General features: G+C 38.5%; 4 protein-coding genes across 7 annotated transcripts in view; 2 read left to right on the plus strand and 2 right to left on the minus strand.

The window, feature by feature from the left end:
• Window positions 1-63,138: 63,138 nt before the first annotated feature.
• SBSPON (somatomedin B and thrombospondin type 1 domain containing) lies at window positions 63,139-72,657 on the plus strand. Of its 2 annotated transcripts, XM_056485449.1 has the most exons (6): window positions 63,258-63,305; window positions 63,356-63,743; window positions 69,811-70,005; window positions 70,566-70,656; window positions 71,454-71,630; window positions 72,289-72,657. In XM_056485449.1, the coding sequence occupies exons 2-6, from the start codon at window positions 63,527-63,529 to the stop codon at window positions 72,404-72,406; spliced, it is 798 nt and encodes a 265-aa protein (XP_056341424.1). In that variant the 5' UTR covers window positions 63,258-63,305; window positions 63,356-63,526; the 3' UTR covers window positions 72,407-72,657. The 2 variants fall into 2 exon arrangements, with proteins under 2 accessions (XP_056341423.1, XP_056341424.1); XM_056485448.1 differs by having other exon boundaries at window positions 63,139-63,743.
• Window positions 72,658-72,894: 237 nt separating this feature from the next.
• TERF1 (telomeric repeat binding factor 1) lies at window positions 72,895-90,504 on the minus strand. Its single transcript, XM_056485447.1, has 10 exons — window positions 90,283-90,504; window positions 88,386-88,481; window positions 86,160-86,290; window positions 84,971-85,057; window positions 83,549-83,698; window positions 81,387-81,493; window positions 80,165-80,218; window positions 80,036-80,079; window positions 78,983-79,047; window positions 72,895-74,687 (listed from the first exon to the last, which is right to left on the minus strand). The coding sequence occupies exons 1-10, from the start codon at window positions 90,485-90,487 to the stop codon at window positions 74,529-74,531; spliced, it is 1,098 nt and encodes a 365-aa protein (XP_056341422.1). The 5' UTR covers window positions 90,488-90,504; the 3' UTR covers window positions 72,895-74,528.
• Window positions 90,505-96,125: 5,621 nt separating this feature from the next.
• LOC130249572 (ATPase family AAA domain-containing protein 2-like) lies at window positions 96,126-117,676 on the plus strand. 3 transcript variants are annotated; one of them, XM_056484470.1, is made up of 22 exons: window positions 96,126-96,234; window positions 98,194-98,242; window positions 99,091-99,169; window positions 100,127-100,222; window positions 101,174-101,267; window positions 101,454-101,569; window positions 102,807-102,981; window positions 103,608-103,696; window positions 104,041-104,200; window positions 104,913-105,003; window positions 105,098-105,412; window positions 106,048-106,153; window positions 106,614-106,797; window positions 108,199-108,384; window positions 109,564-109,699; window positions 109,855-110,051; window positions 111,246-111,405; window positions 111,805-111,927; window positions 112,627-112,917; window positions 113,625-113,755; window positions 115,787-115,915; window positions 117,345-117,676. In XM_056484470.1, exons 1-22 carry the CDS (start codon window positions 96,139-96,141, stop codon window positions 117,381-117,383), a joined length of 3,042 nt encoding a protein of 1,013 aa, XP_056340445.1. In that variant the 5' UTR covers window positions 96,126-96,138; the 3' UTR covers window positions 117,384-117,676. The 3 variants fall into 3 exon arrangements, with proteins under 3 accessions (XP_056340445.1, XP_056340446.1, XP_056340447.1); XM_056484471.1 differs by having other exon boundaries at window positions 96,141-96,160; XM_056484472.1 differs by having other exon boundaries at window positions 96,147-96,160; window positions 106,617-106,797; window positions 117,345-117,528.
• Window positions 117,677-126,417: 8,741 nt separating this feature from the next.
• KCNB2 (potassium voltage-gated channel subfamily B member 2) overlaps window positions 126,418-144,179 on the minus strand; it is a 183,652-nt gene continuing 165,890 nt past the window's right edge. The window contains exon 3 of the mRNA XM_056483767.1: window positions 126,418-136,699. Coding sequence (XP_056339742.1) covers window positions 134,537-136,699 — 2,163 coding nt within the window. The 3' untranslated portion in view covers window positions 126,418-134,536. The remainder of the gene's footprint in view (window positions 136,700-144,179) is intronic.

The raw sequence follows: 144,179 nt of genomic DNA on the forward strand, positions 1-144,179 counted from the left end.
CTGCACCAACGAGTGATGGGTTTTGCATGTTGAAGGGGAGATGTTCCCAGGAAAAGTCTGTTGACCTTGATATCCCTGTTTATTTGCTTCAGTTGGTAGTTTGTCCACTACTTCCCTACAGCATTTTCACTTATTTTCCTCTGACTCACACACGTGTTCTAGTATCTTAACGGACAAGCATTTTGTGGTCATAATGAAGCCATACAAATGGATCACAGACATTGTGTGATAGGTATAGAGCATAAAATATTAGCTTATTAAATTAATCAGTTCTATAGGAGGTTACTTGTCTGATAAGAGTGCCCTATAGGTCCCAGATTTTGTTTAAAGGAGTACATGGACTAAAACATTAGTGAGGAGAAAGTTAATTCAGTTTTCATGGCAACTCATTTTTGTTGCTTGCCTCTGAAAGCCTCTTTCAGGTAACAGCTGCAAAGTGTTAATACATAGTGTGGAAACAATACTAAAGTGTAGCTGTGTTTGAGACAGTAATTTGGTGTAATTGGTCATTTTTATAGGATAGCTTTCAGGATTTTTGGTGTTGCTTTTCAGGCATGTCCCATACTGGGTGTTTACAGAAAACTCACAATCTGTCAGAAGGTCAGAATTTGCACTAGAAATGTGGCACACTCTACGTACTCAATGCATGCATTTTGGAGCATTTATGAGGCAATGTAAGTTAAAAATGTAGCAGACAAAGAATCACTAAACAAAAAATAATTCAGGTCCTTTGTCAACATTCTATGATGAAGTTCAGGTTCTTGGAAACATGTTACTCATTCACTGCCCAAAACTGCCAGCTGCTGACACGTTCTGAAATAAAAGTTCTGTGAACTCCTCTCCCCTTTCAGAATGACCAACATCTTCCTGTTAGTTCTTCAGAACTGAAGCCAGAAGCTTTACCTAATAGCTATTGGAGAAGCAACAGGAGACTGAAATGCTAACAACTCACAAATTTTTCAGGCATGCTAAGGTTTATACACTTTGCAGTTAATTGATATGCCTTTCTTTGCTGGTATCCAGCTCATACAGCCTGTTTCACTATCACCAAGTGTAAAGTCATACATCTGGAAATGGAATGGGAGCCCATCCCAAGGATCAGCGTTTCGAGAGAAAGTTGGAGGCATGATGGATAGTCAGCTGAACAAAAGCCCCCACTTGGCCAAATGCAATTCTTGGATGCATTAAAAAGGGAATATCAAATGGTATGGGGGAGGCAATACTACTTTTGTTCCAGTAGTGCTGACACTAGTGCCAAATGCAGTATCCAGTTCTTGTGCCAAAAATCAAGCACATGCCTTGTAATACTCGCAGACCTTACTTTAAAGGCAGACATGGTTACAAAATGAGTATCTACCTATAATTGCCTCCATGAAGAAAAGTAGTTTGATAATAGAGAATTCTTTGATCTAACAAAGCTATAATAGGATGAAATGTCTTGAAATTGAATCCAGATAAATGTTGGGCTTTAAGCAAACAGTTTTAATGGAACATAATTAGACACTGGAACACTTAACCAGCAGTGTGCCAGATTCTTTGTTAGTGGTCATTTCTAAATAGAAGCCTTGGGTTTTTTTTTCTTTGAAGCATATGCTGTATTTCTGAGAGATTTGTTGAAGGCAGTCCTGGTGCCTCTCTTGCTCAGCAGAAGTCACTAAATGCAGGGCCTTCAGATTCTTGAGGGATACAATTTAGAGCTTGTTCTAAGGTGTCTGTCTACCCAGAGTGACATTCAGAATGGTGATGGTGTTATGTGCTTCACAAGGGAGCTTGGGCTACAAAGCACAAAAGCACAAAGGGGTGCACAAAGGGGTAAATCACCCAAACCTCAGCATAAGCAGGGCTCAGGAGAGAGATGGTAGGACTTCATATACCTTTATGGGCCTTGCTGCTTCTGTCTGTTTGGAACCCAGATCTGGCAGCTCTCTCTTAACAGGGACCCACGTGCTGTTTCAAGAATTGAATAATGCTTACAGTCCATACTGAGTCCCCAACAAGCAGAATGGTGCTCCTGCCCCATCCAACAGGTTTGTTTACACTTAGGCAATGGGTTTGTTCAAACCATTCCTCCCATGTCCCATTCCCCAGAAGATGTCCTTGCCACAGAACTGAAGGTGAGAAAATCTCAGCATGTTGCTCCTTATTGAAGCTGCACCAAAATTCTAAGGCAGGCAGAAGATCAAAAACTTTTAGTTTAGATTAGGAAACTGCAGAGCAGACTGGTAGGATTCTGAAAACAGTCAAGTTCAGAATGGAACAAAATCTTAATCTCCCAAATCCCAGGCAAAATATTCTGCTTTACCATTTTCATCAGGTCTAAGATGTAGTGAGAATTTCTTTCTCTCTCTGGATCTTTTGCCTGATTGTGTCCAGTCTCTTCTGTAATGTTCCCATTCTTGGCATAGTTGATTTTTTCCAAAAGCACTTGTGCAACAGCAGACTTTTCCAGGCATTTTAGATCCCCAAAACATGCAAATTTAGATGTAAACTTTTACATGTTGCACTTTTTCATGAGTGAAAAGCCTGGAAAAGTATTGAGCTCAATTGCTAAGGACTAGGATGTTCAGAAGCAATTTTCTGCATGTAGTTTTTTAGTCTGTCTGTAGATGATCACACCAGCCATTTCTAGCCTAATTGGTGAAAGCTAAGTACTTGTGTTCTTGACCATCTTGCAAATAAGAGCAAATTTTTGAAGTCCCTAGCTGTAAGCAATATTCCCTGATATATTTTTCTAAAGATAAAAAATTTGCTTTTGCCTGTTTTTCAGCAGTCTGAATACTGCTAAGGATTTCTTAATAAAAAATATAAATTGCAGTAAATATCTTTCATGACAAAAAAGATAGGTACTTGGAGGAAAACAATGAAAAATAAGGGCATGTGCAATCCCAGGGCCATGGGGTGCATTTGGGAGAAAGTCACATGCAAAGTTAAGTCTATGGCAGAGGAGGAAAAGGGAGCAGAGGGAGGTGTAAGCAGCAGTGTAACTCCTCACTTGCTTAGCACTGTTTGGGCAGTCCAGAGGGGCTGTAAATCCAGTTTAACTAGCCAGCATGCCACATGCTTTACATGCTTCCCATCCTGAGTTGCTCTGGCAGTGGGAGGGTGTTGTACAACTTAACCAGCCCTTGGCGTCTGCCTGGAGTGTTGGATGTCTCCTGGTGAGTGTGTGCTGCCCAGGCCCTGCAGCTCTGTCATGGAGTGCTATCCGTGGCACATTTCCACTCTTGTTGCACTTTGTTAGGAGCTGTGCAAGGATTACCTCACTGACATGTCTGATAGCAGCTGTTATCCACAATATTATGCTCTTTATTGCACTGTAAAATCCAATTGAAGATTTCTAGTCCTGATCACTCCAAATATCTCATGAATAGAATAACACAGAAGTACCTCATAATTTCAGCACAATGCATGTTTAATTTTTTGATGCTAATACTGTATTTCATATGCCATTATAACAAGATCTCCAAGATAAAACCAAATAAAATACAGTGAGCCAAGACAAGTAGGAAAATGGGATTCAAGGAAGGCTCTAGGCATACACGTACCTAGAGATAAAACAGATAGACTTTCTTTAAGCTTCTTTTGCTAGCTATTATTTAACAACTGAACTGCAAGAGAACACGTTTAACTAGTAATACAGACCTTTTTTTTTTTTGTGTCAATCCTAATTTTAAGTATTTTTTTTAAACCTGTAGTGCTTTTGTAAAATTTTGGTATTCCCTCCTACTTCTGAAATACAGTAGGTGAGGCTTTTCCTTATACAAAATCTCCTAATATACACATACATGCATGTTTTGTGGGAGAAGCCATCAGAACTAAAAGTGAATAATCACAGAATCATATAACCATAGAATAGTATCCTGAGTTGCAAGGGACTCCCAGGGACCACTGAGTCCAACTCCTGGACCATCCCCCAGAATATCCATGTACTTGAGAGCATTGCCCAAATGCTTCTTCAACTCTGTCAGGCTTGGTGCTGTGACCACTTCCCTGGGGAGCCTGTTCCAGCCCAAACATCCTCTGGGTGAAGAATCTTCTTCTAACATCCAACCTAAATCTCTCCTGACACAACTTTAGGCCATTCCCTTGGGTCTTGTCCCTGTTCACCACACAGAAGAGATCAGTGCCTGCCCCTCCTCTTGCCCTCATGAGGGAGTCATAGGCTGCAATGAGGTTGTCTGTGTATATTCAATAATTTTCTGTGACTGAGATGGGTTCAAATTCACATGTATAATGCTGCAGCAAAAATTACCCACACTTCTGACAAATTGAGTTTTTCTGAGTAATGGCTATGCTTTCTTTTGAAGTCAGCATTACATATGGTTTGAATTATCCTACTGGCTTGGGTATCTTTTGGTCTATAGACATCTATCATGGATGTTAAATAAATTTAGACTTGATCTAAATACAGAGATTCCTTGGTCTGCCAAAATGTACTTTATCTGGACAGGCACAGTAAGAGAATTGTAGGAGACAATTTTGGTTGTTGTAGTCCTGCAGGAGTGAGCTTGTAAGAATGCTTTAAATACCAGTTTGGGTACCTATCTGTGAAGGGAACTGTGTGCACAGCCAGGTCTGAGGAGTGAGAGTTGGTCTGGACCAGCAGAGGGGAAATATTCCTGGACTACTCCCTCTTAACTCTGCTTTTTTTCATTTGTTCAAATGAACAAGACCCTCTTTTGACCATTGCTCACTACTTGATTATTTTAACTTAAATTGGCTTGATTTCTTAGAGGTTTTACCCCTGTGTTTTTTGAAAAGCTATGAAATAACGTTTTAATTTCTATCCCTTCCCTTAACATGTTGTTTTAAACCAAGCTCATTGATTCTTCTACTATATAAATCATACAGATTAACAATGTATTGTGTTAGAGTAAGAAGCAAAGACCTGAGATAAATTTGCAGAGTTTTTGCTCTGGATGCTGTACTAGAACCTTTTGGAAGACTGTTGTACTGAAATATCTGCAAACTAAAATAAGCAGAACTTGTAAATTAAGTGATAACACATAGATGTAATCTTTAAAATAGAACCTTAGTGAATCATGTTACATTAAAAACATTGATATGCAGTTAGATTTAAATCCACTTTTTGCTAAAGGCCTTCATTACTACTGGTTTTGTTCACTCCCTTGTCACTTTCTTTTTGCTTTCACAAAGCATGCATGATTGAGCAAAAAGGCTATTTCTGCCTCAGTTATACTTCTCAGATTTGGATTCTTGTATTTAGTTTCTTCTCATGTTTTCAATATGAGTCTTCATGAACCAAAATTTTGCAATGGGAATGAACTTCTCCTAACTTTTGCTGAGAAGCTGAACTTTTGAAGTGAATACCTTTTTTTCAATAGTAAGCTGTTACTTCTGAAATAAACCAAATAAATACATTCAGTTTTTCTGCCTATTTTTATGTGATAGATATATAGTATAGATAAAGGTGAGTAGGTAACCGTTGTCCTGCATGGGAAGTAGACAGAAATTTGTAGGCAAATCCACATATCTCTGAAGAAAAGCAGGTCATTTCTCTGTCTGGGAGTTAGGATGATGAAATTCTCCCTCCATAGATTGTTTTTCCCAAGGACTCCTGTTACTTGGCCATCTGCAATGTCTTCTCCTGAAGGGCTGAACTTAAACCTGTGTATTTGTAGTACAGAAGTGCTCTGAGTTGCTTGTGGGTCTCTAGGACCTTCAGGACCCTGTGGAGATGCCAAAGTTGGTGGTGACAGCTCTATCAGACACAAAGGCTCCTGCAGTAACATGCTGTGGAAATGTTCCTCCTGGTAACACCCTTGTACAAAGTTACACATAGCTGAGGGCTATTGCTCTAGTGTGTTGAAACTATTTTGTTTTAAGCAATTGTGCTTAAACTGAGATCCAACAATACTACTATTTGTTACATGAAATTTCATTAGTGTTGCATCCAGAGCAGGCCTCAGCTGGGAAGAGAAAATAGCCCCCAGTCCAAAAGCTGCCATTATCCATCTGGAGCCTCCACAAGTGAAGCACAGATCCTGTAATCAATTTATGTTTTGGATACTGATTAATATGAAGTATCAGAGCACATGTCAAGCTACAACCTCTGACAAAGATTTGGTCACTTTCTGAAAGTTCACTTAGAAGAAAGAAGGCCCTTTTGTGGGTCTGCATTCTAGGAATGACTGGGAAAGGCAGGGCACGTGCTTTAGAGGAAGGCAATAACCTAAGCATTAAACAATAGTTACAGGTACTCAACACCATGTGCCTTTTGGTCACTTGCACAAAGCCTGCAGGGACATGGCAGGTGACTGTATCACAGTCAGTTTGTGAATGAATCTCTAGATGGAGCCAGAACAGATCTCATGCCTGAGTGTTGCAGACAGATTATTTTTTCTACTGAAGGCTTACAGCCATGAGAAAAAATTCAATTCCATACCAAATCTTTGTATCCACCTGTAAAATACTGATTCCTTACTGATTTTTTTTAGGGCTTAAAACCTAAAAAATTGTAGTGTCAGTAGTCTAAAAAATTGCATATCAGGACATTTTGCTACATATTAATGGCTAATGTAATATCAGAATCCCTTATCTCATGCTCAATCTTCACCTTTTTTACACATATAAAATCAGTAGGAAAATCTTACAATGTGTCCTGTAATATTTGCCTGCACATTAACAATTTTCTGAATTGTCAGCATTGATAAGCTCTAGTCACATATATTCCCTTTTGGTGCTCTGTTTATGGTGTGACATCTGTTTTACCTGTCATTTACTGGCCCACTCTTTCAGAAAAGCATTTACCAGCTTTGTTATATGTGCAGACTTCAGAATTTCAGCACTGTTCTTGTCTGTGGTATCTATTGATAGGTTAGCACAGAACAATGCTTAAAACCATCTTTTCCTTAAGAAAAAAAATTGCAGACTGCAAATATAACATTGAGGGAAAATAACCCTGAGCAGTTTTGTATCTTATTCTTGATTATTTTCATAATGTAGACCATATAATCGTAAAGTTGTGTTTCCTTTCATTTTTCCCTCATACAACTTCATAAAAATGTGTGACTTCGCAGGCTCACAGTGATAACTGATGCATGTGGAAGGGTGGGGAAGCACCCATGTAAAAACTGACCAAATTAAACCAGCCTGGTTGGTCCTTTTTGGCACAGAGCCTCCTCTATCTGCTGTCTCACTGGAGCTAAAGGTGGCTGAACCATATGACATTGTGAGTTTGTGCCACACTGGGTTAAGCCTAAGAGAAAACTACACCTCTCAAATATGCAGTTTTTGCACTGCCTGTGAAAAACTGCTTACAGTGCATGGTCTCAGGTTCATGAGATAATTGCATCCTCACAATTGCTTTCTTCCTTGGCAAAAAGATAAGATCCCAGCAGTTACTGTCAGCAGTTACCTGCTCACAGGTGCTGCAGAATCCCCAGTGAAGCAAGCGAGAGCCATGAGCTTTGCCTTGAGTGGAATCCATCTTGCACTAATTCTTGAAAGAATCAAGTAAGTAATCTTAGTTGTTAAAAGTCCCACACCACATCGTTTTATTTCTGACTTCATTGCACAAGATAACTCCTCTTTTCAGAGAATATTACTTGCTGAGTGATCCAGAAACTTTTTGCCCCTAATAGTGGGGGATCTTTGCTCATATCATGGGACTGACTAGTAGAACTGCAAGCATGAACTGCATTGTGAAGGTAATAAACCCACAGTCTGTCACTGTGATTTATTCCTATCATAGTGACCTGCAAAGTGAGAATGAGGTAGATCTGGCTAATGTATGCAGAGAGTGGCACTGCCATTATCTGCTGTTGAATATGGATAACTGTACTAGGTAACATGGCAACTCTATTTCTACCATGGCATCTCTGTGATCCCTGTCAAAGCACTAAGAGCCAGATAAACATTCACAGGGAAATGTCAAAGAGTAGAACTTTAATCTCAGAGGAACAATGAAATGTGATTTTTGTGAACAGAAGTGTTCTCTGTAGTGACAAGGAGCTAACTTTAAAGTAAATGAGAACTTGGATAACTAATAGAGATGAATAATGAAAAAAATAGTTTGGAAGGAAGCTCTTCAAATCCATCATCTGCTTAAAGTACAGTAACTTCAAAGTTAGGTCAAGCTGTTCAGAGCACTGAGTTTTGAAATTCTCTTGGGATGAAAATGATACAGCCTTTCTACTTGACACCCAAATATTCTCATGTAAATAATTTTCCCTCTTGCAATATGGCAGTTACCTCTTGTTCCTTTGCTGTGCTGTGATGATGGACTCTGTGTCCATTCTTGAAGCTCTTTTTAAGTACTTTGAGATTGCAATTAGAGCTCCCTCTTTCTTCCCCTTTAGTGTTTTCCAGGAGCTAAACAGACCTGATTCCTCAGTCTCCTGTAATATATGCCCATGGCATGGGGGCTGGAGCTAGATGATCTTTAAGGTTCCTTCCAGTGCAAACCATTCTGTGATTCTATGATTCTATTATTCTATGTTTCTATGATTCTATGATTGATTCTATGATTCCATCCTACTATGTTCCATATTCCTGGATTACCTTAGTACCCCTCTAGATTTCCTTTTGCCCTGGCATATCTACTGGAAGGTCCAAAACTGAGCCCAGTACTGCAGATGTAGCTTCATCAGTGCTAGGTAAAGAGAAATAATCTGTTTCTTCAGCCTACTTGCCATGCTCTGGCTAACACTGGTCAGTGTGCAGTCAGCCTTCACCATTGCAGGAGAACATGTCCTCTAGGAATCTCATCTTTTTTACTAGATGAACAACATCCATGGCCTTTCCCTTGCCCCCTAAGTGGGTCATCTGGTCATAGCAGGAGGTCCAGCAGGATCTGCCTTTCATAAACAGATCCCATTCAGCCCCATAGACCTGTCTGTGTCTAAGTGATATGAGAGAGCAGAGCAGGCTGCTGACCATTTTCCCTTGGATGATGGAGGCATCTTTCTGCTCCTCTTTCCTTGTCTTCCAGCTCAGAAGGAACAACTGGTCCTGTTATTCCTCCATCCACAATCTGGGATTTTGTCTCTCTTTACAAAGGTCCTATCTTCTGTTTATCCTCTCTGATGCTGCTGTATGCTCAGCTCCTCTGTTGTTCCTAGTTGCTCACCTTGTGACTTCCAGCAGCTGACAACTTGGAACGTGTGAAGCACACGACTGCAGAAGTCACCTCACACCCATAGCTCAATTGCCTCCTGTTGGAATTGTGTTGGTCTTTATAACGTGACTACATGCCCTGGTTTGCCATTGTGTGTCAAAGGGACCTTAGAATTCTGTTCTGTGGCTTTCCTGCTCCTTTTCCCCATGTCTGCTCTTCTCAGCCCTCTAAGATGTTGGAGCTCTTGTCTCTAGAGTTTGTGGAGGCAATGAACTTTTGCTTTCAGAATTCCTGTGTTTTACTGCTGGTATCTAAAGACAGTGTGTAAGAGACAGGGATTCTGGAAGAGAAAAATGCCTCTGTTCATACTATCATGAAGAATTGAATTCCACAACATTTAATGGTTGCAAATGTGTGTTTCCTAATTTTCTCTGTACCTGCCTGGACATCTCAGGCTATTACTTGCAAAAGCCTTGAGAACTCAAAGTGAGAGTAATGGGATCTGCATTTTTGCATATTAAGGACTACTCATTGCAAGTGCCTTGAGCAAACCAGATCCAGCATGCCTCAGATTAGGCAACCAAAATCAGCAGGTATTTTGAAATGTACCCTTTGTGTGGAACAGCCCCTCTTTTACAACAACGGTGAAATAGTTCACTTTGTGGAACACATGCATGCACTGTAGTGAGAAAAACTCCTAAGAGAATTCATAGCTGTGTCTTCAAGACAATATGTATTAAATCATTTGGAGGGCCACACACTGAGCATCAAAGGGGAAACAGTACTGGATTATTGTTCATTAAGTGAGCATCGTTCATCTGATGCACCAAAGGAAGCAGGAGTGCTGCTGAATAAAAAGCCTGTGGCTACACAATGGCACTACAGCTTATTCTAAGGGTCAGTGAAGGAAGAACACCACTTCCATGATACAAATTCTAGTATTAGTACATTATGGACAGTTTATTCTAGACATAGGCTTCCCACCACAGTTATCATAGGAAAGACTTTGCCTTTTTTGCTGAATGCAGACCAACCCCAGGATGTTTTATACCACTTCCTCAACAGACAGCACAACAGCACTCTGCACTGCTGCTTTTAGGAGTCACACCACTAATTATTTAACAGCCTTCCCTGCCCACCACCATTTACCCACTCATTTTTCCATCCCTCATGCATTAATGACCTTAATTGATCTCAGGAAGATGATGACAGTGACAAGAACATAACTACTGAAAAGAAGCCAGTAAGATCATCAGGCTTGTCAGCTGGAGGAGATACTGACTTTCTGAGGGCTAGAATTTGTGACATTGTGTCTGTCAAACTCGGTTACTTTTGTGAGGCTGAAAGCGTAAACTAATATTTTCTGCTTTGCTGCCTATTTCTGAGTGGTTACATTTTCATCATAGTCATCACCTTTTTCTAACTTGAGTGAATTTGAATTATCTCCCCAGGATGAAAGATGGAAAAAGGAGGGAATGGTGACAGCAAGCTGTGACATATCCACTGAAATGTCTTGGCTGCCAGCATCTCCTCCAGTGGATGATCCTGCTTCTGAGCCTTCACCTTCCACACCATACACACTGTCCTTGTGTGTTTGAATTGTACTTTTGTCACTGCATGCATTTTCATTCTGTTACCTTCATTCTTACTGTGAAACCTGCTTTACTCTCTGCTGACTTGCTAAGAGCAATGATCCATTGAAGTCAGCCTTTTGTACCAGGAGGAAGCAGAATAAACTATATTGGGGATAGAAACCCAGTTAAAGATTGTGTGTTTTTATTTCATGGATTTATAACAGACTCAGGACAGGAACTGAGTGAATTTACATGCTCATGTCAGGTATCCAGCTATTATAAAAGATTAATGAATCCAGGTTTCCTTTAGCAGTCAAAATCATGGTGCTGGTTCTCTGTCATATGGGATAAAAGATTCACATAAATTTACATATCTCTTTCCAAAATAGAGGAACACTTTATTTTGGGACACACACGTACAAGTAGGAGAAGGCACTTCCCATCATCTTCATACCACATGTTCCTGGAGAACTCAATATTTGTAATAATTTTTCTACTCCTATCCATGTTTACACAAGGGAAACATAATTAGAGGTTAGGATAAAAAAGGCTGTAAGAAAGCAAAACAATCCAGCAAAGAATTAGCAATTCTGCTGTATTTCTTGTTCCAGGAAACAAATAACTATTCTTCAGTGATGTTGCACCACAGGAAGGGTGCAAGAGCAACAACACAGATCTTGGGCTGATGTCATTGTTTTCCATGACAATAGATTCTTGAGGTAGTCTCTTTAGCAGTCAGGTCTTATTGCAAGATCTCATCTATTACTGGTGAGAAAGAAAAGAGAACACCCACAGACACTCTCTTCTGGGAAGTGGGCAAAATGATGGTCTGGTTTTCTTCCAACAAATAAACTAACAGCAGCTAGATTTCAGTCTGCTGTAGAGATTTCTCACAGGCAGATTCTCCCTCAGTGGAATCAGGTTAACTCTTTCTGCTTGTTCAGTGTTTTCTTTTTAAAACTGCATCACTTTACACAGAAAATGTTTGGTATTTACAAAATCCTTCCTAAAATGGCAAATATTCTATTTTTGTACTGAGACATGCAATGGCCTCTTATTATCTAGAATAATAAGGATTCCATCATTCAAATTATGAAGAGAAAAATTTGAAAATGTAGTGTCTCAGAGAAAGGTTATGGAAAGCAAGATGTGTGCCTCAGAGTAACTCATATGGAGGTGGCTTAAGCTGAGCTGAGTTTTTGGTGTTAGCTCTGGCTTAATATTGCTGCTTTGGAGGTAAGTCTTGCAGAGAAGTCCTTGTAGCTCTTCTGCATGCTGCCTAGTACTCAAGGCAATATTTATTAGTTCATGGAGAATCCCAGGCTGGGACATTCACACAATGGAGGTCATGAATAAATAAGCCTTCTGGGAATCTAAACACCAAGGGACATGAGCACAGAGGTCTCTTGCAGAATGACTCTCATCTGAATATCCAGCAGGGCTGATGCCAAGGCTGATCTGTTAGAGCTCCATGCAACCAAACTGGACTCATGCAGAACCTTTCTGTGCTGACAAAGCCATCCTCTGCAGTGCCCTTCCCTGGCTGAGAATGGAACCAGCTCACAGAACAGCCAGCCTAAAGCTGTAACCACAACAGTGCTGAAATCCAGACAACTGTGTTAGCTCATGTGAGGGCTCCACCAGAAAGCACAGCCAGAAAAAAGCTGGCTCTGTGACACCAGCTCTGCACCTGGGACTTGCTTAAAATCTGTACCACAAATTCACTTGATTACCAAAGGCTGAGTTCAGTGATGAGGATTGCATATTTTTATGATGAGTTGTGAAATATTATTCATGTTTCACTGAAGTTCATCTGCCTGAAAGTTGCAAAACCAAAATAACTCTCCAGGAGAGACCAGGAAGAGTCACCTGCAGAAGCAAGAGACCAGCAAGAGTTATCTGCAGAAGCAAGACACAGAGAAGACAGCTGCATACAGATGTGGCAAGAAAGATTGTCTATTATGTCAAGTCACTTCTGAATTACCTTTGAGTGGTGTCTGGGCTGTAGATTAGGTATAGCATAGACAAGTGTCAGATTGGTTGAAACTACCAGGATTTATGAACTGCAGATGGGACTGTACTGGCATGGTTGCACTGCTGCTAGGGCAAATGGAAACCAGGTTAATCCCTGGAGCTCCAGAGATTCACAAAAATGCCCTGCTATTGCCCCATACTGTTCTTTGCAAGCAGCTGCTTTTAGAAAGAGCTTATAAACACAGGCTTTACCCAGCTATTCTATATGAACAACACATATCAATAGAAGGGGAGTATACAGAGGAAAGGCAACAGTATAACAAGGTAGAGGCATTTTACTTAATTTTTTTTTAAAGGTGGCAAATAAGAGCCTGGGAAAGAAGCCTAACCTGTTTTAAGGGTTTTTACCTATAGGATTCAAAAATATTTCAAGTAGTGTTCCATTCAAATGGAAGGTGAATAGTTCTTAAAAAGAAAAGGTTAAAATTAAAACCTTTTTCCAATGAAATAATTTTAATTTGAAAGAAACCTGCAGAGCTCTAATCTTTAACAGAATATCTCTGTCAGGGATGCAAAAGCTGATGTCCTTCTCCACTGTCACAAAGACCAAACCAAAGCAGTTCAGATGGTTTGCCATGAGATCATCATCTAAATGCACTTTCCCTAAATCTCCTCCATCTTGAGTATCCCCTCCCTCCTATTTTAAACTTGGGACTGAAATTTTTGGTTTCTTTTTTTTTTCTGCCTTTCCTTCTTTCACACATGCTTTTCTCTCTTTAGTGACATAATTCACAAGCCTTAAACAGAGCTTTGAAGAACAATGTATTGGTGTCTTTCTAAAGCACTTTCACTGTTTTAGTCATCCAACTAAACCTAAATGCTGTTGCCAGTTATTTATTTGTGAATAACTCAAACCAGAATGATTCAGCTCACACAGCTGGCACAGATTCAGGAAAACCAATAGGCTGAACTTGATCAGATTTTTATCAGTTAAAATGTATTGAGCTTTTTAAACATAAAAAAATATTGCCTAATAAAGGTCAATGCAAAAGCCCATGTAATGACAAGGAAAAGTTATTTTTGGATATTAATGTATTGTCTATCAATTCTTTGTTTTCCTTGTTTAGCAAAAACCAGAAGAGGCATGCCATAGCACTTATGCATGAAACTAGAGCTAGTGCTCTTTGAACAAAAGAATCAGCATGAGAGCTCTGAGCAAGTTCTAAAACTAAAATCATTAAAAATATTGTTGGGATCTTAAATATTTATTTTAAGGCTGAATCTAATTCTAGCCTTTGGAGACACAAGACTGTTTACCAAATAAGGCATCTGATTGCTTAGTTTCTTTGAGTTAAACCATTTATTTCAATATTATTTAATGGTAATGCAATCAACCAAAACTTGACATATTTGGAACCAGCTGTTCTGAATTAGAGTCCACAATTTTCCAGATTCCAGCAAGAAAGTTAAGGACAAAATTATGTTGTTTTGTTGGTTTTTTCCCCCTGTATTGTCTATTATGATTAAAGAATAGCAACTATGTAAGTTAAAAAGCCACCAGATTTTAATAATGCCAAACCACTCAATTGGAAGCATTAAAAATACCATTTTATGAATCAAATTTGATCTATCAGTTGAAACCAAACTCTCCAAAAACTCATCCAAATAATTATGGAATAGATCTTTATAAGAATGAAATAAGTTGGTTCTGCTGAAATGACCAAGAAAAAGATCTAGGTTTTAGACCTTGGTAAAGGATTTGGATCTTTCAGCTATGGGACCAAGGAAAAGCTTTCCACCCTATCTTAGCTAACATGCTAAAGAGGTAAGTATTTTCCTGGGTATTCAGGGTTTTAAAAATAGTTTAGGGATAATTATGCAATAGTGCTCAGATATTTGTATCTTAGAAATTCTAGGAAGAATTCCTAGAAAAAAGTCCTTTGTCATAGGGAACAGAGAGCCCAGTGCAGGGCAGAATGTTAAGTGCAACCAGCTGCAATCCCTGGTTCAGGGAGCTCTGCCACAGGCTCAGATCTGCTGGACTGATACTTCAAACAAAGTGAAGACAGGGGTAGAGAAAAGAGTCCAGGGGGCTGAAGGAGTGCAGGAGAGGGGCAGCACTGGCATCCTGGCTGGTTGCTGCAGTTCAGATAAGCCTTAGGCACACAGGATCAGGAGCAGCATCAAGGATAAATGATTTCTGCACTCTGTTTGATAAAGATGGTCATGTCAAATGGAAAGTTTTCAGGAAGGAAAATGTCCTCAGGATCCCTAAGATGACCTGACCATAGTTCAGATTTCTTAGGGGACTCCAGGATGCTGCAGTTGACCAGCAGATAAGGGGGAGTATGGCTAGATAAATACCTGAAATTTGGGAAAGCCAGAGAAAAATTATAAATAATTCAGTTCTACCTCTCTGAATGAAGTATTTGAGAAGGAACATACTTTTATTGCAGGCCATACATTCAAATATTTGTTACATATTCAAGAGTTTTTTGAACCTGTGGAGGTTCACCCTGCAAAGTTATACATCCAATTCCCCCCCTCAAAAAAAAAACATTAATGGAAAACACTAAACAAAATATATTTGACTAGGACTGGAACTAATGCAGCTATCTCCATTTCAGTTGGTGATTTGGATTTTAGCTGTCAGAGAGAATTAGTTAAATTCATTTCAAACCAAGAAGAATATGTCTTGCAGTTTTAAGCAGCAGTTTTGAGCTCCAGTTTAGGAACCCTATCCAAGTACTTGGATCCAGATAGACATCTTATTCAACTAAAATTGTTGGTTGAAGCTAACAAAACAAGCTAACAAAATTTTGGTAAGGCCTCTAAAAACAGAGTCTTGACCAGATAAACTGTCTCAAAACTAGTGGTTTTCTCATTTTGTCTTAACTAAACAGAAAAATTAGGTTTTTAAGAAATACTCTAGGAAAACAGAGTAGAGTTCATTAAGCATACAACATATTTGCAGGATATCAAAACTGAAATGTCATTAAAAATTGTAGCAATCTAGTCAAGTAAAAAAAAAATCTTGTCAAAGACTGATACAAGTAATCTTCAACGTTAGAGAATGACCATATCCACCTGGAAGATTCACCCTCTTTGAAACAGAGCCAGATGAAAGTACATGAAAACCTTGAGATACATGAGGCAGTTGACAAAATATTAAAACAATACAATACAGGTTTTTCAAATTATAAAATCCAGGCCTGGTTAGCCAGTCAATTCCCTTTATTGGCAAAATGTCCTAAGGGCAGTTTTGAAAATCATCCATAAGTATTCCATTTAGCTACAGTCCAAGAGGAAAGAAAAATACATAAAAAGGAAAAAAATATACCCCACCAAAACCCCACAGCTTTAACATCTTTGTCATGAGGATATACTCTCAGGGAAGGACAGAAAGTTTATAGCCTGATACCTGAACACACTTCTTTGCAATAATGAGAGACAAAGAACAGATTGTATGGATATTTATATAACAGTTGGCAAGGTATCACAGCATAATCTACATATGATCAGCTTAACTTACATGGTTTTACCTGTTTCATTCATTTCCATGAACCATAGATACCCTAGATAGACCTGAAATGGAATAAATGTACTTTCTGACTTAGAACAGCTAATTAAAAAGCAAAATGTAACTTCTGTGCTGGACAAGACCTAATGATTTAGTTATCACAATTTCTTCTTTTGGTATTTGTTGACATCTAGTATTTCAGAGGGAAGCAAAAATTTATCTCCCTAACAATAAATTATCTAACTATAGGTCTTTTTAGCCTGAACATTATCTTATCACTTTAAAAATTCAACCTGTGCCTAAATTTGGGCTGTCCTTCAGATCTCCATTCCACAATTTGGCATTTAATTTTGTACTACTGTGTTAAAAATAATCTAGGTATTTTGTGGACTGATTCCTTCTTCTAACTTTTCACTGTGGTAATATTTACATGTATGAAGATTGGACTAATTTACAATTTTTTTTCATATTCTCAATGTATCACACCTATGTTGCTTCCTGGGTTTTTTAATAATTGTTTTATTTCTTCAGAAATATGATCACATTTATAATCCATTCAATAAAAATGCTTAGCAAGCTTATTGTCCTCTGATTGTTATATAAACTTGTCTGAATTTAAAAAATGTAGAGCACCTGCAGCTCCTACAGACTTCTTCAGAAATCAGAAGAAAGTTTCATTTTTTTTCCCTCCAAAGACTGATACCCACTGAGTGAAACTTGTCATATTTGTTTCCCAACACCTTGGCACAACATGTTAAAGGAGATACTATCATTATCTTCCCAAACCAGCTAAATTTAGGGTGAAATCTTTGACAGTTCTTAAAAGATCTGAATGGATTTCAAGACAACTATCACATTTTTTCAAGTTTCAGAGTTGGTTTGCAAATTGTGACATTTTTCTGTAAATCCTTCAGTCTCCTACAAATCGAAAGAGATGAAGAAGTCACTAAAGTGAATATTTCTTACAAAGTTTTCAGATTAAAGATGCCAATTTCTTGGCAATAGAAGAGTTGGTTGGCATTAGTGTGCTCTGCTTAAGGACTAATTTAGTTTCTGAGCAGTTATCCACAGATAGGGAGATTTAACAATGGTTCTCACTCTTTGCTGTTCTACCCATCTGATCTCTCTGAAATGCCACCCTGAACCACAAACAGCTACAATCCAAAGGGTGTATCAATGGAGAAGTATATATCAAATCTGAACTCAGTTTCTCCAGATTTTCAGAGCAATTGGTGCTACACAAGATTAAGAAAATTCACAAGAGGATTTTTCTGCTTGTTTTGTTTAAAATTGTCTGAACATTTGCATCTCTCACTTTGGAGAACTGGACTGCTGCCCTTAGAGTAGATTTGAACAAAACACTGAGAACAGAGGGAAGAGGGGGAGTGGGGACAGAGCATGCCAGAAAGTATGAAGAAAGAAATTATTATCAATGATTAGAAATGAGATGCCACTCAAAAACTACACACCAGAAATTGTATTTGTTCAAAGAGGTTGTTGAGCCATCCAAAGACCTGGAAGCAAATCAGGAAATACCAGATTTCTGTCTGTGCACAATGTCAAGGATCACTTCAGCAGGTTTCACTGAAGAATTTAGAAGAGCATTTGACACTCAAATAACTTTTAGGCAATTTGTGGATTTTAAAGAGGACTAGGATATGTTTCATGCCAGCATGCTGCCCTGGCACTCTTCCCTCTCATCAAGTAGGAACTTCATGTCAAAAATATTGTATAGTTACTTTGTAGAAAAGTAGGCATCTAGTTAGGATCAATTGTTAATATTCAGGATAAGAATATTCACAAAAACTAGATGTAGCCACAGAATGTTGCTTGCTGTAATTGAAGAAATGACAGACACATTTTCACAATTTTATTTTAAGTTCCACAGACAATTCAAGAGAGAAAATTCTTGTTACTCCTTAATTCAATTATCTTTTTGTGAATATTCCTTTTTTTTTCCATGATGATTGAAGTTTTTACTTCTCATTTGAGATTGTAAGAATTCTTCCAGTATGGCTGCAAGGTTTTTATATTGCATTTTGCAACCAGCTGTGATCTGTAAATCTATTAGGAAGAGTGTCAAATGCCTATTGTTCGGTCCTGGAACAGCACAATTCTTACATTTTTTCTTTGTTTCCATTTTCAGTAATACTGTCATCTCCAGAGAAAACTTCATAAATACAATCTGTCCTATACAAATAAATTATGTTGAGTTGTGCTTGTTTCCCCAGATATCTTGGGTGTAAAAGGAGAAAACGAAATAAACCTACCTAGCAATTCTTCTCAGCACAGTCTTAAAATACTCGAGGCAGAGACCATCTGCACACAGCCATAAATAGATGGAAGGAACACACTTCACTGGGAGCATTCTCTACCATCTATGCCATCAGTGTGTTTGTTAGCCAGAGCTGGGGCAGAGAAGCTCAAAGCTCCGAGTTTGCTGCAGAATCAGTCGCTGGAGTTTTTAGTGGGAGAAACGGTGCCACCCAGTGGAAGTCTGAAATTATGGAACAAAACTGAGGGGGAAAAAGATTTCATTGGTATTTCAAATTAAGAAATGAAATGAATAAATGTATATAGCTAAGCGATTTGCCATCAAAAAATAGCAAAGTTATATGAGGGAACTACTGTGATACTTCCAACTGACTTAATCAACACTGGACAAAAAAAAAAAAAAAAAAAAAAAAAAGGTAATTAGGACTTTCTAAAAAAATCTGACCAGACCTTTGATTTCAGTTCTGTCTGCCATAAGCAGACCTGTTGGAATATGGAAGCTGGAACTCATCTCCATTACCCTGGAGTTTCTCTTCCAAGGAAAATAAAGCCCTGTGAGAGGAGAGAGACAGATGACTGAGCAAGCCTGCTCATTGCACAACACAGAATGAACATGTTTAGAGCAAGTCTAGACACAGAGAGACACATCCAGGGCAGAAATACCCAATATTTGCTAAAAAGAATAGTCTATACAAGTAAAAATATTGATATAATGTTATAAAATAGAATATATTTTACATAACTATAATTATTGATGTAAAGTCACACAACACGCATAAATATAAAATTCCATAATTATGGATTGCCAAATTATGGTATTTATGAATTGCTTACATTTGTAGGGTTTTAAGGAAAAGTTATTGAGTACCATACTGCACAGGAAGGTAATTTTTGGATTTCAATGGTCAGAAACTCTTAGTTTCCAGAATAATATTCTGAACAATTTTATTCTTTCCTGCCACTTTGCCCACAAGTCTCTCTTCTTTTTCTGATGTAATTTTTTTGTTTCTTTCCTCATACATATTTTTACATCCTAACAAAGCTATTTCAGAAAGTCTTTAAGTGAAGCTTCATTTAAAGGACCTGTGTAATGGTAGTTAAGGGAAAGCCCCAAACCACAAACTACTTATTACATCATAGGTAATCAAGTACTTTGCAAAGTAGTTATTTCTCATTAGTATGATCTGGGACTTTCTTTTGTTCCTTTAGTGGATGATTAATCTAGTACTGAAGTTTGGTCTTATGGTTTCAAATTAAGCCTTAATATTGGAAAATAATACAATCTGTCAGTAAAGCTGACAGATTGAAAGAGCCTACCAAACATGATCTTAACAGAGTAACTACCTAGAACCTTGAGGTAAAGACAGAGGACAAACAAATGCTTTGAAAAAGTATGAAAATGTAATTAAAATATTTTCTACAGACAAAATAAAATAAAATAAAATTAACTTTGAAGCTTCGTGTTTTATTTTGCCCTGTCTCAATTGCTTTGTAGGCACTTATGATCACTTTGAGAAAGTCTACTTTGCCAAAGCACTTAAAAAACCTGCCAACAGTACCCATTCTATTTGGAGATATTTTTGTTTCATTAATGAGTCACTGTATTGGGTCTGGCTGAGATGTTGTTAACTTGCTCCATAGAAGCTGTCATAATGCTGGGCTAGTATTGGTAGCTGGAAAGATGTTAATAATAAATTCCTATTTACATATTTGAGTCTTCTCCATATTAAATTGCATTTGAAGTGAATTACACAGTATCAACTCTCTAATATGTGCATAAAAATGTGTATGTTCATAGTATAGTGAAAATATCCCTTAAATAAATACTTTATTATAACCAGGGAAATTATTAGGAAAAAAAGGATGAAAGGGTGTAAAAGATCATATCACAAATGATGGTCATTGCAATTATTACAGAATTCTGTTTTAAAGAGAATTAAAATAAGAAAGACTACTGAAAACATTGAAAACATAAACACTATATATACCTTTCTTATCAAGTTTGTAGCAGGGCTCTTCTGTAAGCAAATGCAATCTAGAAATTGTGTGGATTTATTTTTCTTGCACCTATAGTTGCATTAAAATAAAAAGTCCTGAAATGAATAACATCATACTATGTAATAGCATCATACTTAAACATAAAATAGAAGAAAAGTTGTCTGCCCCTTTGGGTGTAGCTACACACAACATGGCAAAATAAGGAGTTCCTGTTTTCCTTCCTGTCTGGTGAAGGGATTTCACTCCTGTACTCCTGCCTCCCAGGTATGGGCTGAATTTCTAAGGTAATCTTAAGTGTGGTGCCAAATAAATTATCATTGTTTAAGAAACTTCCCCAGATTTTTTGGACATGCCATAAATGTATATCCATGCCATAAGGGATAAATAGTTTCTTCAATTTTCTCAGCTGCAATAAGCTTAACTTTATTTTTCTGGCAGAGTTTGTAGGAGATGAAGGATTTTGCATGGTGGTCAGTATGGCTCCTTGCCTATATAAAGTTACAACCAATTTCCTAGTCAAATTCCAGGGTGGGAAATTACTACAGTAAACTGCAGTGATTTCTGTATTGCTAAACAGCATGTTAAATCCAAGCCAAAGATGACAGGATTTTCTATGGTATGTTTTGTATTATCAAAGAATGCACCACCATGGCAATAACAAAAACTATTTTTGTAGGAACTCATTTTTCCTCACAGCTATTCTATTGTATTTTATACAGATTGTTTTCTCACCTTACCCTTTCCAAATTCTCCAATGCTCAGGATGTAAATATGCAGCACAGCAAAAGAGAGATGGACTGGCATTCCTCTGGCCTCAGTGATCCTCTCTAGAGAAATAAACACAAGCTGTTTGTTATTTCTCTCTGAAAGTCCTTACTTTCCTGAAGTAGCCTAATAGCTAATATTCCCTTCATATATAATAAACCTTTATTCTCCCATAAATATTTCAAATTAGACACCTTTGGTTTTCCATCTTCCCTTCCACCATGCCTCCAGTCCTCCTAATGCCCAGCTTCAAGGATTCTTTCACCCCCACCTGCAGTTCTATCACAACCCTGCTCCCCCACAGAGAAGAATCTCTCTGAAAAAGTGGTATGAGAGGACCAGGTTTTTGTTCTGACTGCTATTGTGAAGAAAACATGTGGGCATTCTCTTTTTCACCATTATTCCCTTTCTAGCAAACCAGAATGGATGACTTGCATGGGCACACACTTGTCACAAGTTATTACGAAGAGCAGCTTTGAAGTGTAAACTGTTGTATTGTTCCAGAGGGTGGAAACAGAGACACTGAAGTCAATATTAGATTACCTAAAGCAAGCATGTAAAAAGAAGAGGTTCTATGAAGACCATAAGGAAGCCTAACATTTGCCCCAGACCTGAAAGTCACACAGGGGAAGGAATGTACAAAGGGATGGAAATCCAGTGTGTCCTGTTTCAAAGGAAAGGGTAACAGTGAACTCAGCCTTGAAAGAAAGCTAATGAATAGACAACTGAGCAGTTGTTTGCCTGTAGGTTGTCTACACCCTGAACACTCCTGGTAAAAGGAGTACAAAGGGTGAGCAGGGCTGAGCTCAACTATTTGGATTTTGTTGGGTAAATATTTTAAGCACAATGTGGCTTCTTGTTATTGTGAGCACGTCAAGGAAGGAGCTGAATCTCTTTGGACAGTGAATGATAGAAATGATGGCACTGGAGAAGCAATTTCACTGCTGTTTGGAACACATGGGGTCACATGAATGTATCTGACCTGGTTTTAGAAAGCAAAGAATATTTCTGCCAAGTGGCAGAAAGGACAGCAAATTAAAACTGAAACTCTCTCTTTATAGCAGGAATGAATATACTGTATGCCAAGCTGGAAATGGTTGCAGAGCACCAAATATTTTTTCATCTGAAATACAAGAGAAGGGATGGGTTGACAGCTCTGAAGCCTCTGTGCAAAATTTGGTGTTGCAACACTTTCTTCATTCTGCCTCATGTGAAAAGCTGAAGTATATTCTGCTTAAATTGAGTATTAACAGACATACAGAATTAACATACAGAATATTAGAATCTAATCATAACTAAGATATTTGATATGATAAAGAGTTTAACCAATTAATTTCTATTAAACTCTTATTATAAATTTAAAATCAGGGGGAGATTTTTTTGAGAAAGAAACATTCATGTAGTGGGATGGCAATGTTAATATAGTGATGTGAAAACTTTAAAAACAACAGGCAATGCAAGAGGTATTAGTAGTCTAAAATAACAGTCCTCTAAGTTAATTTGCTGAAGTTCAGAAATATCCTGGGACTACTGTGCCTTCTGCCATTAATTTCATGCCCTGCACACTGTCCCTCTGACCAGAGTTGCTGTGATCACTTCCCACCTTAATTTCATAAAAAAAATTTACAAAGTTAATACAAAGTGGTAGGTTTCTGCTAAACTGACTTGTTTCTGTCCCTCAGACAGTGATCAGGGAGTGTTCAAATAAGCAGTTGGGTGGCAGAATGTGGCAACCTTCAGCAGAGGAGGCAGTGACACTGCAATTCAAGGTGGGTAATTAGCCAGCCCACACAGACCCTGATTACTTTCTAAGGAGAAATTACTTAATGTGGAGAAATGGAGTCAGAAAAACACAGCACTTGGATCCCATCACCAAGTTCTCCAGTGGAGGCACAGAATTATGCAATACAAGAAGTTGGAAGGGATCCAAAACATGAATTGAGTGCAAATCCCTGCTCCTCAGGGAACTAACAAAAATTAAACCATACCACAAAAAGCCTTGATCAGATGGTCCTTGTAATTAACAGGTTTTTTGCTCCTGAGATGCCCAAGATGCAAATTATCTTTTTCAAATATGATATTCAGAAAAAATAATGTAGATGTGCATAACTACTTAAATTTATTGGCTTTTTTTTTTTTTTTTTCAAAAAAACCCCATATAATATTTCCCCTTTGTGCAGACATATTGGGCTAGGGCTTCTCAAAATCCAGTCTTTCTCAGATTACTTTTAAGTGTGTTGAGGTTTTTTTTTTTGTCAAACCGATGTATATCAGTAAATCTAAAGGGAGGGAAAAAGTGAGAAGTATGTGAAGAATCAATTGTTCTTCCTCAAATTCACACCCAGAAAATCTTTGTTTACTTGCTTCCTATTCTCTAGAAATTAAGTGGATATGCATATCTGCTCCAAAGATGATATGTGATAGTGCCAATAAATGCAGCAGACAGACAGAAACTATTTCACAACATGCCTTGGGAAGCATGTCAGCCCCTAACAGGAACCCAAATAGGTTCTTTCAGCTTCCCATGTTTGTTTACTTTGCTTGCCATCCAGTCAGTATTTTTTCTTAATGTCTAATGTCATAAATTTTTTCAGTAGTCAGATGATTTGTGGATCACAGTTGCACAAGGCTGACATTGATGGGTGATATGATTTTAAATTTTTAAACATAGAAATTGATTTATGTGTATTGACTGCTGAAGCAAAGAAGAGGTATTTGACATATTTAAAATGAAAATAGAATTGAGCCTGTCAGTAAAGTTTTCCTTCTACAGCTGAAACTTTTCTGTTTACCTCCCTGGATAAGTCATTTATGTGCTACAAATTCACAAACGAAGCATGACTGAGTATATAATTGCCATGAATACACCATGGGTATGAATGACCTGCATTGATTCAGAACCCCACAATCCCTCCCATGAAAACTTTCTGTAATGATGAAGTGGTCTCTCCTGTTGGTACAGATTATCATTAAAAGCACTCAAGAAAAAATTCAGAACTGATGCAATAATCCAGAATAAAATGTGAGTTTGCAAAGAATTTAGCAAGGTTTTAGCAAGGTACATTAAAAACCTGTCAAAACTAGTTTAAATAATATAAAAACCCCCAATTTTTCTTAAAAGGGAAAGGAAAAAATTCTTCTTACACTCCACACATCCTGAAATCTTCTGGGTATCAGTTGTGTTTCTTCATGAGTCAGAACTTGTCTGAGGCTGACTGGGCTTTATACTGTTTTTACTATAAAGACAACATACTGTTCCAGCAAGAATATAAGATTCTTAAAGACAGGATTACTCAAGTTAGATATTGGGGAAAGAATAGACCAGTACAGAAAATGGTGATTTAGCAGCCATTAAGGTGATTTTACATCACCCTCAGACATTAAACAAATAGTTAGAACACTGGCAGGTTAATGGAAAATTGTTTAAGTTAATAAAAAGAAAAGCTATTAAAAAACTCATAATGTCAAGAAATTCTTAAAGCTCTTAGTGATGGGAAACAGAATCATCTGGTGGAATGCAAACAAATGTTTCTGTCAGCTATAAAGAGATCTGGTCTCCATTACCAAGGCTGTCATGACATCTTGTATTTGTGATGTGGACTCTTGAAGCAGTCAGGTATCTTTGTCAACATGTGCCTGCTTGACCTGCAGGTGCCACCTGGATCAGCTCTATCCCTCTGCAGGTCCATGCTGCTTTTGTTAGAAAGGAGTCTTGCATTTTTAATCATGCTGCCTGTTACAGAAACTTGCATCTTGCCCACGTGCACAGTAACACTGAACCCTTGCAGCCAGATGAGTCAGAATAATTAGGGCTGGATGCTCTCTTGTTACACATTTCAAGTTTGTCTGCACTAATTACAGCACCCAAAGCAAAGGCAAGCAGTGAAGAGTGCAGATTTTTGAGGTATACCAAAATCAATGAGAGTTCTCAATTCTTTTGATGAGATGTGTGTTTCATCACATTCTTTGCAAAGTTCTGTCATTATTTTCTTGAGGCTTAGTAACTTTACAGGGGAGACAAGAAGTGGTGACAGCAACATGGGCAGTGCCTTCCTCAAGGCTTTGATATGAATTGTACTCTTGATGCCTTGGGTTTTAGCTTTTATAACTTTCAGACTCTCTGCTGCTTGGTGTGTAACTCTGAAACTTCATACTGGGTGTTAGTAAATTCTCTTCACATGGTGGTTAGACAAAACAATCCCTTCCCAGCTAGAGAATCAAGGACAACTGGTACCCAAAAAGCACAAACAACAGCAAAGGGAAAGGGGCAAGCCAGGGGGTTGAGACTTCATAGCCTGGGGCTGTGGTTGGATAATTAACCCCAACATATAGATGAACCAAAACTTATAAAAGTCTAAAACTTGTGACTGGGATGCATCTTGGATTTGACTTGAGTGTAGCCCTGGGCAGGCTCTTGCACTGCCCAAGGTGTTTCCTTTCAGTAAATACCTATCTTATTCCTTTTGCTCTGTCTAATCTCTGTTCCAGGTCAGCCTTTCCAGGCATCATTCTCCACTTGTCTAGTTTTGGAAAATGTCTCATAAGAACAAATATTATTTGTGATTTACTCTAGTGTGTGAGAATGTCACTGAAAATGGGTAACTACATACATGGTATATGTGCAGAGAACAAAGATTCTGCCTCTTACCAATTCAATTCTATAACTGTATTTAAAAGGAAGAGGAAAAGAAAGAGAAAAAGAAAAAAACAAACCCTCAATATTGCTATGTTTTAAATCCTCCATCCCTGTGTGCACTCAAACCTGCAGGGCTGCAGAGGGCCAGACCCACACAAGTAGAAGCTACAAGAGAAGATGCTCTCTGGCTTCTTAAAAATCCACTTATTTTTTATATCTTTCAGAAGGAAACTAAGCATCCTGGGTGCTAATTTGTTTTGTATATGATTCTGAGATGTGATATAAAGACAAAATTTAGGAAATTACCTTTAAATATAGGAAGAAAGCATTATCCTTAATAATATTTCATACAATTTAAATGTTAGTTAGCTTTTAAAGTGAGCTCATCAGCTGTGCTCAGTCAGCAGTTTTAGGGTTCATTTTCCTGAAAATCCTGCTTCCTGTGAAGACATACTGATTTCTTTCCCAAATGTCTGTGTTCCCAGCTGCAGAGATGATATCCTGGCCTTTGTTGTGCAGTGTGCTCCATGCCCCTGCCAAGCCTCACAGCCCTGTAATGGGCTGGATTTCCTGTCACTCTTTCTTTGCCCTCTCATTACAGTGTTCAGGGCCAGTGAGATGCTGCCAGGCAGCTCTAGGACCTCTCACATGAAGAAAGACCATCACTGAATTTCCTAAACCTTATTTTGTTTATTTGTTTTGAACTACCTGCATATCCTTCAAGCTCAACTCAGAGTTCTTTCTGTATCCAGCACCCTCCCTCATGCCACCCCTAAGCTTGTTTTTTATGAGCCATTCTACTGACCTGATGGTCCTAATGAACTATCACTTTGGGTCTGAGCATGCCTTGGGGACAGTCCATGAAGGGTTTGATCCTGATGGAGCTTTCTCATTCTCCTTTTTCAAAAGCTGCAAGCCAAGATCAGGAATTGTTGTGGGATGCTGGAATGAAAGTGGGTCTGGAGCAGAGGTATCTAAGTGAAGGTTGAATGTTGTCAGGCTGATGAGATCTGTTGATCTGAGAAAAAATAATAGAGAACAGTTTATACAATTTTTAACAGGCCAAGAATCTGATTTATTTTCATTGTTTTTCTCATGTTCAAATATAAAAGAGATTTATAACCTCTTAGAGATGAAGTGATGCTCCCACTGTCAGGAAGTATTGCAAAATGAGATCTGGAATTCCAGCTACTATCTCTTAATTCATAACCTCTAAAACATGTTGGAGTTTGTGTGTGGTTATCTGAGCTTAGTTTTTAACTTGCTGTGCCTGCTATAGCAGCAACACTGCTTGCACTTGGGACATGGAGAAGAATTTGAGAGAAATAATCAAAAGCAGGTTCTCATTATAAAACGTAATTACATCATTTCCTCTGATTATATTTCAACAAAATATTGTAAGTTTCTTGTTTTCACATAATTTTTTTTGTATTATATCAGTGTTGTGCCTCTGACGCATGAAAAAATATTGTTCCATTAAATAGGATGTTAAATTTCCTGGCACCAGCAATTCCTAGGGCCCTTTAGAAGAGGTACCAGGTTCTCCTTGTTCCTTTCTTGAGACCCAGCCTCAGAAGCTGTCTGCTGCAAGATCTTGTCCCTGTAAAAAACTCCTACATGACTCCAAGATCACAAGACAACAACAAACTCATACCTAGCTGTGTATGACTGTATTTGTCTACTTCTAACACCTCCATGAAAAAGCAATTGGTTAAAAGTTGCCTTTTAACAGAATTGTAACCCTATCTTTTTCCTTTAAAATTGAGTCAGCCAAAGCCACATGGGCTTTCTGCTGTGCTTTTTGCCCCTGGCAGCCACACTTTACTGACTTAAGGGGGACACTTACTAAGAAAATCCCTGTCACACAATTCTGCTTGTGCCAGAGCAGCTGTTAATTCTGTTGATAGCACATTCATCAAGAATGAGTTATTCAAGCACTTAGCAACTGCCCTGACAATCTCCTTAAAGAGGAAAAAGCGTTACAAAAATATGAATGCCACAAGAAGGGAAGGTTACATGTCTACCTTGGTGCTGGTTGCAACATCGAGTACCTAATTGAGTTGTCTGACTTGTGGAAGCCACAGAGCCTGCAGGGTGAGCATAGAATTGATACCTACAGTTAAACAGGGTGAACACTTTCCTGTGTGGAAAAGTGACATCAACATATTGTGAAAGTGATAAGGTTCCACGTGCTTTATTGCTCTTTTTTTTTTTTTTTTTTTTTTTTTTTTTTTTGGCTTTAACTGGAAAGCTCAGGACGTGTCCTGAAGGAAACAGAAGTACCAGAAAGCAGGGAGAGCAGAAAGGCCACACTACAATAGGAGAACTTGCTCCTGTTACAGCTTCCCCCTGCACCCTCACTACATTCCCTTGCACCCCTGCTCTCTCTTGGAATTTTCGGACCCAAGGGGGTCCTGTGGTGTGTATGTGCACTCTGGGGACAGAGTGAAAGGCTGGCTTTAGCCAGCTGAGGGTAGGCTGGACAAAGCATGGCAGAACAGATCATGCAGGAGAGTTTCTGGGGAGTACTGGACAGGATGGGAAAAGAGATAAATAAGCAGGAAGATGGAAAGCAAACATTGTATATATAAGGGAAGGAATAAAAGCATTAAATGCTTGGTAAGTTTTAAGGTTTCCTCTCTTCCTCCACAGGGTAATCACATGTAATTTTAACCAAAATTGATCACCAAAGTTAAAACACCACACAACCAGGGCATCCCACTGAAATGATAGCTTTCCTCACCAGATTTTTATAGAAACATCATCTTGTAATTCTCTGCATTATTAATTTTATACCACAGTCCGATTTCACACCTCCCGAAGCCTAAACCCAAAAACCACTATAAATGGTGCTAGAAATTTTTGTAACAGTTGCACTTGAAAAAACACTCCAACTTCAGATGAAGCTGGGCAAGCAAAACTCTTGAAAAGTTTATAAATGGGGTTCTGGAATACTGAACAGATGCATGGATGGAATTATGGAATGTAAAGAACAGTCCCTATGTGTTGCCTCACTGTGGCAAGCAGGTAGTTCTTTTATTAGGAAGGCCTGCCTTCCCATGAAAATTATCCTTACAAGTTCCTTTTGAACAATAATACATTTAGTATAAGAATTCAGACTCTGGAGTTACTGAACTTTATGAGGTTGGCTTGGTTTCACTGTGGAACTTTTAGCTTAGAGCATTACAGAGTTCTGGCTTTGTAAACACATGTGAACAAACTTGCCAAAAATAGAAGTGAGATGCCCCTCTGTTGTTTTGGGGGTTTTTGGTTTTGTTGGGTTTTTTAAAAATTATTTTCTATCATTAAGTGTTTCAAGAATCTTCCTGCCATAGCAACAAAAGAAAAAGTCTTGCTTATTAGATTTTATATGTCACAGAGGGGAAATAAAGCCAAACAAGCATTACACTGCACATCAAACCATGCACATATCCAGCACATTAAATCAGGGGGAAAAAAATCTAATAAAGCTGGATTCTGTCTCATGAAACAGAGAAGCAAAATTGTTGGAGATGCTGCCCAGATATTCAGATTCAGCCTTCCAAGGCTATCCCTGGGAGGCCTATGCAGTCAAACAGAATAGTTATCCAGAACACTAGTGTGCAAGAACAATGCTGCATGCACAGAGAAATAGGTGTTGTATGAAATTCTGAATAAAAGGTGGGTTTATTCTCCTCAAGAAAAGTCTTCTAAGAGTTTTTTTTCCACAAATAAGGAGCTTATTCAGCAGCCTTTGTGCCATTCTCACCAATTGCAGTCTCACTGTGCAAACAGTACTGTGTAAGCAGTATCACTTACATTATGTACTGAAACAAATGTGGGTGGACCCCCACGGGTTTGCAGTCAGGCTTCACAAGAAGGCTGGGGAAAGCACTAGGCACAAAAAACTGCAGGAAAATAATTTCTTCCCAAAGATACTCGAAGAATTGCTAGGAAATCTATTTAAAATCAAGGAAATAACAGGTTTAGAGGATTTTAATGTCAGTTTACAGTTTGCCATGTGCCTTAGACCTGCAAGAACCTTAGATTTATTTTTCCCACTGTAATTGTTGAGATTAATTTTCACTAATTACTAGCTTCTCTAGTCAGCTCCAGCAGTCTTCTCATCAAGATCACTGTAATCTTCCACTGCTTCTTCATTTAGCAGCTAATTTCAGTTAGAAAAAACTAGTTCCAGTTTTAAGAGGAACCTTACATAGCCATCAGTAGGAAGAATGAGATTTCATGAAAAAAAATTATAAGAAGAGGAACCTTTTCTCAGTTGCCCACAGGTCACAAGCTTTCTTTATTAAAACTAGGGATAATAATACCTATCATCTGACTTTCAGGTGAATAGATAATAACTAGTTGAATAATAACCGCTGAAATAAAGAACACCTTCAGAAGCTGCGTGTTAGTAGTATTCAGCTGAAGGAAAAAAGAATCTTCAGTGTGAGACACTAAAGAGCATAAAAATCTCATGGAAAGGAGTATTATTGGGAAAATGAGGCAAGGGACTAATGAGTGAGGACCTGATGTGCTGAGAAATTAAGAATTTTCCATGAAGTCAGCATGAGCCTTAGTTGCTTAATATATTTTAAAATCAAGGCAAATAATTTTATTTATAAGAAACAGAAGTAATAGCATGTGGGAGGTGAAGAACAATGACTTCATTAGCAAATATAGATGTCTTTGTTACCAAAACTGTAAGAAAGCTGAGTTAAACCTTCAATCATCTAAAATATAACACACTGACAACTTGCAATCTCTCCCAGTGGCTTAAGGGTGGAGGTGGCATGCCTTTTTTCAGCTCTCAGAAAGGCATTCAACAGCTTTTTACAAAAGATGGATGTGCACTAGTTGGCAGGATAAGACACATTTCTAGATGCTTGAGAAGTTTGAAATTTCTAATGAACATTGATGAACCCGTGCCACAAGGGTTCTAATGCTAAATGACTCTAAGAGCATGATTCTCCTGTTATGTCCTGTGATCACCCACCACCAATGTAAATGCTAATAAAGCATCTGTGTCTGGGCTCACAGCTTCATGTTAACTTGATGTGGCTCATGTCAATCTATCAGCATGCAGCAGCTAAAATTAAGGTTCTGTACCTTTGTATTATTGAGATCAGTAGAGAGAAATAGGGTACACATGGGGACTTGACATGTAGATGTTAAGCTAAAAACCTAGCTCCAGAGACCACAGTAATTTTTCAGGTTGAATGGTCATAAAAATGTAAGAAGGTGGCTACTTTGGTGTTTCTGTTCCAGTGTGCATTTCATTTTCTGTTTGTCCCAAATCACATATCACATGCAAGGCTCAACTGACTCACAGCCAATACCAGTTTTCTCCCAGTGCTGTGTTTCCCAGAACAGCATTTGATAGCTGCTTGGGTAGTGGGGAATCAATTATGGGTGAAAGACTTTTACACTTATGGCCCAAAGACACTCCAAAGTCAAAGTATATGGTACAGTATAAAAAAATGGTAAGAAAAGGGTGCAAACAAGACCAATTGTCACAGGCCAGCCTCTCTTTGCCTTGTTGCAGTCTGGTAAGAGGGAGAGCAATCACAGTGTCTCTTGCTGTGACCTTCAAGAGGAGATGCTCACATTTTGTTTCAGTTTCCTTTTAGCTGTCAGTAGTTCAGTTGATGCAAATTGTCCAGTGAAGGGACTGACATATGAAGTAAAGGAAACTGGCTGTGGAAGAAATTCAACCTCTTATGGCAACCAAGGATGTAGCCAGTATTATTCAGTGTCAGGATATGCATGTTGTTACACATCAGGTCAAATTTCTGGCACAAATCGTGTGCATAGGTGCTTTGAGACATCAAAGGGAGTTGCTGCAGATTCATTTCCACAGAAAATAGAGGGATTTATCCTGCCAGTTCCACACTGGCCTGATTTACTGACATATGCTGCCCAATTGTTAGCCACACATGTTGTAGACAAGGGTGAGCTACTCCAAACCTTTTAGGAATCTTCCTAAAAACCTGCCAGAGTGCAAATAAATAAATAAATAAATAAATAAATAAATAAATAAATAAATAAATAAGACAAGATTTCAAAGTAGCAACAGGTATATAATGGATCTAGTTTGTTCTGAATAAGTGACAGCAAGATTTTGCTTAAGACTCAGCAGCGTACACCAAATATTGAAGACTTGCAGACTCATTTCTGAGTTTGTCAGCAGTTACACACCTTTCATTGACTGCACTGAAAATGTTTTGATAAGTAACAGCCTGACAGAGGGAGTAAAGGGTTTACAATCTTATAATTGTTAATTATTAATTATGTATTGAGACTTAGCCTGCACGTTTTGGGTAACTCCTCTGTGGCTGCCTGTCACGATGATACATGTTTGTTTAGATCTACGTGGATTTCAATAAACAGTAGGTGGATGCTTTTAGGTGAAAAAGATGCCCATGAGCGCCAAGCACTTAACAAACTTCAGGTGTTTCACAAACAATGTGCACAGATCACATTTCAGGGATCAGAAGTATCATAAATCCCGATGTTTTTGAACTTCTCCTTGGAAGACTGCAGTGGAATTACCCACATGAACATTTAACTGAGAACCAAATAACTGTGGCAGTCATGCTCCAGAGAGCATAAAGCATCAGTAATAACCCAACCAGATTTGACATGCCAGTCTGATGGTACTTTTAGAACTCTAATACATCTTTCAAGGGAAGAACAAACCACAAAGGAAGCTGAAATGTTTCATTTTGGAATGACATAGAGGAAAAACTTGGTCTTAATTTTTGTTTTTGTTTACTAAGATACAAAAGAACGTTTTTCAAGTTACTTAGTGGTCTCTGATGAACATGGAAAAAAGTATTACAGATCTCAGTCCAAGCCCTACTCAACTTAATGATTTCTCTTAACCACACTGAACAAAAAGAAAAAGACAAGAGTTGCATTGCTTAGTATTTACATTTGGTTCAGATCAACTCTTTAGAATTCTTTGGAAAATTTATCAGCCTGATAATATGCCCATCTTTCAGCATGCTGGCAGAAAACAAGGGAAAAAAAATGAGATTATTCTGCTCCTTTATTGGGAAAAAAAGCAAGTTGAAAAAAGTTACTCATTCCTTCCTAACCAACTTCCTTTTTCCTAGGGCCAAGTGAGTAAATAGAACCATATAAAGATGACAAATTTTCAAGGACTGAGGAGTGTAAACATGTAGACAATAAGCACACAGGTTGGTCACTGGCTTATCCATGGATATGTACAACCTGCAGAACTCAACACTCCCCTGCTACTGCCATTAAGTAATTGGAACAACAGTTTTTGCACATTTGCAACAGTTTTTGCACAGGCCTGAAATCTGTTTATGTACCCCATTCATTGCAATTCCTGCAGGATTTACCTCTGAATTTTACTTATATTCTCACACTAGATGGGCAATCTTGCATTCGTGCTGTGAGGTCCATTTAACCCTGAATTTTTCATTGCACTGATTATGGGATGCTGTTGCAGCTCCCTTACATTTTTGGCACTTGCTTGGGCTGATGCAGTGAATTCAGCTGCACTTTAAGGGTGGAATCACACTTCATCAATACCCATTTTTATGTTTGTTCCTTTTACATACCATATGCAAAACCAGTGTGGCCCCACTGCCAGCGCACAAGTCAGATCTGGGTAACCAATGCTTCCCTCTGGTCCACTGCTTCTGAAGAGCAAGCAGAGGAGAGCTTCTGGGTTCCTTTGCTCAAGCTGCCTCTTATCTTGCTTGTGAATATGTGTTGTGCACCACAAATTAAGAAGGGGATGAGCTGTGAAATGCATCTCCTGCTGCATGTGAATGCAGGTCTGGCTTCAGAGCCTGGAGCTGCTAATGGTGCAGTGACTCACAAAGTTGTCCTCAAACCCAAGGTTCCAAGAGGAACCATTGAATTCAGATCTGTTCAATCTAGAAATGCTCAGCCAACTCAGGCACAGACTTGGGAAACTGTATTTTGTTTTTTCTGAAACAGAAATGCTCCCCAGTCACTGCTAAAGAGACAGGAAGTCCTCTAAACTTCGAAAATTCTCATCTGATACCTTTAATTCCTCTTATTCAAGATCTGGTTTCCTTCTAACATCTTTCCCTTTACCAATGGGGCTGTTCTTACCTGTTAGTCTGTAGTGACCTACTCGACTGCCTCCCCCAGAGGCACACAGCTGTGTGAATTTTCTTTCCTGTATTGGCATAGACCCAGTGGAACTTATTCAAAGATCTACACTTCCTGCTACATTGCCTCCACTCCTGCCTGCCCTGTCCCTTCCATACAGAAGAAGCAGAGGTGTCTCCCTTCCTTGCTTACAACCCTTTTATTATTATTATTTATTCTATTAACGTTACTATTTTTATTTTTTCTCCTTTGCCTACTCCAAAGACAGTCTGTGAAATCTGTCCCTTCCTTCTCCTTGAGCTTCAGTGTAAGGAAATTCCAGAGGGTCAGTATGTGCCTTCTGTTCATACAGCAGGTACCTCACTACATTTTTTCTTCCTTTTCCTCCCAGTCCTGCTGTATCCTTTCATACTAGTTTTCTAGCCCTGTGTCTGGTGCTGGTCTTTGTCAGAGACAGCAGAGTGAACTACATTAATCATGGCTGATTCCTAGATGAGGCAATTCTGTGTTTCTTTTGAACATTTTTTTTTCATTATTTATGGAAGCCTACATTTTTTTTCCAGTGGAGGTGCTCCTATATGGTGAGTTCAGAGTTACTGATAATAGTTTTGCTATTTATAGCTACAGATGGCTTAGAAGTGGGTCCAAAATGAAAGAAGTTTGCAGAAAACTTGAAAACCAAAGCACAAAAATTATATTTGTTTTTGGGCCCAATCCTAGAGAAAGCTCCCATTAACTTCACCTGCTCAAGGAATGGAAAATTATACCCAATGAAATTTTATAGGAAGTCTAATCCCACCCAGAAAAAGAAAGTGTTTCCAGTCCTTCTTTCAGATAATTATTTCTATCTGTCCTCTAAAACATGTGTGTTTCTTATGCCTACAGTATATTCAGTCTTACTTTAAACAGTGATAAGTATATTTATAGATCTGTGTAAAACAAAATATTACTAGCATGTCAGCATTTGGTTGATCTGCACATTCTTGGCTTCAGAATGGTTTAAAATAAAACACACACACAATGCAGGGTTGTTTTTTTGGCTCTGGTTTCCTCATTTTTGCCCACAACAGACCTGGCAGATGTGGGATAGCTGGAATGTGCATATCTAACAATTCTCTTCTGTGCCATCATTTGAAGCTGTAGGAGTGCAGCTATTTGGCTGTAGCATGAAAAAGAGTGATGAATGTGATGAAATACAGATTTCATTTATAACCAGGGGATAAATACTGTTCAGGTCACGAAAACAGATTAGTGCTTGGGGACAAAAAGTTCATGAAGAACTCCTTTTTGGAGGTGGAGGTAGGGGTACAGACTACAACAATTAAACTGAAATGACTAGGTAGTTACTGAGAGTATATAAAAATAAATGCAAAACAGGAACTGCAAAAGGATGAAAGTTTGTTAATTGCTCTGGCCTTGTGGCAGCCTTGCTGGGGAATTACAGTCTGATTAATCATGATAACAGATAAACTGGATTGCTTCACAGGAGATTTTATATTCATAGTTTTGTGGAGAAGTTTAAATTTGTTTCAGGGGCCTCATATCCAAGATAAACCCAAAATAAAAAAGAAATCAGATAGCTGTAAAAATGAGTTATGAACCAAGACTTTCTCAGATGACTATTAAGTCTTGATCAGTTTATAACAGATCAAAGAAAGTCCTCCCCAGTGGAGGCAGGACTATTATAGCAGAAATTGTTCTCTTATCAGAGCCAAATCCTTACCCTGAATTCAGACATAGATGCAAGCTTGAGAAATGAATCTGTTTTTAAAGATGATTTTTCATAAATATAAATTTCAGCAAAGGTGTTTCAAAGAAGGGTTCATGGCATATAATGTCCTGCATCTGTGTGCCAGATCAACTTAAAAAAAAAAAAAAAAAAAAAAAAAGGCTTAAAAGATACAGTCTATATAAGGTTCAAAAACCCAGGAAAATTCCCTATTATTTTAGGAATAGTGGGGTATTCCACATTTTTCATGGAAGTGAGTTTATGGGAATTTTTCTTTGGAAGAGTATCAGTACTGAATAGAGAGATATGACAGGTCAGAGAGAAACACACATTACTGCTGAGGTCAAAACCACTGAGGTTAAAAACAAACCTGGTTTTCAGATTGTGTCTTGCTGGGGTTTTTTAACAGCTCAATTATTTCTTCCAACAGACTATGTCTGTACAGTATTTTCCTTAGATCAGGGCTCAGTGGCTGGCAAGTAAATGAAATTACAGCTATCCAAGTTCAGAAGCAGGGAAAGAGGAAATGTTTTCTGAAGAACTTTTACTGTATCCCATGTATTTCAAAAAGGGTGGGCCTGACTGGAAAATCTTTCATATGAGAGAACAACCTGATTGTGTGAGGTCTTCTAACAGATGTCCAGGTGGGGAATAGGCTTGGCAGTTAATACTGGAATGATATGACCCAGTAAAACTGGGAGACAGAGATTTTCCTTCCATGCTGGAAAGTTTAAATATTGTTTTGCCTCTGGTCAAAAATTTAGTTGATCTGGGAGGGAAAGAGGACAAGCCTTCACTGACTGGGTGTGTGAGGACAAGAAGAAATGGAGGATTCAACCTTTTCTGAAATTTCCTGCAGCTTGGGGCTGTGTGTGTCTCTGGGGAGGGTATTGCTCATCTCATTCACATCAGAGCAGTCTAACAGCTTCACCAGTCTCACTGGTCCTGTTCCCTGAGCCAGCTCTTGTATCAGGGACAGGAGCCATAGGCTCTCATCATTCTGCTGTGTGCAGGGAATATTCTCAAAGATCAGGTTCCACTCGTATTATGGCCCATTTTCACATCTCCAGAGACCATCAGAACATGCAGAAATTATATTACTTATGAAGAGAAAGTTATCTGAAGCAGGAAGACATGGAATCTTGCTCTTGGAATATATCATAAGGTACAAGAAGGACATGACTCTGGGCTGAAGGAAATCTGCTAGCTGATAACTTCTCTACTGGCTTTGGTGGAGTTAGTCCAGGTTTTAATTGAGCAGTTCAGCATCTGGCAAGGTTTGCAGAACTTGTCTAATCAGATCCATTCAGATTTGTTGTTTCCAGCAAGTGAGACCTTAAACCACTTCACCACAGTCACCAGATTCAGGTTCCATAAGCAGGAAGTGAAGACATCACTTGTTCTACAATGTCACTCATTCCCATGGGAAAATATATGTCTTTCTGGGTTTTTTCTGGAATTCTTTAAGCAATCCTATGGCCTGTGCTCCATAATCAAATAGTTTGACATGCATTTGTTGCACAACTCCTGAGCCTGAGATTTTAAAACACCTAATGATGATGACTGTCCTCCTCCAAAACCACTTAAATCCACCTGGTCCAATTGGTCGGCTTTGTCAGAGTGCTGAGCCAGCACATTGTTGGAGTGCCAAGAGACAGCAAAGCCAAAAATCAGGGTCAAAAGTTGCTGTCAGTTGGCACATACCTCTGGCAGGCTTTATAGAATACCCTGATTAAAGCATTTGTTAAACCTTGACTGGTTTTTTTTTTTCCCTTTATAGAGTTTTGTCAGACTTCATTTTTCACTCTCTTACTTCTCTTTTGTGAAGAGGTCTGTGATCAGAATGATGGAATAGCAACCTGAAACATAAAGCAGGATTTCTGCCATACCAGGGGGATTTGTGCTATTTTACAATATTAACTAGTCTGGTTACAGGTGCTATCTCCTGCATTAGCCCCAGATCTTTTTCAAGGTCGTCTGGGAGCGCTGCTGTCGCTGCTGGAACACTGGGAACTGCTGCTGCACCACAGCAAAGAGCCACCAGATGGTGCACGGAAATAGTTCATAGACTCGTAGCTTTGCAGCACAGTTTGGGGTGGAAGGCACCTTGAACTATTTCCGAACCCCCCTTCCACTGGAAAAAGTTTCTCGAAGCCCCATCCAAACTGGACCTGAATCACCATCAGAGGGAAAGTTTCCAGCTGCCTTTTCCAGCCCTGACCAGGGCTCAGCCCCTGCTTGCTGAAGTTTCATCTCAGTTTCGGTGGAGATAGAAGTGAGCCCTGACAGAGGGAAAACTAGATGTGACTTTGTAGTTCTACATCAGCCCAGCAGGCTTGTAGCCAAGCTAGGTTTGCTTTCAGGGGTTTAGATGAAAAGTTTAGACACTGACACAAGGAAGAGCAATTGACTTAAATTTTCTGAGATTTAAATGGAGTTCATTGCCTGTTGAAGTGTGGAAAGCAGCACAACAAAAGTTCAGTCCAGCTGTGTTTGGTCATCTTCCAAAGTTCACATCCACAGTGAACCCAGGGTTAATTGATGGATGAACTTTTCACATCCAAATGGTGAAAAATCTCCTGATTTTTCTGGTCTTGTGGTGCAGTTTCTACTTCCTTGGGCTTGACCTGGAAAAAATCTGGCAAATGCAATTTTTGTAGTTTGTGCTTGGCCCAAACTCAAAAGTTTGGAGTGAAGTTTCAATCCTTAGGTGTGAGTCCAACCTCTCATCTCGACATTTGGCATTTGGCTTTTAGGTGCTATTTGGACCTATAAATGATCCAAATATGATACAACACAGCTGAGCATGTGCCATTCTGCCACAAGAGGAGGTGTCACATACCACAATGGTATGTGTCTTCATAACCCTCCTGGTGAACCAGTACACCATTAAAAGTATCACTGATAATGCCTGTCTCTTTAGAATAAGTCTTAAATACCTTGTTATTTACCTCATGTGTTTTACATTTGGATGTTTTACCTGTGTGACAAACCAGGACTGCACTTCATTATGTGTCCCTGGCTGGGGAATGTTTTCCTTGTGCACAGGGATTCTGAAGTATAGTATCATGAGCATTTATTATTTCAGGAAAGGGAAGCAACTGGAATCCACTTGCTGCCTGTGATCAACTCTTAACTTTCTAAACTTGTTGAACATAATTTTCAGTCTCATATTTTTTGGAATTTGTTAGGTGCAGAGCCCTTTTTGTATATACAAAGAAGATGAAACTTTGTACAGATTATGGTCATTATCTTATCCAATTTGTGCAAGATTTGGCCTGTTGTGAATGTTCCTGTATTGTGGATAATGCAGTGACAGCAGCATTTGCAGTGATAATGCTTCTCTATCACAGAATGCAGAAACTAGAGGTGTAGCCTGAAAAAACCCACCTGGGATTGTCCACTCCACCAAAATACACATCTCTGATGTGGAACAGCTACATGCACTGTAGTGAGGATTAGACTAGCTATGGAAATCTTGTGTAATACAGGCTTTTACAGACAAAGGATTAGAAAAAAGACCATCACTGGAATGAACAAGAAGCCTAGGGAACAAATGGCTACCAAAGCTTTAGGTGGCCAATTTCATTAAATTCTTTCTTTGTCCAGTGGAGAAAAACAAGACCTGCATGGCTTTGAATTGCTCCCCTCAGGGTCTGTACCTCTTCCTGAATCAGGCTGAACAATTTCAGTTTTGATTATTTCTTTGGCACCCTAGTAAGGGTCCTTGGCTGTCATGGATACCTCCAACGATGCACATTTTCTTCCACATTTGGTGTGATGTACTAATAGGGAGTATAAGCTATCTTCTTTTGGGAATAGTCCTCCTTCCTTTTCTTTAGAAAGAAAAAGTTACAAATTACATTTAATTAGGTTTTTTTTTTTTTTTTTTTTTTGCTAGAATTTTGCAAGGCAAACATTCATGAAGAAACCAACTAAAAATCCCTCTCTTAGGAGAGTTTACTCCAAACAAGAATTTTTTTTTTTTTTTCATCTTTCCTTTGCTGTTTTATTCAGATACAAATTTGCCTGCCTCCTCTGGAAGAATAGTGGGGCAATCAGAAGCCATTGCAGCATAGCCTGGCCTTTTCCTGTACTGGTAGCATTTTATGATTTATAGTCCTCCAATAACTAAAACCACTTTCCATGAACATTGAATGCAGAAGTATTAAAAACTCACATGTTGGGAAATCTGAGCAGTATTTGAGCATGTATCTGACTTGTGATATCTAAAGGATACAGTTCAATTGTCATAGTTTCTATAGCAAATTACATATATAAAATTAATTACCTGTTTGAGTAATTAAAATGACAAGAAAACAAGGCAGCTGCTCGTAAGATTCCACATACAGAAAGAAGAGATGAAATTTGTGGAATAAATTATTCCCTCAAAATAATGTCTTTAGCCATAGTCCTTAGAAAGTTTCTGTCCACTTAGATCTTTGAATTGGCTCAGTCCTGAGTAGAAACTCCAAAAATCCTGGTAAAATTTTTCTTTGCACTATTATTAGTGTCTGGCTTGTGTCCCACATTACAAAAATCCCAGAATGTAAGGCTTAGTTTTGCAACAGAACTATATTCAAAAGGATGAGATGAAAGGCACTTGAAAAATTACTTCTAGCTACATTACCTGCTCATGTCTTTAAGGAGAACCAGAAGGACAGAATCATGACAGGCTAAGGATCCAAAGGTCATTACTAAATTAAGAACTAACAGGTGTTTTATCACAAACATCCTTGTTTTCTTACTTCTCTGGAAGTCAAGTTTCCAAGGAGTGTCTTGGATCAAGATCAGTTTCATAGAAAAATTAAGTCACTGCAGCAATATAGCCAGAGAGGATTTTGAAATTGGCTCAAGCTATGCAAATTGTCAAACATTAAGGTGTTTGGGGAGTTAGTAGTTTATAGTATCTGTCCCTAAATCTGCATGGGGAGCTTAGTCCCCCAAGGAATGCCTCTGCTCTACCATTCAGTGGGGACCTGCTGAAATTCCTCAGCCCTTCTTGCCAGGTGACTCCAAAGTGTGATGGGTGTGTATCAATCTGGTGCCTGCCACAAAACTCTAGCTGTTAGAAGCACCACAGCTTTTTTCTATGCCCAAACTGTATGCCTGAACAGAGGGAGTGTTCTGAGGCACAGGAATGGATATTAAGCTCTTGAGTGCTATCTTGAGCGGGTATTAAGATTACTGTATGAAACGCTGGCTCCAAACAAAGGATTAACTTTAAACCACTCTAAAATGTCAACACCACTATTTGTTTTTCACTATCAAAGTGCAAATGGTCTCTCTGTGAAAGAAAGACTGACCTTACCATTATCATAAGGTAATCACCCTCTCAGGGACCAGAGCCCTTTAGTTGCAGTTGCTGCCTCCCAGAACTCAAGGACTGTGGTGATCTCAGGGTATCTGTACTTTATGTGTACTACTTCTTCTGCATTGTTTAATAAGCAGCAGAGATACATTCCAAGACTTTTTTTTCTGTACCACAAAAAGCACTTAAAGACTGCAAGACAGATTCTCAGCTGGTATGTTACCTTACAGAATTCTGCTGTACCATGTTGATTCACATTTCCTGAGGATACAAAGGGCTTACTGGAAATACTTTGCAGAAGGAAGGATTATTTCTGTAAGCTTTTCTGTTTAAATCACTCAGCCACAAGAATCCTTTGACTGGACTATATTATCTTATAAAGAATATATTCAAATAAAAAATAATATGTAATCCTATTAAAAGTTATCCTCTGTAACTCCACCCAGCTGGGATATACAACCTCAGAGGAACTCAGGAACTGCTGTCAGTATCTACCAAACCCACAAGTGAAGTAACTAAAGAAAGAGAACTGGTGAAAGTACACAAAGAATTGACCTAAAGTCAGCTGCTTGTAGAGAAATATTCAAAACTACAGATGATTCTATGTCTTAAGGACTAGCTCACCTCCTGTTCTGGAATGAAGCAAAGCCACAAAAGCATCAGGATTGTGTTAATGTATTTTTGGCTTTAAAGAAGCTATTCCCATTCCACAGTTTATATAACATGTCATCAGATAACTTCAAATAAGATATAATGATTTAATAAAGTACTTGTGACTACTCATGGTTATAAAAGAAAAATTCTGAAGAGCTTCTAAACAGAGAAATACTATTCTAGCAAGGAAATTCCCCTGTCTATTCAACAATTATTTCTTGCCCAAGCAATACTGTGGCTCCCTGTAAATTATTTGGCCTGTTAGAACCACTGTAAGGTTAATAAGAATATATGAGCATTGTGCCTGCAGAATGCAGGGAGAATGTTTGTGCATGGTATTAAAGAGCCACAGTCTGTATGATCCAGCTGAAGAGCAATGGCCTTGTGAAGGTAGATAGTCCAACCCTCAGCACAACGTGAGAGAAAGAGCTGCAGGAGGCAGTTGGCTTATGTGGGAATGATGTCATTAACAGGAAAAAGTGGATTAGGAAAAAGTGATGCTAGTCATAAAACCAAGAAATAGAAATACCACTGAAGTAAAAGATGAGTACTCCTTCAAATCCCAGTGACAGCAGTCTGAAAGATAAAGGACATTTGTGGGTGCTCAGTGCTCAAAAATGAAAAGAGCATCCAAATTCTCAGAGTAGCAGTCTGGCTCCTCTCCCCAGTGACTTGGTTAGTGACCAGACAGCACGGTGGGCTGCTGAGGCTGGTGAATTGTAGAGATCAACTGAGCACACGTTTGTTCCTGCAAGTAGTTTTAGCTCTAAAGAGGCTCTTCCCCATGTAATGATCTTGCTTATTTAGGATACAATATCTATTAATGTTCAGAATTGTTGGCACCATAATTGCATACAAAGCAAAAATTGTATCTTGGCATTATGCATGCATCTCTCTTCTTCATGGTCAAACACCTTACATCACAGTTACTTTCAGAACTTTTGCCTATGCAACTCAAAAATTACAATCTGAGTGTTTCAATTTTGCTAAATGCTAACCACAACCATTTCACTAAAAGACACATGCATTTTGTGATCTGATTAGAACATTACTATAAATGTATTAGGTTATACTAATTGAATCATAGAATATCCTGAGCTGGAAGGGACCCACAAGGATTATCAAAGTCCAACTCCTGTCTCTGCTCAGGATCACAATAATCACACCATATGTCTGAGAATATTGTCCAAACTCTTGAACTCTGTCAGTTTTGGTGCTATGACTACATATCTGGGGGTCTCCTTCCAGTGCCCAAACAGCCTCCTGGTGAAGAAGCTTTTTCTGCCATCCAACCTAAACCTTCCCTGATACAACTGCAGGCCATTCCCTTGGGCTCTGTCACTGGTTGCCAGAGAGGAGATCAGTTCTGATCAATCCCCTCCTCTTCCCCTTGTAAGGAGATGCAGAGAAAAGATGTCAAAACTAATAGTTTGCATTTCTTACTGTGACAATATCTACCTGTAGCTTCCACTGTTTACAAGTATTTTGGAAATAGACACAAGCTCTTTCTCCCAGTCCTCTCAGCTGGCATCAATCCCATGGCTAGGAGAGCTGTCAGACAGGGTATTTTAGTGATGGCCTGGGAATGCATTTAGCATAGCCACATAATTGTTCAGTAGGTAGTGTGAGCTCATGCCCATCCTCACATCTTTGTGCAGATATTCTTTCTGTTGTCTGGCTCTAAGCCCAAAAAAAAAAAGTCAAATAATGAACATTGTTTACCACAGGAACAAATCTGTTGATCTTAAGGGCTAATCTTATCCCCCTGATACCACCAGATCTGAACCAAGTCCCTTTTAAGGTAACATTTCTCACAAAGAATGCTATTCTGATATCTTGTTCATCTTATGTGACTTTGTCAAATCACATTTCTGCCCTTTGAGATCAGATCAGTTGGTCAGAGCCTGGTGCTAGAAATGCCAAGTTTGTGGGTTGAATCCCTGTATGGGCCATTCACCAAGGAGGTGGACTTTACCCTTGTGGGTCCCTTCCAACTCAGAATATCCTGTGAATCTGTGATTCATGTCATGTGAACCAAACGGATCCCAGATTCACAGATCTGATTTGCATTCTAAGCATTTTGGCAGTTAATGCTGTATTGCAGTATTTTTATTAGCACTGAATGAACATCCTAACACACTTCAACAAATAAATTAGAAAGGAATGAGTAAACCTATCTGTGCAAGTAATAACCTTAATATATTGCAAACAAAAATTATTTTATGTGTAGCTGAAAAAAATAAAGCTTAGATTTGTATGCTACGTGTCTTCATTCTCTCAGCCCCCTCTCCTTACTGCAGTATAATTAGCTGGTCATCCTCTTTCTCTTTAACTGAGCAAGGAGTACCAGGGTGCTACTTGTTGTTCAGTTAAAGAGATCAAATGGATGCTGAACCAGAATAGAAACAACTATGTTAAAACCACCTTTCCCTGTTAGGGGTATTATTTTGGTTTTTTTTATTCATCTTCTGATTTTCCCAGATCTTACAGGTACTAAATGGATTAAAGGTTCCTCTCTCTCTTCAAACATACTTTTAGTTTCTCAAGTATGTGAAAAATCTTTCTCTTTGTCAAACTGTCTTACCAAAATATACCTTGAAGTTGTCAGAAATATTCTCAGTTATTTGTGTTACTGTGTAATGCTGGAAAAAACACATTTCAACATTTAACACCTCTCTCTGAAACATTTGGAAGATTTGTCGCCACTTTTTATTTTCAAACCAAAACTGGCATAAGTATATTCCTACTCTTCAATGAAAATGTTATTAAAATTAAATGCGGTGTCAAAGCAAGATGTTCAGGAATTTATGGCCACAAAATTGCTAATTCTTTGGCCATAGTTTTGTGATTTGGCCATCAGCTTCAGCCTGGCCAGAGTCCAGGAGGACTGTCCTGTGAAAGAGAGTTTAGAACTGCAGCAGGGAAACCCTTCCTTGTCGTTTTCAAACATCAAGAAGTGAGTTTTGCATCTTTTCTTTTAAGCTTTCCACACTGATTTTCAAGATATTGGGGAAACCTGCTGCTGCCAGCAGAGCAATACAGAAATGGATATATTTGGAGGAGGAAGCAGACATGGGTCCCCTGTGGTGCCCTAGGAAGGACTAGGGCTATGGAAAATGTGCAAGAAACCTTCTGGGAAGAAAGTGGGCTATTGTGAGGTCCACTCTTAGCTAGACTGAGCACTTCTTTCCAAAGGTCTGCTGCACTAGAATCAAGCACAGTGGGAATGTTTTGCCCAATTCTAATCCTTGCAGGACCCATTCACTGTTGCTGGAAGGTATTTGGCTCTGGACTAAGAGGATTCATGCACATCAACCAGGTCCAGGACGCTTTGGCACAAAAAATATATGCTGGAATAATTTGGAAAAAAAGATGTTAATTTCTATTCAGCAAAGATATAGCAACATTATTGGCACATAAAAATGTATTTCAAGAGGCGGTCTGTAGTCTCATTTGCAGCCTTTTTGAGCATGGATCACACTGGTTTTTTTGGCTTTTGTTATATACAACATGAACTCTCAGCTCCAAATTCCTTTATACTAATGGAAGTCTAGAGTTAACTCCACAGGCTTCTGAATCTAGTTTATGGAGCTTAATCAAAAGAGCTGCATAGCTCTTCTCATGCATTTAAGGGGATAGCAATATAAATGGAGTGAAGGAAAAAGTGGGTCACAACTTTGGCACCCATTTTCCTTCCATCTATTTTTGGTCTCAGAGTTAAAGCCTTCAACATTTCCTTGTATGGACAAAACAATTAATAAAAAAACAGATCTTTTAGTGGAGGCAACCATACAAATAAAATTACTTGACTTTACCAGTGAGAAAAATACATAAAAATGGGCAACAGCCTGGAAAAGCCTCAATTTCATACCACATATGGTGTGAACTGATAAAATTAACATAGTTGATCTACAGATAATGTCTGTGAAATGTTAACAGTAAAACTGTATGTGCTGAAGGCCTCCAAACTTTAAATAAATATTTTGAGTAAATGTTATGAAAACCCCTACTCTTTCATAAGCACCTGTTCCAAGAAGGTTAAATGAAATACAGTTTATTTATATGAATCCCATTCTGATCTTCAATAAAAATAGAGCACAGGCTGAGTTGGATGGAATGATATTGCACACCCAGCAGGATAGGGCACAAATCCTGTTAGTCTCAGAGATATGTCTAGCCTGGGGAAACAAGAGATATTGACCTCCCAGGAAAGTGAGACTTATTTTGTTCTACATGTTCCAGTTCTGCAGGCTCCAGAGTGCTTAGAAATGCAGGTTTGATTGATTCTGCTGTAGGAGGAAACCCAATTCAGTTTATTGCCTCTAAGAAAGCTATAAAATGCCAAAGGGAATGGAACATGTTCTGAAACAGTGTTGAGGGAGGAAGGTGGAGCTGAAATGCTGAAGCAGATCCTTGCTGTTTCTGGGGCTGGTGGGCCTAATGAAGCTTTAGTGGAGATAGATGTAAGAGAGATTTCAGGCCCTGCAATCGAGAAAATATTTCTTGAGAAGCTACAGGAACAAGATTTCTTTTTTCATCTCCCAGCTTCCCAATAAATCTTTCACACAAAATCCCCAGTCACCCTCCTGTACCTCTCTGCTTATGTGGCACGTGTGGCCGAAGGAAGAGGGTGGAAGAGGAGAAAAGTAGGGTGGAGAGATTCTATTCCCTTATCATAGGAGGGACAGAAACCTGGCCTGGCCAGTGAGCCACCAGCAGAGCCCCAGGTGGATGTCCTCACTGGACTCTGTGCTGCTAGAGGGGACAAAGGCAGCTGGAGGAAGGAGAGGCAGAGGAGGAGGTTTTTGGCAGCTGGGGATGGGCAGGCTAGGGCCGAGGGGAGCAGCCCCTCTGCAATCAGGGAGCAATGGCTGCCCTTGGTGCTTGAGAGTCTCCCCAGGATTTCAGCGCGGGTCCCTCTCAGTGGGATGAAAAGAGAGCTTTTGGAGCTTTCCCATCACTGCTCCTCTCCATCCCTGCTGCACCAGAGCTCACTTGTGACTAAGTCCTGCTGTGTTTTATTTACAAATTAACAAATTCTTCCAAAGTCCTGGACCAAGATTTCCATAACCCCTGACTTCCAATGGAAATGGTCCTTTGAATGGGGTGGATGACCAATGCATGTGGGTTGTTATCAGTGGGCTTGGGCAGTGGGATCAGGACTTGCTACTGTAATTTCAAGATATTTTGGGGTGGTACAGAGGTGGGGACAATGCAGGAAGCAAAAGCAGATTGTGGGACCATGGAGAGAGAAGAACTTCCTCCCTCAGGTGTAGCATGTGCAATTTTCTATTTGAGAGAGCTAGGCCATTTTGTTGTCCTGGAAAATCTTTTTTCATAGATCCAAACCATGGCACAACCAAGCAGGCGGAGTCAAGGCTGAGTGATCCACATTTTCAGTTCTCAATTTTTAAAGACTAAAAATCTGAAATTACAAAAAAATCACAATTTTCAGATTTTCATTTAACTGGACATCTTCAGTTTCATAAACCAATTTTCTCTTGGGCTGATTCTGTGTGTTGAGTTCCATATTTATGACTGAGTTAAAGACCCTGAATTAAACAAATAATAGAGAACCATGAACATGTAACCGTGTCATTTACCTTTCTTTGTGTTCATTTAGTATAAACTAAGTGGCAGCACAAACCTGTTTCCCATGAGAGCCATGTAAAATGCTCCACCAACAGTTTATCTATTTACTAGATAAACAAATTGCTGCTTGGATTTTTGTGCTGCATAAGTTATGGGGAATACTTAAACAAAAGAAATCTTTATTCTTTGCCAGGCTGTGGGTCGCTCTATAATCGTGAAACTGATGAGGGAAATAACAGTGGAGAATGTTCAAAATATGGTTTTTCACTTTTGGCTTGTGCTTATGCCTGTTTTATGTGTGATTTGGCTGTTAAAACCTGAATGCTAAGGACTCTGTGAACTATACATTGTCTTTGATAACATTAAAAATAAATATAAAATAATAAAAAAAATTCTGAGGATTCCCCCTAGTATTAATAGTTCAGTGACTCACTTTGCCACAGGTAGTATAGGATTCTCTTTTATTTATATACATTGTTACATACGATATTTCCAGATGATTCACTGAATAGGGAAATTTTGCTATCATATGAAGTATCTTTGACAGGACAAACAGCAACATTTAATTTTTGGAAAGCCAGTACTTTCAAAAAATCTCTTTGTAGTATTTATAGATTACCAACCTTGATAACCTAGTGTTAAAAAGAATATTGAACTGAGATAAACTAAAAATATCAACAACTTGGGTATTACTTAAACATCATGTTTCCCTTGACAGAAAACAAATTTCATTCATCTGCACCATTTCCTTTCATTTTTATTAGCTTGGAGTCAGCACTGTAAGTCCCAGTCCTACTTTTTTAAATTTAATAGGTCACACTGAAAACTGATAAAAGATGCCTATGCTTTTCCTGCTACATTTGCAGTGCTGCCAACTGCAAACTTAAGGAAAACAAGAATATAATCCCCATAGCCCTTAAACAGTGTAAAAGTCATGAAGAAGAAAAAGTGGGTTATTCATGGCTGACTTGGGACTTTTCAGCCCTGAAACTATAATTGTCTCACATCCTTCATACTTTGTCTGCAAGTAAAAAAGACTGAAGCTTTGCATTGAATGGGAGAGTCCCATGAAATAGAAAATTTTAGTTTTCTTTCAGCCAGCATCTTGAGACTTTAAGAAAACACATAAGTAGTGAGGCTTGTGATGAAATTGTGAGAGCTGGCAACACCTCAATCAAGTTTGTTCTTCATTTCCATTGAAGCTGAAAGGAAAAATGCCAAAACTATACTTCTGGTGCAAAAGTGATAAACCAGCAGGAAACAGTCCTGCCCAGTCAGCTTTTCCCCTGAAATGAAAGACAAGCATCTTGTAAAAAGGTCTGTTCAGAGTTCCAGTGAAGTCAAATTGCAAAATCAGCTCTCACTGACTCCAGTGTTGAAATAGTTTGCTCACTTAAGGAGTTCTTCAAGGGAGGAAAGGGTACTCTGCTACCAAATTGAAATTTGGATATTCTTCAGCTTGATAAGCCTGTAGCTCTCTAGAAGCTGGCAGACAGACTTTTAAAAAAAAATTTATTTCCTCCTTACAAATATGAATTTCTGTTACTGGCTTTGCTGTGAAATATTGAAAACTTATACTGAATACTGTGCTTCTGTTTATTTTTAATTGAAAAACTGAATTTATTAAGCTAAGTTAAATGTTTAATAGAAGTAGAAGTGAGTTCATTGGGTAAGGTGTATAATAGTGTAAGTTTAAGGGTAAATATGTCACCATGATGAACAACATATAAACCTGTATATTCATTATCTTTAAAACTTTTTGGCAATGCTGGTGCCAAGTCATATTCAGTATCACAACATGCTTTTTAAAGGTAGTTTTTTCATCCAGTTCAAGGCCATATTACCATCAAAAATGCCTGTCCAATCATCTGTGCTTCAGCTCTGTGCCTACCATGTCTTTCTCATTAGCACTGGCTATCATGTAATCTCAGAACTGTTGGATCTGCTTGCACAGCTGCCTGAAAATAGCCTTTAAAAAAAAAAAAAAGTTAATATTTAGCTGAATCAGTAAGCTGACTTGGCTGTCTGTTCATCTCGAAGAGCAGATATGAGGGCAGCAGTGGCACTTTCCACAGAAGCATGGTCTTAGAAAAATCTCAAGCTATTCTTTAAATTGGACCTCTATGTTAAAAGTTTGTTCAGGGTAACAAGGTCTGCCTCATTCTGATTGTGCTGCCTTTTCACTACCTTGCACATTAGGAAACTCTTCCAATCTGTACAAACTGGGCTTCAAAACCAGGACAGGTGAACAGATATTTCTCCATTGGTAGTGTATTCTGTCTGCTTTCTGCAAGTAGAAATGACTCCACCATGTGCTGAGCAAAAAGCCCAAGAGCTGCATTAATTTTTTTTCCTTATGACTTCCTTTTCTTCCTTTCTTCCTTATTTTGTGTTACTGTAGTAAAAATTCATAAAATCATAGTAATAAGTTGTTTGCATACTACCAGAGTGCAGAACTTCAAATTTTCATTTATATTGATGAGATTTTAGGTGATTACTTGCTCTTTGCTTAATTTCCCCCTGCCTAGATCAAATTAATTTTATGCTGAATACATGATTTCTATTAGGAATCAAAGTAATAGGCTGAAATAGCTATCAACACATAGTTTTGTTACTTATTGTAGCAGGGAGTTGAATATACTTCACTGAAAATCTTAAGCCATTAAGACTTTCCATGTCCCAGAGAAAATTCCCCACTGTGCTGCTTAAGACCAGACAGAAAAATAAGGTCTTGAAAAATTAAGGGTGAAGAAAATTCTTCAATATAGCATGACACTCTTTGGTGTAACACAGGAGGGCATTGATCTATGAGTGCAAGCAAATGCCTAATGAGTAGTAATGTGTATTTTACTCTGCCACTTTGTCAGGAACAAAATTGGTGCACTGAAATAAAAATTAACTGCACACTGTAGGTGACTAGTCAAGTCCAGATAAACTGTTTGATGTGAGCAATAAAATACACAGTGATTCAGAATTACTAGAGGGAAAACAACTGATTGTTTCTTTCTCATCAGAAAGAAATCATACACTTGATACTAACTGAACAATATAAATCCTTTCTAAGACAAATCCTTTGCTAACTTAATACTTACCTAGAGAACATGGAAAGGAAATATGGTGTATGTGTAATTTCTGTCCTTTTTCACTGTACAGCAGGCTCCTGTCTCTCTGCTTTGCCTGTTTCTCTTCAAACAGTATGCAGTCCAAAGGAGCAATGTGGGTGAAGTCTAAATATCTCCATTTACTCTCTGTAAACCCTCAGTGTGTATTTTGCAAGGCCAAGCAACATGTAAACACCATCCTTTTGACTGATTTCTGGTGACTCTGAAACAGAGAATACAGTCAAGGTCACTAGATGCCTGTGAAAGGAGTACTCCTCAATTCCTACTACTACAGACATACATTGATTTGATTAAGAAAAGAGCTGTATCTAAAATTACAAAGTAATACTAGTCCAACAGGATATCCAGAGACCTAGCCCAAAGCATGGCCAGCTTCAAAGTTACATCAGATTGCCTGAGGTCTTGTCCAAATTAATTTTGGAGGTGACACCACAGCCTCTTTGGACAGCCACATCCAGTGTTCCACCACTCTGACTGTGAAGAATGTGCCTGTTCTCCCACAGAGATCCAGAGCAGGAAAATAAGGGGCTGCATGAAGCCTTAGAGCCGAAGAAGAGGGGCACCACGGGTGCTGACAGGATGCTGGAGGGACAGGTGGCACCAGAGACATGAAGAAGAGGGCTCCCAAGGCTGTGAGGTCATCTGGGTCACTTGCTGGGTGGTAGCAGTGGGAACACCAGTGATGTGGAGAACTGGAGGATTATGTCTGGGTCCATGAGTTAGAGAAAAACACTGGTAATTTTTGCCTGTATTCTTTTGAAGGGGAAGATCTGTTGGAGGTCACTTTATCTTGAGGTCAAAATGGTAAGCAGGCATTTCTGTAGCTCACACTGAAGGTTTTGTAAAGCATTTGCATAGACAGTTGCAACTCATTCATAAAACCCCTTGTTAACTTGGACTGACTGACAGAAAAAGCCATTTACAGTATTCTCCCTAGCATAGAAATCCTGTAGAGCCACCCAAAGTGTGATGAGGCTTGACAAACCACGCCAGGGAACTGCATAATTTCATTTTTAGTCAGACTCCAGGCTCTTCAGACACTCCAACACTGCATCAGCTGCTGCAGAGGTCTTTCCCTGACACTGTGCTGCAGCAGCAGTACCATGGACCTGGGGCTCTCTGCTGGTTGGCAGCCTCATTTTTACCAGAGGTAATAATTAACAAACATGCTGTCTCCTTTCTTTAGGACACAAATAGAAGTTGGAATTGCCTTGTGCTATGCTTTCTCTGTGCTCTCCACAGAGCCATATATTACTCATTTAGGGGATCAGTTTAATCCCACTGCTTTAACTGAGCTGGGCAGTATTGGACCTATGCTTTTAAATCTGATTATGTATAAAGAAGTTGAACACCATTTCCGTATTTTTTTTTATTCAATTCCTCACTGAGTGCCTGTTGATTTCAATAGAGCAGTACAAGTGATTAATCTGTTTTTTGTAAGAACAGTAAGTCCTATTCTGTAAACAAATAAACATCTGTTTCAGGAAAATGCTCACCACTTGTTTTACCAAGAAAGTTCCGAGGAGAATGTGAATTGATTTGTAAGGAGGTCAAAAAACCAAGTACCAAAACAAAGCAACAGTCTTTTCTTTCCTTTAAGTTTACAGAAATGCTTGCTGAAAATATCCACTTTAAGAAATTGCTTCTTTTTAATCTCTAGAAAACTGAAGCAAAATTTGCTTAAGGCCTTGTGTTTTGCAGCACAATCAGATGCCGCCTGTGGCATAACTTCCAAAGTTCTGAACCGATTTTCTTTTCCTCATAAACAATCAAGTGCCATTTTCTTTGAAGCATTTTATATGTTGTGTTAAAGCACCCATCTCATGCACACATTTAAACATGTACACACAGGAATGTGCTGGAAGATTTTTTTTCTCTGAGGCCATGAAAAGGCAATGGTGGGGACTAAGCCTGAAATCTCTTGATGTTGGTGATGGAGATCCAAAGGTTACTGGGTAAGCTCTGAGCCTCTGTACATACACTGTAGATCAACTGAAAATGTGTCAAGACCCATAATGTTTCCTAGAAACTTTAAAAATCTCTGTGGATTAGGAAAACCATTCCTACTGCTTACTTGTCCCCATGGGCAAACACTGTCATCTCAAAACTGGATAACATATGGGACATTACAAGCAGTCTCTCAGCTATTTTCTTCTGACAGTGTAATTTGGACCTCATGGGGTATTAGATGATAATTTTGATTTCATTCCTAGCTTTGCTTTCATCATCAATCTTTGCAGAGTAAGGAAATGAGACAGATCAGTTTTGTACTTATCAGCTGATGCCCCTATAATTTTAGAAGATAGTTAATTTTGACATACTCTATTCCAGAAATTACATCCAGTCATGAAATATGGTTTTCTGTTAAGCCTGAGAAAAAAATAAATAAGATTAAAAAAAAGATGTAATTCTGCCCATAGTTTAATCTTTCCTAGCAGTTAGCTATTTCTCCCAGTTAGTGAGAAATAGAAATGACAATTGGCAATCCTGATACAATAATGATTGCAAACATGACCCAGTGTTGAACTTCAGGTCAAACAGGATTACAGAAATTAAGGGAAAAAACAAGTAGGCTAAGAAACATACAACAAAATTTACCAACTAAAATTATACCCAAGTTGGAAAAAGCCATTGTGTGTGAGCTTGTTTGTAAAACTGATGCACTACCTTGCTCAGACAAACTGATAATTATATTTTTAAATTCCAAATACTCTGATCACTTACCCTGGGATAAAATGTTTGTTGGAACTTGCTGTATTTCTACCAGACTTTTAATTATCCTCCTGGGATGCAATTTACAGCCCGCCTTTTAGGGTGAGTCTTGGAGGTGCAGTTCCCATTAACATTAATGATGTGTGCATGCTGTGAAGATAGCTATAATCCCTTCTTAGATTAAACACTTGGTGCTGTCAAACATTTTCCTAATGCTGCAAATCTGAAGGCATTCAAAATGGGTGTAGGTCTTTCTTTTTTTCCATATGAGTGATTGAACTATTTTTGATTGCTTCAAAAAGACCTCTCCAAGACTGATGCTGTCTGCCAGAAATAATAGTTATGAATGGGTTGCCTGGTTAATGTAGGTGTTCAGAATCTTCAAAAGTCATACCAAAGAGTATCTACATTATATTCCCATCAGAGATAATGAAGTCTAAGTGTATAAACCTATACATTTGAATTCTTCAGTTTAATCTAAATTCACTATCAGACTGCTGGTGGACCACTCTGTATTGATATTCAGTCAGCAGGAGGACAGTTCTGCAAGTTTCATGAGTGGTGGATAAAGCTGGAATGTGATCCCTTGAGAAAAGAAATTGCTCTGCTTTCTGAGATATAAGATTCTCCCTGCACTAAGTGCAGTATATCTAGTTTTGCTCTCCATGGATATAGCTCTAGCTGAACACAGAAACGATGTAAAAAATTTCAACAGCAAATTTGAAGACATGCTCTGTATGTCTACAATCAAATTAATGCACAGATAAGTGTACAAAGAATTGATAAACATGTTTCAGACAGAGAGGCCTAACTGCAGACATCCTCTGCCCTAGAGACCTCTGCTTTGTAGCTAAACAAATACTGGAATCCAGAGAGAGACAGAAATACAACTGAAGTACTCACATATTCAAGCTAGATAGAAAAACCAGACATTTAAGAGAAAGATACAAACAAATCAAGACACAATGTAGCCCTAAAATTAATAAACTTTTAATATATTATTCAGTTTAATTGTTTTATATATTATTCAGTTACAGATATGATATGCACATTTAAACTCAGGGATACTCAGAGATAAATTCAGGGCCATGGATAAGTGGGTTTCCCAGGTGGGAAAAGCCCTCACACTTGTAGTCAGTGTCTGTTTTGCTTCATCTGCTGCAGGCAAAGCTGAGCTGACTCCTCTTGAGTTCAGTGCTCTATCTGCCCTTACCACACATTCACCTCAACAGAATGTAAAGCCCAGCCACACTATTAGCTCTGTCTTCTTCCAAATATGCAATGGTAGTAACTGAGTCCTAGACTCTCCTCATAAGCAGGGAGATAACAGTCAGCTACTGCCATCTTAGAAAACATCTGAAGTATCCTTGAAGGAAATTAATTGTCACATGTTTGCATCCAAATTGCAACCTGCTGGTGCTTGATACAAAGAATAAAAGTTTCAAACACGGCACAATAGTAAATTTGTCTTGGGAAGAATTTGGCTCAGGCTGCATAAACTGTTTGTGCTCTTTAGCATTGTTCAATGTTTTATGAATCTTCTGCACACTCTGGGTAATCTCTGTTTTAGATGACAAAGATGTACCCAGGCTGCATCTACACCAGGCCAGGCCTGGTGCCGTTATCACAGAAGAGCAAAAAATACATGAACCATCCTGAGTTCAGAGTTTGAATTGGAGCCAAATTCAACACCTTGGTACAAAAAGATTATTTCTCACTCTTTGACCCCAGCTGGCACCTTCACTTCCTCATCTCTTCCTGCTGCCATTTGGGAAGAAGGCTCCTCTAAATCACATTAATTTGAAAAAGCCATTTGAAAAAAAGGAGAGGACATGCAGGTATTACACATCAGAAGGAAATCCAGATTAATTTAAGGCTATTTTATGAAGTGCAGAGCACTCTAAAAATTTCTGAGCATGTGAATTAGGCAAAACACGAAAAGGCAGATCTCTGTGTAAATGAACATATTTCCACATGATGCCAGCTGAGACTTGGGATTGACCTCTTATTTAAATCTTACATTATTTGTCCTTAAAATGATGCATGGGGTTTTGAGAGTGGAAATGCACAGCACTCAAGAATATTTACATTGCTGCAGGAGGGACTTCTGATTCTGTGTTCATTGTCCCTGCCTGCACTCCAAGTTAGTGTTCCTGTAAATTAGGATATGGCCCAAAAGAAGGAAGCACAGAATAGTCCTTTCAGTGAGCTAAGTGCTAAGAAAACACTAATCTGCTCTCAGAGGCCACTCACCTCTACAAGGACAGCCTTCAAAGAAGGAGATGGGAGCGTACCAGCTGAAAAGTCATTCAGGATCTCTGCAGAAATTTTTTCCCAAGCCAGCTGGCTGCCTCCAGCTGAATTGTCCCCATGTCACAAGCCCATCAGGTGCTGCAAGGGCAGCGAGTGCCCCTGGCTGTTGAGGCAGTGCCTGGACACGCCACAGACAGAAGCAGCCAAGTGGAGAAGGTGGTAGGAGGCAGCTTGGTAGGCAAGGCAATCTCAAGGACACCTGCTGTAGGGAATTTCCTACAGCCTTGAAGTATGGGTGGTAATAGAGGGATCTTCCTAGACTAGATCTTCCCCTTGATGCAGGTCTGCAAGGCTGAGTGTTTTTCTGGCTGATGAGGCCCATTTTCTACCACATGCACACACTGTGATTCTGTGGCAGCTTAGTCAAAGGCTACTGCTATCAACACAGGTTTGAACACAAGAAAAAAGTGGTAACAGTTGAACTACCTCCTTTATTTCTGAGCTTCTCTCTACTGCTGAGACACCTATACATCCCCTGAGGACATTCAGGTCCTCACCTGGTACTTGCAGGCAGAAAAGGATGATCCAGTCCTGTGGAATTGAAATACCAGAGTCAGCTGTGGCAAATCTAAAGCAGATCCTCCAGCCAAGCCAAGCTCTGAGCCTCATCCCCTCACCCTCTCTTCTCTCTCCATGCAGCCCTGTCCCATTTTGGCTGCAGGTCACCAGTGTATTACAGCAAGTTTGGTAGTTATGCTGCTGGCAGGATCCAAGGATGGGAAGCTGAAAACACAGCTGGACACATGAAAACAAAACCATTGGGATTATTGTAGGATCTGGTGACTTTTCCATTACTTCTGGTCTCTAAACTAAAGCTCTTCCTGCAGAGGTCAGTGTATCTAATGGAATATTTTAGGGACCCATAACCAGAAAAGTGTTGAAAATGCCTGCTACGTGTAAAGTAGAGCTACTTTAACTGCAAGCCATCTGCCTCTGCAAGGGAACTAACTGGTGAAATGTCAAAAGCCTGCATTACACTGATTACAGATTACATTATTTTTTAGAAGTGCAAGTGTGTACACTGAAGTGACTTATTTTGCTAGATTTTGTGGGTCTTTTTGATAAATACATATGCTTCTTTTTAATTAGGCAAAACCAAAGAATGCAGTAGTATTTGGAGTACAGGAGGCACTTGGTTCTTTGGAAGAACTCTTATTTTCCTGTGGATTTCTCCTCAGTTTCCCATTATGGATAACACTTCCACACAGATAAACTCTCCCCTGGTAATGGAGCCCTCATTACATAGAGGAATTTAAGGTTGACTAGTGTGGACTTGTGTGGGCCTCTGGGAAGCCATGAAGAAAATGGTCAAGACTGAGCTTGATTTAGAATTCTGCAGGGAATTGATACGGCCAGGCTTCACATTTTGTCTCTCAGCTGAGACTGTTGCATATGGAGGAGTTTTTTCTATTTCTTCCAGGCTGAATTAGTGGGTTAAAAAATTTCACTGCACCTTTACCTGCATGGTGGACATATGTGTGTGTACACACATGGGTGGAATTCAATGCAGCTAGTCTGTCTACAATGCAGGGACAATGAAGGACTCTTAGAGAAGATTAGATGAGTTACAAAGAGATGCCTTAGCAAAAGTCACATTTGCCTAAGTCATCATCTGACTGAAAAGTTTAATTCACTCAACAAGATATGTATGGAATTCTATGGAAAAAACAATTCAGAATGCTCTAGATGCTAAAGATTCTAGCTGTGTGTGGTATTCCCCTGCAGCACAAGAGCCAAAATCTGCCCTGTGCATTGAAACAACTACATTCATTTACGTGAAGTGACATGGCTGTAACTAATTGGACTAAGCAGGCAAACTTTCACTGCACACAGCCAAAGATAAGCTGGCTCCAAATATTTTTCCCTGAAAATATTTTCATGGTACCTGGCCTCATTTTAGTCTGAACAATACATTTTTGTCTCCAGACACTAAAAATAGCTCACATACTAATTAAAAAAAAACAAGCTGTGACAGAAAACAATAAAGGCAAGGAAATGGGAGAGCATTTTTACATAGCCAGCAGCTTTCCTGGCACCATTTCTAGCTATGAAGAGGGTTATTAGCAAGCCCAGAATTATATAAACAGTTCCCTCTGCCAGCCAGTGTATACCAGAATCATCATTTACTTTCAAATTATTGAAGTCAGCAGAATCCATCTTTTCATCAGTCCAGTGGAAAGATTGGCAGAGGTTCTCAAAAGTAGGATTATGATGAGAAAAAAATTACTCTTTCAACAGCTCAGTGCCCTAATTTCATAAACTCATAGTTATTCCTGCTTTCTTCATTGACAGAAATGTGTGTTTATTCCTGCTAGCAGACTGTGCTCATCAGCTGCAGGAGGAGGAGCTGCATTCTCTGCAAAATGCACCATCATCAAAATCATCCAATAACTCCAAGATGCAGAATCTTTGTTACTGGATGTGATAACTGAGAAAGAAAGAAATTGACTGAGTTTTGGACAATGCTAATTCTGACTATTGTTTTAAACGGCAGAGAAAATCTGATCTGGATTAAATGAGAAATAAACAGTTACTTTTTGCATTAATTCTAATAGTGAGTTTGAGGATGAACTATTCATCTCTTTGGCTTTATATGCAGATGAAAAAGGAGCTGACTGGCACAAATGAGGGCTAATGTTTGCTCTAGATGTGGCAGAACAACGTGGCTGCTCAGAGGTAGTGCACGGAGAGGCTGGTGGCTGCAGCATGCAGCTCAGAGTGAGGGAACTGAGCCCTGGAGCCCTCTGGCACACTGGGAGGCCCAGTTCGGTAAATCCTTCAAAATTGCACAACCTGGAACAAGTGAACAGTCCTATGGTGGTGTTATTATGTGCCTTGGGTTATGCAAGTGCTTAAGTGTTTTGCTGGATAGGTGCCCTAATCTCTCAGTATCTTTTTATCCTGTCTTTAAAATGGTAATAACTATTCCTACATTGGGAAGGAAAATAATCGATTTAGTCATGATTGCAGAAAAGAGGAGGTCTGAACATACTAAAGAAAATAACCCCAGAGCAGGGAAAACAGGAAAGTGTGTGGAATATCATCCTGGGATGCTTGTTTTGTAAGAGGCAGTTCTGTTTTGGAAAGTGTTAAACAGCCACCCTCTCTTTCTCTGGCTGACCCTATGCCTTTAAAATGTAAAACTACCTGCTAAACCCTGCAGGAAGATAGCTAACAAACAGGAGTCAAGTGGACTGTGTTCCTCACCTATAGTGAATAGATGCCTTCACATCTCAGCAAAGCCTTTGAAAGCACAGGTGTCCCATTTGGCCTGAAGAACCAGAACAGGTTGTCTGAATAACAGACTGACTTTCCAGGATCAGGAGTTTAAAAACACATCACTGATTCTTCAAATACAGCCAGGTACTCATCGTGTTCCCTCGTGAGTGACCCCTGCAGGAGTGTTGTTCTCAAAATTACTAATACAAATAAAAATTGGAACATCAGTAACACTTTCAGATTACACAGCATTTAGAATCAAGATGAAATAAAAACTAACATAAGAAAATGTACTTATTATTGCAATACTACTATTCTATAAGCCAGAGGCTGTTAATTTAGACAGGGGATGTAGCTGTAGCCTAATAAGCAAGGGGAATGTTCTGCCATGTGTACTAGCTGAGCCAGTGTCATCTTTAATTGCTGCTGGTGGAGACTGTCCTGCAGCCTTTTGCTGGTTACTTCCCCTTCCTCATGCTGGCTAAGTTGCTCCATTCCTTTTGGCTCCCTGAATCTGAAAATGAGAAATTCAGGGGAAAAGACAGGACAAGGATGTCTTCCAGCCCTTATATGATTAGGCTGAACACACGGATTTGCCTGACTTTTTCTGCATGGAAGTTTTACAGCAACTCTGTTTTATTTCTTCAATAACTTACGGGGAAGACAAAGGCCTTTAAAAATCAGCTAAAAATATCCTGATAGATAGTTCTTCTACATTTCCATTAACCTCTCCAATTCAAGCAATTTCGTGCATCATTACCACCCCCAACCAAAATCAATGGTTGTAATTGAGAACAGCAAGCCAGTGCATCTCCTGTGACCCGTGAAAGCCTTGTGCCTGACAGGGCTGCCAAGGCAAAGTGGGTGCACAGCAAATGACCTCCCTCAAACACAGCCAGGTATTCAGCCTGCTCTCCTAGGAGTGATTCAATGCAGAACACCTCAAGCTGGTCATTGAAACAGCATCATGCTTTCTGTATAACATCATGGGCTATGAAACTATAGAAAGTCCCTTTTATGTTTCCTCTACTGGGTTTCTATACTGGTTGATCATTAGCTAGGACAAAATACTTCTATTTCTTTTACATACAAAATGTTGCTATTGCTTTAAGCTGCCTGTTACATTAGGAAACACCATTACTTGATTATTCACCTTAGCAGGGATTATTTCTTATCAGGAGAAAGTATACTTTTTTAGAACAATGGGAACAAGGGCATCATATGACAAATCAAGTTGTAGCTGACTATGGGGCTCTTGGGAAGCATGGTCCTGTGTCCAGGATAGAGACAGCCTGTAGCCTTTGTAGTCACATCAGTCACCACGTAGTCCCAATATGAAATGCAAGCAGGTTACTTTTGGAAGGGTATTTCTCTTAAATAAATAAAGCTGTGTGCAAACATGAGCCTGAAAGGAAAAGAAATGCCCTGCAGGACATTTGAAGTTCTCTCAGTTTTATGCCATTGGATTAACCTCCTAGCAGCAAAGAAAAATTAGCACTATTTGTGCAAGTTTAGACCTTCCAGAGAATTTGCTCTTAAGGAGGTGTGGGCATGTGGAATGCTGCTGGCTGACAGATAATATATTTGAAAAAAGTCTTTGAAGTTGAGTTGAATAGACCTTACATCAAGTAGGCAGAATGACTGTGGCTGTAAGTTCAACTTGAAAAATTAAGAAAGGTATTTTACTATCAAAGATATATTTTGTACCCAGTCTGAAGCTTTTCCCAATTTCAGGTGCTTTCAGTCTTCTACCCAGTATTATGGGTAGATGTATGCCACAGGAATGGATGGAGAGTTAAAACTTGGTTCTGCTTTACATGCTTTATACAGAGAAAGCATAAAACGATCACGGTAAATAATAATATTGGTAGGCATGGTAAACAACAGAGACCAGCTCTCATTCTAATTTACTGCTGGAACACACTTGGCTTAGTTTTGTCTTTGTGGCATTTTAAACCAGGGAGAACTCCATGTAAGGCCATGGGGACACTTGGGTTGGAAATAAAACAATGGCACAAAACTCACTGGAACACATTATACATGTTTGAAAAATTAGTTGAAAAAAAGAAATTCACAGTCTTGGTTTCTTTTCCATTCTTACCATATGATTCTGCAGGTAAAACTTAGATGGTTTAGTTAGGGAATCTGAGTTTAGATATTCCAAAGCTAAAATAGGGAAGAAATGAAGAAAAAAATGGCTGACAACTTGAGCCCAATCATGGTTTTCAAAATCTCAGAGCCAGCAACAACACCTGTTTTTGAGAGCACTACAATACAGTCCTTAGATTTCTCCTCACCTCTGGGATTAAGAAGTATTTTGGCATGACGTGCACATGCAGAACAGATGCCTGATGACCTCTGCTCCATGCAATGCTCCTCTGTGGCTTACAAGAAAGAGCAAGGACTCTGCATGTTCCCTGAGCTTACCCACACATGCATTTTAAATCTCTGCTTTTCTTGTAATTATCTGTGTGACAAAATGATAACCAACAGCAGGTACTGTTGCAACACCTACTTTCTGTGGACCATCTCACATCAGACTGGAAAGAAATCTCTGCCTGTTTTACTGGAATTGCCTGTATGGGTTTCAATGCTGAGTCACTGCTGAGAACACATCACTGTGTTTCTTTGTCCCTCATAGTTACCCAGTGCTACTCCTAATAGAAAGGAACTAAACTAAAAGAAAAAAACCCAAAGTATTTGCTGGAAGAAACTGGGTGAGCGTGTTCTCTCCTTTAATTAAGATTCATTTTTTTCTGCTCTGAAGAATCTGGTTTACTATGTCTAGTAGAAATTATAGCATTTTTCATTTGTATTCTGTTTTCTTTTACTAGACTATTGCAGACATATTTCCTTGTTTTTTCTGTAAACATATCCACTGAGAGAAAGCCCCTTTTTGACCTGCTCTGGACTCATCCAAGTTTTATTGTCTTATCCTTTCAGCATAAGTCATCTGCACACAACTTATCCACCTACAAAAGTAGTTTCTACTACTATTTGCTAATATTTTGCCTTTCAGGGGAAGCACAGGAATACAAAAAAAAAGAAAGGAAAACATAAAGAGGCATTCCTCCTCTCATGCTGCTTTTACCAAGGCAGGCTGTAAGTCTTGTTCTCCACTCACTCACCCCAGGAACTCCCCCAACATTTGCTGTTCAGGGGTTCAAGTTTTAGGCTGGCAGAATGCCAGTAGATTCATTAGTGGCACACTGGATAACAGATCAAACCCAATCCTCAGGGATTTAAACAACATTTTAACAGTAATGTTTGATGGCTAGAAGAAATCAAACTCTGTCTGGCCCGAGCTGTCTCAGGAGGTCCAAGTGCCCACATTTAGTAGTAGATAATATAATAAACTGTTACCTCCCCTTGCAGGCAGCTTTGGGAGACCAGATGTCTCCTCTTGCTTTAGTTGCTATCTGCAAATTGAAGTATGCAAAGCTAACATATTTTTCCAGTCACCTCACTACTTACTTTTGGGATTTGACTTTTGGCTAAAATTATCAAGTTCCATTAATCCTCAAAACCTCTTAGCACTGAAGTGAGCTGAAAACCAGAATCCAAACCTCCAATTACTAGGAAGCTGCTTGGGCATCCACCTTGCTTTTCTTGTGCACCTGCAAGTACAGCTTTCTTTATTTTTTCTGGGAACAGATTTGGAAAAAAAAAAAAAGAACGAAAATTAGAAACATGACACATGCAAACACTGTGTGGGACATGCCCTGAAATGAGGAAGCGCCTGTACCAATAAACCACGATTAGTGGCACCAGGTCATTCCCACCCCGGGGCTGTGTGGACATGGCTGGGGATGCTCTGGGACACTTTTGTGGGTCACTGTGATGAGTCACCACTGTACAGGGCATGGCTGGCCTGTGCACAGCTGGCTGGGACGTTGCCATCCTGTGCTGGACACGGCTGTGTGACAGCACTGTGAAGGACATCTGGCTCATCACTGCATGGGACAGACCTGCGCAGGACATGGCTCTGTGAGAGGGACATCACCATGTGAGACACCGCCGTGGGGGTCTCTGGAGTGTGGGACACTGCTGTAAGGGTTGTCACCATGTGGGAGACACTGCCATGGTGGGGGACACTGAAGGCCATGACTGTGTAAGTCCCTGCAGTGTGGGTCATGGTGTGCGAGCCATCGCTGTGCAGGGCATCACTACGAGGGTCATACCTGTGGGAGTCCTGCAGCGTGGGACATGGCTCCTGCTGTGCAGGACATCCTGATGCAGAACATCGCTGTGTGGCACATCGCCAGCTGTCCTGCCATGCGGATCCCGCGGGAAACACCCACCACCCGGCAGGAACCCCGGGGACATGTACCCGCCCAGCTGCCGCTGCCCCCGCACCCCGAAATCGGACAGGGCAGGGCCGGGCAGGGCTGGGCAGGGTAGGGCAGGGCAGGGCAGGGCCGGGCCGGGCCGGGCAGGGCCGGACAGGGCAGGGCTGGGCAGGGTAGGGTAGGGTAGGGCAGGGCAGGGCAGGGCAGGGCAGGGCAGGGCAGGGCAGGGCCCGGCCGGCCGCCCCCCGCCCCCGCCCCCGCCGCCCGGCCGGCCCGCCCCGCTCTGCTCCGCTCCGCTCCGCCGGGTGCCGGCGGCGGCCGCAGCGCGCAGCGGTGGCGGGGCCCGCACGTCGGGGCGGCGCGGCGGTGACCGGTGTGGGGGTGATCGGTGTGGGGGTGATCGATCAGTGTGTCTGGTGGTCGGTGTGACGGTGCTCAGTGAGGTTGGTGGTGATCGGTGTGTCTGGTGGTCGGTGTGGCAGTAGTCAGTGTGGCAGGTGGTGATCGGTGAGGGGGTGATCGGTGTGGCTGTGATCGGTGTGGCTGTGATCGGAGTACCGGCGGTCGGTGTGGCAGTGGTCGGAGTGCCGGTGATCGGTGCGGCAGTGGTCGCTGTGGCTGTGATCGGTGCGGCAGTGGCCGGAGTGCCGGCGGCCGGAGTGCCGGCGATGGGCGGCACGGCGCTGTCGGGAGCGCTGTGGCTGGGGCTGCTCTGGGCCGGGAGCGGGGCCGGGGGCAGCTGCCAGGGAAAGTGCTGCCAGGGCCGGGATGCCGCCTGCGTCGGCGAGGGATGGAGGGAGGGAGGTGTCTACGGGACCTGCTACTGCGACGAAGGCTGCCGGCGAGCCGGGGACTGCTGCCACGACCACGGCCAGGCGTGCCCGGGTAGGTGCGGCCGGCCCCGGCAGGAGCCCGGCGGGACCCGCGGCCGCTCCGGGTCCGGGAGCGCCGCCGGGGCTCCGCGGGATGGAGGTTTCCTGGGTTCTGAGCTGGGACCTGCGGGCATGGGCTCCGGGCTGCGAGAGGGGCAGATTCCTCCCTGCCCAGCCCCTGGGCGAGGGCATGAGCAGGCACCAGGCTGGGGCAGCACCAGGGTAGGCTCAGGAAAGGAGACAGAGACTTTTCTCACTAGAGAGAAATGGTTTCCGGATCAGCTGTAGTACAGTGACAGTCTGAAGTTATTTTACCTCTAAAATATTATGTTACTTACTTTGCACTCCGGCAAGTCCCAAACACAAATTGATTGCAGGGGGGATGTCTCTTGACAGCAGGGAGATTAATTTAGCACCACCTGTGTCTCTCAGCTGATTCTTCACATCCTGACAAACAAGTATCAGTGAAGTAATTGGGGAAGTCCCTAGGGTGAGGTTTTGTCTAGGAGCATGAATCCGCAAGAATTTCTTGTGAAGGCAAAGGCTCTAAAATAAGCGTAGGAGCATGAGTGAGAGGGTCCCCGCCAGCCCTCGGGGGATGGCACAGCCTCCCGGTGAGCAATGGAAGGAGGGAAAAGTAGCCCAGTTCTACCAAACTGAGTATCTGCTTTGCCGGTATTCCCAGTGCCTCTTTCTGTGGGATTTCTAATCTTTGCAGTCTTCACCATTTGACTGACCTCTCTGTGCCTGGGGTGCAGGACACAGACCTTGCTTTGCAGGTGCAGTTCTAGTACTTGGTCAGCTTACTGTCTCTTCCCAGCTGGCTGGACACACGCCAGCCTACAGCCAAAAAGTCATGAGCCTCTGCTGCACAGTCCTGCTAATTAGGGTGCATTTAGCAGGCTCAGTGCCATGCTGACATAGCCACATAGCTTTGGGACCCAAGTTGGCTTTCATCTGCCTGGATGGGGAAGGGGAAGTACAACTCTCAGATGGTGTAAAACCATCCCAAAGGATGTAAAACTGCACAGAAGAACTCAGCAGAGCAGGACTATGACCCCAGGTCTCTAGAAGAAACATGGTCAGCTTGCCCACAGCTAAATAATCCCCTCAGGGTAACAGAAGGGAAAAAAATGCACCATGAAGTCTGACAGAAAGTAGCATTTTTGAAATGAGCATTTTTAAAATCCATTGCTCTTTCATTCAGGAAAGTCAGTAAAGGGAGAACTGGCAAGATTGTTGTCATACAGCCACAGCATACATATTACATCTTCTCAGTAAATCAAATTATTTTTAATATTCAAGCATAAGAGCAGAGAGCTGATAAACATGCACAGTGTTAGTATTAAAACAGCTGAAATCCTGCAAAAAAAAGCTCAAGACTCTGCTGGAGAAATTCTAGTTTAAACACTTTAATTACCATGACTTCTGGGATGACTTGTGGTACCTGATGATGCCCTGCTGTTATCAAGATGGTATTTTTAGCCTCAGGCTGGGTGGTGATTGCCTCAAGAGGCATTTTATGTCTACAATATAAACACACCACACTTGTACTCTGTGTGGGTGATGGGTGCCCTAGATCCAGTCAGGAAGATGGAGTCTCAGTGGAGGCTCCCTGTCTTGCTGCCTCTCCTTCACCAGAGCTGGAATTTGCCATTCTTTGGTGGCCCAGTTCAGGGAACTAAACACACAGGTGGCTGTTTCTGTTTTCTCTATTGCCTGTTCCTGCCTGACTCCCTGCACTGCCTCACTGCCCAGTTGTGCGAGCACAAACAGAGGGAAATGCAAACACAAACGGGGGAAAGGCACATTATGCCTTGATGAGTATAGCACGGGAGGGCAGAATTTTGGCACCCTGGCCAGGTGGTCCTAGAACTCACCCATCCAAAAACTAAGTTTACAAGAAGTTGTTCTTTTAAAGGCAAATGATCATATGTAGTTTCTATGGCAAGCAGTCTTTAATTTGTATTCTGTATAAACAGAAATTCTAAATAGTTCCAGTGGAATTTTGTATCAATTTACACAAGTATGGCTAAAAATTTTAGAGTCTTTTTTGTTCCTATTGGATGTTGAGGTCTCCCCACCAAGTCTTGCTAAAACGTGTTGAAGTGTTTAATGACACTGGGGGTTTTCACTGGCATAGCTCACTATTTTGAGTGTAAAGTTCAAAACTTTAAAATAGAAATGTAAAGAAAGGTGATCAATGGTTCTTATGCTACTGCTTGTTTGTCAATCTGTTCACAACTCATGATTTCAGCACCTGCAGAAATGACTACATCCTTTGGGGAAAGTGTGAAGTGCCTCAAGTGTAAGTAATCAAGAGACACTAGGATGCAAGAGATGTCAGGAATCATACAAAAACAATGCTCCAAAATAAAAGAAACCACTGAAAAAATGAACATCCTAAAGCTGCCAGTGGCAGGGTTAAATTCTCTCATGCCTAAAAATCATTGTAGGTTTGGTACTTTATAAAAGAGATGGCTCAGCAGAAGTTCACGGACTGCTGAACTCAAGTTCAGTAATTTTTAAATAAACTTCCTTATAGTTCTAACACTGAAGAATATTTTTGAATAAATGAAGTATATTTTTGAATAAAGAATATTTTTGTGTATAGCATTTTAAATAGGAACTACTGTCCAATGAGAAAGCTTGAGAAAGGAATCAGCTCACCATTTGAATCAAAATGGTTACTCTGAAAAAATCCAGAGATCCTTATATATTACAATATACAATGAACATACTACAATCCTCAGTTTTTCTTTTTCCAGAGATGGGAAAAAAAAAAAAGAATTTGACTCAAAAATAAGGATCTGTGTTTCATAGTGCTGCGAGTGGCAGATAAAAACGAAGTTTTGGCTAGTCTTTCATAAGCTGTCTTTCATAAGATAACAATGTAATTTTTCTGTGTATTTTTGAAATTCCAAGTTAGCTTCCCATTTCCCATGAAGTTCCCATGAAATTCCCATTAGCTTTCATGTTTTGGTAGGTACCTGAGAACAAATCCCGTCCTTCAGTTTCTTTTGACTTGCATCCTCCTCATTTTTTCAGTAAATCATCGTTTAACATCGTTGTGTTAACTAAGCTGAGCAAATAGCAACACAGAGGGATCCATAAAGATGTAGCTATGGGTCCCTATTACTTCTTTTTGTGTGTTGAGAGATGGCATCATTCCCTTCATGTCAGCTCATGGACCCAGTCTCTGTCATGCTGGAGAATTTGACATCTTTCCAACAAGGCACAAAATTGATCTACTGTCCCTTAAGAGTTGCTGGGTACTGACTGCAAGAGCGACATTATTATCCCACTGCCTAAATTCCTTTCTAACAACCCAATATTCTTATTTTTCCACATGACTAGGGCAATTCATCCTTCTTATTCTAAATCTTGATAACCATGAAATTACCATGTATTTCTGCAGATGACCAATATTTAACTGTCAGCTTGGTTTGTTTCCAGTAAGACATGAAGTCATCACTTTACTATGCAGTTACTCAGTCCCTTTGGGAGTTTCTTCATGGAAAATATGATGTTAGATTTAATGTTATCAGTGTATCAAGGTTCTAATATGGGATTAAAGTTCCATGGAAATTCTTATTTATGCAGATCATTCATACAGCCAGCTTGGAAGAGAGTCAGTTGATAAGGAAATAGGCTAGATAGACACTTACTGTCCTTTGGATGCTTGGGTGGAACTAAGATGTGTGATCAGGCATCAAAGTCTGTGCTTGTAGCGTAAAATCAAGTGGGGTCAAGAACTGTGTTTGGACCCTGCAGCCAGGTGTCAAAGACTGTGAGGTCCATACTGCATTTAGCACTTGTCCTGGCTATCCCATGGTGTGGTATAAGACATTTTTACTATCACTGGTTATCTTTTTTCGTTCACAATTCTTGGAACAAACAGTCTGAGGGTTGTACTGCAACATGTCAGTGTGGTGCCTTCACAGCCACAAAGGTTGTGTCATGTACTTTGGGGTACCTGGATGTGTCTGAGGGCAGTGCCTGGTGATGCAGTGTCAGGTATCTGCATGTGGCAAAGGGAGCTTTTTCTGTGATTTTCCAGAGCTGTTCTACAAATCATACTCAGGTGCTGTCTGGGAAGGTGTTTATCAATAAGTAGAGTAAAACACCAGAGAATATTAATTGTTGAGCAGGATGGACAGCTGGTGGCCCAATACTCAGGGCAGCCCTGTGGTTCTGCTTCAGTGGAATTCCTTAGGGCGTGGGGTGCAGCATCCTCAGCCACAATACACCTGGTGCTGTCAGGGCACTCAAAAGTGGGCGAGTTTGGTCAGAACAGCTGTGCACAGTGAGAACAGAGGAAGGGAGTTTTAGTAGATTGGTAAGGACATCTGCCAAGTAGCCTCTTTCAGAGGTTTTATCTGCTTTATAATATTGGTAGTAGTCCAAGAAATTAGAGATGTAATGACAGAGCAAAAACTGAAATTTCTATGTTTTATGAGAAGAGTCACAAATCGCAAGGAGGTTATCACATTCTACTCTTTCTTCCCAATGTCTTGTACTGGCAGATTCTCAGAGGGCATAAAATATTTTCCTGAAAGATTAGTTTGGTCCCATCACTTTCCTGTAGCACTGATACAAGGATGTAACTAGTGGGGATTTAAATTGTAACCTGGAAATGTGGAAAAAAAATTGAAAGAGTGTGATATGTTCCATTACAAGCTAATGAGAAATAGTACACATGGGAAATGAAAAGTTTTGTTTAACTAGATAATGAGAAGCATGAGCCAAAACAATCCAGAACCAGTTTAAGACAGCCCACCCACTGATGATAATGTGTATTTTGTACCATTCTCTAACCTGGAGCACCTCCCAGGTGGCCTCCAGGAATAAAGGCTACTGGGAATGGATCACCAGTGAGATTAAATGTCCTTGTAGGCCACAGATTGAGGACGACTCGTAGAGGGAACTGATTGCTTATCCTCAGTGAATTCTTCTCTTGATGGATTCCCATGTGTGTGACATTTTTCTTTCACAGCTCCTCCTAACAAGGCTGTGCAGATTTGAAGTTCCCAGGTGGAGGAGTTGTGATTGTTCCGTCAGTGAGGATCCAGAAATCATCCTACTCCAATGTCACAGGGCTCAGCTTGCAGTACAATTTTGAAAATCTGTAGTACTCATTCTAACTGCTAAAGGGACAATTTTTAGGTCATACAGGTTCCTGGAGATGAGGCTGAGGAAAGCAGTTTCATGGAGATATTAAATGGCTGTGTGTTCTTTACAGCTGCATGTTTTTTAATGGAAAAATAAAGTGAAGCCTTCTGTGTTACATAGCTTCTCACTCAGGAATAATGTATCTATCACCTGTTTTTGTATTCTGCAAATGACACCGCAAACCCTTTTCTTTCCCTGCCTGAAGGAAATGAGTTTCTTATGATTCAAAGTTTACTTGAGAAATAATGGTACTATCCCCAAAATTTCTGACTAAGTTTAGAGGAAGCTTGTGATCTATGAGAAATGAAATTCGAATATCCAGTGGTCTGTTCTGTAGCTGAAAATGAGTAGGACCTGTGTTAAAACAGGCAAAGCAAGCTGTGGCAGTAGATATAGTTCACTGTTAAAGAAAAAGGAGTTAGAAATTGATCTGAAGGGAATCAACTATGCTGCTACTTAAATGTTCCAGTGTTTAAACAAAATCTAGCGGTGTAGGAACTGCCAAGGAAGGTCAGACCATGAGCTGGTTTCCTTTGAGGCTAATACTTTATGCTTCAAAAGAGGGTACAGAAGAGCCCCACAGCTGTAGTGAAAGGTTTTGATGAGGAGCTATTTCTTTGTGGGCAAGAGATGGAATACCGAGCCAAACATTGCAGGCAGGTTTGAATTTTCAGTATGAAATTTTGAGTATTGAGTATTTCAGTATGAAATTCAGTATTGAATTTTGAGTATGCAGAATCCTGGAAGAGCATTTAAACCCAAATAAATAAAATTAGAAAAGAGAAAGTAAAAAAACCCAAACCAAACAAAAAGTCCCTCAATATAATCTTACTATCTCAAGTTTTTGAGAGCAATTAGGATAAAACAGAAGCCTTGATTAGTAATAATGTTTTAATACTGCTTTGCAGCTGTTCCCTGTGTTGTGGGGGAGTGGAGTCATTGGAGTGGCTGTGCAGAGCCATGCCATCCCGGGCTGCGGGTCCGCAGGCGCTATGTTCAGCAGGAACCTAAAAACGGTGGGGAGCCGTGCCCAGCTCTGGAGGAGAAGGCTGGCTGCCTGGAATACCTGACTTACCAGGGACAGGACTGCGGCCATGAGCACGGTATTCTCAATTTTATCTTGCTGCTGTATATTGTGTCCATCACAGCCTTCATAATTTTTTCTGTCAACAACAAAAACCCAAGCAGCTATCTGCAATTAGCTGGTTAAAATTATAAATTAGAACTTTACTTTCTACTGTCATATTGGTTTTTATTCAATAATTTGTTTTCCTACTCTGGCTTTTCTTAATTTCTATTAAGCAAACAACTAAGCGATATGCATATTTCAGTTGGATGCAAGTATCAAATTATCTCTGTGTGAAGTTAGAACACAAATTCAGTATGAAACAGGAAAGAGTACTCCTTGTGGGATTCCAGCACATCCTCTTTCCTCACTGACTAGATGGCATGCATTGTTAGATACTTTTGTTCTGAATAAAGAGAGAGCTTAGCTGTAGGGAATGGTGTTGAGGTCCAATGTTGCCAGCATTTTATCACTTTTTCAATAAAGTGAGCCAGTGTTGCCATCCACAGGCTCCTGATTCATTCACCCACTGTTACAGTAATTGAAATATGACTCAGCTGTGCCTTGCTGTTTTACCATAACTGTTTTTTTCCTCAGTCCCTGCTTTCATAACTACCTCTGAATACGCTAAAGAAAGAAAAAGACGAGCAGCATCTTCTCTCTGGCCTTCAGACAAAGAAGCACCAGGGTAATCTATTTATCATATGTATGTGGGTCATCTTGTTCAGTAGAAAACAGTTGGCTACAGAGGAAAATGTAATTAAATTTGCAATAATTAAACAATAAGCTATAGCTTGTACTGGTTTTCTCTCTTGCAGTTTATTTGCATGTTCTAGATGTTGTTTTTTACTACTTGATAATTTCCTGAATTAGACAATGGGATCATGGCAAATCTGAAGATAGCTGCTTTTGAAGGCCAACAGTAAACAATGCTGAAACAAAGCTGAATGTATCTGAAGTGCAAGTCTGAGAAATTAGATGTTGGTCTCTGAACAAAGTGGACTGAATGGGATTGGTCTCAAGAGACCTTTTTTTTTTTAACTATTTGACCCAAGCAGTAAGAAATTTTGTCTAGTTACCAGTAGAGATGGTAATGAAGTTTAAATTAGGCTATTACTGGGCCTGTAATGCTCATAATGCTTTGTCCTGTACTATTTTCTCTAGAACAATACAACTCATTGATATTCTTAAAGTGTCTTTTCCATTTTCTTTCAGCAGCATAGAAGAAAAAATATGGGTTACTGGGGTCTGTTTTTCAAAATAATTTAAGAATACAGAACACTACCAGTGTGAAATTATCCATAAAACACTGGACTGGGGCATAGAATGAGAAACAGTTTACATGTTTTTAGAATCCACTGATTAGGTTAGGGCCAGAAAGGGGTTCGTTAGCAATCATGTCTAACTTGCACTTCACAAGCCCCACCCCTATGACGTGTAAGCCCACGCAAAGTGGGTATTAGCTGTACTTTCCCTCCCGAGCAGGTACTGTGTGGAGTTCAGGACGGAGCGGCTGTCGCAGCACTGTGCCCTGGAGAGGCGCCCGTTCGCGCGCTGGATGCGGTACCTGCGCGAGGGACACACCGTGTGCGTGGCCTGCCAGCCGCCGGCCATGAGCACGGCCACGCGGCGCTGCTCCGGCGACGGACACGGCGCTCACGGGTAACACCAACCAACACACCCAATGAAACTCACCAGCGTCTCACTGAAAGATGCGGATAAACAGGATACCTAAAAAATGGAATAGGCTCAAATCATTTGTAGAGCTCGGAAAATTCTACCCTTTTAGTTCTCTCAGAAATTGCTTTTAAAACCTAGATAAAATTGGGAAGTCATTTCAATGCTCAATGCTGTGCATGCTTTATTCACTATTGTGAAGAAGTGATGGGATTTGTGTAATAAAGAGGACTTTTTACGGCTATGGGCACTTTTACTTAAAAAGGGTATTTCCTGCCATAGTCCAAATCTGCTCGCAGATTTACCAGTGGTGGATTGGTATTCCCCTCAAGCCTATATACCTGGTTTTTAGAAAAATAAGTGTGAAAGTAGATATTTATTATTCAGAACTGTTTTTTATTTGATCAATACATTTATTAATAAGCATAGTACTGTACTACCTGTATAGCCAGCTACTCAACCCACCATCTTGGATGCTCCACTTAGGAATATAATGTCTGCTCCAGAAAGCATTTTAAGAGCTAGATGAATTTAATAGTCTTACATGATTAAACAAACTGCCGACATTTCATACAACACAATCCAATAACACTAAATATACAGCTTTTACTCTTCTAATTTCTCATTTGTTGTCTCATTTCAGAGATAAAATCTTACACTGGGAAGCAATTGGCAACTCTCAGTGCCAAGGAACCTGGAAGAAGATCCGGCAACTGGAACACTGTTCCTGTCCCCTGGTGCACAGTTTTCTTTTTACATAAAAGTTTAAGAGATATTTAAAATGTCAACAAAAAGAATAAGAAAATTAACATCAATGCCAAGAAACCTACATATTTCTGCTGCATTTTCTGGAGCCTTAACAAATTTTAAATGAGTCGGAACATTGGCAGAAGCATTTCGGGAAATTCTCTCTGCCTTAATACAAAATGCCAAGACCGATCTCTGTACTAGAACACTAGAAGCATGTTTCCATGTTTCTCTTTTGTAATTAAAGAGCTAATGTTTCTAACCATAGTAGTTGCTTTTCCTGAAGTTCTCCCTCTTTACTGGCCACAGCCCTGTCTACAGGCACTGCTCCTACTCAGTAGTGAGCCAGCCAAATATTTTCAAGTCTGAAAATAGTTACTGTCAAGATTTTAGAGCAAGGGTGAATAAAAATGAAGTTTTGGACAGCTAAAACCAATTTCACTTTACGTCCTTTGTTCCTCTCCAGTACTATCTAGACAATTTTCTGTATTACAATTGCATAAGTATTTTTCCTCTACCCTGCAGTTTTCACCTTCAGCTGCCTTCGTGAAGACATACACCTAGTCACCATTGTTAAGGAATTGGTCTCCTCAGAACTTCATGTCAATAATACACAATAAAACTTTTCTGGCAGATGAACGTAGACAAGACTTTGTGACTAAGGCCTTGGCTAAGAGTAAAAAAGATTACTTATTACCAGTTAAAAATACTCATCTACAACAATTAACATAGGAACGTGCAACATCTGACCAATGGCAAGGCTGCTGTGCAGGTTGAGAAAACTTCCTGTTAAGACAGGCAGCATGTCCATGCAACATAAAGACTTCCTGGAAGAAACCATAGCATCTCTTGGCAGAAATGAGGAAGGTGATCTGCTTGAAATTCTGTCCACAATAAGAGTGTGTTGTGAAGCAAACTTTTGAACTGTATTTCACCATTTTATTGTAATGAAAGCAGGCCTCCAAAAACAGAAAGCAGAGATTAGTTTAATACTCTTTCTGAACATTCAGACTTCAAGAATATATGTTTTCCTTTTTAATGGGGAAAAATTATCTCAGAAAGCTTTATTATATTATAACCAATTCAGACAGGTGCTTAACCTTGTAAGGTCCTTGGAAAACAAAAACCTTAGCCAAGAAAAAAGGTACAGAAAACATCTCAATTCAAGTCACTAGATTCACACCAGTATGACAGTGGAAAGCTTGAATTTTCTGAGATGGTAGAAATCTCTTCCAAATGATCTGAATCCAGAGGGACAGGCTAGTGCCATCATCCATCTGTTCCAGTCTCCCATGAGCAGGAAAGTTGCAGTGGCCAGCAGAGACCTTGATCGTAATCTCCATCAAAGTGAATCTTTGCTGTCACTGACAGTGTAGACTCATTATTGAGCCCCACTTTGGCCATGTTTTTTTGAGCTTTCCCATTCCTGCTGGTCTGGAACAAGTCACTTGTCAAGACAAGGTAGGTGGCACAAGCTAACCAAGAGATGCTAAGTGCTCCTTTCCATGTAAACAAAACTAAAAAACAAACTACTCCCTTTATTACATACAAATACAATATTATATGAATTTACACATTTTTAACTGCAGGAAAAAAAAGTCAACAAACCATCAGCTCATAAAATTAGCAATACTTATAAATACATACGTTTTAGTATAACTTACAGAGATGACAAGTCTGACCAAAATTCCAAAGTGAAGCAAAACAAATTAGAACGGGTTATATGGCAGGAAGTAATTATGAAAAGGTCATTCTAAAAAGAGCTACAGGCCTTTAAAAATACAGAACACTTGACTTTTTATTAGCTTCCATCAAGCTAAAGAGGTTGCCAGGCAGATCTAATACCCCTATTTACATAACAGATATTTCTTAAAACACTACAAACATTTTCACATTTCAGAATCTAGGTCATCTATTATTGCACGCAGCGAAAAAGGCCAGACTTTACATTTAAGTCATCATTACCAGAGCAAGTGAGCTTACATGAATGTTTTATACCTATTACTATTCTGCTTCATGTTTTAGGATAGCAACACTGCTAGACACTATGAGACTAAAAGAAGATGTTACTCTGAAAAGCTAGGGTAGGTCCTCATGTAGAGAAAGATCGAGAAGAGTTGGTTCCTGTAGTCCAGATCACCTTTGTTTCATCTTGTTCAGTGTTCTCCACCGGTCTTTCAACATGACACTTGTTCGGTTGTTGAAGTTACCATGGACTAAAATTTTGGTCCAGTTACCCACTCCAAACTCCTTCACTCCCGATTTCAGCTCCAAGTCTTCTTTGTAAGTCCATCGCTAGGGCAAGAAGAGAGAAAAATACCAGCTATATGAACAGAGAAAGTATTAATGTAAGAGCTTATAGCAAATATAAAAGCGAGTTTTAAACAGCTCTCTAGTTATTAAGAGTGTAGATGTCAAGAGGGTTTTTTTTGAGCACCTATCTTGAAACTAGAGATAAATGATAAATTTGTAACTGAACTTGTAGAGCTTTATGGGGGCTCCCAAAGGCAACCTATGTTAATAAAGTCTTGGGTTAATTGGAGTAACTGGATTGGAAGTAAAGAATGTTTATAGAACATTACAAGAGCCATAAGAATTGTAAATGCCTTAATCTGAAGGCCTAAAATTTATAGCTTAGTGTGATAAAAGATAGGCTGGTTTCCCAGAGTTTGTATAAAACCTCCTCCTGTAAGTAACAGATCACTTCCAACTATCAAATGGATAGATGGTGTTGGCTATAAAGCAGAAGTGAACATTAGAGAATCACATTATGGATCCCCTTTACAACTGAAACTTTCCAAATTGTGAAGAACTGGGCAGAAAGAGAAATGCAGGTGCAAAGGAATAGCCTCAACTTAAAGCCAACTAGTAGATCTGAAAAGTGCAAGGAAACATGAATTACAGGGGGAAAATATCACTTAACTCTGAAAATAATATATCCAATGGAAATGTAAATCTTATGGCTGCTGTCATTACACAAATGCATACCCTCCTCCTTGTGCATAAGTGAGGATAAGCAGCAGGAGCACCCAGCTAGTATGACTGAGTGGCACAAGAACCCACATCCATGGAAATAGGAAGGAAAAAAAAATTCTTAATGATGTGGAATTTTTCTGGGACCTTTAAAAATTCTGCTTTTGTAAGCTCCATCAGTTCAGTTGCTGGCCAATTTAAAGTGCTACTCTGCATGGTTGCACCCTTCTGGTAAATTTAAACTTCTAGAAGTTGCAGCAGGGCTCAGACATGAAAGACAGGGGGGAGTCTCTGAGGGGGAAGGAGCTTAGATAACATTCAGCCTCAAAACTGTATCAGATCAAAACACTATTCCAGTTATTCTCCAAAAAGGGAAAATGTGGCATCTACACAAAGTGCAAGCTGAGGTGTGTAAAGACCAAACTTCACATCTCAAAGCTGGATTAATTCCAGCTTAATGCAAGTATCAGGGCCTCTTCAGTAAACTCTGATCACTGACAAACCTCACTAAGCAGTGAAAGAATTATAAGCAATAGTAGTTCAACTGTATTTCTAAACAGTTAGGAACCTAAAACTTCTCTACAGTAGTCTACCCTTTATCAAAAATACTTCCTTTTTGCAATTCTTCCTGTTCCACTGATCTTTTGCAACATTAGCAGTGAATAGCTTTTTTTTAAACTATTATTAAAAGGCCAGAGATTCCATTGGAATCACGCAGTTCATCTCATTTCAGAGCATGCCAGTAAATTTTCCTAAATAAAAACTTTATTCAAGTAACACAGTTATGCTTGACCTACAGCACCAGATAATTCAAATACTTTCATCAAAAGAGACAATCACAACCCTTGTTACTTGCAATGATTAATTATATTTGCTGTTAAAAGGGTTGTTTTTAGCTTGTTTTGATTTTAATTGCTTACATTGAGCTTTTTAAAAAAATAAATTTATTCCATTTATTGCATAGATAAGGGGCCTGCTTTACAGGTAAAGCAGGGACTGACTTATTTTCTTTTCACTGAGGAACAGGACAGAGCAGAAACTTGCCCCCTGCCCCACTCACTGAAAAACTGTCAGTCTCCTCTGGGACAGAATTCCTGTAGATTCCAGCTTTGCACTGTTACAAGACTGGTTGTAAGCCTGGACATAATGAAGCACTACGCTTGAGCTCACATCAGCACAGTGCCTGGTCCACAGCAACGTGACATCTGGCCAGCTCTGAACACCAGCAGAGCAAGCTTGAGTTTGCCAGGCAGAATGTGAAGACATTCCCTCACACATCTGAAGATCTTGTTATTCCTTAGAGTCAGTTCTGCTCTAGTAACCTGTCTCCCTTTATGCATTACGGGACTCTGCTCAGAGTTTTCTCCTTCAGCTTTAAATGGAATTTTTTTTCCATACAAGTCTGACTAAATTCTGAACACTCAGATTCTCATATTGTTTAATTTAAATAAAGCATCATCCAGATTTTAGACAAATCAAAAGACTTGCCATATACTTAATGGATATAAAATTGAGAACAAACAGTTCCCTAAATTCTGTGACACTTGCATCCCCTAATTCAGGAATGAGAAAATAAAGTATGCATCTTTTCAATAGCACTGCAGATTGTTCTATGCAGCTAACTGAAAACACTACAATGAAAGGCTGAAAATGGGCACTGAACCATTGCAATGAAATGCCATTTACAATACAAGAGCAAACAATGCCAACATTGAATGAGGGACTACATGGAAAAGGAAGTTCTAGAAGTCAACAGCTCTGACATTCATTGCATTCTTTCATGCATGTAGACAATTTTATAACCCAGATGATTAAGCAGAGGAGCAGATTTATTGTTTAAAAGGCCAATTATCATTGCTTTCTATAAAGCATTTATGAGGTTTCAGTGGTATGGACTAAGGCAAAAATATTAGAGGGAGCAAATGCCTACAGCTTTTCTAAGTGTTGAAAGAAACAGTTCTGAATCTTAAGTTTCATTTAAGTTCTTTTAAAATTTTCAATGTCACTATCAGATGCAGTTCTCTAGAAATTCAGTCTTTATATTTCAATTAAGATTGAACTATAACAACATAATTAAGCAAACAACTCCTATTTTTTTCTAACAAGATGTGTGTGCAAGCCCTAGACCTAGACACAGTACTTGTAGTTGACCCCATAACAGACTAGCTCAGCATAAAAATATGTGAATACAAAGCTTTCATTAGCTCTGTGTCATTGTGGTCCAAATAGCTTAATTCTGGATGTTGAAAACAAACTTGATGGACGTGTTCATGCTTATCAGCAACTGGCTAAAAAGGTACCTATCCAAATATATGCTGGAATAAAGTAATTATGTCTTTAAAGACAGAAAGCAAACCCAGTAAGTGCTGCTATATTTTTTTAGGGCACTGGTTTTATCTACAGTTTTTAAAGAGGTTGTCAGTGATTTAACTATTCCTGAGATTTGCTAGAAAGTGAAAAACTCTTTATAGGGACCAAAACTTCAAGGATAGATGAGGTCTCATCAGGACTTTAATTTGAGGACAGCATGTAACTGATGATTTAACCAGTGCATCAACTTCAGTAAAAATGTTTAAAGAAATAGGAGTAAGTACAACTCTCCTCTAGGAAAACAAAAACAAATAAAAAAACAAACAAAAACCAAAAAACAACACCCAGCCCCCAAAAACAAACAAAAAAGCCCCCAAAAACCAACCCCAAAAGCATAAACATAAGCAGATTTGATCTTCCCTCTTATGTGAAAAATGAAATATCAGAATGAACACCAGAAAAATGAAACAGCTCACATCAAAATGGATGTATGATTATAACTTGCACTATTTTCTAAACTGAAAGACTTCATATAGCTTCCTTAGGGACATTATGAAGATGAATCCAACAATGGCAATACATTTATTTAATGTTAATTTCTACAGTTATCCTGATAAAATGCTGAACACTTATGAAGGAAAATTGGCTATAAACAAAAATTAGCTTGAAAGACCTCAACAACGAATCAACTTCAAATTGCATTCCACTAAGGCATACACTTCTGCACTTCCCATCAGTGGGAATTCTAGCATTAGTGAACACAGTAGGGTTATTTTAAAGTAATTCAATTAAGTAGGCTTACCCATGAAGAGAGCACAAATGACCACTTGAAATGTAGCGTTATAAGGAGACCCTACCATTTGGTTTAAAAAACTAGAATAGTTTCCCAAGTAAATATGTTTTTACATCACATAAAGTATTGCATTATAAAATTGCTAAATCTTTAACCTTCTAAGCTGAAAAACAAGTTGCCTCTGATATTTTCCCAAACTTCTCACAGGCAAACAACATCCTGAATTCTTTAATCCAAACTGTGGAAAGAATTTTTTATTTAACACTATGCTTTGGTAACGGTGTATTTCAACAAATAAAAGGCTTGGAAGCACTAGCAAGAATATTTGAGACAGTAAAAATGTGTTTTATTTCCGGTCTTCAAAAAGAAAAGGAACTGTAGCACTTGAGTAATCTATAGAATCTTAAATCTAAGCACCACATTTAAAATACAGATTAAATAAAGATGAGAAAAAAAAAATTCTGTGTGTGCAGATTAAATTAATCTCCATTTAGTAGAGAGAATAGGTACAAACCTGTCTTCTTCGGCTACATGCCAAAGAAACTTCATTTTTTTCCACATTATCCATGTTGCTAAGACCTAGAAGATAGTTAATATAAATCCAGAACAATGAGTAGTCAGCATGATGGCAGCAGTTTTGCATTTTACCATTTACACATGACAAGAATGTACTCTATTTTGATATGCTTTGACAGATTGGGAATATTTCAGTGTCTGTTTACATACAAGTATACTTTTATATATGAATATACAGCCATAGTCCAAGGGCTTAAAAAATAGGCCATTCAAATATCCCACATTTTCTATACAATAGAGCACACAAAATTATATTTTAAACACTTAGGTAGAAATTGGTACAGAATAAAACATTTCATTTTGGTAAAAACATTTTTACTATACGCACTACTTTCACACTTACATAGAGAGAGTGGGAAGTAACAACCAATCAACATTATGATTCTTTGTATACAAATTCCATCATTTCCATGTGCACATATCAGGTTTTAACTGTGGCAAACACTCAAGGCAACTTAAGAGTTTGTTGTTCCATTTGCAACATGGCCACGTGCTGGAACTATATCATCATCTCTCTGTGGTAGGTGGGTGCTAAGAACTTACTTATAAGTATTATATTATCTGTGTTGTTAGATTTTGAAGAAGTAATACCAGGAAAATGTACAAACTCCTTGACTTCCTGCATTTTACAGTAAGATTTGTTTTTCCAATCAGTTAACTTCTTTAGCTCCTTCCCAAACCAAGTTATCTAGCACAGAATTCAGAAAGAAATTAATTTCAATACTCCTCTGGCAGCTTTCTTTTGCACAAAATAGCATAAATCCTGTAAACCAACTAAGCAAACCAAAAAATAGTAAATTATTTTGCAAAATTAATTGTTAGAGAACATGAAGCCACTTCACAGCTTCCTAAATATGGCAAATACCAAATCTGCATTCGTGCAGAAATCACACACAACCATTTCTGTATTAATCTAATCACATTGGATAGCAGTTAGAAATAAGTGTTTGATATGATTGTTTTGAAAGTGTAAAAATAAACTAATACTCACTCTGAAGAACTCTGTTCTTTTCAGGTTTCTGTCCTGAACATCTCCTGCAAAGAACACAGATCTGAAGTAAAAATACAAAGAACTTGATGAGAAGTCTGTGACCAGAGCACCAACAACAAAATTTTTTACCTTTTTGTGTCTCCAGAAGACTGACTTGTGATATACTGTTGCTCTTTCAGCAATCTTCAAGAGAAAAGACAAAAAAATTATTACCTAGGCTGCAACTTGCCATTTATACAATTCAACAATATTTAAATGAAAGAAAATCCCAAGACTTCTCTACAGAAGAAGTGGCATACTATTACTAACTGCATCAATGTATTCACCATCTTAACCTTGCCTCCCTATACCTGGAGAAGAAATACAGAATCTGCTGAGCTGGAATCTGAGAGTCCCTTGTGGGATCCACAAGGATCACAGAGTTCAGCTTTTAGCCCTGCAAGGCATCCCCAGGAGTCACACCATGTGCCTGAAACCACTGTGCAAATGCTTCTTGAACTCTGCCAGGTTTGGTTCTGTGACCACTTCCTTAGGTAGCCGGTTCCTATGACATTTAAGTTGAAGATAAGAGGCATTTTGCACTTCCATTTTTTCATTAGGAATTATTTCCATAGTTTTTTTTGAACGAGTCTTACATCATATCTCAGATGTGTCAGGAGTTGCCCTTCTAAAAATAGAAATTTAAAAAAATCTTATGACTTGTCTTCCTCTATACTGTCTGCCTCCATCAATTTTCTTAACTAAATGATGCTAAGTATTCCAAGTACAAAAATGAAGAAATACAGACTATCCCAGCTAAAGACTGCAACTTATTCTCCCTGAAAAACAAGTGGTGATAAAACTAGAATTATTAGCATTTTCCAAAATAATCACGTAATTATTCTGAAGGTTTACACTCTCAGAATCATGAAGCAACATAATTATTTCCCTTCACATTAGTATCATTAAGGGGTCAGCTGTAAAAAAATGTAAGACTGATTCTATTTCCTTATTCTTTTTCTTCTTGAGATGATCTATAGCCTGAAATTAGAACTAAAAGGAGCTCAATCAAGCAGTAAAAAAAGCAAAGTCTTTCCTGAGCTTTTATTATTATAGACTGACAGTTGTTTAAACTGCAAATTGTGCAACCTCACAAATAATTAAACTTAATGACAAACTATTTGATGTAAATGCCAAAAATAACAAGCACAGAAGAGCACAAATTAAAAAAAAATATTGGCAATGTGTTTGTAGCTAATTTTCTGTTGGACAACAGTTTGGAATTTAATGTCCCTCCTACCTACTCCTTGGTCTACAAGTTTCATGTTACTGTCCAAGCACACCCTTCAGCAGTATAATACTTAATACAAACCTTTTTTTTGTTATCAAATCACTTTTGTCATTTTCACTGACTTTCACAGGTCTGTTTTGCAATGTTGTTGCTCCCAATCCTTTAAATGCCACATGTTTTGTGGCTTCCTGTGAGAAATGGAATTGATATCTTAAAATAAAAGCCAAGCAGTACCTAGCACTAAGATTAATATGCATACTTTTTATTAGAACTAGTAGTGTTTATTTGACAGACATTTCAGAGATATTAACATTAAACTAATTAGTTTCAAAACAACTTTAGCATGTTAAATTGAAATCCATAAAGATCTTTATCAACTAATAACTTGGAGAAATTTTAGTCATAGCTGCAATTGGTTTTTATATGGACACAAAGAAATACAACAAATAGTTGCATAATGAGTGAACTTAAAAATGTGTGAAGCAAATTGCAGAGCTTAACTAAGACTACAAATACTATCAAAATACTCCAAAGCCTAGTTTTTATAACTAGGTTAGAAACTAAAACTGACAGATATCAAGTTTATCTAGTTCTGTAGCACATGGCAGGAAAAAGCATACATGCAACATTTTCAAAAGACACGTCTAAGCAGACCTTAGTCTTGTAATATAACCTTTTTTGCACTGGTAGAAAAATATTTCTAACATCCTACTCAAACTTTTAGTCACAAACTAGGATTATTTCTCCTCCATTGCCAAGAGAAGGAAGTAATTATTCTGTACTCCTTATAGACTATCTAAAAGGGGCTTCATACACTGAATAATGATGGGACAAATCTCTTAGCAGGGCCTGTAGTGGTAGGACAAGGGTTAATGGTTTTAAACTAAAAGAGGGTAGATTTGGACTAGATATAAGGAAGAATTTTGTGAGAGTGGCAAAGCATGGAACAGGCTGCTGAGCAAGGTGGTTGATGCCTGATCCCTGGAAGCCTTCAAAGCCAGGTTGAATGGGGCTCTAAACAACCTGATCTAATTGAAGAGTCCCTGCTTACTGCAAGGGGGTTGGACTAAACTACCTTTAAAGGCTCCTTCCAATCAAAATTATTCTATTATTATACTTCTATATCTGGTACTAGAAGAAAGGGAAGAGAAATTAATAGCTAAAGCTAGAATGTTCTTCTGCAGAGAAGGACAGGGTACACTGCTGGGAATCCTGTGTGCTACACAAAGTGGGAATTCTTCACAAAGTTGTCTCATCCATGTGCCAGAATAACTGCTCAAAGCAAGATTTGCAACATGGGTGCAGATAGTAGGACAAATGTGCAGGCACTGGGGGTGCAGGCAGTGAGGGCCTTAGGCATGCTAGTATGGAGTTCTGGGCCTTCTCCAACACCTTTGAGCCTCCACTTCTGCTTAGACTCAAAGAAAGAGCCTTGAAAAATAAACTTGAAAACTGACAGTCAAGTGAAACCATTAAAAGGTATTCCTTGTATTATACTTCAAATGTATTTAATAAGTTGTCCAGTCTCTCTGGTAAGAAAATGAAAAACACAAAGGAACTTCAGGATTGTTTATTTAAAATTTGCTTCTTATTACCTTTAGACGTCTGTGCTTTTGTAATTGAATAATTCAATATTCTTTTATACGAAGTAAACATAAGAGAAATTCTTTACAATCCTCCTGAAGATGAACTGAAGAAGGAATGTTGTTCTTGCCAATTTTAAATCACTTTTGAGCAAGACTGCTTGTAAGGAACATTTGTATTTACAGGAAAACAGCAATACTAGTTTTCTATCTACTAACTCCTCAATTTCCTAAAGCTTTTAGCCAAATTAACAGCTCTTCTTCATTTTTATTTTTAGTACGAGAAGTCATGTAGGCTTAAATGAAACCAGTATTAAATATAAAGCTACGTTTTTTAAGGAGTACCATATCAGATCTACTTCTCTTAAACAGATCTTGTTTTAATTATGCTGTTTTCCTAACTATTTCTTTAATCAAAACAGTTGTGGGAAAAACATTCATACAAGATATTTTAGAGGAGTCTCTTTCCTATGAACTTTCTCCAAGACATATTAATTAAAACAAAAAGGTTGATTATAAGACAATCCAAAGGAAGGTAAAGTTTCCTTTTCATCTAATACACTAACTGAATATTGCATAAACAACTCCCTTGAAATGATAAATCTATTTGATTGTATCAGGTAACTTTTTTCAAAAATTTTTAAAATACTTCCAACATACCTGTATTAAGAAGTTAGTTTCATTTTCTTTCATGAAAAGTTCAATGTAAGACTTGACTTTACTTATCAAAAGACTGTAACTGAAGCTTTGGAGAAGAGGAACATGTGGATCCTTGGTTTTAATTACAGTTGCCAGCTTCACCCTTAAAGGCTAAGAAAAGCACAGCTTTAAACAACACAAATCCTGCAGTAAACTTGGTGTCTGTGCTAAACAGGAAATATAGAAAGCAAAACATGATGATTATATAGTTTCCTGAATATCCCTATACAATTTCATGCTGCAGTTTGAAAGGGTTCTTTAGTCAACTAGACATAATGCCAGGTATTTTACCTTATGTGCTCAGTAAATGGTAAAGTGTAACTGACCAGAGATCCACATTTTCATTTCCTTTATGAATAACATTGAAAGCAGGGATGTCACAGGAGGAAAAAACACCCAGAAAAAGCCACCCATTACACAGTTCTCTCTTCTCATTTCCTGCCTCAAAAAGACTACCATTGAAAGGGGTGTAGTGTACAGGAAAAGGATAACTCAATAAAGCATCATTAAGGACACATCAATACTGATGATCAGAAATTCACATTTTGTCCACCAATCCCTCTGAGTTTTACAGAGGCCGATAGAGCCAGAGAATTATTGTCTGTGTATAGGCTGCATTTTCATCTATGAATTTGAGTACTACTACCACAATCTACACTTTCCAAGCATCCAAATGCTCTGAATGGAAGTGTATCTGAGAGTAAGTTATACACAGGCTACTACTTATATAGAACATGTGTCCCAATATACCAGTTGAAGATACAGGCAGCATTTTAACTTCTTTTCTTTTCACCTACAGTTCTTCTATTGCTCTTTCCTCCACCCCTGCAAATTCAAGTGTGTGCATTAACTATTATATCAAAGAGATATTCACTCAAACTTGAAACTCTCTGAATGATGCCGTCAACTTCAAACCAGGAGGTGGCCTGGTGCATATGTTGTCTTTTCCAGGTGGAGGCATAATAGCATTCAATCTATAGAAGCTAAGGAGTTTTCCTTCCCTGGGATGCTTTGGTACATAGAACACTAATCAGAGGTGACAGAATCCACTACAATAGAAATCAGTAAACTGGCTGTTAGTAGTCAGCACTATCAAATTCCAAGAATTAGTAGCGCCATCTCACTCCTCATATGAAGTGGAAGAGGGGATAAAGAACAACTGCTGCTAAAAACATTTTACTCCCACAAATCATCCAGTATTTCTACCAATCTCCTAGCCACAAATTTAATTTTGTATTTTAAAGTGCATTGGTGTGAGAGTGACTGCATAGACAATAATGAGATTGAAGATATGCAGATAGGATTTACTAGCTTTGCAAACAGAATCCTCTCTTTCTCTTCTGAAAATCAAGAACATTTAATGCAATTTAAACAAGTTACTACCTTATCTGATTCAGAGTCTGTGAACAGCCTTTCAAGAACTTCAGCAGCTTCCTTGAAATATCTGTTTTCCATATGCACTGCCACAATCTATAAGAAATATAATTGCAAGATATGATGAAATACTGAGATTCAGAAAAAACGAGAATTTTCACAGTTCTATAGTTTTCTAAGACTCCCAAAACTCAGATGATTATATATTTAAGGGCTGCCAACACTTACCTACTTCTAAAATTAGTTAGTTCTGAAATTAGTTTTGAAATTTATTTCAATTGGTATCTTTTTCAGGTTGACAGGTTCTGAAACAAATCTGAACTGGTATAAACAGGAACCGTATGAGATAGAAAAAGGTCCCCTCTACAGATCTATTCACTCTGTACTAAAACAGAAAACTCAGTTCAGTCTGCTGATAGCCCAGACTTTTTGTAAAAGGGGCTCTGTTTCAGCAGCATAGAATTTTTAAGGTTGGAAAAGACCTTTCAGATCATCAAGTCCAACCATCAACGTAGCACCCACCACCATGTTCACCATTAAACCATATTCTCAACTGCCACATCCATGGTTTTTTTAAACACTTCCAGAGACAGCATCTCTACCACTCCCCTGGGCAGTCTGTTCCAATGTTGTCCAACCTTTTGTGTGAAAAAGTCTTTCCTTGTACCCAATCTAAGCCTCCTCTGGCACAACTTGAGGCCATTTCCTCTTGTCCTGTCAGTAGTCACTTGGGAGAAGAGACCAACCCCCACATGGCTACATCCAGGCAGTTGTAGAGAGTGATAAGGACCCCTCTAAGCCTCCTTTTCTCCAGGCTAAACAACCCTGGCTCCCTCAGCTGCTCCTTGTAAGGCTTGTGCTCCAGACCCTTCAGCAGCTCCATTGCCCTTCTCTGGACACTCTCCAGCACATCAAAGTCTTTCTTGTCCTGAGGAGCCCAGAATTGAACATAGGATTTGAGGTGTGGCCTCACCACTGCTGAGCACAGGGCACAATCACTGCCTTGGTCCAGCTGGCCACACTGTTCTAGATAAAAGCCAGGATGCCACTGGCCTTCTTGGCCACCTGGGCACACACTGGCTCTTGTTTAGCTGTTGTTGACCAGCACCCCCAGGTCCTTTCCTGCCAGGCAGCTTTCCAGCTACTCATTCCCAACAAGTAGGTAGCATCCTGAAGTATTATGAGTAATCACACAGACCTGAATTTGAATCAAGCGACGAATATCTTCATGAAGTTTTGCCAGTTTAATTTCTTCCTTTTCAAGTAAAGTCCAGAAAGACAGAGCAGATTCCAAAGGTGAAATTTTTTTATCATTTTCAAACTGTAATACTTATAGGGAAAAAAAACCAAAGTACTTATAAAAATTAAAGAATAAAGTTAAATAGATTACATTATTTATATGCAGTAAAGTAATAAGTATTATACAATTTCAATTCATTTTTCCTCAATTTTTAGGTGTGTTTAAGAAAACTGAAGCAACTGTCTTCAGAGAGACTGGTTCTTCCTACCCTTGCTAATAACACTACTTCTGCATTTTCAGGGGTTATTATTTCAGCTAATCATTGTTCACTTAAAATGCCACTTGCAATTAAGTATTTGAGTTGGCATTAATAATACATTAAACTTAACATCAGATATCACAACATTTGATATTGATATTGTTAATTTAGTAATATGATCACCAGGCTAAGTAGTTTTTTTTTTTTTTTTTCACTATTTCCATGTCTTAACTTTTTGTTGCATTTGAAATGCTTAAACCAAGAGGGAAACTCAAACAGTTCTACACAGGAGGGTCACTGAAAAAAAAGCAACCTCCCACATCAGTGTACTGTGTGCCAACACCAAGGTTTGTGCAAACCCCCAGCAAAGGATCAGTGACTAGCTCTGGCAGAAATCTAGCCTAGCCAAATATTCACCCCCTCCACACTCTCAAGTAGTTTCCCAGTCTGGTCATTGCACACCTGCACAAGTGAGTGTGCCAAAGGAACAGATCAGGAGGACCTGGCAGGTGCACAAATGCTTTTTTCCCATGGCACTACCAGCTTAATTCAAGATGTCCACTGAACTAAAGCCTCACTTATGCCTTCACTTTATGGTATCAGCAGAATCTCTCTTAATAACTTATTCCTTTTGTTAAGTATTTTTCAGACAGAAGGTAAACAATTTACACAATGCTGAAGAGAGAAAAATTATTTTATACCAGCTGACATTTAACAGTGACATTTCAAAACAGTATTATGTGCATATATACATATAACTAAATAAAAACACATTCTCTAATTATTGTCTTAATCAAGTAACATGACACTTCATATTGTTTATTTCAATAGTGTATTTAGCTCTTAGAGAACTGAAACAGCCTACTCTGTGTGATCAGTGCAGATCAAATATTTCAATAACTAGAAATCTACCATATATTAGTTTTCTATGTACATTGTGCAGATACACATGATGTAATACCTACTAGACACATGCAATCTTCCTCACCACACAGATCATTCTCTACTGATAAGATAAAGACACACAATGGAGTCACATTCCTAAGTGCTATATACAATTATATAATTTAGAGCACTGGCACAAAAATTTCATAATTTATATACTATTTTAAATAATTTGATGAACTATTTTAAATATTAGAATTTGATTCTTAAGCTAAACTAACAGGATGACATAACACCTGATAAGCAATGTAGGAAATTTACTTGTATAAAACCAAGACTTTGTGGCATTGCTAGGGCTAGAATACAATTTTTTCTTCCATGTTCATGCTTTCAAGACTGCTTCTGAAGTTTTTAAATTCCAAAGAGTTTTATCAAACAGTGAAAAAAAAAAAAAAAAAAAGTAAAATCTTCCAGAAACTCAAACAAAATCATCTTGACTAAACCAATAAGTTGCAAATGCAGCCAAACAGAAGATATGGTTGTGAATAAGAGCCCCAAGGACTTGCTGCCAGCTGAAACTCTTACAGTCTTCTGTAGGAAATATGGACAGCCATCCATGTTCTCATTCCTGCTGTCTGTCCTACTTTAACCTCTAGAGTTAAATGTGCAGAAAAGAACATATATCCTGAGTTTTAAATTTGCTCACTAAGACCTAGCCAACCCTTTCCAGTATATTTCCTTTGTTGATAGTACTCTAACAAAAGAAACCTGATAATTTAAGAAGTAAATGATCATTCATTAGCTCCATGCTCCTAAGTCAATCAGCACAGAGTGACACTAGTCCTGCAGACAGCTCAGTCACATTTGTAATAAAGATAGTCCAAAATGTGAAATTTATTCAATTTATTTATATATATCTATATATATATAATATATATAGATAGACACAGTAAAGGCTATGTGAAAGCATATCTAATACAGCTCTGTAGAAGTTCATGCAACTATTTTTAACAAGTGAAAAAAAGAACCTGAGTATTTACCAAGGCTTTTTCCTTGTGCAATTCTTATCAAAAGCTGGCAGATATATACTCTTTTCTTCTGATGTGGAGGTATTTGGGAGAAGCCATTAATAAGAGCTGGAAAAGAAAAGTTAAGTCAGTCTTGCTCCAGCACTGCCACAGTGTGGCTAGACATATACTAGACACTGTGTTAACAGATTTCACTAAATTTATAATTCCTTCTGAAACCAATGAAGCACACTTATTTAGTATTATTCCATGCCAAAATAATTTAAATAATATTTAAGAGCTTCACCAGAAGGAAATATTTTAATCTGAAGAAATGGCAGAATTAATCACAGAAATTCATTCATTTCAAAGACGATAGCATCGAATTTAGGGGTTTTTTTGGTAAGTAGGTTACTACAAAAGACAGTTGTCTGCTCCAAAGAACACTTCCAGGGAATGCCCACAAATCAGGAGCCACAGGCAGACTGGTAATACTTACATGTTGCTATAGCAATTTACAGAACTAAAGCAGTAAAAGCTACACGGAAAGCTTACTCAGAAATGTACATCTATAAGGGGAATCCTCCTTGCAAGGCTGGAAGGTCACAAGGATTATTACATATTTTAAAATGGGAGCTATCATGAGTTTATTCCCATCATAGAGGTTACTGTGAATTTCTTATGCTAATGTGCTGGAAGTATTAATTCATCTTCACAGCATAATACAGAACCATTCAAAACGAAAAATGAATCACAGAATACTTGGGTTTCAAAGGAGCTGCTGGGTATCATCTGGAACCACTGCCCCTATACCTTTCTGCACTTGCTTCAGTCTGAATTCACTTTCTTGTTGACAGTCAATCATTATCTCTGCCGTGTCTCCCTTTGACATATGCACACGTAATAGTTCTGTGTTTCCATGAAAAAAACACACCCACTTTTCTATTACATCTTATGGCTGTGCTCAGCTTTTCCCAAAGACTTTTACAACATTGACTTTATAATCTTAGTGTGCCAAACTCTTTCCTGTATTGCTGAATGGAGTAGGAACAAATTCAAAATTTGTTATTACTTATTTCCATATGACTTTGAATTCTGTACAATTTAATTAATAGTTTCTACTAATACACTCAGTCTTCTCAGGGGATATTTTCAATCTGCTTTTGCATTGACAATGTCTCTGCTTCACACCCTCATGAAACTTCAGTACAATTCTGATGAATTGCAGTCCAAAAGCCAAACATGGAGAAGCAACATAAATAAATAAATATAGCAGCCCCCCATTCAAAGTACTTCATTAAGGTATCGTTAGATTTCTTAACTCTTACCATATCCCATATCAAACTACTCAGCAATCATTCTGCATGCCACTGAATTCCATTCTTTGCAGAATTTTAAACAAGTCATACTACTACGTTCGCTTGAGTCAAGAACATACACACAGACAAAATGTACATGTTAGAGCCCAAAGCGCTAAGCTGGTATCCTCAGGAAAACTGCTTCTTACAGAAGAAAACATAATAAATCCACCAAATTTATACAAGACTTAGACCTTTACTTCTAGTTGTCAACCACTCTCGCTCTATAGTTGATTTCTCATTTTAAAGATATGTTTTTCCATTCAAAATCCAGTCACCAGACTTCATTTCATCTCATCTCCGTCTGCCAAACTATAGTTCTGTGGAATACTTCTAGCGCTGCTGCATTGCCCCCGTGTGCGAGTGCTGGCGGTACCACCCGAGCCCTCCGCAGGCTCCCCGGCAGCCCGGGGATCTCCCGAGCCCCCTGACCGAGCTGAGCATCGCTCCCAGCGCTGCTGACCGCGGTGCTCGGCAGGCTGCGATTAGCGCTCCCACCCTCCGCCGTGCCGAGGGCAGCTGCCCCTCAGCCCCGCCGGTCTCGCTGCCCCAGAGCCGCCGCCGCCCCTCACCCTGCGCAACGTCCTTCCACCGCCAGAACTCCGCCCCGCTCTGCTCCGCGAAGTGCCGGCACAGGCAGGAGCAGGCGAACTCCAGCATCCACTCCGCGGCCACGGCCTCCATGGCCAGCGGCGGGGCCGAACTGACGGAGCTGCTGACGGAGCTGCTGCTGCCGCCATCCGCCTTACTCAGCGCGTCCTCGGCCGCCGTCGCCATATTCAAACCGCCCGCTAACGGCTGCCAGCTCTGCCCTTCGCCGCGCCGCAGCCAATCAGAGCGATCGCCCCGCCCAGCCCCGCTCTGCACCAATCAGCACAGCTCTTCCCCCTGGCCCCGCCCTACTCGCCCAGCCGCAACCAATCAGTGCGGCCGCCCCTCACGGCCCGGGCCGGCGTCACCGCGCGCTTGTTTTGGTCGGCAGATGCTGTTCGGTGGTGGCGGGGCAGCGTTGCGGGAGCGCTGTCCCATATAGAGCGGGGGCTGTGAGAGCTGCCGCGTCCCACGCTTCCTGGGAAAAGGAAACGTGCAAAAAGCGAAATTTGGGTGTTTTCTTGCGTGTGTGATCCCAAGGGCTTCTCTAAGCGCGTCTTCATGTGGGTTGTGGAGAGAGGAGGCCGAGGGAGGGAGGACATACCAGAGCATGGAAAAACTGAAAAGTGGGAGCTGCGACTTGGCAACGAAGCCCAGGATGGAACGTGAAGAGGGACGGTATTAGCTGGAGTGTGTGTATCTGAGAAGGCAGCTGTTTGTACATGTCAAAATGTGAAACCCAGGGAGGAAGAAGGTAGACCGTGAAGGGCTGAATTTAAGGCAAGTTCTGAAGGGCAGAGCAGTTTTCCTTTGAGATGTGATGGAATGTCAAGCAATGTTCTGGTAGAAGGCTTTAATTTGAGCTTCATTTCACTAAGTTTGGTATCAGAGAGCAGGAGTTACCAGCTGATGGCCTTTACTCCTGTGACTCCTGTGCTCACTCTAAATTATACCCACAGGAATCTTGCTGTGGCATTAATACAGTGAGGTCAAAGAGACAAGAAAACTCATAATTTAACTTAAAACAATCTTCTATTTGGACAGCTGTATTAATAGATGCAAGAGTTAGGTTTGCACTTTGAAAGAGATTGTGACAACTTCTTGCTGCTGATAATCTCTAGGAATAATATCTCTGATAATATAGGAATCAAAATTCTTAGTGTTTCACATGAACCAGGCGGACATGAAAAATGAGATTATTATGCATTGATGTTTAATTGAGCAGGCATTTTATGAGTTTTGTAGAAGAAGCTGTCAAGAAGGTGGATCAGAGCTTGAAATTACCATGATAAGCTACAGCAGGACCAGGTTGCTGAGTGTAAGCTCTGCTTAGTAATAACAAAATCATCTTTGTTACCATCCCTGTGTTCAGCACAAATCCAAAACACAGCTCCTCACCAAGCCACCGTGAAGAAAATTAACTCTGGCCCAACCAAAACCAGCACAGCACTCAGCCCTGAGCGTCCTTGAGGAGCCCATAATGTGTAGACAAATGGATTTCAGATAGATTATCACTTCCCCTTGACAATAGGAGCCTGAAGAAGTATTTTAGAAACGATGCTTATCTCATAGGTGTTTTGAGGTCAGATGATTCTTAGGCTGGGTGAGCTTGCAGCAGCGTGAGAAATGCTACTCTAGTGTGACAAAACCATGTTTTTATTCTTGTGAATGATGTGTGAAATCACAGTAGGTCAGTTTAATTCCTAAACTAGTTTTTTCTTTCTCTTGCAGATACTTCTGCCACTTCCACCTGTGATGGTGGCAATATTTGTCTTCCCAGTTTTTGCTCCTGTAGCCTCGTCTCCAAACCTGCAATATGTTTAAGCTTTCCTCTTTATGTTGGGAGGTCTTATTGTTTATCTGCTTTTTATACATTTTAAATTGCACTTTGCATCTCTTGATAAAATTTCTTGCTACTTAGAGCTCCTGCTAGAAAGCTCTCCTGCTGATGGGTCTGCTGAGGGCAAATGTGTATAGTATTTGATCCCAGTATAACTAAGAACCAACAGAGGGTTTTTGTTTATCTTAGAGTATAAAAGGTGAAAGTTAGATGTCATACATAGGTGTGCATGCATGTGTATATGTATATATAGATTAGTGTTCATGCATTGCATACCTATATACATGTATAAATATATATTTATGTAAGTATAGGCATTAGTGTAGGGAGTTGGTATGTATATATTTTTTTCCTGTGTGTATACATACCTATACATAAATGTATATGTGTAGCAATTTTATAAGTGCAAAGAGCCTCACTTAAACTTGCAAAATCTGTAAAATGCTCTCTCTTGCTCCTGAAGACAGTTAAAATAAAAAATAAGACTATATTGCAACACAAATAATTATCAGTATTATCATATAATAAATTAATAAATACATACTTAACAGCATCATTATATAAATATACTTTTGGTCTCCAGACTCAATAGTCTGGATTTTGCTTGGTTCATAGTAGCTCATTTATTAGAACTTCCAGTTTAAAAGGCTTTAGTCTTCTGTTTATCTGCTAAATTTTTTTGGTTGGAATTTATTTTTAATAATTTGGGATGAAATCTTACACTTTATTCTTCATTTTCTTTTTGGTGTTCTTGGGAAATAGGAGGCTCCTTTGTTTATGAAAGCAAAATAAATTATTCTTTCTTTTGATAATTTGGCCATATTAAGTTCATGCAATATTTAATCTTAAAAACAAAGAACCATTACACAAGAAACATCACATACTTAGGTGATTAATCTATTAATATATGCTGTTATTTTTATACTGCAATAGAATTACATGTGTAAAGCAGTTTTTCAAATTTGTCAATGAAAACTCAGCAATACAACCAGTAGATGGCCCCAGCCTAACATCTCCCTTACACAGTGCTCTGGTTTGCTGTATTGGTGGAAAAGTTCTTGCTAGAATACTCAATACACTCATGTATAAAAAAAAAAGGGATCAGAATGATGGATAAAGACTTTATTTGTAGCTGCCCAAGTTATAGGCTACCCCTCCATAAAGCTGGGAACGAACTGAACGTTAAACTGAATGTTTAAGGAGATTTGACTTAGCACAAATGAAAAGAAGTACATGAAGAAAGTGCCTTTTCTCACAGGTGGTAATGCACAAAGAACGAAAATTAAAATAAAATTTAAAATTATAAAATAAAATAAAATTTAAAATGCTGTAGAGAGTAAAGTCTGTGCAAGTGAGAAGCTGAGATGGAGATTGGATCCTGCTGAAAACAATACAAGAATCAATCTGTAATTTCATTCAATATTGCTATTGGAATAAACTTTTCTCTTGCTATTTAAATTTAAAAAAATCTCAGGACTTGACAAAGTTTTCCAGCAGTAATATTTTAAGAATTTAAATCTGCTGAGTAATAAAAGGAAGGAAGGATTTTGCTGTGACCAAAGCACCAATGTGGGATTTATAAATGCAGGTGCCTGTGGCAGTGCCACAGATTTTCAACAAATCTTTATCAAATAATTTATTTAAACCTATATTTTGATATGGAAATAAAAGTGAAATTAATAAGGAACAAAGAGTGTATGTGACAATAATATTGTGCTGTAGACCAGATGGTTAGAAAAAGCAAGCATCAGGGGAAGTTGCTCAATTGGATGTGTAATTCTTATATCTGCTTGAGCTTGTTTATACACTAATTTCATGAACTGTTGAGTACCTAGTGAATACATATGTCAGAGTATGTTTGGGTGATTGGAGCATGTGTCTGTTAAAGATACAAACTTTGAATTTTGAGATTTAGCAGTTTCAACATAGGAGGGAACTAGAAAGTCCCAATAAAATATGATATGAAATAAAGTGCATTCATGTATCCATTCATGCCATGTTTTATATGGAAACAAAGGAATATAGCCAGAATTATTCACTGACTTTGAATGCCATAGACCTGGTATTCTGTAGTAATTAATAACTTTAGACTGCCTATAGTTCTCTAGAATTCTGCAGCAAATGAGGGATTGGCTACCTCACATTTAATGTCTAATTCAACACAAACTGTTCACTTATTCCCAGATCTAAGTGAGATTGGGATCTTCTGAAAAAACCCTCTCATTAAATGACCTGGAAAGGTATTAATACAGCTGAATTGAATTAACATTATAAAAGCAAATTCAGATATTTCTGATCTCCTGAGTGAGTCAATGATTTTCTCTTAAGGAAGCCTTTCTTTTACATGAGTTTTTTTGAATGTGAAATCACAAAGAAGCAAATACAGAATTAAATTTATAAAGATTTCTTATTGTTGCTGGATCATTCCAGATTTTCAAACACTAATTGTAAAGAACAGAATTCAATATTTTAGCTAATATTAACCACTGTAGTAGTTTCAGTATTGCAGGTTGTTTCAGTGACACTAGTGGGTCTCAGCTGCTTTCCTACTTGAACATACCTCAGAAAATACTATATAGAAATGTCACTTTTAGATCTAGAATACATCAGACATTAATTTAAAATTTTAATTATTTACCTGTGACTTATTAATTCTTTTAATTCATACTTGCATATTTTATAAGTTCAACCACACAACAAATAAAATGTGGATACTTTTTTCAATACTGTACTGGCCCAGTTTGACATGTAATCTCCCTAGCTGTTTTTTTCGTTTCCTATCACGTTTGTGTGTATGTCTGCATTACCTTCCTTATGTCCTTTATCTTCTTAAAAGCACACCTTAAAAGAAGAAATTATTATCAGTCCTATTTTTAAAAATACTTGTAGTTATACATCATGCTAGCTGTGTGTTGACTGCTTTACAAAAAAAAAATTCCAGACAAAACCCAAGCACTGTACAGAAGAAAAAAAATTCTTGGAAAAATAATAGAACAGCTAATAAGAAACTAATCAATAAATAATTAAAAGTGAATAGCAGAATTAATGCAAATTCATTTGTGTTTATGGAAAGCAATCTGTGTTGGGTCTGGCTGATACAGAGTTCATTTTCCCACAGCAGCCCTCAGAGTGCTGGGCTCTGTGTTGGTAGCTAGAAAGGCGCTGGTAACACCTGTGCTTTGGCTGCTGCTGAGCTACACAAAATTCAGCTTTTCTTTTTTTGCTTTGGTAAACTGCCTTATCTCAAGCTACTTGTTGTTCCACATCTTATTTTCTCTGCCCTGTCACTCAGGGAGTGGCAGGTGGGCACCTGAGTTCCAGCCAAGTTCAACCCAGTACATAATCCTACAACTACAAACCATCTTCACATTATATTTTCTGTAATACTGGTTGCTTAAAGGATGAGGAAAATTGGGATTTAGAAGTCTGTCAAAGCTCTAGACTTCGATAAAGTTTTATACCACTATAAATCAATCTATTTTGTTTTGCAATCTTAGAACAAAGTAAGTTGGATTTTTTTTATCATGTAAAGCTACTAAAATGAGCCTTATTAGCAAGGCTTTGTGCTAGGCATAATATTGGCTCAAGACTTTCTTTTGATGGCAGAAGATGTTTTTGTTCCTGGCAGCTGGTGGTAAATGCATGCATTGGTTGGGCTGAGACCTCCGTATGTGCCACTATCTTTAGGGTAAGTCTTTATTGTGAGGGTGATAAGGTTGTCCAGAGAACCTGTGGATGCCCCACCTGTGGAAGTGTTAAGACCAGGCTGGATGGGTTTGGGAGCAACCTGGCCTAGTGGAAGGTGTCCCTATCCAGGGCAGGGGTGTCAAACTAGAGAGTTGCTAAAAGCCCCTTCTAACACAGGTTCTGTGATTACCAAGTGTTGGGCATCAGGTGCCCTCCACAGTGAAGTCCCGCCAAGGACTTGGGGGTTGGGCGTGATCAAGCTTGGAACTTTGAGGGGGCACTGCCAAGCAACCTGACAAACATTCCATAAATGTTCCACTACACTTGGTCAGGTAGTGTCTCCTGCTTGTGGCTTGTCTTGGGATTTACAATTCAAAGACTGTGCACAAAAGGATGGATTTGTCAGGTGCTTCATGTGTAAAGATTTTGGACACAGCCAGTGTTTAAATTGGCCATTGGTGTCTTCCTTTTGGGATTGCCAGTTGTAGAGAGATCTTCATGCCAGAGCATCTTTTATATGTGGGCTGCTTTCTTGTGAGCTAAAATGATCACTTCATGTTGTGACTTTCAGTAGATTTTACTTGCCCTCTAAATTGATCTTCTTGGCCCCAGAATTGCCACCATGTTTAATTAACTTCTATGTTTGAAAATAATTTTATAACGTCCTGTTGAGTTAAGAAATGGCAGAAAGTTGGATACAGGCAAAGTGAAGCACTCCTAACATTTCTGCTTGGGTGACTTAATTCTCTTTGCCCAAATTAAAGCCCAAATTGATGTTGTTTTCTGAAAGGTTTTCAAAGTATATCAGCAGGGAGATACTATTTTTCTCTAGCATATATATTAATGGAAAATCAGCATGAGTCCTTAATTCCAGTTAAGAGAAGACTAAGCAACCTATTGTCTGAGGATGGCTGTGAAGTAAAAATCACTTAATGCTATAATGCTGAGCAACTTAAGTGCTATGAAAAACTGCCATAAGTTCTATTTGTTATCTTCCTATCATCTTCAGAATTCTTTTTTTTTTCCTCCTACATGATATTCTTTTTGTACTGTGTTCAGCAAGAGGGGAAAATTAAATGAAAAGCATGTATGTTTGCAAATCCCCAAACACTTGTTTTTAAACCTTTCAATAAAAAAAACAAAAATTTGACCGAATTTTTAAGTAGTGTTGAAAAACTTGGCTCTTGCTTTGTGCACACTATATTAAAATATCAGACTACATGTGTTGTTTGTTGTTTTCATGGGGATTTTTTGTAATCACCTGTCTTTGCTCTTACATGTCAACTTTGTATCTTAGTACTGCAGAAGTAGTCTTGCAAAAATAAAGAAAACACATCTTGACAGCAAAGAATGGGAGTCAGTAGGGTGTTCCACTGCACAGGAGAAGTAGATACTAAAATAATTTACTATTTTTCTATATGAATGGCATTTCATGTAAAGAAATTGTTTGGTTATACTTTCAATTTAGCTGTAAAAAACTTTTTCCAAAGCATAGTGTAGTCTAAATTAATATTTTGTTCATGGTCTCTAATTATAATTTAACATCTTACTATTACAGTCATGCCACAGCTACGTTCTAAAGTGGAGGAAATACCTTCTTCAGAAGACATGAAAGGGCAGTGATATGCTGAAACACATCATATACTGTGCTTGCTGAATTGCCTTATCATTTTTTAATGGATAAATAAAACCCCCAGCTTTTTACAAATAGCTGTCTCAGGGCTTGGGTTTTCATTCAGATCTTACTAAAAAGTGAATTTACTGATACCTACTTTATCTGTGTTTGTTCTTGTGCCAGTCCCCTGTCCCAGGCAGAATTCATATTAAAATTTTAGACACTAATCGATCATATTTCCTCTGTCTTGGTTTTGTTCTATTAAATCAAGTTAGTCCACTGTCCTTTTGAATGTCAGGCACTTTGTTTTTTAAACATATCCATAGCCTGCTTTCATAGTTGTTTTTGATCAGATATGAATTTCTTTGTGGTTTGTTTCAACCAGAATTGACCATAGTACTTTCTAAATCATCTCTCAAATGCCAGTATGATTTTTTTTTTTTCCTGCTAAGAATTTCTTTGCCCTGGGTTTTACCACACTCTTGGATAATTAACCTGTGACTAATTGATACAGTCAGTTTTGTATCTGGCCAAGTGTATAAGTTTCACATCTACTAAACCCTGTTTTAGAGTAGAAATCTGTGTGATTAATCCAGGGTTCCAGATTGGTGTTCCTATTTCCTCTTCCTGTGTGTTAATTTTATCTTTTGCATGTATGGGATGCCTTGAAAATGGTACTGTAAAGGCACCAGATATGCCCACAGGTTTTCTAGGTGTTTGTGTCTGATTTTTCCTTTTTCTTTTGATTAGGAAAGTCTGGATATGGAAACAACTGATGAAGGAACAACTGACAATCCAGGTAGCATTGTAGGCTAGTAATGTTCTGAATTTTCTTGACTATGCCCTAGCCAAAAGCTTTTTCTTAAACAATTGAGATGGACTGAACTGTGAGGTATTTTTTACTGTGTAAAAAAATCTGTGTTTCTCTTGATAGTACAAGCCATACCCACAGATTTTAGGTACTGGTAAAGAGCTCATAGGTATTCAGACAAGTCCCAAACCCCAGTGAGTTTCCAAAACATGTGCATGATAAAAGGCTGTGGACAGGAGGGAATGCCTATTGTGTAGTGCATTTTGAATATATCATTATTTGCAACAGTACTTCAGGGGTTTAATGTTGTGCATAGTAATTTCATCTTAACGAAGTGAGGCAAAAGGAAAAAAAGCTTTGCTTTGTTGAGTGCTATCAAGATACATTGGAAAGTAGGTTTTAGATACAGTTTTTCTTAAGAGCTAATTTCTTGCATGGAAGCAAGATTTTTTAAATGGAAATGCATGCACACACTGAACTTTAAATTTCTTACCTTCATTCTGCCAGTAACTTTTCTTAAACATCTGTATCTTGTCCACATTCTGTTAATTTTTCTTTTTTGGGATCCTTATTGTTTTCCAGTAAAAAATGACCTATCTAACCTTGAAAGAATAGTAATTAAAGAGAATTTATAATCTTACTGATGTATTTTACAGTTCTCCTTAAAAATCAGCTTCAGGTTTTTTTGCTTCTACTGTGCACTGATTAACTCCTGCCTGCTTTGGTACTTCCCCTAAATTAGAGATGGGTGATATACATCCTATTTTCTGCCTCTTTGACTATCCCACTTTATCTTAAACTTGTTTGTGACATTCAAAATTCTTTGCTTTCAACAGAAACCAGAAAATGTGAGACAGATTCTTCAGTACAATCTTTATCTGTCTCAGAGAAAGATTCATGCAAAGGGAGTAAAAGGTTTGTGTATTGTTAAGTGATAGTTTTTCTTTCTCAGTAGTGCTGTCACATGACTCAGTGCTTTCAAGGGCTTTGGGACTGGTGGCAACTACAGATAAATAGTATGATTATTACTGTGGTAGTCTGAGAGTATGAAGGAAAAAAACACTGGCAGGGGCAGGCCATTCTTTTTACTAGCCATCAGATGTAATTTGAAAATGAAGTATTTATGGTTACTGATAAGGTGATGATGAGGGTTGTGGCAGATATTTTGTAGCTGAAATTCATTTGTTCTGGAACTGAGGCCTGAATGTCCCTCTGAAAACCTTGGAAGATTTAATCTTGAAAGTTATTTTCTTAAAACCTAGGACAGTGTAGTTAGAGGGAGAGCCTGTTATGGGAGTTTTAATGGATTTTTAAATAAACCACTCACACTGATTCTTATGTCTCTTTGGAATCAGTTCATGTTTCTGTATAAAGCTGTCCTTAAATGAGAACAATGTTAAATGAAAATCTAATTTATGTATTGCAGTAGTATTGACAAAGGGGTGTCAGATCTGCTAAACAGAGCACAGAGAATGCCTTTCCTTGCTAGATAGGAACACTTTATTTCTGCTTTCAAGGATGTTTTAACATCCTTGTTTAAAAGTTTAAGTTTAAAGTTTAAAATGTTGATATTTCACAGAGTGGTTACATAATGCTAAGTGAAACTCAGTTTGTGTGTCTGAGAGAGAGACTGGACAAAAGAAGTAACTTGGTTAAGAGATTTCTTTGCACACTGGTGAAGAATTTTACCTTCCTAAGAAAAATCAAATATTGCTGACACAAGGAAAATCACATAATGTACTTTAAAATCAGATAAAATGTCCAATGACCTGAAAACTTACTGCATTTCAAAGTAAACTCTGAGATAGTGTTCACTTACATTGTTATTACTTAGAGTGTGTTTTGATTTTTGACTTGTTTGAATGTTTGCAGACAGAGATATGGAGTCCACAGCAGTGATTCCTTTTTATCTTCTGATGATGATGATGAGGATTTTGAAGTACAGAGGAAGAAGAGAAATTCAAGGAGGTTAATGAAATTAGAGAATAGGGGAGGGAGGAGTGTACATAGGAGGACTTTGCATATGCTTAATTATGAAGTGTTGCCATCTTCATCTTGTACCCTTTCTAAATTTGGGCAGTATTTCATCATACCTGTTGGTATTGACAACTAATTGGAGTCTCTAAAACTGGATTTTTAGAACTGACTTTTAGTAAGAAATTTGATTTCTAGGTAAGAATGGGAGGAAGTGTAGAGATACATACTTTGATGTATTTTCTTGATGTAAAAACTTCACTGCTTCTGTGCTTTACCATTGTTTTTTAAAAACAAAAACCACTATAATAGGAAATGTTGTATGTAGGGGAAATAGATTTTTTTACTTAACAAATGCTGTGTAAATACTGTTATTAATTTAATAACAGTCTAACAAGTGAGTTTTCAGCCTGACATCTTTCTGATGTGTATCTACTGGTACACACATTCCAAAGTCCTTAGGAAAGCCCAGGAGTCATGGACAACCTTTATAATGTTATTGTCCATTGAAATAAGTGTTACTGGGCTGTAACTTTCTGAAGGTAAAAGCTAAAACTATTTGAAGGATGTCAGTATGTTTGGGAAGGGGAGGAATTCTTCCATCATACTAATCAAAGTCAGTCCATGGTCTCCACATAGAGAATAATTGTTCTGAGCTTGTATTCCTATATGTGCTGTGTTGACTGGCTTAGGTATTCATAAGTGCTATTGTTAAAATAATTAACTCAGTTTAATGTCTGGAGTGACTATTTTCCTTTATCTACTCATAGCCATTAAATGCAAAATGTTGGAATGAATATGTATCTATTTAGGAAGTTCTTGCTGATTTATAAGGTCTTCTACATTCATTTCCTGTCATTAGAAAATCAAAAATCTTCTATCTATGCATTCTAAGTTAGAAAGCACCTTTTTTTCCTCACTTCAAGTCAGATCTCTTCTGGTCAGCTTTCAGAAGTGTGCCTCAACGGGAGTTGACAAGGATACCATGAAAACTGGAGGAAGTCTGGCCAGTGTGGAGCAAATGCAAATGGATGGTTCAGTAAGTAGTTTTGATTCATTGTGGCAGTTAGACATTTGCAGTGTTTATGAAAGCTTCCAGTAATGGGCCATGTATAACTCCCTTGGTTTATAATTTTCTCTCAAGCAATCCAGCTTCTCATGGAACCTTATCAAGGCTGCAGCTTTCTTTAACATCTAAAATGTGTTCTGTTGACTTCATCTTTAGGTACAATTTGATGGCGTGGGTGGTCTTTCTGACCACATTGCATCTTTAAAAGAGATGGTCATTTTTCCATTGCTTTATCCTGAAATCTTTGAGAGATTGAAAATTGAACCTCCAAGGTAACAGACACTGTTTAAAACTCTTAAGTTCTAATTTACCTATTTTCAGGAGAATTCAGCTGGGGCATTGATATGTTTTCATGCTTCAAAATCCTCAGCAGTGTTGATTTTTTATTAATAGTAGTAAAAGGTAATTAAAAAAAAGGTAGAATCCAGCATATGTGTGGGTCCAAAGATCTACTGTGTGGTGAGACCATCCTTTCCAAGTGTCTTGGCTTTCAAAGGCAGAGTTGGGGACTTTTTCTTTAAAGCTCTGTATGGAAGTGGACTTGATTGGCTTGTAAGCAGAAAGTACTTTGTACTTGAAGTCAAATGTTTGTTTAGGAAAGTCCACTTGTCTCTTTTTTCTTTCAAGTTCTCAAGAATCAGTTCCAGAGCTGATCAGATATGCAACTAGAAACTTGCAGTGGTTGTTGAATTTGAGCTGAAATAGGAATCTGTCCTATCTTTACAAAGCTAAGTAGTTCCGTGTTACAAAAAAAAATAATCAGTGATTTAATTGTTAGCTTTATATATTCTTTGTCAACAAAACTCAATCATGGCATATTGAATTCAGACCTAGAATTCTTTGCCTTCAGTAACCTTAAAAGTATTTCAAAATAGAAAGATAATATTTCTGTGCTTTGCTTCTTAATTTATTGAAATTCTTCTTTGAAGCAACAGTGTATTGGCTTTTCTAGTTGATGTAAATGCAGAAATGCAGAATATCTTTCCAGCTTTAAAATACTTCTTCCTTTATCCCCAGCAAAGGGAAGCCAATTCCAGTAACTCAAAGCTTTTTAAAAGAGAATTAACTATTTCTCTATAAAATCTTGCCTTATATAAAACAAGAAGGAATATGGAGTGCACAATTGAAAAATGGACTGATGATTCCTATGTTAGCCTAGTTTCAGATTCTGCATTGGAAGTTTGTTCTTGTTTGGCTCCAACCATCCCTGCTAGAGTGTCGGAAGTTTTCAAGGTATCCTTTTGGTATGCTGAAAGCTTTTATCAAGGTTTTGTATTTCTGCATTATCCTCTTTACTGATTTTGTTTGCTGCCTTGGAGAACTGTGTAGGAATGCTTTTGACTTTTCTCATACTTCAGCTGTTCTGCTGTCTTATCCATGAGATGTTTTGTTTAGGAGTGCAGAGTTGTGTGTTTTATGGATGGGATTTGTAATAGGTGTTTTTCCATGTTTTAATGTTTTTTATTTTCTTATGTGAATTTTTTTAATTGATTTTTTTTTAAATTGCAGAGGCTGTCTATTCTATGGTCCACCAGGAACAGGAAAGACACTGCTTGCTCGTGCACTTGCTAATGAATGCAGTCAAGGTGACATAAGAGTAACCTTTTTTATGAGAAAAGGTGCTGAGTGCCTGAGTAAATGGATAGGAGAATCTGAAAGACAGCTTCGTTTATTATTTGAGGAGGTAAGGTTGAAATGTGCCATGTGTTCTGTCTGAGTTAGAATTAAATTTCTATGGTCTACAACATGTTTTGTCAGCTCCTTTCACTGAAATGGGATTGCCACTGTTTCCTTTTTCAGTAAAGTTTTAGGGACTTGAAATCTTGAGATGTATTGTGAAAGATTAGTAAAGGAAATAAGAAAATCCTGCAAAGCATCACCACTACTACCCCCTCTCCCTCAAAGCAACAACCCAACGACCTCCCAAAAAGTCACAAAAAATGTTTCAAGAAGTAAGAGGTGGTGGCTTAAGATCAGAGGGAAAGAGATGCAGGCTGAAAGCATGGGTCTTTTAAACTGGTAACAGAGATTGTTTCCAGAAGCTGTAACTTAGCTAAGTCCTAGCTCTGTTCTTGTGGTTGCCAGGTAGATGTAAAAACTCCTGGTGTAGTTTTGTTTTTTGTCACCCAGTCTCCTTGGGTTGACATAGGCTGCTGTCTTTGGTTACTTGTGCCACTTTGTTCTGTTAGCTCAATTAACAGAGTCTGAAAAATCTAATTTGTGCCTTTCCAAGCATGATGTTTTTCATGCATTTTCTCTTTCAAGTAGGGCTGTTTTCCTGATGTCAGTATTCCTGTGTTTTCATTGTAGGCCTACCAGATGCGACCTTCAATTATTTTCTTTGACGAGATTGATGCTCTGGCTCCTGTACGGTCTGATAAACAAGACCAAATTCATAGGTAGGACATGTTTTATATCTACACAGAAGCTGTTTGATCTTTGTGAAAAAAACATGGCAACTTATTTTACTTCAAGTGATTCATTCATTTTACTGAAAATTAGTTATTCCTTGCAAATGAATCTCAAAGATTTTTAAACAGTAATTGAAAACAATTTGCTGGGCTTGATATCAGCAAAAGGTCAGTGTTAGCTTATCTGTATTTTATTATGAATTAAAATGTCTTTTGCTAAACAGCATCTCATCAATAAAAACTTATCCTTTTTGAGTGATGATCGGACAAGGTTATGTGTAACTGAAGAAAATTTACTAAGCTTGTGAATGAAAACCATATTTTTCTGTTAGCTCTGTAGTGGGGACACTTCTGGCACTTATGGATGGCTTAGCCAGCAGAGGAGAGGTTGTGGTAATAGGAGCCACCAACAGACTGGATTCCATAGATCCTGCTTTACGAAGACCTGGGCGCTTTGAACGAGAATTCCGCTTCAGTTTGCCAAACAAAGAGGTCAGAGCTTCCACTCATCTTACACTTCTGTGGCAATATAAAACTGGGTATTTAACACCAAAAAAATATTGAAAGGGGGGGAGATGGTGTGCAAAACTAGAGACCTCTTTATGAGTTTTCTCTCTGGCTATCTCTGATATTTCTTATCACTTCTTGGAAAAGGGAAAAAGAGGTTTATTGGATTGAAAGATAGTAAAAGTGCACAAACATTTTTCTTCAGTTTTCATTTGCTGTCAGGAATAGGAGATGAGCTGCCTTTAAAAAGATTTAATACATGATTCCCTACTGTGGTAGAATTCTAGAAAACTGCCATGATTAATCTGTGTACCAAGAAATGCTTCATGACATTTTGCTAAATTTGTGAGAATTTTCTTTGATGAAAAAAAATCTCTGTTTGTAGATAAAGATTTTACAATGATTTTTTTCTTCAGAATCATTAGGTCTCACACTTGGGAAAACTCACTTTTATGGAAGATAGAAATGTTTTTTACTTTACTGCAGCCCCCAGCAAGGGTTTAATGTAACAAGTTCAGAATTATTAAATTTCCTACTTGAAGAAGCAGACAGCGTACTAATAACTGACCTTTAAAATACTAAAAGGTTTAGCAGATAAGAAAAATATTTTTACTGGTATAAGGAGCTTTGTGGGTTTGTGTTGTTGTTGTTCTTGTAAGAGAAAACTTAGGGCAAACTGAAATGCAACTGTTTTCAGGCAAGAAAAGAAATTTTCAAAATTCACACACGAGACTGGAACCCGCAGCCATCGGACAACTTACTTGAAGAGCTGGCTGAAGAATGTGTTGGTGAGTTTGAAAACAGTGGTGGTTACTACATGTGCCTTGAGGTCCTATTTTGTCTGACATTGACATAACATTTGATTCTTGTTTTGTTTGTTAGGATACTGTGGTGCTGATATTAAGGCATTATGTGCCGAAACTGGTCTCTGTGCCTTGAGGCATCGCTATCCTCAGCTATATGAAAGCAGAGAGAGACTGCAGATAAACATGGATTCAGTTAAAATAAAAGCAAGTGATTTTTCTATGGCCATGCAGAAGACTGTTCCAGCTTCACGAAGGGTTATGCCTTCCTCTGGGCGACCACTATCAGCTATTTCAAAGCCACTGTTAGAAAACACACTGGAAAGGATTTTACAAACCTTGCAGAGAGTGTTTCCCCATGCTGAGCTTGCACTGAAGAAGGACCAGCAGCAAGGTATAACATCTACATCCACTTGTTTAAAAATCTGCCGGAGCAAAAGCTTGTGATCTGTGCAATTCTCTTCATTTGTTGTGCAATCAACGTACACAAATGTACTAAGCTGTACTGACAGCACAGTTTTATACTTTGTGTGTGCACAGTGCACTATGCAATGTGGGAGCTGTGAGTGACTTGCAAAAACAGTCGAGAACTATAGCTTCTTTGCTGGAGCTGACTGGTGCTGACTGGAGCTAATATCACATTTATCACTTGCAGAGAGGAATCTAAGTTTTAAAGTATTAGCACCTCTTTTCAAATAAATGTTTAAAGCAGGAGAAATGTTTTTCAGGTGTCTGGGAACAATGTAAGTTTTTCCTAATCATCTTTATTCTAAGGAGAAAAACTCACAAGTTTTTGTCAACAGGGAGATAATACCCAATGCAAATCATGGGACATAGGACAGCTTTGTAGAGACTTGTGCATTCTCCTTTGATTTGCGGTAGAACGAAATCTTCAGAAAACAGCTTTCAAATGATGAAATACAAGAGAAGTGTTTTCCAGCACCAATTTTGGAGGTGTATTGATGCAAGAGAGATATGGACTATACAATAAAGTTAACCAACCTCTCTTCTCTTTAAATCCCGTTTTAGGAAATTATGTGGTTGACAATGATGGGGAATCACCATCAACCTCTGAAGAGAAGCCGACTCATAAAATGCTTGATCACGAAAAGGTAGAATTCCGCACTTTCAGCAGGTACATTTGTCCCTTTTGTGGCTCTGTTTTTAAGACAGCTGAGTGTGGAAACAGTTTTGGTGGGAGGGATGCTAGATGAAGGAGTTGAGACTGTGTGTGTGGGGTGATCAGTATTTGCCAGATGAAAGTGTGAAGGTTCAACTGGTTCCTTCTGCTCTGAGTACACTGCCCTGACCCATCAAACTGAACTGTTGTGTGGATATTTGGCTGGACAGTCCTACTGTGGATTTAAGAGCTGTTACTTAACCCAGCTAAAAGAGTAGCAGACATGCTGGAGACTGGCAGGATTTCTAGCAGAGGCAGAATATCAGTTTGTGAGAAAGTAGGTTTTGATAGTCTTCCTGTTCAAAGACTAGCTTAGTACTTTGTGAAACAGAGAGAGTATTTACAAAACAAAGTGCGTAGGAAAAAATTTCCTTATTCATCACCCATTTTTAAACTTGTTTTCTTCTTATTGCAGTAGAAATCCTCGTGACCAGCCAACATCTTACAGGCCACGGTTCTTACTGATTGAAGAGCCAGGATCTGGTCAAGCTTCTGATTTGGCAGCTGCAGTAATACATTCCCTGGAAAAGTTTCCAATTTATTCACTAGATATACCAACTTTGTTTGCTAGCACATCACCAGATGAAACATGTGTGCAGGTAGCTTTTTTTCTTGTTAGTCTCATAGATCAGTGAAATAAGCAAAAGTCATTGTCAATATAAGTGGCCTGATTAAAATGTGCTGTTTTGTTTACTTTTGTCTGAAAATCCACTTTTCCAATGGAATGATAAGGATTTTATACATAGCCATGTTTTCCATTTGAAATGTAACAGGAAGAATATTACTAGCAACTCAGGAAGATGGGAAGTGATGCTAATAAACCTCACTGTGGCAAGAAATCCTGCTGGTCTCCTGGGATTTAGAAAGTTGTTTTTGTTTCTTCTTAAGACTTTGCTACCATAGATGGCTCTGCATCGACCTGACAGCATAAAAATTCACAATCTCTAGCCTTTTTAAAAATTATATTTGTAGAGCAGCCAAGGTTTTGAGGAAAAGAATTTTTTTGTTTGTTTAGGGTTTTTTTATGTACACATATATAGCTTTTACTGCTGCAGTACACACAGCAAAAGTGTTAAAATTCATGGAATACTTAGATTTGTATGATGTTGAGTTTTCATTAATTAGGAAAAGGAAATTAAGTACTTTAGTGCTCTCTTGCTTTTTTACTTTTGGGCAGTAAATCCACTTTGTTTTTTAACATCACTATTAAAACATTTTGGTCTCTAGTAGCAGCATTTGAGAACTGTACAAGTTAGGACAGACACATTATGTGACTGGATGCTCATTTGTCACATCGGAGGACCAAGTCCTTTGCAGATTGTTAATCTGAAATGGTGCCTGGAGAAGTTTGTTGTGTGAAAGGACTGTTCCACTTGCCTCATGCAGTAGTTGCATGTTCTCTTCTGTGATTGGGGTGGCATCTGCAAGCAGTGGCTTATGGTTTTCTGAAGCCCACCTTTGGTAATGAGAGGCAATGAGTGATACAGCTTTTCAGACAGTCTAAGGACTGGCCACCACTTACAAAATGTGCTTGAAGCTGTGAATTACAGCCAAGCATCTTGTGCTGTGTTAGCCCTCATCTTTTCACAGGCGTTTGTTCAGACTGTGCCCCAGTCTGAATTGGGTGTGTGTCCCTTCTGAACTGGAAACGGTGCAGTTGTGTAGTGATTTCTCCAGGCAAATACACCTTACCAAAGAGTTAGCTTTGGGATTTTTTTAGGCACACCACTGCATTGGCTGAGTTCTTAGGCTCTTTAGGAGTTATCTTATACCTAAGTACTTTTGAAATCAGGCAGAGATTCAAGTTTGTTTCTGATAGAAATGTCTATATTTGAGTGAAAGTGAAAATTTTACCTGATTATTAAGGAGAAATTTATCTATTTGTTTTGATGTCTTGCCTTTATCCCTCCTACTTAAAAAGATAGTTCGACTGATATGTAGTTATTTAGTAGTCTGTTCTACATGATGTAGTTTTCTTATCCAAGCTTTCATTTTACCAGTTGATGCGAGAAGCTCAAAGATCAGCACCGAGTATCATTTATGTCCCACAAATCCCTTCATGGTGGGAGACTGTTGGACCTACGCTGAGATCTGTTTTTACAACACTTCTTCAGAGCATCCCAAGGTTTGCTCCAGTTTTACTCCTTGCAACATCTAATGAACAACTGAGAGATCTCCCAGAAGAGGTATTTCAGTCGATACTTTTCTTCCTTCATTACTCAATTTCTTGTTAATTCACAGTTCCCTGAAGCATTAGAGTTACGTGCCACTCAAGCAAATTTATAGTTGTTACTCAGGCATCCAAACTCACTCCCTTAAAATTTGCTTAGACGAAACAATGCTGAAAGCATTTGCCTGAAGTGTTTTCTGAATAGAGATTGACTTTGACCCAACTTTTTCTCCCTTCTCACATATTCAAGCTTATTAGACAGATGTATGGACTTGCTTTATACAGTGGTTTTGGTGGCCTCAAGATGGTTAGGTGTGTCCTTAGCAAAGAATGTGGTGCTTGAAAGGTAGCTAGGAAGAAGAAAAGACTGTTTTTCTGAAAACATTTTTACTGAAAAGTCAGAGGTATGTTTGCTGAAAATACACAGAGGTTACACTGTTATTGATGGAATGTAATTTCAATTTTAAATTATTTTTTAAAAAATTAATTACTTCCTTCACTTGGGTGAAAACTCAAAAAATTAGAAAGTTAAGTTCCAGTTTCTGTTTAAGCAACTTGAAAATAAATTTTTAGGTGTATTCTTTAACAAAATTCTTCAAGAGGACATGCTGAGCTTTTTAGATATACAAGACTGTGCATTAAAGGAAGGTGTTCAAAATGTAAATATGTTGCTCTGATTATTTTGTCTCAGAGATTTCGTACTGTTAATAAATGCCTTCTAAAATAAGGATTGAAATCCCTTCCATGCTCTTTGGTAGTAGAAACAGAAACATGGAATACAACTTGAAAGTATTCAAATTGAGACACTTCATTTAAATTAATTAAAAATAAAATTAGAGAAAGCCCGAACACCATTTGCCATTTTCCCTCTGTAGCTGCCATAAAGATTTAACTCAAAGAGCAGCAAGGCATGTAAATGCAGAATAAGCAGACTAGGGGATGGTGAATCCCCAGTCACCCCTTTCTCAGTTATTTATCATACAGTTTCCTCCTGGAGCTTAAAATCTAGAAGGTGATCCTTAGAGAAGGCATTTTAAATTGCCATGCTATAAAAACCTGGTTTTTCAAGGCCTCAAAGATAACTTTTCATTGGTAGTCTTATCTAGATTCAGTTTAATTCAGAGAGGTTGGAACAAAATATAAGAAATTTGCATGGCCTTATATAACTGAAGTGAATTTTCTTTTCATGCTTTAGGTAAAAGCATTTTTTAATAATGAATATGAAGAAGTTTTCAAAATCCCGCGTCCTACCTATACTGAGAGAAGACATTTCTTTGAGGACTTAGTTATGAAGCAAGCTGCTCAACCTCCTGCATTAAAAAACAACACAAGTGAGGAGGATATTCTACATATAAAACTTTGCTAACTCTAGGTTAACAGCTTATACAGTATTCACTTTGGTGATAATTTTCTATAAATCATTTTTCATGTGCTTGTATATGAGTCCCATCAACTAACTATTTAACAATTTTCTGATTTAATTAAGCTTGCCAGCCTTTGGAAGTGCTGCCTGTAGCACCACCACCCCAGCCTCGAAAGCTGACAGAGGAAGAAATAAGACGGGTGGAAGAGCAGGAAGAGGATACGTTACGTGAACTTAGGATTTACTTAAGAAATGTGGCTGAAAGACTTGTCATAGACAAACGTTTCAAAGCATTTACCAAGCCCATTGACCCAGAGGAGGTTAGTAATCACTTATAATGCCATTATGACTATGCATATTCATAATTCCTCTGTGTTTTTGTTTCTTGGTGTTTTTGTGCTCTTTCTGGGAAGGTTTTGTCTTTGGTGTTAGGAATGTACTATTCTGATTTTCCAAGAAGAAGGAAGTGAATTTTACTTTTACTTACTCCTTGAGCCTCTCAAATGTTTATTATTTGAGTATTCACTGAAAACTCTATCTAAAAGGACTTTGAAACTTTAGAATATTTCAGTTAGAAAGGATCTACAAGGATGATCTAGTCCAAGTGTCAGTTACACCAAATGCCAACACAATTTGCCCATGGATAGGTTTTGATACATAGGTGTGTTGCAGCAGAGAGATCACTTTATATTTATAAGAAGTACCTATGGGGCTGTTTTAATAAAGTCTAAAGCTCTTTGATTAACTGTCAATAGTTTCTGTGAGAACAGTAGAGGCAGCAGTTTGTCAAATAAATTTCAGATGCTATTCTCAGTTTCATCTAGGGTTTTTCTCAGTACATAATCAACCGTAAGGATTGCATGGTTTTCTCTTTCTCCCATACACTTCCCACTGAATTTACTGTATAAGTCTAAACCAGAGGCATGTACTTTCAAGTCAGTTGTAGTTTTAAGATAGCCTTGCATTTCAGCAAAGTCCCACTCACTTGTCTTTTTCTTTCCTTGTAGTTTCCAAGATGTGAATAACCTATAAACACATAAATGTCCTAATCTAAAGTAGTTATTATTAGACTCCTTTTAAGCTCTGGGTAGAAAAATCAACATCTTTATGACCAATTATCTCATTCTAGAGTAGATGCTTAGGACAGGTGCTTCAAAGGTGCAAATCCTGCAGATTTTTTCTTGCTGCCAGCAACAAAGAGAATCCAGGGTGACATTACTGAGAAATGTTTCTGTGCTGTGATTTAATGAAAGGAAGTGAAATGAATCCCACCAGTTCTCCTCTCTGCTCCACATATGCTTCTGACCACCCTGCTTCTTTTTCCCCCTCTCCTGGTCTGTCTCTTCAAAGACACCTGAAATACCTTTTCAATTTTCAAGAAGCTAACTGGTTATTTTCTGCATCTTTGAAGGTGTTATAAATATTTGGGCCTCTTAAGAAGTTCTTTATTTGACTTTATGAAAATGATTAATTTTTGTAGCTTAAATCTCTGAGCATGCATATTTAATTTGTAGGCATCCAATTGCAAGGACACTGTTAAAAAGCCCATGGACCTCTCTATAGTTCTCTCCAAGATTGACATGCAGCAGTACCTAACTGCAAGAGATTTTCTAAAGGACATCGATCTAATCCGTAGCAATGCCTTACAGTACAACCCCAAAAAAGGACATGCAGGTAAGGGTATATTTTTTATCCCTAATTTGGAAAAATTTCAGGTGTATAAATTGATAGATTTTGTCTGTGAAAATTTAGTAATTCCACAGTGGATATGGGTTCAGATCATTTTAAACTACCCCATTAGATAATTTTAAACAACCCCAGAAAGCATTTCTTTCCAGGTTGTAAATGTTTTAGCATTACATATATTGTTTGAGTATGGAATTGTGATAGATGTGCTGATTGGCAGCTACTACTTTATTAAAATAATTAGCTTTTCTGTTTTTATTCTGGAAATACTGACTGAGATAACCTTTCAGAACCTGCCTATGAAAAAAGAAAAATCATTCTAAGTACCCATAATAGTTTCATTGACTGTTTTGTAGAAAATGCTCAGTTCTGGCTGTAAAATTTCAGGTCATCTCCTGAGGCACAAAGCTTGTTCTTTGAGTGATACTGCATATTCCATAGTGAGGCATGAAATGGATGAAAATTTTGAGCGACGCTGCCAAAAAATTAAAGAATCTCGTAAGGAAAGAGGTACGTTTTTTGATGCTGAGAATTTTAAAACTTGTCTCAATCTTTGTAACCAGCCACACATGACACAATTCTTTTCTCTGGGGGTGTAAAAAAGCAGACCCAAAGTGTAATGAAAAATGGAAGATGCCTGCAGTGCCTGTGGACACCAGTACCTTCTGGTCTAATGGCATGTTGCATTTTATTCAGACTTTCTTGGAGAAGGTGCTAAAGTCACTGCTACCTTCTTTATTCCTGTGGCCTAAAAGCAGGTTCCTGTGATGCTTGGTTCTTCATGCCAGAAGCACTGAATTTTTCATTATGCTGCTTCAAATTGTGGGGTAAATCCTGAGGTCATTCATTCAGTATGGTTATGAAGTTGAAATGCACACTGGCTTCGTGGCATTGTAGGAGCTTGACCTTGATGGGCCAAGAGACATTTGAAGTCCACCTACATCTTGAAGTCCAAAACATTATCTGTGGCTGTTTTGCATATTCAGGTAGTTTTCAGTTACATGGAGCAGTGTTTTCCCCTTCTCTGCCTGTACTATATCTAATAGAGAACTTATCTGCTTAACTTGTAACCTTTTCTCTAGACACATGTAGGGATATGGTGCTGAAGGTCCTGTGGTTGTTTTCCTTGCAAGACGCTGCTGCTGCATTTTGAAGAGAGAACTGCTTTGGGAATCTTTTGGATTACTCTTTTTTGGTATCTCTTTGTAGATAAGTCAAAAAGAAAATGCACAATGAAGGAAGACTCTTCAAGTATTGCAGTAAGAAGGGAGAATTTTCAGTTTGCCTTCTCCCAGCACAGTCCAACGGAAGATCATGAAAATGTACTTCAAGGACAGCAGAAAAATGGGACAGAAAATGAAAGTGAGAGAGTGACCCTTGTGGCTAAATCCCTTACTGAAGAAAAGAGTGTCATGCTTCCTGAATGTTCAGACCTGAGAGAGGAGAGTGAAATGCCAGATTGCCAAATAGCCAGAACTTCTGAAGATGCAGGTTCAAATGGTAAGTGAAAGGTCAGACAGGTAATTTAGTTCCTTTTTGTTCTTGAGAAGGATTACACTATGTATTAGGTTTTAGCCTTCTTGAATTTCATTCTGTTACTTCTCTTGTGTCTCTCTCAAATCAACACACAGTGTTCCTTGCATAATGATGCTGCTCCTCTAGTTCTCTAGCTGGCTACAGTCATGGTTTCTGCAGTGGCTGTATTTTTTGATTCTGCAGTTTGTTTTTCAAATGGTACCGAATTGTACAAGTATCTTCCCAGTAATAAGGAGCATAAGTGTAAACTGTGCTGCTGTACTTAAAGCAGTGTGGACTCAGAGACCCCTGTGGAATAGAAGGATCATATCCTAATGTTGGAAATGTAAGATGTGTTGATGTGTTTCCTAACCTAAAATACTTCTTTTTTAGATCATGTTTGGCTTTTTTTAACTTCAGCTTAATGTGCAGTGCTGTAGTGGCAGCATGAATGAATATTTTTTCTTAATTTTACCCTACCTTTTTTTCTCTAGTGCTTTTTCTCATGTCTGAGTTCCTAGTTTTATGGAGCAGCACTAGAAAGATAGAAGTCAAGCATTTCTAGATAAAAAAAAAATTGTTAACAGTTCTATCTCTGTTACTGCAGAGGGCTACTGTTTTCCAGGTACAGGATACTTCACTGATACTGTATTCCAGATAAAGAGAAATCCTGATTTAAAAAATGTGTGTAGTTCCAGATTCACAAGTACATCATACAGCTTGTGTGGGACATTCTCAGGTGGATGAGCAACTTCAAGTATGTGACGAGAAAGCAAAGGAAATTAGCACATGGGAAGTTTCTGTGGATTACTCTGAGCTCAGAGTAAGTCTAATTTCAATTTTGTTAGTACTGACATAGGATGTTTTCTTGCTATCTGTATAGTTGTCAGTTAAGTCACTTGTTAACCAATGCCAATTCAAACAATTTGTGAGAGGGATAAATAGCTTGTGAAATAATTCAGCTTTTAATGACTGTTGTTTCCACAGCTGGTGTAGATGGCTGCTGTTGCTTTTGGTGAACTGGCTTCTAGGAGACTATTCTCTTCCTAATTTTCAATATAAAAGGGTTTGTTAAATTTTAAGATAGTTCACTGACAACCTGCTGCTACTGTTGGTTGGCAGTTTTTATGATGGACTGGGGAGATGGGTGTTTTGTTTTGCTGTTTGCATGTTTTCATTAATTAGGAACTGGAAAAGGACCTTATTTTTTAGCAGTGATGACTTTAAACCTGAAATTAGAAGGTTGGTCAAAAGGTCATCCTGGATAAAATACTAATATCTGCTTTTCTCAAATACTTTCAAAATTCAGTGCTAGAATTTTGCATCCATATAATTACAGTGTTACATGGATTTTCCAGTCCCCTATAGGACAGAAGTTGTTATCCTAGTATGTAGCTGGGGAAAGGATCAAACATGAGCCTAGCTGCAGGGGAAAAAGAGCTTCCTTTGCATGAACTAGAAGGTAGAAGAATGAGCTGCCCTTCAGGGGATATAGCCACAAGAAAAATTCAGGAAATTGCTAGGTTGAAGTCCTGGAGGTTGGTCAAAGCAGAGGAAGTTACTGTTACTTGCCATGATGAGAAAGGAAGTACTACTTGGTTGTTTCCATTGGGTGGGGAGAAAATCCCCTTTGGAAAAAGGGCTCACCAGCACAATTTCTATCACATTTTAAGTGTTGATCAGAACTGTAGAGGTTAAATTAACTTTCCAACATGGCTTCCTGAGGAAGCAAATTTCAGGGGGTTGTGTTGTTCATGTCTGCTTGTATATTTGAATAAATTACATAGGTTTTTCTAGAATCAGGATGCTAATGGCATGTAATCTGAAGTTATTGCCTATTGACTGGAGAAGTGGTAGGGCAGAGCCCTTACAGATATTTCTGTTCATATGTGTTTTGGCTGTGAGGAGAGAGCTACAGTCATGGAACACATGTTTTAGAAGACTTATTTCCTTAACATGTGTGTCACTGGAAATCACTGCTTCTACCAGAGAGCTCCTCCAAAATGAAGCTGCTTGGTTTTGTGTGGGGTTTTTGTTTGGTTGATTTTGTTTGTTTTTTTGGGGGGTTTCTTTTGGATATGTGTTCATTTATTTGCTTGATATTAGGCATAGAAATTAAATCTTGCAGTAGCTGATCTAAGGGAGGCTGAGTCTGGCAAGCAGTTGTGAGGCAGTAATATTTTGTTTGGTGTTGCTGTTCTCTTCAGCTACATCTGTACAACCTCCCACAGCACACAGCTACTGAACAGCCCCAGCAGTGCTGTGCTAGCTTGTTAGTGTTGCATTCCCCAGATTACACATTCACATCTTTGCTAACACAAGGAACTGTATGAGAGATTGGTAATTTTTTATAGACTGCTCTGGTGGTTAATCCACTGTTGAGTTGAAAGGTAGGAGCTGGCTGATGTTAGTCACAGTACAGATTCAGCTAATGGGTAGAGGTGAGCACCTAAGGATGCTTCTGTTTCCATCTGACACAGCTCTGTCTGGAGGATCTGTAGGCTTATTTCTGAACACACATTTTCCAGGGCCTTGTATTGCATTTCTAATGAAATGCAGCCATGACTTCCCTGTGGCAGCTACTCTGTGACAAAGTGGATCGTGTCCTTCCCTGCTGTACTAGAAGCAGTTCATTGACTGTTATGATCACTGATGTCATATAATGACGAGTAAGAAAATACTGTCTGAAATATAACCCTTTTCTCTGATGTGTGTAATATTAATTTACTTCTTCCAGTTGAATCTTTTGAGATATTTAATTGGTTTTCTGAAGTGTCACTTGTACATAATAGTATAAGGAAGTAAGATGTATCTTATGCTACTCTGAATTGTAGTTTGCATTTTTTTGCTTCAGCAAGTGCTGGATTCAGTCATTGTGGCAACTGAGAATTTCAGTATATCTCGCATGGAAAGACTATATGCTCTTCTTAGCCAGTGCATCTACCAACATCGGGAGGATAATGACAAAACTGAGTTAGTGAAGGTATATTTTTTGTTTTTTAGCCCTTTCTGGCACATGCTATTATACATGTGTGTGCATGCTATGTGTATGTATGTGTGCACTGTGAACATCACGCTTGTTTGGCATTACTCTTTACAGCTCAGCTGCCTGTTTCACAAGGCTTCCATTTCAGTCTGGAAAACATTTATCCATATTGCAAAACCATTGTTGTTGGCAGCTTCAGCAGGAAAAGGCTTGAAGACAATGGGTCCCCCCACTCAGGCCTCTCAAACCAGTTAACCTCAGTCTGTCAATAGTCTTCTCCAGAAGTCTTTCAGGGGTGGAGGCTGTGAAAGGAGGGTGCATTTCTCAGAGTGTCACTTCCTCTTTCTCCCCTTGAAGGCAGGCACACATGGTAATGCTTGTATAGTAGTCATTCCATTCTTAAAAAGAAATTAAGTATGAAGCATAACAAGAACTTGAGACTTTTTTCTAGTCTTACCAGACTTTCTTTTCAACTAGCATGGTCCAAGGATCTTTAATTTGACAAATGGGGAGTTTTCTGCCTATGGCAGTATGCTAATGAGTCAATTTATCTAATCTTTGCCTCTAAAAGAGGATTTCTGAGTTGTCAGAACTAAGCAGAAATCTTCCACAGGCACCCATGGTCCCAGTTGGGCATTCCCAGTATTGAGTTCATTAAGATAGGCTGGATATTCAATCTTCAGCTTCAAGGCCCTTGAAGCCATTTGTCTTTCAGATGCTTGTGCCTGAGAACAGATAAAATTCTATATGCTTCTCAGTCTGCCTTAAAAAATGATCAAGCCTGTTCTCTTTGGCCCTGGTCATCTCAATCTCTTCTTCCACAGCTGATAAAGAATTAGAATAGACTCTGGTCTGATTGTGCAGCCATTTCTGAGAAATGCACCCATCCTTCTCTCACCTAGCATAGTGATGTGGTTTAGTATGAAAACGGACCTGCTTATGTTATATCAGTGCTTTTGAGTTTTTGTGACTGGACTTGATTTTTTGGTTTGTTTTCTACTTCTACCTTAACCAAAAAACATCTCCTCTTCAGAGTACTTGCATGAGTTGGTCAGGAGCAACCTCAGCTGTATGAAGAGAGAGACTTTAACAAGCACTTGATCAGAGTGCAGAAAAGAACAGTTCTAGCTTTTAGTTATGGCTCTTTGGGAACTGCTTCTTTTCTCATTTTTGAAACCATCATTGATAAGGATCCATAGTCCCATAATACAGATTCCTCCAGTCTCTAGCCTACTCTGTATTTTGAGTGCCTAAGGATTTGTTTGAAGTAATGAGTCTAAAAAGAAGTGATAGCACATGTATTGAATAAACATTACTAACAATTGTATGTATGAACAAACTCTCAATTCTTTTGATGAAGAAACAAACAAGGTTCTCTTGCTCGCATTCACACTGTGACTCCCAATTTGTCTTTTTTTCTTGTTAGGCAATGAAGAAAGAAATTGCAATGTTAAGTTATCTGTGATACTTGACTTCAGTATATTCTAATGTTAATGTACTTCTCCCAAATGGAAAAATTATGTTTAATGGGTCAGCAATTGCAGCAACTATCAAACAAAGGATAGAAGAAAGAAACTTCTACAATATGAAGGAAACCAGACATAACCTCTACTCTGACTATGGATCATCCCCTTGCACACTGGATGAAAGAGCACATTTCAAGACAGCATTTTCTTTCCATGGAAACAGCATGAAATTCTTCTAGAGGGTCCTGATTCTGACTCCTGATGTTGTCATTGCTTCCAAATATTTTTGTCCTGATTTTTTTTTCCTTTAACTTTTTCCCCTAATTTCTAGTGAAGAGAAGTGAGCTGGGAGGTTCTGGGTTCTCCACCTTGGATGCAGCAACCCTGTTTGTGTGTACAGATGAATGAGATGCTGGAAAGCAGTGCCACAGAAAAGGACCTGGGTCCTGGTTGATTGTTGAATCTGAGTCAGCAGAGCCCTGGCAGCCAGGAGGGCCAGCTATGTCCTGGGGTGCATCAGGCACCATTGCCAGCTGAGCAAGGGAGGGGATTGTCCTGTTCTGGGGCAGCCTCATCTTGAGTCGTGTGTGCAGTGTTGAGCTCCTGAATATAAAAAAGACATTAAGCTATTAAAGAGTGTCCAAAATAGAGCAACCAAAATGGTCATGGGCCTTGAGGGGAAGCTGTATGTGGAGTGGCTGAGGTGAGTTGGGTGACATGGGTCTGTTCAGTCTGGAGGACACTGAGGGGAGACCTCACTTCAGTCTACAACTCCCTCGTGAGAGGAAGAGGAGGGGCAGACACTGATCTCTCCTGTACAGTGACAGGACCCGAGAGAATGGCCTGAAGCTGTGTCAGGGGAGGTTTAGGTTGGATAATAGAAAAGAGTTCTCCACCCAATGATTGGTTGGGCACTGAAATGGGCTTCTCATGGAAATGGTCCCAGCACCAAGCCTGACACAGTTCAAGAAGAGTTTGGACAGTGCTGTCATGCACATGGTGGTGTTCTTGGGGCTGTCTTGTCCAAGGCCAGGAGTTGGACTTGATGATCCTTGTGAGTTCCTTCCAAGTCAGAATACTCTGTGATTGTGTGAGAGGCCATTACTGAGATCAGCCTCCCAGCTGTGGCACAGGCTGGCAGAGAATGCCACTTCTGCCTGTGACTCTGGCTACCCTGTCACCTCACAGGGGTGAGGGGGGCACTCCCCTGCCTCATCCTTGTTCCCCAGCAGCCCTTACCATCAGCAGCTGGTGCAGCATGGGCAGGATGGAACCACACTGCTGCCTTGCACAGGGGTGTTGGAAGTAGATGATCTTTAAGGTCCTTTCCAACTCAGACCATTCCATGGAATGTGTGGCCAACTGTGTATATGTGTGTGTGTGAACACATATGTATAGATGTGCATACATGTGCTCACTCTTCATGTGCCTACTGAGAATAAAGCTTTTGCACACTTGTCAAGTGAGTATTAACTATTAACATTGCATAAACTCATTTTTTAACAATTTTTTTCTGGACTTAAGAAGGAAATAGATAAGGGGAAATGAAGGATATGAGTATAGCACATGGGTAGTCTGAACTTGACTTTAAATAGGCCTGACAGAACTCTGTGCTGGAATGCAGAGCTTCTTCAGCAGGCATTAAAGTGTTTAGTCTGCAACAGTGTTGGATTAAGTAAATTTTTATATGTATCATCTTGGAAAATATGCTGAGATACAATGTAATTTCTTACTACTGTTTACATAGCTTATCACTATTTTGCACTGTTGCTGCAGATGTGTTTTGGAATACATTCTGTCATCTCAAGAGTTTCAGTTCTCCCCTGTTATTCTGCATTGTTTGTCTTTTCTCCCCCCACCAACACTACAAATTCTAGTGGGTTCATTTCCTTGTTCTGAAGGCTTCCTTTCCTTTTACATATCTGCATGAATTGGTCTTCTGTTATTTTCATCTTGCCTCAAGTAGGCTCAAGAACCCTATTAAAAAGTACTTACCAGAGACGCTAGGAAGGTGGAAAAAAGAAGTCATGCATTGAAAACTCCAAGGTCCCTTATCAAAGTTTTTGCATTGCTAGTCCAGTTTAGCCCTTTAGCTCTCTTTTCTGTCTAAAAGGCACACTTTCAAAGCTGCTAAGCTTTTTTAGGTGTGTTGTATTACAGTTTTGTTGCATGACAGAGCTGCTTCTTGGCTCACAAATTGTAATTCCTCCTAACTGTGACAGCACAAGTTCTTTTTTTTTTTTTTTTTTTTTAATCTTGCTAGCAGTCCTGTGCCATCAGACAAATTGAACTGCTGGACTTTAGAATGAGATATATTAAAATTCTCACAACTATGAAACATACATTTAGTTATAATAGAGGCTATAATATTATATGCAGCTACTTTGGAACAAAGGGGAAGGAAATTGTTAAATAGTCTTGATAAATGTGTAATCAGCTAAAATGCTGCTTTGCTGTAATTACTTTTTCATATTAGTCAATGGCAATAGTTATGAGATATAGAATGATGGAAAAATCAAAGTAACAGAACTCAAACATTCTTTTAACATAATATTACTGAAATTATTCATCATATATAGAAATACAGGACTGACCAGACTTCTGGTAGAATACTGACTAAAATAACAGATTTTGGAAAATCAGGTCTGCCTAGAAACTACTGGCAGTAAATTTCCATTTGGTGAAGGATTTTAATTACAAGTATGCCAAGATTGTGCAAGGATAATACCAATGTAGGCATTTCAGATTTATGGATGTTGTTCTTGAGCCAATAATGCAGAAGCAATTAGATGCAGTAAGCTTCTGAGAAGGCAAAAAGACATGGGTGAGGCTGGTCTGCATTAGAAAATAATTGTAAATCTGAATCCCTGTTCTGTCTTTCCTTGACCCTCTGGGCATTCATCTGCTGTGGTTTCAAACAGTTTGGACTTCACAGAAGAGGCGAGGCTGAATCAGTGACTCCCTTGTCACATTCACAGGCCGTGTGAGTGCTGGGGAATTCCCATGGTGAGGTCTAAACCCAACTTTTCTGTATTTTAACAGCCTCTTTGGGAGATCTGGTGGTCTCTGCCAAAGCACATGGCCCCTTTGTTGATATTGTTTCTTCTTTCCATATGGAACTCTGATCAGTGGGAAGGGTAGAATTTTCTGATTAATTGACTAGAGAAAGTAGTAGAGAAAATGAGTCTAATTTCTTGGGACCTGATTCAGAGCAGGGAATTATCCAACATATATGTTTCCATTTTTCTTTTTCTAACTTAGATTTTTTTTCAGTATTAAAGATTTCAACTGCCTTCTTGTAAATAAATGCATTTTATGGAGTAAAATGAAAGAGCAATTTAAAAATAAATGAAAGGCTAAATTTCTCCTGTTGAGAGCACTACTGGCACTTGTAAGATATTTGGATGACTTCTGAAGCTTAAACTATAGATCTTTTTGTGTACTTTAAAAACTAGACACTTTAATGGCTCATTAAGCTAATATATGCATGAAAGAATAAAGGCTGCATTATTCTCAGTAAATGTAATGCAGTTTTAGAGACAAATGTATTACAGTATTCAATATTATAAACTCAGCAGGGTCTCCTCCCCTTTGCTGAGATTAATTCATACATGGAAAAGGAACTGATAGGTATTTTATTCCGTCCCAGCTGAAGAACTACATAGGAGACTTTGAATTAAAGACAATGCAGTTGCTACATTATCACCAGCCATGATCATTGGCACATTCACATCACTGAATGTCAAACCACTGTGTTCCCTAGTGTCTGGGACTCCCCCTAGAAAGTGGAATGGTAAGTTGGAATGCTGTGTAGCACTGACTGTGGTCCACCTTGCTTGCTACCAGAAGCAAACAGTTCTCACATTTTGTCTTTACTCAGTGTCTCTTGTTTTAATCAGGGGCATCCTCTTACAGCCGCTATGCAAAACTCCTGATGAAGTTATATGGAATTCTCCTTGGCTAAGCTCACAGAATCATAGAATGGCTTGGATTTGAAGGGACCTTAAAGAACATCAAGTTGCACCCTCCTGTCATGTGTAGAAGCACCATCAGCTAGGCCAGGTTGCTAATTCCAGGGATGAGGAGTCCACAGCTTCTCTGGGCAACCTGTTCCAGTGCCTCATGACACTCAGAGTAAAGAATTTCTTCCTAATGTCTAATCTAAACCTTCCCTCCCTCAGCTTACCACCATTCCCCATAGTGTCCTATCACTATGTGCCCTTGGGAAAAGTCCCTCTCCAGGTCCCTGGTAGGCACTTTGGGTACTTGATGTCTTCTATAAAATGTCCTTTGAGCCTTCTCTTCTCCAGGTTGAAAAACTCCCACTATCCAGCCTGTCTTCATTGGAGAGGTGCTTCAGCCCTCTGATCAATCAATGCATGAAGTAAATTAAACAAATCCATAGTGTTTACATACCTTGAGTTTAAATTATGTTAACAGATTATGTTTTATATAAATGAAGATTTTCTGACAAAAACACACGGAAAGAGTCCCTAAGTTACTGGCCAAATACTGGCATCTCTTGTATCCTGAGTCATGACTGACATTTGGCACCGTTTTCTGTGGAATTATACCTGAGATACACAATTGCAGCTTAGGTAACTATATTTCTATGAAATTATCATTAGAAACCTCTCAGAAAATTTGCTTGTTTAGGAGTAATAATTTATTTATGTGTTTGTTCATTTTGCTAAATATGCTAGACACTAGGAACTAACAGGTTTGCAACTGTTCCCACTGTGAAAATAAGGTCTTGGAAATATGATTCTCTGGCTCTTCTGATTAACTGAGCATTGAATGTGTTTAGCAACCTGGAAGAAAGAGGATGAACTTGGAACAATGTTAAATACTGTGAAAATATTAAAACACTTCATTGTATATCTGTAGAAGTGTCAGAGATCAGTTGTAGTGAATAACAGGAAATATGAGATTCATTTGAATGGGTGAAACTAAATCTGGTGCTGTTTTCACCCCAAACTTCCAAATGAGGAGGAAATAATTTACTGTTGTTCAAAAATGGGAGGTTGGTAGATTTCATTAAATTTCTAAACTATGTAAATAGCTATTGTGACAGACAATACCTCTGAATACAAGCACAACAGCAAAGTAGTTTGCCTTGATCACTCATCACAATGAATGTCAAATTAATTTGCAACATCAGTACACTCATGGAATTACAATTTTATTCATTCTGAGCTCTGGATACATTGCTGACAGTCCCTGAGTTTTAATTCTGCAGAAGTCATGACTAGAAACTCCAAGGAAACAAAACATGCTGATTATAGAAAAATCAATTTTGTTGTTAACTGGGGAGAAACATTGAAGTGAAACTGTACTCACAGAAAGCAGAGCTAGTGGAATATTTATGCAGTGGTGCCTCTTTAAATCTGTTTCTTCTTTATTCATTTTTGTGGGTGAGAATGTGATCTCAGACATGAAAAACAGTAGCTACTCTTTTCTGTTATTTTTTAACACTATCAAATTAATTTTCTTTCTGTAGGTACTAAAGTCTTTCTTTTGATTACTGGAAAACTTGTTTTGTTCTCTCCAAGAAATGTGAGTAGCTTTTGAATTAGTTTTAAAATATTTAATAGAAAAGTTGGAAGTTTTCTTTCATCTTGCAAGGTAGACATGTGAAACCTGCTTGAAGTTATTAAACAGGATTTGCTTATGTGCTTCTGATGACAAGGGTGGTCAGACAAGCAGGAGTGGCTGATAATTAAACCAGTAGTTGTATTGTTATTGCTATAAGAAACTTCTTCTTTTGGAGATGTAACTGTTCATACTTGAATGATATTTGGGATGTGTAAGTGTTCATACTAGAATGAAATTATTCCAATCTACGTATGTTTTAATTTACTGGTAGGTATCTAAGCCTTGTAACAATCCCAGTGATGTGCAGGTGTTAACACCTCCATTTTTCTGTGTGAACAGAAAATGATGTCCTGGATATGTGACTTATTTTGTTTTGAGTCATTATGAATTAGAGTTGTGAGAACCATGAGATCTTTCTGCTGTGCCTGGCTGAACTGAGAAATCCCTCTAGATTGTAGCTATATTGGAGCATAAATCCAAAGTATTGCAGAGTTTTGGTTTGCAGATTATGGTGCTAAGACAGTGCCACATTCCATACATGCTGTGTGTGTGTGTTTTACGTGGGTGTGTATGTGTATATATATATTATGCAAGAGCTCAAGTGGTCAGCAGACTTACCACTGGAAGATGAGTCACAGGTATATTTGTGTTGCCATCCTGCTAAAGGACTGAAGAACTGAAAAACTATTTTCTTTCTAAGAAGGTACAATTATGCCAGCCTCTGTATATATCATAATGAAATTATTAAATCAAAACTAGTAAGAAATTACACCAGAAAAGTGGTAAATAGAGATAGAATTCGTTTGAAAAAACTATTTCTTTATGAGTCTGTGTTTTTGATCATTGAATACCTCAGTGTTTAGTAAGTTAGGAATACTTCCTGCAGTTGGGGCATAGAGGCTCTTTTAACTGTGGCTTGTCCAGAATCTAACTGGACTAACATTCACTTTAAGCTCTTTTGCATAATGAATGCATTAAATTGCAAAAATATCTGAAGAAGCTTTTTTAGTTTTCATAACATGGATATGAATAATGTACTGATACTTGATAGCTGACAGCTTGCCTCTTGCCATCTAGTAGAAACAAACTGTCATGGGAAGATATTTTGAAGAATAATGGCAAATTGCCATTTGAAAAATGCAACATAAAGAGAACAAATCATAAAAATAGATTTCTTTTGCAAAATAAAGCAGTAGTTTCATTAGTAATTTCAATATGAGTGAATGACAACATAACTCAACCTGAATGTTTTACAGTAGGAATACCTAAATTGTGATTTAGCACTGATTCACAATAAGTTGTTGCTGCACTGATTTCCAGCGTGGGGAAGATGACAATCTGTAGAATGCATGAGAATGAATGGTGAGAAATAACAAATCAAACTTACTGATAATAATGTAAAACCATTATTGAATGGCACCATTCCTTCTGATGCCATATGCTTGATATGTCTTTACTTTCTGCAAATAAGATATATTTTATAGTTAAGGTAGCTCAACATTATTAAGTACTTTTTAAGGCAAAAAATGTTTTTTTTTTAGCAGCATTGAGTAAACTCTTATTCCCTCCAGGCTCCCTGATGTTAGCTAACAAAACTGCAGATAGTTTTTCCTCATCATCTGATTAATAGTGTCTCTTTTTCAATGAAAATTTTGATTCAGAGAGTCAGCAGAAACATGGTTTAAGCCTATACAGTAAACTAAGATTTAGCATGATATCCTGAATATTTAGGTTGCTTACTTTCCTAATATTTATATCTAGAAATGCTAGGGATTTTTTTCCTCTGAATGGTTATGGCAGGATACTTTTTGTGCTAACCTAGTGCTATCTCAATATTTGTCAGTATCATCTCTGTTGACCTGCTCTATTCCTGTCTGCCAAGAATACTTCTTTCTTTAGGACCTATTCCAAACAATCTATCACACTTGCAGGTTATCATAAAATAGTTATCCTGCTTTATAGCTGCGTTTGTGTTCAGGCATAGGTCAAATTGCACCGATGAAATAGTGGAGATTTTCTATATTTTATTTTCCCACTAGCACCAAGTCATTTCCTTTCTTAGTCTGCTTTGGATCTGGAATGAGATGCTGGGGTTCTTGACTTTTTTTTTTGAAATGTGCTCCACAAGAAAAATAGAGGCAGAGGAGAAGATGGTAAAAGGTGAGATGGTTAGAACAGAAAGATTTCCTAAGCACATGGCATGATTAAAGAGATGTTGAGCTAGCAAGTACAGTGGTGTATCTTGGTCCCTTGACTTTGCTTCTTGGAAAATGCTCTCATGTTTTTTTCTTCTGTGTGACTTAGTCTCCTTTCTGCACAACCAAAATCTGAAGAGGCCCAGGTCTTGCTGCAGGATGAAACCATGTGGCAGCTGGAATGTACATGTAGAACTGCAGTTTTGCAAATACTTGGGTACCATGATTAGATGTGTGGGCTGCTTAATTATTAAATAATATATAATCCCCCAAATCCTTTCCTTAAAATGCAATTACTCACATGAATGCCAAGAAGAATAGATCTGGACAAGCAATAAGAAGGATGTGTATTTTTTCTTTTAAAGGAAAAAGGAAGTTGGGAACGTGTTTGAGGTAGAACACAAAGATGGAACAAATTTATATTTATGTACATTGCTGCACATTCATAAAGGGAACCCTTAGATTAAAAGCTGAAAGGGTAGAATTCTGAAGTACAGTGAATGATGTATTAAGAGATGTATAGCACAGTAAGGTTGGGAAATTAAAATGTCTCTATGCTCTTAGCAAAGGGATGAACTTGGACTTCCATTTTTGCTTCATTGCAGTGCTGTTCAGATGTTGACATTAAAAACAGCTTTCTAATTAGAAGGTGAGGGAATTACATTCCTAATTTCCTGAATGGTAGAGTTGTTCTATTATAGGTGGATTTGCAGCAAAAATTTGCCTGTAAAAAAAGTCTGTTATTTTCATGATTCATCTTAAAGGAGTAAATTTCCACTATAACCTAAATTTTCTCTTACAGTTTTAAGGTGGACAAGAGATTGGTTTATCCCCTATGCTGAATATTAGGCTGAGGTATCTAATTTTGACTAGCCAAAAAAGGGTGCTAAATCTTTCCATGCTTCTGCCTTCCATCCTGCAGTATGATTTATTCACCCTCTTGTGCAGTCATTTGAGGCTTTGTATCTATGACAGTGTGAGTAGTAATTACCAGTAATTCTGAACAGAGAGGGAAGAAAAAGGCTTAGAATCTCTACATTTCATTTTTTAAAGAAAAAGAATGGATTCTGACTTTATTTGCATAGCCAGGTGATTTATTTCTGTACACATTGTCTGCCAGAGATTCCTGTATAATTTTGTTACGTAACGACACCTAAAGACAGTATGGATTATTGTTTTGGTATATATGCAATGTTCAATGTAAAGTGGTTTCATGAAGAAAACTGAAATGAGACACAGATGATTCATTTACACATTTATTTACTATCCTGCTTATTCTATCAGACTGAAATGGAGAACAATGCATTTATTTTAAAGACATTTGACATAAATTAAACAGATATTTTGATGTTGAACAATTGTACAGACTACAACATGCATATTAATATGTAGATTGGTGCAGAAATACTTAGTTGATCAGCAAAATCTAGTATGACAAAAATAATAATCACATTTCCTTTTTTATGAATTTAAAATGCAGCGGATATGGAAACATTGATACGAATACCACTAAATGTGAGAAGTTATTAGTCTAATGAAATCAAATGGTTAGTTGAAAAAATAAATCTATTGTTAAAATTTTATCTACAGAAAGAAACTAAATCAAAATGTTTCTAACAAATACAATAATAATGAAAAAAAAATCCATGTTTGATGCAATTACCATTGCAAAATGCCCTATTATTCCCCTGCCCCACCCCCGAATACAAACAATGCATGAAGCAAAAGCAGCATATTCTCCCACAAAATGTCTGGGGCATTTTGTAAAGGCAGATGAACGAGATTAGACAAGACTTATCACATATGCTTTTACCTTCTAGTGACAGTACTTTTAAAGAAAGATACGTTATTAATAGAGCAATGAATGATGAAATGTTGCTAAATCTGTAAAACTGAACAATAGTGAAGACACTGCTATTGCCCCAAGAGAACTTGAAAAAATACTGTTGTGCTTTTTTTGTTTGCAGCATTCAGAGCATTCACAGAGGAATACAAAGTAAATTTCATTAAACTCCATAAAACTAATAATAGTCATGCTACTGTATCTATGAAACTAACACAGTAATAACATATAAACATGAATTAGTACATATTTAATTTGATATTTACAGTGATCTTAAAGCAATAGGCTATGTATTCAATGCTCAGATTCTTTGAACACTAATCCCTCCATGTTTCAGCTTATCAGCATGGCTCCTTTGATTTTTGAAAGAGTTGTACCGCTAAAACTCTGCAGAACTCTGATAATTTAGACATATAAATCCAGAACTCTGCATCCTAGAAGTACCCATGATTGTCCCCAACAGCAGGTTGTTTTTTGTTTGTTTTTAATGTATTCTGTAATGTGTTAGAAACTGTTCCTTTTGCCTAACATTGTAATATATTGCTCCATCCTTCAGTTTTATACAGGCAGAATTCCCACTGGCGTTCTGCTTAAGGACTTCAAGAACAGGCATAAATGTTTTGTATTCTGATCCTTCACAGAGAGATGCTATCTGAGTAAAACTTAGAGCAAAAGTATCACTACAAGACTTATGTCCTCCATCTTGAAATGGTTAAAAAGATAAGGAATGGGCTTTTTGTTCCTTGCATTACTGTACAAGGTCTGTCCCAGACATCAGAGCAACAAAGCACACAATCAGAACCCTGCCAGTTCCTCAATTTAAATAAATTTCAGCTGGTGTTCCAAATAGGAAGATATCTAGACAGGGCAAATCAGCACATAGTACTCCAGCTGGGCTTCTGATCCTCCATCAATGCACAGAAATTTGCTTTTATTCATACCAGTATAAAGTAAGGGTTACTGTTAAGTGAAATGAAGCTACTTGCAATCAGTTTAATCATTCCACTGATTCTGGAGTAAGTCTAGTGCTATCTGTACTGTCTTCATCTAATGTAACACCAACTTTAGAGTAAAGTGACTATAGAAATATGCAGTATATAGAGTTTGGCCCAAATTACAAAACACAACTCTCCAAAGGTTATCGGGAATTTATTGAAGTGTTTTTATGTGGGTTAACTTGGGGAAACACACTGGGAGCAATTTAATCTTTGGCTACATTTTGCTTTTTTTTATGCAATACCACTGATGAAAATGGCAAAATTTGCTTGAATAAGTGATTTAGCCAAGAGCTACATGGGCTGAAGACAGTAGCCATGGCAGAGATCTAGGTCTACATTAGCAAGTTGCACAGTAGCAGATTTGTTGAGGACAGCAGATTGTGCTGGCACTTTACACTATCAGGGTACAAATTTTGGACTAGCTCTCATCTTGGTACCAGGGCCTCAATGCTTTTTCCTGCCTGCAGCATAGCTGGTGCCCTCATGGAAGAAGTTTTGTGGTTCAGCTTCACCTAAGAGTAGTCCAGTTTGCATGGTGCAGGATTGCTCGGTTGAGTGAACCAAAGCATGAGAAGTGGGGGTAGCTGAGAGATTCATATCTCCTGATTTTCTGCACATTATTCCTGCTGATGCTAAAGATGTATTTAAATAGTTATTTGAGTTAAAAAATTACCCTAATGAAATTAATTACATAGACTACTCCTAGACTTGTGATTTATATTAATCACAGGATTACAGTCAATGTCTCGGGTAATGACAGGTCACCATACTGTTTAGTTAATAGGTATAATTAGGATAATGATCTTTTTTGGATTAAATGTTAGCTAATACCATGTTTTTTAGCTACTTTTGTAAAAAGAGCAGTAATATTTGTATGCTACTTCCTTGTTCCACAGTGATGTTCCACATCAGGATCTGTGTTAGGTGTCATAAAGGAAAGCTAAATATCAATCAATAATAATATAGGATTATAAAGCATCACTGCTGTTTTGGTGGAAGTCTCCATTGTACTAAAGGGTAATACTTCCTAAATATCATTACTCAGTATTAAAAAAAATACTGTTTAAACCTGGAACAAAATAAATACAAAGACAAGTATATTACTCCACTTGCAGGTGTCCCATGGTGTGTGATCACTGAACAAGAAACCATCACACAATGCAAACAGAATTTTTTCTTTCATTTTTGCCTGCCAGTTACCTAACCTTCCTTTGTGAAGGAAACTAACAGAGGACCTGTGAAAAGTTTGGCTCCCAGAACACCTGATCTGTTTCAGAAAGAATTTCAGCTGGAGTTAAAGCTGAGTACCACTAATAAAACCAGGCTGGACAAAAGACAAATATTCACACTTAGACTGATGGCTCTCCTAATAGCATTTACCAGTCAACTGCTTTTAAAAACACTCTTGCAAGAACACTGGAAGCTCTTGCATGAAGGATGGGTGCACTGTAGGGACACTGGAGAATTCAGAGCACTTTACAACTAGAAACAAGGAGAAGTGACACTCAGTTCCTGTTCCTTGGTTCAAATGCAGCATTTGTCCATTTGCACCACACTACCAAAACACTTTCCTGACAAACAAGACACTCCTACCATCTTGTTGGGTGAGTGGCCTTCTGACTGCTCCCAAGAAGAAAAGGTTGATATTGGGAGAGAAATGGGAAGAGATCCAAGGATCAATAAAGACACCAACATGTGGTATCTTATTTTTCAGGAAAGTCTTCTGAAAAATTATTACAGATCAGACATTCATGTGGCAGGTCAGTGGGTAATTGCATTGTTAAAATTTACAATGGAGAAGTAGTGGAATTAAATCTTTTGCTACTGGCATTTTCACCTCATTTAATGTGAACAAGGATTCTTTTAAATATGTTTTATTATGTCTCTTTTTATATAGTACACTGAAACAGGGCTTGTTTACTTACAGTTTTCTGCCCTTCTTTCCCCCTTTGTTGTATGTGCATTTCTTGCTTGATCTGTGCTGGCTACTTAGAAAAAAAAAAGAAGGATATTTGTTGCATTATTTTGCTTCTGATATGTATTTGAATGATCAAAATATATATTTTCTATCCAAGTTATTCTAAAATTATTTGAATCAAAAAGCCAATCAGTTAAACCTTGGACATTTTTACCACTCTGACTGTATCTGCAATAGAGCTTCAAGAAGTCAATTGTCTTTTTTACTGGACTGCAGTTTAGAGCTGAGGTTGAAGCAGTTAATTAAATAACTTGAAGGTGAACCTTGAAGGAAACAGAAGCTCAGCCAACATGTAGGGGAAGAAGTCTACTTTTAAAGGAACTCATTGTTTTTCAAGGAATACAAATACATTGCCCAGTATTACCTGTTAGGAAACCAATTGTTATTACCTGTTATAAAACCTATGAAGCCAATTCTTATTTTGTTTTATGAATGGTATAGACGAAAATACAACTGTCTGTACACATTTTAGGTTACATAATAGTGTGCTAAAAGGCTCTTCATGTCCATTGCTCTAGTGTTAGATCAGATATCACCTCTCTAACATCACTAATGTTTGAATTTTGAGACCAATTGTGAAGTGAGGACACAGTGCATTAGATTGCTGCATTAGCACAGAGGCTTCTATATTCTATATGATGTAGCATTAAAAGGCCTTTTGTGTTTTCATTTAAAAAAGTGTATTTTATATAAATTCGGTAGTGCAAAAACTTCCTACTCCAAGTTACATTCTTTACATTACATACTTCCCCTGTAAACAGCTTTCCTGTAGGAACTTCCTTTGCAGTTTGTGCGATATATTATTCCCCCCCACCTCCACCCAGATTTGGATTAATGTGACTAATACTCAAAATCTCCTCTAATTGCTCCGTGAACCTTTCTTAAATACATGCATTTGGTTTCGTCATTGAAAAGGAATTAAAACTTTGATTCAGGATTCTGCAGTTGGTAAAAAAATATAAAAAATAGATCAATTGCAAAGCTAGCTCTCAAACATTCTTCATTTTCCAGTGATGCAAGGAGTCAGACCTCTTTCAGGTGCACAAAGGAGCCACTTCTTCCTAAGACTCCTTAAGTTGTTTTGAAATTGCACAGCTGGCATTAGAGACTGACCCCAGAACTTAAACACATTCTCCCCTTACTGTGGTGAACAGGTAATAAATCCCAAATGGCTTCAAAGTTTTAGAAAACCAGAAAAATATACTTGTGTAATTTTGCATAATTTGCTGCTTATCAACTCATGATGAACAAAGTGATCCCGGCCTGCACTTCTGACACCTGCTGTACTGGATAGAAAGCTAGGTCCAGTCCTGGAACTGCTCAAGTAGATGTTTTAATCAAGAATTATGCAAGTTATGTATTCAGAAGTGGATCCTGCATATGCAGTCAAGACTGGAAAAACCACATGTCTAAACCTGTGCTCCTGGAAATAGTTTTCACCATAGTCAAAAGTAGACAAGAAAACCATACCAAAAGCACTTCTAAAGCTTAATAATTTTGCTTCCAGTATTTAAAAAAAATAAAGCATCTGTTAATAAAGTGAATTGCATTTCTTTTGCTTTCAAAATAAATGTGCTTTTCTGAAAACATTTAAAATACAGCAGCAAATAAGGGCCTGGTCTTTCAGCTGATTTACATAGTTCAAGCTCCTGTTGATTTTCATCTAGAGGGAGAGACTATCGTTCTTCTCATTTATATTTCAGTCAGTCCCTTTTTCCACCAGACTCCCACTGGTTTCAGGGGAAATTCATTTGTGAAAAGATTGAGGCCTTGACTTTACTCCTTTCAAATTTTTAGTGATTTTAATAGGCCAGAATCAGGCTTGCATGAAGTCTAGCTCAGGAGACCTTAATGAATTAGAACTCTGTCCCTGCAATGCATTCCCTATGGCTGGGCTCCTCCCTTTCCATCAAGTGCCATACATTTTCCAAAGCATAAGGGCGACCTGGGAGAAAAAGCACACAGAAGGAACGTGACACAGACCTCAGTCTTGCCAGACCAACATCATTGACTTGAATGGGAATTTTCTCTGGATCCAGAGTGTGGGACCAAATCCCATTTGGTCTTAATTTGGACTTCAATAGTTCACTAAGACATAAAGGCAGATTGAACAGGCCCATGTGATTTCATAAAACTGCACATAGAAAATACAAACTAACACTTCAGGCATATAAAAATTGACTGGCATTTAGTTTTAGTCACTGAAAATATCTAGAAACTAAAAACTAAATATAGAAGATTAGTTACTATAAAATATTAAAGTTTGGGGACAGTGAGACACAATATGATTAAAAAGTGTTATGCAGAATACAATATAAATACATAAAACTGAATGCAGCAACAAGTTTAAATGAACTGTAATTAAAGACAAAAAAAGTCATTTTTATTTTGAGAATTAATGACCAGACATTGTTTGAAAAAAAAAAAAAAAAGACATTATATTCTTGGTTATTCAAGTCACTGAAGAGACACCTCAATATTATCTTGTTACAGAAATAGGAAAACTGATGGAAATATGGAAAACTTTTTTAAAAAAACACCTAAATGATTGTGCTGTCCTCATTGTTTGGCCCAGCCATCAGGAGCAATATTTTGGGGCTGTTCTAACTTGCTCTTTTCTGTGTGCCAGGTTTGAGTGAGGTCTGTGGCATCAGCCCAGCCATTTCAAGCAAAGGACCATGTTGTAAAAAAAGTGCTTGTTCCTTTACACTAAATGCATTGGGTGCCTGGTTGTGACATATTCAAATGACAGAAAAAGACAAGTGAAAATTAACCTAACTCCACTATGGTAAGTAGAAGCCTGCTGCTCCAAACATGCATGGATTGGTCTAAAGTAATTTTATGTCTTACAAAAAAAACCACAAACCAACAACAACAATAAAAAAACCCAAACAAAATCCCCCCACAAAAACAAAAACAAAATCATTTTAGACTTTTTAGGACATGTTTGTGTAACTGCATACATTTGCTTATTATTAGAATTCATGATCTGAATAAACTATTTTATGATTTAGGGAATTAAAGCAATCTACAATCTTTTAAAAAATATTTTATATCATAGGAAGCAATGGATTCTGGAAAAATAAAAAGCAGCTGTTTCGAGACAGTGGGTAGAAGGGTACTTTGTAATGAAGGCTTTGGTTCAGCATCTTTCTTTTACAAAGCTGGAGAAATCAGAGAAATGAAAGATGCTTTGGCAGTTGTCAGTGGAATGACTGACATTTTCCTTTATTTAAGTACAGTGGAAATCCTGTACTCCATTTCAGAACAGCTATGGAAGGATGGGTTGAGGCAAAGTTGGTGAGTCAAGTGATATCTTCTGTCAGTCCAAATGATTGAACTGAATAACACAAACCAGCTTTGGGGTATGGAAGACCTGAGGCAAATCACATGTATGTGAGGCCTTTTTTTCTCCAGCTATATGATTTATGGTAACAAAAGGTACCACTTTACCCTGGAAGCCTTGTCTCTTATGTCCTTAACAGCTTCAACAACATTGCCATTACTGAAGTATGAGCACGGCATGGAGAACAAAAGGTAAGAGATCAAAGATCATGTAAAAGCAATTTGTGTTAAATTAAAGGAAGACTAAGAGTGTGGGAAATATATTTTTTTAATACCAAGGTATAATCTATCAGATTATTTTGGGTATATCTGAATAGCCATTTGGCACTATTTATTGCCACAGAAATAACTATGATTTTTAAATTTTGAAGTGGAATTTTTTTTTCCTCAGTTATGAAATGTTGGCAACTTTCTATAAAAATATCAAATGCTTCAAGTTCTGGTCATTAAATCTTTGCTTTTCCTCATAGGATCATTAATTAAACTGACAAATGCAATAACTGAAGTTCTGCAAGTAAAAAAAAACCATCATGATTTATAGCACAGATAAACTAAAATACTGTAGGCCTTAATTAACAGATATACTCATGAGCTTTTTAACAGAAAGCAAGATACGTGAGATGCTTTAAGTAGAAGTTGCAATTTTGCAACATAAGTCTGTACAAAACCTCCAGGCAGCACGCTGTGAAGGAAGTACCTGTGTCCCAGGAAATGCTTTTTCCATAAATCCTTGTTAACAGTAGCTTTCCCCCCAACCCCAAACTATTTACAAATATATGCATTTTGCAAGCTCAAAGCACCTTTTTTCACATCCTTATGAATGCATGCATTGACATTTCATCCTTTCATGTGCAAATTCTAAAATTCATTGTAACCGAGGAAAAAGAAAAGTTAACAGAGTTCAAAACCTGTCTACAATCATAAGCGAAAGGATCAAAAATGTCAGATGTTGCAGACCACTAGCTCCTAATAAAGCTCTCTTTATTGTATTCACCATTCTTGTGTAATTTTTTCCCTGTTTTTTTCAGTTTGTTACAAAAGCAGTCTTTTTGAAAATTAAACAGTATTTAAACTAAACAACTCTTCATGCCATGCAAAAATAACATTTTATGCACTTTTGTTGAGGCTTTCCATGTTTTAGTTCATAGGCATTACTAACTGTTTTAAGAAAAGATATTTTTATTGCTTCTGTAACTAGTCACATGCTAGTTTCACGTGTAGGACAATAAGCAGTTTCTCCTGGACTTGAATGAATTTCCGGAGCAAATAAATGGTTTTCCATTTTGTGACCCTCTTGGTTACTGTCTGGCTTTACCTCACCCACAGCATGGTAAATGTCTTGAGTACAGTTGTGGCTCATGCTTTTGGGTGAAGAGGTGATCTGTGGTTCCCCTGTTAAATTGTTGCCATCACTGTGTTTATCCCCACAGCAATTTGTCTTGATATCCTGTTTTTTCTCATGTTTCACACCATGTAACTCCATAAATTCTTCTTCTTCTCCAGTGTCTATTTCAGTGAAGCTCCTCCTCTCTTTTGAAGGGAGAGTGAAAAGTTTTTGTTTGGGAAAGAGAGGGGATGATTTTTTAGCAGGTCCCTGACCAAGTGCAGACGCATCAGCACCAAGCACAGGCCGTTCACCTTGGGGCGAATTTTCTTCCAGGAGAATGGTGCTGATGTGCTGAGGGGTGGCCTGTGTGAAGTCTGCTCCTGCTGTCACTGGCAGTGGCCTGGCAGTGCTTGGTGGAGTTTGTGGAGCGCCACCTCTATTGTCTTTAAAATTAACTTTGAGGGATCTGGATTTTAATGGGTTGCTACCTTTCAGGGAGCTTTTGGGGCTTTCCATGGCGGTGTCAAAATGAAAATGACCATGTGAAACAGTTTGGGATCCACTGCCATCACTGATAACAGCTCTGTTGATTGGATTATAGTCAAAGGTGACATCAGTTGGAGAAAATCCTCTATCTTTTGCAAATGGTATAAACTGAGAACTTCTTGCTCTTTGGTTTTCTTCCAGGTTAACAGCATCAGTTGGAAATCTCATTTGCAAGTGAGAGCCAGGAAACAGAGAGAGGGGAGACCTCTCTGTTTCTGTGAAGTCAGTTGCACAACTGGCAAAACTGTCGATGCTGGACGTGCTCCTCATGTCCATCACGATGTCTGCAGGCCCAGCTGGCAATGGATCTCTGTGACCTATAACTTCTTCCATCTCTATTTCTTCCTCATACCTGGGTGGCTTTGCTGACTGGTCTTGGTAACCTGCATTAAGATTAGGCTGAGACTGAGTTTTAGTAATTTCATTGTACAGCATCTCCAGTTTTTGGGCACTGAGGTGTTGTGGGCTGGAGGATGCTGCAGCATTGTTTAATTGCTCATGGGAGTCTCGCTGACTAACTTCTTGGTACTTGTTTTCATAAGATTTGTTTGAGCTTGTCTCAGACACTGTCCTTCTGGCCCATTTCCACCGGCTTGGGGACAGGTGGCTGTCATCAGGTGTCTCCTTTGGACTGAGTGCTTCTCCAAGCTTTCCTGAATCTACTGCTACATCTATCATTTCCATACTGCGAGCAAAGGCATCTTTCAGATTCATGGAGACAATACTGCCATTTCTTTTAGCTCGCTCAAGTGCTTCTCTCCTCTTAATTGCCTTCTCCTGTCTTTTCTGCTCCTTATAAAACTCTGAGAAATTGTTCACAATAATTGGTATGGGCAGGGCTATGACTAGCACTCCAGCAATACAGCAAAGTCCTCCAACTATTTTACCTAATAAGGTCTTAGGATAGATGTCACCATATCCTACAGTTGTCATAGTGATTGTTGCCCACCAGAATGACGCAGGAATACTTGTGAATTTTGTAGCATCCTCATCCTTTTCAGCAAAGAATACAAGACTTGAAAATATCATTATTCCCATGGCTAAAAATAGTATCAGCAAGCCCAATTCATTGTAACTCCTCCTGAGTGTAAAGCCTAATGACTGAAGGCCTGTTGAATGTCTGGCGAGCTTAAGAATCCTTAGGATCCTCATAATCCGAAATATCTGAACCACGCGTCTGACGTTTTGGAACTGCAGGACACTTTTATTGGACTCTGTGAGGAAAATGGTGACATAGTATGGCAAGATAGCCAGTAAGTCAATGACATTTAATGGGCCTTTGAAGAACTTCCACTTGTTTGGTGAGGACAGAAAACGCAGAAGATACTCCATGGTAAACCAAGCAATACACACAGCTTCGACATGTGCTAGCTGAGGGTTGTCATTTGGCTGCCCAAATTCATCTATTTCTTGAAGTTCTGGCAGTGTGTTAAGAGACAAAGCAATAGTGGACAGGACGATGAATAGAATGGACACAATGGCCAAAATCTGTAAAACAAAATAAAAAATGCTTTGGTTAGACTGATACAAGTGTACTTGTCAGGGTTTGATTAAATCCTTTCAAATGTGTGTCAAACACAGAATGGTGGAAGCTGTTTTCGCTGCTGCATTCATTATTTTATTGCTTTGAATTTTGCACAGAGAAAACATTAGATTCATCTAAGACATTATCAAAACCTGATTGCTTTACTTCCTGCAATAAGCCAATTCATTCCAGAAAGCAGGCCATGATTGGTCTTACCATTTTAAAATTATAATAGGAGGTGATGTGTATTAGTGCAAGTCACCAAATGAAAGATATATAGCTCCTGCTAATGTGTAGAACATTGAGAATTTTCTGCATTAATTGTAATTATGTAAAACTTCACACAGTGTGGAGAATTGATAGGGGAATACCATGTGTAAGATGGTAATTCAGTATTTCATAGTGCACACTTTCCTAGACAACTTTCATAAATTTGTAAGCATAAAATTTATAAGCTGAAAAGTTAAGAAGACAAAGTTAAGAAGAATAGACAGGAAGCACTGCTCAGGAGATTAGTCCTGCTGAATTGTCATGTCTGGACAAATTTCAGATGCTGCAAGTATTGAAGGTATTAGTCCTGAATTAGTCTGAGAGCAAGATTTTAGAAAGTAGTATGAAGGTGAACCAAGTTTCTCATAATTATTAAAATGTGTAAGTAGACAAATGCTTGCAAGAAATAAAGTTTTGCTTTCTGACTAAGGAAATAGGTTTTATAATATATTTCATCACTCACTTTCATAGAACCTTAGAATCACAGAATCACAGAAACACTAATGTTGAAAGAGATCTCCAAGACCCTCAAGTCCAGTGTTTGACCAAACACCACCATGCCAGCTAAACCACAGCAATAAGTGCCACACCACTTGTTTCTCAAATGCTTCAAGACCTGCTGACTCCCTAGGCAGCTGTTCAAATGCCTGACCCCCAACACTGGCATTCTCCCCCCAGGTTCATCTCTAGTGAGCCTGGTCCTGTTCTCTTCCCCTTCAAACCTAGTTTTAAGCTCTCAATCAGTCCTGCTACAATCCTTTGCCCCCTTTTAGGCAGGTGAACCCCATCTGTCTCCAGAAGGCCTGGTTCTGTATAAATTATAATAAAAGACATTTTGATAAATTCAGGCATATCTGTACCTCACAGCCTTCCACTTTGCCTGGAACAGCTGGTCATTGTCTTTTCCAGAAACAATATTATGAGAAAAAAAATTAATATCAGTGAACCTCATGGCTTTACAAGAAAGTTTAGTTATTTACACTCTAAGGAATATAAACAGCTTTGATACAGTAAGCAAAGTGCTAAAATGATACAAAAATTATTATAACATTTGGAAAAAGTATAATGCTTTGGTTGGAAGTCCTAATTAAATCCAGGTTTTTATTAAAAATACTAAAATAAATTGTTTTCTGTTTTAAAGTTCAGTTTAAGCTCACTTATAAAAGCATTTACTTTGATTTCTCAGAAATGGTACTGTTAAATCCATTTGGTGATGTTCCAAGGACACATTAGGTCCGAGGAAATTGTTGGAACACCCAAGAAGAGTGAAATGCAGCTGAGAAGAATGCAAGTGTGAAGAGTGCATGCAGAGAGACTGGTCACAGTGGTGACAGAGGCTCTGGAGATAGAGAGGTCACCTCACTGTAGCTTTGAGAGAAATAGCAGGAAAATTGTTTCATCTATGGGTCACCAACTGGATATTCAGCTTTCTAAGTACAAACAGAAACTGCTCACAGTGTGGTGTGTATTTGAATTTTTCTCTACCATTGTACCAATACTGCTTATTTTATTTGTTTGTTTATTTGTTTTGGTTTTTGTTTTTTTGGTAACTATATTTATTGGAGAAATAAGATCCATTAATTTCTCCTGCCAAGTGAGTTCCAGACCATCTGTCTTCATCCTTCATACAGCCCATTCAGAAAACATCCTTAGATTAATCTATCTTATTTAGGTGGGCTATACATTCCTTTAAAACTTCTGCTACCAACATCAGCAAAAGAAGCCAATCTTAAAGAATGAGGGCAATAATAGTGCATATGTAGGCAGGGCTGATTAATGAAATTTGTAGCTAGGATTGAGGCAGACAAAAGACAACACTATAAGAGAGCAATAACTACCTTTCAAACTGTGAAAGTCACCTATATCAGATTTCACTGTATTAAAGTTCGAAACTTAAATAAGGTGTACTTGGTTATCCACTTCACCTAAATGACTGTGAAATAGCTAATGCAGGCTTGAGTTCTGTAAAATACTCAATAACATAATTATACTTTCAGAATTTAGAGAACAAATGAACAAGGCACAGGTCTGAATAGGTGAGCTTGCAGTTTCTGTCAAGCTGATGGAGCCTCATTGGGGCCACAATCATAATGTAAATAACAGGATTGGTAAAAACTGTATAATACCAGGACCCAATTACTTGACATGCATTGTTCTTAAAAAAAAGAGAAAACTGCAAGAATGTATCTGCCCAACTGTCATCAAACTGATTTTAATTAGCAAACACTGGCATTTCAGTCTGTCATAAGGGATTTATTTTATTCCTAAATGTTTACCAGCATACAAAAGATCCTAGAGAAGAGGTGAGCCAGTGAACAGCACCCCCTCTTGCACCATGTGACATTGCTAAAACTCCATGCATTTTATGGGCCTTGGACACAAAACTTTCCTGTTCAGAGTTGCCACCCAGGGTGTTTTATTGAAAACAAGCAATCTATCTGTTTGTTCCAGCCATTCCTTCATATGCTGCTAACACACAAGCCTGAACTCTCCCAGTTCTTTTAATAAAATATGCAGTATAGCAAGCCTGGAATTTTAAGTGTTTTATACATATAATCTATTTATTTGTGAAAAAATTTACAGCAAAGTAAAGTAATTTGGTTTCTCCTAGTTTAAGAATCTCAAGCTTTTATTTGTTTGTGACTTTGTAGTGTAATTAAAGCGGTGCATCATTCCACACACAGTATGTTTTAATTATTGCAACTGATTAGATTTCACAACTCATTAGGCAAAAAAATGCCAGGGGAAAACTTGGAAGAACAAGAGCAACTATGAGAAAAAGAAGAAGAAAAAAAGAACTCCCTACTCAGAGTCTACATGAAGAACACTTTGGAGATATTACTATGCTGGTAAATTCTCACAGAACAGATATCAATTGTATTAAGAAAAGCACAGAGTTTATAAGAAAGACCTGCAGCAAACTGCTAGGCTGGTTGTCTTTCTTTAGAAGACTAAAGAAACCACCACTGACTGAATCTTTCCCAGCAAATCTTCCTGTTTATTATGTAATATTTCTAAACCCTACTCTGGACAGTGTGGAAAATTTATGTACTCCAAGTAATTAATCTGTGACCACAGTTCTTGACTTTATTTTTAACCTGCATTTCTGAATATACTCTGTTAAATGACAGATCCTGGCAGGTTATGTCATTTAGCTATGGTACTACAAAAGCACATAAAAATCCAGATCCTCTTAATCTTTAAAATTATTTCCTTTTAAATGGCATTTTTGTTCTAAAAGAATGGATAGATTTAAATTTCTTTCCTGTGGGCTAGATATGGGGCATTTGAATCTGTTGGTGCAATGAATAGTAAAACATTCCTTGAGTTAATGATGCAGTCTTAACAGCTTCCACCAGATGCTGTTGTTTCTAATTTTTGGGGTGCAAGGACTGGTAGCAATCTCCTGAATATGTAGCTGTTTCCCAATATTAAATTGCCACTAAAGAGTGGCTTTTTTTTTCCCATGCACCATCTCATTGCTTAATACTGCCAGCAGTGTGAGGAATTCTGCATAAAATGACCATACAACTGAGGCAGAAAATAAAGGTGTAATGGAATAGCCTTCAAATTATTCCTTGCTACTCTGCAACAACTGATATGATATGTGAAATGATATATAAAAAGGCTTCTGCTATAACTGACAAGACAGTGTAATTTTTATGTACAGCAGAGGAAAAGTATGCATCAGGTTCACACTAAAATACAGGTGCTGTGGGGAATTTCAGTTGAGCCCTACTGAGCAACCAGTACAATATGTTTGATTGATACAGGATTCACTCTGGAATTGGGTAAGACTGTATTAGCAATGGTGTTTCCTTGGTATTTTTTTTCCCCAGGGTGGGATCTTGGGTAGAATCTAGACCATTTAAATAATAGACAGCAGTAAAATCTCATACTTTTCAAATTTCTAGTCTTCACAGACACTGAAAATTAGCAGGCTGTCACATATTCTTCTCTTTCTGCATTTAAATGTAGAATATTGTCTTCACATAAATTTCCCTAGCAATATCTTTAACTCTGCCTTTAGAAAATCTCAGAAAAAATTGCTGTTGTTCAACTTTTGAAAGGCTTCTGGAGAACTGTATCCACTTTCTTGGGCACTTAGTTGTATATTCTCAGAAGCATCTACTCTTGGGAGAAAGGTGTCTTGATCTAGATTTGAGCAGATATGTATCTGGAGTTGGTCTAGGTTCTTCAGATCAACCTGAGAGCTAGCAAGTGCTGTAGCCTGCAGGTCATGCTGGATCTTGCATGGAAGTGTCCTCAGCTTGTAGCACAGAGCTCACAGCTCTGCCCAGACAATCCACAGACTCACGGGCACACTGGCAGGACCAGAAGGTCAGATAATGTAAGTTTTCATTTTTTCTGAGGGTGTAAGCCCACAAAAGTGGAAGGCATATTGGTAAGCTTGATGAGAAGTTTATAGAAATTAGTTTACTTCAGGAGCATGCTTTCCTATCAGGTGTCTTCAGATTGTGATACTGAATTTGCAACTGAATGGGCAAAAAATCTTTCTCAGTAAGAATGCCATCTTGTATATCTGTCTAAATCTGTGTGCATTCTGTTCTTGACATCTGGGACTATCCAAATGAGATGCACATTGCAGAAGCAAAGACAAAACTAGAAAATGAGTCACCTTGCAACTATAACTATTACCAGATGAGGAATGTTTAGACTAGTCAGGACATCAGTCTGTAGACATTTAGGAAAATGGGTCACTAAAATATTCTTTTGTGTTGCAAAGGACAAGAAGAAGATAATGATACAACATCTCATTTCCTGGTTGCTTCATTTTCTCCCTGCATTGTGTCCCTGGGACTTCCCAGTTACAAGCATGACCTCTTGCTTCTGGCCCACTGGTCTATATCATGCTGCTTTGCAGAGGGGACTGTACTCAGCTCACACCTGTAACTCTGCATTCCCAACATGTATCAGTGTGTCATAGATCACATTATGAACAGTCTGACAGACTTACAATTACTTTGAATCTAAGGTTTCAACAGACCACTAAAAAAGTTCAACAAAGTGCATGGAATTTTGCTACAGTCCTTTACTGGCTAATGCTCTTTTTAAGGTCCTTGGCCATGGGATATGAAAAAGGAGATAAATAGAAACAAATCCTACTTGAATTTACTCCAAACTAGAACTCAATGGAGCTATGGCAAGCCTTAATCATGCCAAATCTAACTAATCTCAATAGTCCTGAAACACTGAGAATTATCTAAGAATAGAAGTATGTGTTTGCAAATGTTCCTTTTTTAAGTGATGGAAAAATTAATTTCCAGTTATTAAAAGTTTAGTTTTTGGAAAATAAGAGAGGGGCATAATTTAACAGAACAACATAAATTTAGTGCAGCTTACAGCTCTATCACTGTTGCCCTCTGAGGAACACATCTGGTAATAACTCTGACAGCCTGTTAAAGCTCAGATTTTGCCACTCAGTAACTCAGACTTCTCCAAGCACAGCTGTAATCAAGCAAGGTATTTTGAAATTGGCTAAGGCTGGTCTACCTGACTGGAGAAACTGCTTCTGGCTTGGCAAAAGACAGAAGTTCAGTCATGAAGCCATCCTCTGTAGCTGATATACTTCCTGCTTGAGAGCTCTGTATAAATTCAATTTTTTTTCCACAAAGCCTTTCTACCACTGCTGACCTTCCCATTTCACAGATGAATATTTGCCTTAGAAGACCTAGTATCTCAGAGGAAATAAACCTGCCCATGAAAGAGTATTTTGTCCTTTGAGATTAGCAAGCATCATCCTGGTTAAAGTAACAGTAATAAAATGCATCTCTCCTGCATTCTGTTGCAGGTAGATTATTTATTATTGTATTTATGCTATTAGGATAACAGTAATAGAATACACCCCTCCTGCATTCTGGGGTGAGCTAACTGCATTTACTTAATGACTTGATTATTTCTTTAGGGAAGGGTGGCTTTGTGGTTTGTACCTCCAAGATTTTCAGCATAAGAATTCAGTTTGGGTTTGAGAATTTCATTATGGCTGGGTATTGAGGTGGTTTTGCATAAGGCAACTCAGTGGGTAATATGGCAAATGAGAACCCTGGGAATGGACTGAGTCTCTGTGAATCTGAACCATTCAAGGAACCATTCAAATCTCTTAGAACACTAGGGGCACATTAGATACATAGTAGAAAACTAAGTACAACACTGCAAACATTTGCAGGATGTATTTACTAAATATTGAAACCAAAAATTGGTGTTGGAGACCAGAGAAATTGCAATATGCACAAGTAATAGGCAATGGATTGCAAATGGGACTATCAGCTTGATCTTTAGCACAGACCTGACAAAACCTGCTGTGATTCATTATAGGCAAAAGCTGAGGCTAATACTGAGGGCATGTGTTGGACTGGCAAAGATGGGAGACCTTTAAGTAGCCACAGATGAAGACAGTCTTAATAGCTTGGGAAGAGACATATATATTCAATTTAGCATCATTGGAGACAACCTTGAATACTGAATAAGCACAGAGTTAATAAGAAGTTTTTTTTTTTTTTTTTTTACATATTAAGATCCATATCAAGTCAGCTCTAATATTTTTTGTTGTTGTTGAACAGCAAAAAGCTACTTCAGCTGGAGACATGAAATCAATTATTTCATGATTAATAGCAAACTGTCCCCTAGGAATTAATGTAGAAGAAATGGCAGATCCAGAGTAAATGTCGGTGAATTGCTTTGTTTTTTTCACCATGAAATTGGATAAGCCCATGAATTTAACTGTCATATATTGACAGAAATAGAGCTAGCACCTGCTTGAAATTATAGTGTGGCTAGTTTAATCAATTAAATAATTTAATGTAAGGTAGTTTACAGTGAAAATAAAAAGTTTATCTAGCTAATGCTTTCTTCGCTCTACAACAATGTGAGAGATTTAACTGCCTTACAGATGATCACAAAAAAATTAATTTAAAGTCATCTTAAAGGCTTTATTTATATATAGCTTTTTGGCCTCCTACTTATTATTTCTGAATGGAAATATTTCCTTATATGTGCAAGAAAAGTCATCTCCATTTATCAAAAATGAATGAGATGCCTTTATTAAAGTTCCTGCCTGCCCTCATTCAGAAGTTTTCTAAACCTTTGACACATTTCTTGCATTTAGATTGTGTGTAGTGAAAGCTGAGTAGTATTACTTAGATGAATGTACTA

Source organism: Oenanthe melanoleuca, chromosome 2 (genome assembly GCF_029582105.1).
Source record: "Oenanthe melanoleuca isolate GR-GAL-2019-014 chromosome 2, OMel1.0, whole genome shotgun sequence".
Lineage (NCBI taxonomy): Eukaryota > Metazoa > Chordata > Aves > Passeriformes > Muscicapidae > Oenanthe > Oenanthe melanoleuca.

What these genes read in the sequence shown, in the direction of transcription:
- SBSPON (XM_056485448.1), top strand. Translation starts at nt 63,527, where the DNA reads ATGGGCGGCACGGCGCTGTCGGGAGCGCTGTGGCTGGGGCTGCTCTGG. An exon ending in CCACGGCCAGGCGTGCCCGG is followed by an intron (nt 63,744 to 69,810) that starts GTAGGTGCGGCC and finishes ACTGCTTTGCAG; the next exon opens with CTGTTCCCTGTGTTGTGGGG. An exon ending in GGACTGCGGCCATGAGCACG is followed by an intron (nt 70,006 to 70,565) that starts GTATTCTCAATT and finishes TTTTTTCCTCAG; the next exon opens with TCCCTGCTTTCATAACTACC.
- TERF1 (XM_056485447.1), bottom strand. Translation starts at nt 90,487, where the DNA reads ATGGCGACGGCGGCCGAGGACGCGCTGAGTAAGGCGGATGGCGGCAGC. An exon ending in TCTTCTGGAGACACAAAAAG is followed by an intron (nt 80,080 to 80,164) that starts GTAAAAAATTTT and finishes TGTTCTTTGCAG; the next exon opens with GAGATGTTCAGGACAGAAAC. An exon ending in AAAGAACAGAGTTCTTCAGA is followed by an intron (nt 79,048 to 80,035) that starts GTGAGTATTAGT and finishes ACTATCTTCTAG; the next exon opens with GTCTTAGCAACATGGATAAT.
- LOC130249572 (XM_056484470.1), top strand. Translation starts at nt 96,139, where the DNA reads ATGTTCCACTACACTTGGTCAGGTAGTGTCTCCTGCTTGTGGCTTGTC. An exon ending in AAGAAGAGAAATTCAAGGAG is followed by an intron (nt 100,223 to 101,173) that starts GTTAATGAAATT and finishes TCTTCTGGTCAG; the next exon opens with CTTTCAGAAGTGTGCCTCAA. An exon ending in TGAAGATGCAGGTTCAAATG is followed by an intron (nt 112,918 to 113,624) that starts GTAAGTGAAAGG and finishes AAATGTGTGTAG; the next exon opens with TTCCAGATTCACAAGTACAT.